The following is a 144,179-nucleotide window of genomic DNA, read 5'->3' as shown; positions in this document are numbered from 1 at the left end:
TATTTACAAATATTAGACAAAGTAAATATTTTTTCTCCTCTCCTTCAGTGCTATCCTGCTTTGGTTTTGCTTGCCTTCAAAGGCACAAGTTACGGATACAAATGTACATTCCACACATAAGGATTGCTATCTTGTTTTTTCATATGTTTTAGTTCTTTTGCAAGCCACATCTTTAAAAGATTAAGGAAATAAGTTAGTGCTAACTTATAAACTAAAGAGACTCTGTCTTGTCTCCAGCCTCCAGGCTTTGAAGAAATGTGTGTTTGCTGCATTTCAGGGAGTTCCTGAGTGTCATTTGCAGGTCTCTGCCTGAGGTTTGGTGAACAGCCATGTTCATGCTCTGCATTTTCCACTGACCTGCTAGTGCCAGCAGGGAATTCTTTCCTGAACATGGGCTCTCTCTGTGACCTGTGTTTTCTCTCCTGCATGCCAGCCTTCTTTCTTTCGAGATGCAGTGTAAGGCCTAAAAATCTCCCTGGCTGTAGTGTGTCACAGGAGACTGAACATGGCTAGGGAGCCCTGTCCCATGAGACAACTGCATTTCAGACCTCAGGTTGTCAACAGCATTACCAAAATAGGAATACTTCCTGTTGACCCGTATGTTTTGGTTTGTCAGGCAAATATTTACATTATTTCTAATGGAAATTTAACATTTTCTGTCACAAGCTGAAGTGGTTTTTGGTTGAGACTTCATTTTTCCTCCAAGAAGGCTTTGATTAGAAGTCCTCTGAGCTGTCACTACTCTGCTCCCCCACCTAGTTAATTTTAGATGCTGCTCTTGAGGTTTGTGCTAAACTGCTTTTTCTTATCTCTGGGTTAGGGAATTTATATCTGCTTTTATCACTGTTTGCATCTTAGGATGCTTCAGGAAAATGTTTCATTTCAGCATTAGTGTTGCAGGGAGGCCTGTGCAGCCTACAAAAGACGAGATGGTGCATTTTGCATCAGTGCTCAAAACCAGTTAGTTAAAAGGTCCTTGCTCTTGATACCCTAGTTCATCTTTTTAGATTTGAGATAACAGTTTTTTCTGGTAAAATGTCTGTTTTCTGTTATGCCAAGGGATGAGAAAGGACTGAAAATCCTACATGAAGTGTCAGCAAGCCCCAGCCTGAACCTGGTCCAGCCTTCAATGAGGAATGCAGCATTGCTCTGGGTCCTGGCTCACTAATACCTTTCCTGAGGAGACATACACTGCTCCGAGGTCTCCTGCTTGCTTTACATGACTCAGCATCACAGACTCTCTCTCCTGAGCAGCTCCTGAGAATATTTTGAAAAACTTCTTCAAAAACATGTTTTAAGCAGCTTGTAGCACTCGCACAATAATAGCACTATCACACTGTTTTACAGGGCCATAATTTGGTTCCCTCCCTGGCATAAACCAGGAGAACTTTATTCTGGTAGTTTCTCCACTTGGTGACTGGCTTACTGCCTTATAAAACAGCACGATGGGACTATTACTACTGGAGGAAGGGGCAGGCATCAGGAGAGCCAGTTGGTTGACACCTCTTTTTCATTTAGCATAATATTTTTCTTCTTGGAAGTAACGTATAAACCAAAATGTTTGCAACTGTAACACCTCATAACTTACTTTCCCCCCCCTCTGCAATCCAAAATCAATTTTCATACAGTTTGCTTAATTTATAACCAATCTACCTACACTACTATTCACTGTTTATACACCACTGTAAACAAAGAGGACACGAGTACCACACAGGGCAGAGGAGGAGCATGCCACCTGACTATGAGCAGCAGCATTTGCATCAGATGGAGCAGTGGTTGGCAGGAGGGCTGCAACCCCCTGGCTTCCTGCAAGCCTGCACTGGCTGGGAAGGCACATGACATTTCAAAAGACTGGCAGTGCTTTTCTAAGTACCCTCATGGGTCCTTCTCAAAAATTTGTTCACTTACACCTGCAAGACTTCCACATGGTAGGGAAATACTTAGTGTCACTGTTTGACATATGACCATTTTGGGCAGAGAGGGGCAAAAAAACGTGCACTGGCTAGTGTTTGGCCACCAGCAACAGTACTGGTTCCATGAACCAGCCTTTTGCTGTCAATTCTGCTTTGTCCCCATCCCAGACAGCTCCTCTCCCAGTGATGTCCCACATGCCAGAGGGAACCCAGGATGCTGCAAGGAGCTCTGAGCATTAAAAGAGTTGAGCTGTAATGCCTGGGCACAGAGAGGAGGGCTGTGCTACCACTGCAGTACAAGTACTTTCACAACACTTTTTCTTCCTTTGAAACTAGATGTATTTTGTGATAAAATGTCTCTTAAGAAAAAAAAAAAAAAATAAAAAAAATTGAAATTCCTTTCAGGAACTCAGAGCCAGTGGTTCTGTGTGTGCAAAATTTCTCATTATTCTCTTCTTTTCACTGTTTAACATATTCAGCTTGGACCAATGAATTGTCAACCCAAAGCTGATCTATGTGTAGGAAAAAGAACCCTCATCTGGAGTAATGCCACCTAGGCTCAGTTCCTAGCTAATCTGATCCTGATTAGCTTTGTCTCCTCATACCAAATCAGACCCAGTCTCTCTAGAGGACATAAGGAACAGCACTGCTGCCAAGAACAAATTTTGCTAAACTACCACTTGACAACTTTTTTTTTTTTTTTTTTTCTGTCCCAGTTGGGTTTTTTTCAATCTGAATTCTGAGGGCATCTGCCCAGAACAAAGTCAGGGTACTGCTGCTACTGCTCAATTAGTGCCAGATTTTTCAAGAGCTTTCCCAGGAACCTACGTGATGTGGAAATCCCCTGCAGACGGGAACATTGTTTAAGTTTTGTTTACTTCTTTCATGCATCCTCTGACACAAGGGACCTTTAAGTCATGGGTTAATATTATCTCAACACAAGGGCATACTGCAGCAGCATCTGGCTGGTGTGGGACCCAGAAGGCTACAGGGAGCAGTAACAAAATGTAAAGACTGCAGTCTGACAGAAGCTTTGCTAGGACTAAATCAAAGCAGGTAATTAACTTCTTTCTTTTCCCACCCTTAACCTGCCCTTGTACAGGTTTTTCTTCTAAATATTATAAATATCTAATACTTCTAAATGTCATACATCATGATGAGCAGCGTTGGCTCTTCCAACCATGCATTTGCACATCTCCTTGTAAATTTGCCAGATTTCTTGCTTAGCTGCACTTGTCCTCTAAACTACTCTCAAATGATTGTTTTCAGCTCCGCTGAGCTGCCTAAAAGTTGCCTTGAAGACACGTTCAGTCACACATGTGAAGCCCTGTCATGACGGTGGGATTGATCTCATCAGTTCTCTTTTTTGCATTTACATCTCTGGTTTGAGTTGTTCATGAGTGTAATTGTACTGATCATGACTGGCTTTGAGACAGGCTTTGCCCTGCCAATCCCTGCTGTGCCCTGGTGACACTCCCTTGCCTGATTTTGTAGTGGCAGGACACGTCTCACCTGCCTGCTGCAGGGGAGCAGAGTGAGCTGTGTGAAACACTGTGGTTCACATCCCACTGAGCCCCTGCAAACCCCATTAAAGAGCTTATTGCAGTGAACACCAGCAGCTGGGCTGCCAGTGCTGGCAGCTGAGAAGCAGGTTAGATCAGCCAGACTCATCTCAGCTGCAGGGATAGTAACCTGCAGCTCGGAGCAGTAACCAGAGCTAATTTCCACATAGGCTTGAGTCAGATGCCTTTAAGGGACAGCGTGCCACTGCCCTTCCAGCAGACGGGGACAAGAGTATCAGAAAAAAAAAAATCCATGTGCATTCAATCTTGAAAATGCCCTGGTAGCTGTACAGCAGTAATTTAAATCCTTTCCAAATCCCTCCGGTAAGTTTCCCTATTAAACCTGACCCGCTCAGCATCTCTGCGTTGCGACCCTGCTGAAGACACGCAAAGTGTGATCCGCTCCGTGGGCCGTGGGGTGGCCAGGCAGGGTTTCAGGCTGTGCTGCTCCCCGCTGGGGCAGCAGCCAGCAGCCTGGTGTGTCTCCGTGCAGCGTGTCCCGCTGTCCCCGCGGCGCTGCCCGGCCCCGGCCGCAGCAACGCGGGTCCCGCCGGCCGCAGGGCAGCCAGGGGGGCGTGGGGGAGGATGATGGGCTGTGTCGGCACTGTCAGCATTTCCACAAGAAAACTAAACTTTTTTTTCTTTTTTAATTTTATTTTAATTGTGGAACTCTTCTCTCTAAGGAAAGCATGGGAAAAATTACATAAGCTCGCAGATTAAAATCTAACAAGTTATTCAAATTTCAGATCACTTTTTTTTTTTTTTGCTACTTTTTTTTCCTTTTCAGTTGAAGAAAACATTTTGTACTAAAGGGACAGTCTAGTTCCTGCTTGTTAATGTTCCCAGTGCACTGCGTGCATTTTGGCTGTATCTCAGAGAGACTCTTCAGAGTGCTGCTGACAGGATTTAAAGCTCACCAGTACTGCTGGGCTGAGTTTAAAGCTTGGGCTTTAACGCCAGAAGCCATGGGGGCTGTCTGTGTTTGCATGCATTGCTAATTAGACGTCGATTCACATCTTCAGCACAACAAATCCCTGTGGGTCACAATTTAATGGATCCGTTCTGGGTCAGACGCACAGAGTGTCCACTTGAGCTCACAGAAAACTGGCTTCTGACGGTGAAGTGGGATTGTTTCTTGTCATAGCATCAGCACTTCATACAAGTTTCCTGGTTTTGTAAACGCATTTGAGAGAGGGACCTTTTATTTATCGACCATTTTCTCTGGCATTCCCCCTCCCCGATGCAAGTGTTGTTAACAACTTTTTTCCTTTTCTTCAGAGCTTTCAGTTAAATCCACAACCGATCATTTTGTTGGCCCGGTGTTCCTACTCTGTGAGTACTCTGCACACCTGGAAATTTTTACAGAGTTTTGTTTTGGTCTAATTCCCACGGGGTTTTGTACCCTTCTCCTAACAAGAATCAGAATAGCTTACATTCCTGCACCATGCTTTTCCTCCCAAGGGACCCTAAAACCATTTACAAACTATAAAAGCTGCTTTTTCTCTAAACAAAAATCACTTTACCCATCAGTGAAGTGCAGCCACCTGGAGGGGAGGGTGAGTGGAGAGCAGCAGCTGCTTAAAAACTCACAATATTGTTACATTTTAAGCTGAAAAGTGATAAGTACTAACATCCAGCTGAATGTATGGCTGGCATTTCAGAAAGTAGGACGTAATTTTTCAAACTGTAATTTGACCTAGAGAACATACCCGGCTCTTGCCCAAAGTACAAAGGCACATTTAATTTTAGCATGCAGTCAAACAAGCAACTTATGACTTATTATAAAGAAAACCAGGACCTCTGTCAGGAAATTATCCTAAAGTTATGTAGAAAAGGAAGAAAAGGATGAAGTGGATAATCACCTCCCAAGCACAACTGTGTAGTCTTATTTCATGAAAGACTATGTGCTGAGCAATCTCAGGCTGTTTGTTTCTCAAGTCTCAGATAATTACAGCCCAGGGGGATAGGCTGCAACAATGCTCTAGATGGCACGCAGAAAAACCGTGCGTCTCACCATTGTCAGAATATACTAACTGTGACCACAATGATGATGATGATGATAATAGCAGCAACAACAACAACAATCATAATAAAACCCCAACAACTATCATTGATGATACAAATCAAACTAAGTTCATGTGGACATGTTTGAGGCTGGTTTTCTTTATTTTCGGAGGTTGCTTTTTGATGACTCAGAACTACTAAGCTCTGCTACAGCAGGTTGGGTATTTGGGAACACATACATGAGAAGATAGAAAAAACATCCTGTGTCTGGAGTTATCATATGCAAGTTAGCCTGTTGCAGGTGATGTATCAAGGGCGAAATCTATATGCATTTTAAAATGCTATGACAAGAGTAAAGATTTTAAATGAGCACCCTACTGAAAAGGAGTTTCAAGGAAGACATTTACAGCTACTAACACTGCAGTTGTATGGCTGTCATAGCAAGAATAATTGCTGCTTATTTAACATTCCTCATCTGGGCATTTCCCAGGGATCCTGAGAGACTGCAAGAGAGACAAATGTCTCTTACACTCATCAAAGTGATAAAAAGGCACCATTCCTCTTTTAATGGAAAAACACAGATTTTTTAAAAATCATAATACACTGTTAAAGGACCGGCTATTGCAGACCAGGCAGTTCCCAAAAGTTGCTCCCTTTGCTGAGCCTGGTGCTTGGACTGGCTCTAGAAAGAAACATTATTTTTCTAGACCATAGGAAGCAAAGGACCTTACACCTTTTTGCTTAATAATATTTTCTTTATTTTACTGAAATATAAGTGTGTTAAAGCACTGTCATCTAGTGAACAACATAATAAATGGAAAGCATTAGGGAGACGTGGAAAAAGACTGAGGTGGCATACGGACAAAGGGAGTGACCTGATCCCTACATGACAGAATGAACCTGTGTTTTTCCCTCTGCATTTGTCCCAGAAATATCTGGACTCCATGTATGACTCTTGCGTCCTGCATCTTCCTCCACGGTCTTCTCTACTATCCATTTGAAATGCCAGTGTTAATACACTTTAAACAGAGTGCTCATTGCAGTTCTGGAGTGCTCCTGTTAGAGTTTGAAGAAAATGACACTCTTTTAACAGATAGAAGAGTTTCATGAGCAAAATAAACCAGAATATATTCATTTTGAATATCAAAACATATCATAAATTGCAGAAGCGAAAAGAATTTTTAAAATAGTAAGTTTGCCAGATAGATCATTTTTCTTTTTCTCATGCTGATGAAATCCACACTGAGGTCCAAATAGAACCACCATAACAGAGCACCTATACCCAAACACCTATCAAGCAGGTTTTCTGCAGTTTGATTTGCCTTGACCTAGATTTTGTTGCTTAGTTAATATCTTCTCTATAAATTTATACTTTTGTTCAAAGGTAAATTACATTTTTCTAACTAGTGCAACTTCTTCAAAAGAAGGCATGCTAGATGATAAAGTTAGACTTAAGGGAGGTTGACTTGAGTTAAGGAAGGTTAATTTTAGTGTTTTTCTTTTATTAGCATTAATTGAAGATAAATCTTTCTGTTCTGTTTGCTTCCCATATGCTGTTTCCATGTTAGAAGGTCATTCACGAGGTAGAAGTCATAATCAGGTTCAGTTAATGGAAAGGCAGAGCATGTAATTCCTGCAAGGAGATCAACTGATATTTTGTCCCTCAGAGATAAGAGTCCACAACAGAATGAAGATAACATCAGAGTCATTGAGGGAAAGAGTAACTGTACCTGAAAAACACATGATGATCAAACCTGTAAAATATGTCTGCAAGAAACCTTAGAAGGTCTTGATGTTTTTATCAACTCTATCTTTTTAAGTACTGAAGTGACATAAAAGCAGGGGGAAATGATTATAGAATTTCAATTCCTTTACAGTATTTATTTCAAAGGCCATGGGTCAAGTAAAAATACAACAGTAATAACCCTGGTCAAATTTATTTGAAAAGTACAAGTGCAACCAAAGCCTGGGAAGCTTTGGAGACCTGTTATTTTAAGTAAGACGTGTAAGTTTCTTATCCAACAAACATTTATACATCATCTGATTTTGAGAGTCTCCCATCAAGTTCAACAAGCCTAAATAAATTGCAAATTTTAAGCATTGCTCAGTATTTAAAGATATTTTTTTATCTCTACTTCAGTTCTATTCAGTGGGTCCTACTTTTTGTTTACACAGAGAGACTTGCCTAAAAGTTTTGTTAATTTCTATAATGGAGAATAAAGATATCATATCTTGGAGACATGAGTGAAAATGTGTGTATAAGGTGTACTCTGTTATGAGGAGAATCACATTCTTGCAGGGCAGGTATAAAAGTCTCATGATGAATTTACCATTAGCCAGCAGTTTTTGTGAACTAGGTAGAGGAAACACTTGGGCAGTTAGTGTTCACATTGTCAAAGCTGTTTCCTGAATGTATTTGAAAAATTACCTTTTGCCAGCCATATAACCCTGATTAAATTACAGTATTAGCATAGATAATTCTGGCATGGATAAAGTATGGTGATGGATAGAGTCTTTAATTGTGCATCGAATTTTACAGGCTGGGGTAAAAACTGCCAAAGTGAATTGTTTTCCTAGGAAGAGGTCTCTGGCATCTGCCACTTATTTTTTTCTGCTAAATGCTAAAGGAGGTGTGTGGATACGATAAAAAGCTTTGGCAGTATTAGAAATATTCCACAAAGAATAGCAATAAAAAGTGTTTAACTTAAAATTTTGGTAAGTAGCATTTATAGTAGAGGCATATAATATATCCTGTAATAATTTTAATGTGTCTCTGTGATTGTTCAGTGAGATGTACCAAATGAAAGGGATATTTAACATGTCTGTTTTTATCACTGTGTCTGCCTAATGATCCACCACACGTGCATATCATGTGGAAGACATGGGCACCAAATAGACAGGCTTGGAGTAGGTACAGGACTATATTTTAGGCAAAATTGGAGCTTGGGTTCAGAGGTTCAGTAGGCTCACGGTCAACCTGAAATCCCCTTTTCTGCTCTTATAAGATTCCACATCAGCATGGTAGGCAAAAGGCATGAGAGGACTGGTTTTGTCACTAATACTGCAAATTTCACTTGCTGGGTGTTCTGCTTGTGACTGTTTGCTGCTTGTCTCCAAAATTTCAGAAGTATTGTCTTCAGGATATTTTGCTTGCATTTTTGCTCTGTTCAGAAGAAGAGACACATCTAGGTTCAACATGTTCTCCAAAGCTGTGGAGGAGTTCCTGCTCTGAGAACTCACCCAGCTCTTTTACCTAATCCTCATGACATAAATTATTTGCTGTGCTGAGTATGGCCTTGGTTCTGTAGTAATGTGCTATGATTGTAAGGAAAGGAATAATAGCCTTTCATAAGACTCCTGCCTCTTCCTATTTTATAACAGGAATATAATCCTCTATTACTGCAGGGTAATGCAGAAAAGCCTCTGTTGCATTTTAGAGGACCTTTTGATGGAGATGTGTTCTCTTTCCTTTTTTTCTGACAGAAATGCAGTGTAATATTAAATTGAGTCCATCTCTCAAACCATTAAAAATGAACTGGATGAGCTACATGACATGCAGTGCTGTATGGTACTTTTTTTAAACCTGGAGGAAATAACCAGCCTTTCCCAAAATGAAAGCTTTTCTCATAGTCATCACAGGGCTTTAAGAAGGTTCAAATCCTCATCAGAGGTGGCTAATGCTACTTGCAGCAAGAGGTGGGTCCCTTTTTCAATTGGATAAATGGCAGCTCTTAGGAAAGTGTAAGGCTGGAACACTACTTCTAGTAGTGTTTCTTTCATGTTAAATTCCAGGTAGTCTCAGTGATAAGGAATTGCCAGTATTCATACTGTATTGTACACAACAGGCCAGTTCCCACACCTATTTATAAGTTTTATCCATCAGCTGATCTATTTCCAGGCACATGAAAAAGTAGGAATTTTTCTTTCTATTCTGATCTCCAACATGTGAGCTGTGATTTAAATTTGATGATGTACATGTAATAAATGCAGTTACTGAATTTTCCTACCTCTTTTTATATTATGGAACAAAAATGCTATTTTCCGGGGGAAATTCATGTAGTTTATTATTCTTCTTAGGAATCCAAGTGTGCATTTTTCATGCTTTATTGGTGCTTTGCATAATTTTAAATAGATCTGAGTATGCAGAGTTCTGTGAAGTCTACATCAGATTTTCCAATGATTAATGGATAGGTATCAGGGCAAATTCTCATATGGACTGTGATCATCATCAACCAAACCCAGACCTCAGGACAGAATATGCAGACCTACAGAGATTGCTTGAAAGCCGACGTGGTTTTCGGCTGGTGTTGAGTTGGCTTGGAGGCTCTTTTTGGATTCTCCTTCTCTGCTGTTTGCAGCAGGAAAAAAGGGCCAGGCAGGATCCATCCTTTACCAGTTTGTGGGTATGGTTTTAATTCCTCAGGGCTGAGAACTATAGCTGGCATTAGGTTTCTCTGAGTATAGGAAATCAGAATGTAACCAAAGAGGAAAGGGATTAGAAGGATGGAAAAAAGGGAAGGGACAGAACCACAGCTCAAAAACAGTTCCTACTGTGTGCAATTCAACCCATGCCTATTGTGTTTAGCTGCCTTTTCCCATGCACTTGCTTTTGATCTACAACACACGCGACGGTGGTAACTACTAAAACCTAGGGAACATTTGCAAGCTATCAAAGGAGGTGGAGTCACTCAGGCAACTGGAAAGGGAAACTCTGCTATTTCTCAGGATATTTATAGAAGGGTACCCCCACTGCCATTTGTGCTTCAGGGAGGTCCTTCCCTTGATTACTGATAGTGTGTACTTTAGCCATGTGTGGTGTAGCAGACTGGGCTCAGCGCTGTGAGCCACAGTTCCCCTTTCCCAGAGATTCCTTTGAACTTTGCAGCCCTATGCAATAAACTTATGTGTGGTGTTAGGCTGGCCCACCCAGAAGCAAGATATTTCTTGGAAGCTGTCTTGCACTTCCCTATGGCAAGCTACTGTGAAAATGCTATGGTAAGAGCTCTGTGTCAACACTGCTTCTCCCTCCCATCCTTGCCCCAGCCTGCCCACTGGAGGCAGACCAGGACTATCCCAGCTGGAGCAGAACCTTTTGCTCAGCACTGTCTCTGATTTGAGACCTTTCATTGCTGTCCCACTCCATGTGGACTGCTGGAAAAGGAGGGTGTTCACTGACAACATCACATATGCCCAAAGCTATTGTTTCAGCTTTTGTTTTTAATTGCAGCGTTCTCAATAGCTGGCTTCTTTTCCTCTCTTTTGATTATGAAACAGGGCTATGTTCCATGTGTTTTGTTATTGATGGTGCTGTTCCAACCTCTAGCCCATTCTCAAAACAACAGTTGGAGAATACTTTTCAGGTCCCTCTCCCCAGTAACAGCTGGTGCATTTTCAAAGACTTTGGTTTAAGATGAGAGAAGGGAAGGGAGTACCAGAAGGGCTAAGCAAGCCTGACAGCTCTCTTATCCAAACACACTGTCATTCCCATGATTGATGGAGTCTTTGGCCAAACTCTGGAAGGCTTCCAAACACACTGTTCTGGGGTGGTGTGAGTTTCAGAGGGTCTTTCTGGCAGGTGTGACTAAACACAAATTAAATGTTAGCTCCCCAAATAAATACGAACTCCGGGAAGATAACAAAATTGTCACAACTCGCTACCTTTGAGTGAAGCAAATTATCTCAGAACATAGAGGTGTTCATGAAAAATACTGATAATCTTACAGTTGATTAGGCACTGAGCATTCAGTTTAAAAAGTTAATTCTCCAGCTGACAAATGTATGTCTCAACAAAAATTGTGAAAGTATGTTTTCAGTCTGTGGCTTCAAAAAATGACATAACCAATTAAAAATAGAAAAACAAACAAACAAACAACAAAAAACAAGCAGATTAAAAAAACCCCCAACAATAACAACAAAAAACCCAAATCAACCCACCAAACAGAAAAAAAAAAAAAAAAAGCCCAAAAGCACACCACCACTCTCCTCAAACCTCTAAACCCTCACCATATATTCAAAGTAAAATTTTAGTCTGGTATCCAGAAAAGTGTCCTGGTTACTCAAAACATCTTCAAAGACCAGCTTATCAGCATGAAGAGGCTTGTGATAGAACTGTCTTTTCACTGAGAAGCAAAAAACCCTAAATTCAAATGCCTTTAAAGAATCCCAGTCTGGAGAGAAGAAGTTTTATATCCTTATATGTATTGCTTGAGATATGATAGGTTGATATATATGTATGTGATTTACATATGTATATATATATATTGTATTGTTGATACCAAAAAAGTATTTAACACATTACAAAGCTAAATACAAATGTGACTCAATTTGACAATTTCAAATGCACTGTCCAAACAGGAAGGTCAAATAAATATACACATCTTTTAAATGGAACCCTCCGTTTTAACAACCACAGACTAGAGAAACATTTTTCTAGTGCTTTCTTCTACTGTGAGTTGTGACTAAGAGTGTCAGTCTATAAATGCCTTGCCCTGGCAATGTTTCAGTGTCAAACAAATGGACTTTGGCTTCCAGAAAGTGAATCACCACCTTTCTTTCTTTTATAAATAATACTTTGCACGTAGAACACCTCCCATGAAAATTCCAGGAGAGGGAAATGTCTTCCTATGCCTTTGGGAGACTGGGATGTGTGAAGTGACAATGAGAGAATGTGCTGGGTTGCCAGTGATGTAAAAGCCGGATAAGATGTAAGGAATCAATTCCAACTCTGCCAATGTGCTGCTGTAACTATCAATATTATAATAATACTTAGTAATTACAGTAAGTCATTGGAGAGTTACCTGCCCATCACATGGATCTACTTTTTCAGTGTTTTCCCAGGGCTCTCCAGAGAACCAGAGATACACATTTTTCTTTGGATTGGTATACACAGGTTAAAAGATGACACCCTCAAAACTGTGAATATTAATTTATGTGTCTGTACAATTGGTGAGGCTCTTGGTTTTGCCAGCAGGCAAATGGGTAGGAATCAAAGACTCTATTCCATCACTGTATGAGCTTTGTGGCTGTTTCTGGATGAAATAACCCTGGAATTTGTCTTCAAACTGGAAAATGCTGGAATTAATTTTGCTTTTACAATTGCACTAACTATGGTCAGTGCTTCATTCCCTGTCACTGAAGGACATGAGAAGCTTTCTGCCATGAATACATCAGATTTGTCATGTACAAAATGACAAGACCTCCACTTGGCAGGTCTCCATAATCAAGTCCATTTCTTGCTGTCACTGATGCTGCTGTGTTGTTTTCTCTCTTTGCCAACTGCCTCAGATCTCTGCCCCTCTCAAAGTCCCAACTAACTTGTCTCTGGGGCCCAAACTCCTGCACATGTCTAAGACTGCATTTTAACACTTCGCATCCTACTCAGATTGGGTCAATGTGCACTCAAATTTGCATGTGCTTTCCAGTGTGCCCTGGCATATGAATCACCCTTTAAATGAGAAATTTTGTTTACCATTACACCACTTAAATACTATAATAGCAACTAGACATTTCATTTACAACTGGGTTCTGAATACTGGCCTTGAGGATTTCACTCTGGTTTTAATTTCCTGGATACTTTTGTTGTAAACATATTGTCAGTGATTGAAAGCTTACACAGGATGGGAAGGGGAACGAGAGCAGAGGAGTCACCACATTACATAGCTTGTGAAAGGCTGGAACAGAATGGCTGCTGTAGAACAATGCACATTTAGAAAGACTCAGAGCCTGTGCTGGCAACTTTAGGCAGCTTCAAAGTAATGTGGATGTAATCTGTCCCCAGCATGAGACTGCATAACTCTGCCAGAGTACTGCAATGAGAATATGCAGAATTGAGTACTGCCAAAGAGTAATTGCAGAGAAGTTCCCAGTATCTCACACAATACAGAAGCTGTGGAAAGCCACTGTAGAAGATGCTTTGTTGTTGCAAGCACAGGTGGAGTAGGGCTTCCCCATCCATGTCAACAGACAGTCTCTCTGTTCTCTGTCTCTGCAGTTCTTTTCCAGATAAGGGAGGTAAATCAGCCCTCTGCAGGTAATACTAGGCTATTGACTTGCTGGCTATTGGCTGTAAAAAGACTGAAGTGACTAGCTCCTAGAGTTATCTACATTATAAACCTTACCTGACTGTAGTTAGACAGACACAATCCCACCCAAAACAATTCAGTGCTTCAAGAACACCTTCCAGTATTGCTTCACATACCCCTTAACCTTCCTGAGTCTTCATAGAGAGAACATTTGGTGCCAGCATGGTAAAGAGTATTTATATTGCTTGATTGCTTGCTTGATTGATTGATTGAGACCTTTGAGTTGGCCTTTCCACAGGTCTTTATGAACAGAAATTCCAGTGTCAGAAATTGAATGAGAAAAGTATTTTATATAACACACACACACACACACACACATATGCAGATGCGTAGAGAAAAAGTCTGAATTTTGTTCTGAGTTTGGAAAAAGGGAAGTAAATGTGTGGGCACTTGGTTAATAATAAGGGTTTATTTAACCCTTACTAGTCCTTCTTGCTGTCATTACCTGGGGTAGGTGGCACAGTGTTAGCACTACATGCACCCAGTGTGAGTCAAAGGTCACAAAAACCAAGAAGAGCAGACCCACAGTGTGGGTAATACATGCAAAATTAATAAAACTGAAGAGCTGTTTCACTTTACATACATGACTACTAATTTCCTGACAAACTACTTCCTTATGTGAAACATAATGCTTTCTGATACTGAATATTGTTTGGTCATGAGTTACCATTCTAGAGTTCATCATGCTGTATTTTAAGTGCTTGTTAATTTAACTTAAAGCTCTATCTAACAAAATGACTGAATCAAAACAAAATAGGAAAACTCACTCCCTGCCCCTAAAATCCCCAAACAAACAGGAATATGCAAATTTGATTGATTAGTTATAAAAAAAAATCAAGTGATAGCAGCACTATGGATATTCTTTTCTTAGGTGTTGAGAATTTGACTGCCAGATTGGAGTGCTCTGAAAGTTGTTTCCAAATACTAGGTTTGATCTGCTGCAGAAAACGAAACTAAACTTACATGTCTTTCTAGTAATTTTTATTAAGATTGCTTAAATCAGGGAAACGTGGTACCTAAACTTGTTATGCACTCCAAAGCTAAGGAGAAGTCTACAGAAAATGATAGGGGTGACGCCTCCATTAATTTCCTTCCACACTCCATTTAATTTTCTTCATCAGAGTAGACCCTCAATATACTAGAAGTAGGGGCGTTATTTTTCATAAAGGGGGGGTATTATTTTAGACATTCACCACAATTCACGAGGAAAGAGGATAAAACAAACAACAGTTTCTGAGGAGAAAATCCTACAGAGAATTGACCTTAGAAATAATGAAGTTAGGTGGCGAAACATTTGCCAATATTCCCATAGTAGATCAAAATATCTGAGCCTCAAGGAGAGGTGTGAGGAGCAAAGGGGACACAGAGGAAGGAAAACACTTAAGCAGGAGAAACAAGGCTGCTTGGGAGGTTGTTATTTTTAAATGGTCTCAATACTATGCTTTAAAGAACAATTTGATCTTTGATCACAGAGTGAGAAATTACAGTGAAAATACTTTCTTCTTGCTCTTCTTAGTCGTGTGCATTTACCTCTGTGAAAACACCTGCCTTCTGCTTTATTTAGAAATGAATGTCTGCCCTGAGAAGCATGTAACAATGAATTTGTTCTTAAGCCTAGGCAGAGACTTTAATAGATGTTAATAACTTTTATGGCTTTAGTGAAAACTCTTACTGTTTAGATCCCATACAAATGAATGTGTTTCTATCACCTGTCATAATACCCTATATTGTTGTAGGTTAAGATGAAAGTCCATTAGAGTGATTGGCTGACTCACTGCAAGGATTCAAAGGCTGTTTATCTCCATTAATTAAGGACCTGTAATTACACCGGTTTGACCTCGAGGACAGCAATTACTCCACAAAAGCTCTCTACAGGAAACCAGACATTAGCCTTGGCTAATTAGCTTGACATTCACAAGCTGCCTGTATCAGAATGCAGATGGTTTGGCAACACCAGCATGCAAACATCACCTACAAATGCTGCATGAACTGCCCCCAGAAAAGCAACTGCCTGTCAGTGATGGCTAAGAGTGAAATTGTTTTCTTGGTGACTTTTTTAATTTACGTTTAGAAAATTCCTTTTTCCCAGAGACAATTTCCCATGGAGAAAAAACGAAGAAGGGGATGGCAGCCTGGGAGTTTGACTCAATTTATTATGGGAAAAAGTAGAGGAGTCTGGTTCTGTAAACTTTTCCTGGTCCTCCTGACAGTGATTAGTCTTCTCATGCCTATTGGCACATTCCTTCCTCTTGTCAAACCCTTGTCTATAGGGTTTATATTTAGGATGCAATAGGCTCCCTACATATGGCCCAAATACAGCAACATATAAAGCAAAAAACTGTCATTCAAGTTATGCTAAAGCTTGCATCATTTGTGCACAAACTAAAATGGAGTTTTGTGTTGGATTTACAGTTCCCATTTCCATTGATGTTTAAATAACGATTCAATTAGTCCTATAGAGATGTTTTAACATATGCTCAGTTTGTAGCTCAGAATAAGCTGTGAGTTCACACTTTTTTGAGAAAGGAAAATTTAGAGTTATTTAGTTCCTTATATCCTTCCCAAGTGACAGTCAAATTCTAACCTATATTTAAACTTTTTCTTCAACGTAATTTTCTACTGTGTGTTTTCAATATTGCAGGTTTGGTGTAACAGTACAATGAAAGAAAAGATTTGGTATTTGTCAGCATGGAAATAAATGGTGGGTCTAGACACTGAAATGCCAAATTTCTTTGTGTTTTCTCTAGAAACTGCAGAATGTGGGGTTAATGTGTTATGAAACAGTGTTTCAGCAAATGATCAAGCTGTGAATTTGGGTAGTGGCCCAATAATCCACATCAGACCAGATGCCTTGGCCCTTCTCTGAAGGCATGGCTATGAGAGATTCACTTGCTCCTATCCATATTTTTAAAATATTTTTTACATAATTTTTGCATAATTTTTACAATTACAATTAATTATGTATTAAATTACATAATTTTACATAATTTTTACCGTTTTGGGGTGTCCACCTGGGTTGGCAACAGATCCTGCCAAACAGAAATTACAGCTGCACAAGGGCTTGCACAGAACAGACATTTTCTTACATTGTGTCTGGAAATTATACAATGGCTGGTGGGAAGGAAGATAATAGCTACATGTAAATAGTAGAGACACACCTGTTTTTTTCTTTTTAATTGTTCGTACTAAAAATGTTTTAAGCAATGCCAGAGTATTTTATTATCCCAAACACAATTTTACATAAAAAATGTTAAGATGTCATTTTGTTCTTCCTGACACAGACATTTTTTTTTATGAAGACATCCTTTGGAAACAAAGAAAAGATCCAAAAGGAAGATGAATCTAAAAAACTGAATTGTTGAAGTAAATGAATGTTCATGGTTGTTGCCAGTGATCATTTCTACCTGCTCTGAACACTACAGTATTCAGCTTTCAATCAGCTAAACCTTCTTCTGCTATGCCCTCTGGAATTTTCCATAAACTTGACAGAAGAAAGGACTAGATTATCTTGCAACTTTTATGAGATGCATATGAAATGGAGAACAAGGAAGAAGAAATCCCCCCCGTGGACTTAAGTATGTTTGTAGTCCTTTCTTGTAACTAGCTTTTTATCCTCTGCAAGATATGAGATGGATAAGGAATGCTGGAATTTATATTAATAAATGTACTTCTCATGAGTTTATTTGTCATTCATTTCTTTTCCAGTCTCAGCATCAGCAGTGTTTCATTTCTCAGCTGAGTAGTATCTACATTTGTCAAGTGATGTTTGATTCCTCTTGAAAGAAAAAAAAAGGGAAAATATCATATATACAAAAGACATTTTTATTGCAGTGAAAAATATCAACTAGCCCTGTGGAACATTGTGCTAATCAAAGATTTGTCAGTATGTAGGGAATCATTTTACAGTCAGAATGAATGTTCCTTCTCACCGTTTTGAACACCTACTCTTGCCCCAGATTTGCCCCTCTATTGAGGAACCTTTAAAAATGTCGTTCAATTGCCCATTATTTTTACAAATATTCACAACATACCTCAAATTTGATGCTTTTGCAGATCCAGAATCTGCAGAAGCATGTTTACATTGCTCCATGTCAAGCTATGGAAATGCAGTCAAGAATGTGGTCCTTTTCTCAGGTCACATCAGTTTTCTACTGGAGTAACTCATCGCTGAACATGGTCCTGATGGTGTTACACTGTCAGCACTATCAGAGCTAGCTGGTGTAAACCTGTCTCAGGTTTGTGTCATGATGTTCAAACCAGTTTTCTGGTATAGCACAGATCAGTCTCAAAAAAAGGGTAACAATTGTAAAATGGTTAAATTTTGACAAAAACCCTGACCTGTCCACAAGCCTAGGAGGGAAAAGGTAGAGTTGCCCCTCAAACACCAAGTGGTGCATTCCTCCTAGAATGAAGCATTTCAGGAAATTGAAGGTGCAACAGAAGCTATGGAGCCTCAAGGCTACAAAGGACAGTCTTGTATGGATTCCTGATTTTACAGGTAGGATTGCCACCTCTTACACTTCCTTCACTTGGTTCATGGCATGTCCAGAATCACGAGTGACACTGCTGCAAACAGGCAGATGCTAATCTAGTGCTTGGTGCTGAAAATACACAGCTCAGAAATTACAAGTCTCAGGGTGTGCCAGCACTGAGAATGAAGATATCATAAAGGTGCCTTTTCCAGTTTCTGTGCTTGGTTCCATGCCATGAAATTTCACAGGGCTGAGCACTCCTCAAACTGCCTCTAAGGCCCCGGGGACTGTATTACAATGAAGTGAGAAAAAGATGTGCATCTACTTTCCCACTTCATGCAGCCATGTCTTTTTTCTAGATGCTCCAGCCCATGAAAAAGAGGAGGGAAGTGAAATTGCTGTTTTGCAGACTCCTTCAGTCTTTATTGCCAACAATCTTTGCTGAAAAGGCTATCAAATACAGTGGGGAGGCATGAGGAGCTTGGGAATGAGAAAGAAAAGTTGTACATGTCTATTTTTCCCTCATGAAACATACTAAGTCCCAACAAAGAGCTGCTGAAACCAAACCAGTGACCCTGGGTGTGCCTCCCAAGTCAGCCTTTGGAAAGGTGGCTTGTTATGCATATGGGATAAAAAACTATATCCTGAAAAAAACACAGAAAGTAAATATTTAAAGAAAAAGAAACACAGTGAAACAAATGCCTTGTGTTTATATTTCCATGGACCAGTGCCATGCATCTCTCAGCCTGTTACCCAGCTAATGTTTAGTGCACCAAATGTTTTTTAAACCAGTGGATTATCCTCCTCCATGGTTGTGAGAATCATCCATGTATTTGTTCTGGACTTCCTCTTCCTGCCTTTGTTGTTAATTTACAAGTTTCTCACATCCCTCTGACGATTTCTGTCTGTCTGTTTACATGTTTTAGATTTCTGATGGATTGTATACATTGCTCTTACCACCATTCAGGATCTGTTGCCCATTATCCCCAGGAACATAATATGTCTCTCAGTCATTTTTTTTAGTGGACATTTGAGAGCACAGGCCAGGAGTATCTCAGGTGTCTTTTAAGCCCCCAGGTTTCTTGATGCCTGCTCAGAGCACCACCTCTCTCCAAGGAGAAAAGAATGTCAGGTCTAAGCCTCTGTTTAAATCTCTGGAAGGGTCTTAATCCAAATTATTTGAATGGTGAAGAATGAAAACCAGAGACTCCTAGTTTAAACTTAGCCTCTCTCACAGCTGAAATATACTTCACTTTGTCACTTTTGGTGGTGAATCATGAGGCCAGAAGCCAGCTAAGGATCTGTATTTTTGCACATTGTGATTTTGCACATCTATCTGTAGCCAGAGAAACACACCTCTCCTCAGGCTGAGACTCGCAGCCCTCAAAGACAACCAGCAACCAGCCATTTTCCCTCATTTCAGATCTCTGATCAAAGCCTAGAGAGCTTGGTATGAAGCAAAATCATTCTTCTGTGTGGTTTCAACTTTCCTGGGAGAGTTATCAGAAAGTAGCAAGTACAGACAGAAATAAAGACTGAGAGGAACAACAGGTTCATCAAACATCCCAAATTTTTATCTCTGGAAACCTGCATGGAAGGAAGTAGGTCAAGAGCAGTCACTTCCATCCCCAGGTGAACACCCTTGCCCACACATTTCTTCTGCAGTTTCATGTGAACAGCACTTGGATGTTTGGTCATTTCACTCACAGACATGGCTGGACATCTTGTGATGGAACAAGGCCCCAGCTATTCCATGGATTGCCAGGAACGCATTCCTTAAGCCTGGGAAAAACAACGAAGCTTTTGCTTCAAACGATGGCAGCAAGCTCTTTCAGTTTAAGACCATGGGCAAGAGCTCATTTCGGATGTGAGGACAAGCAGTGAGCTTTGCCTAAATATTCTGAAAATGTGTTCGTTTACTTGAACAGAAAAGCTCTGGCTCAGCTTATGCAATGTGATAAATGGTTGGTTGTCACATTACCTAGGCTGGAAAAGTCTGCATCTCTTGCTGGGAGCCAAAGCAATGGGAAAAAATGTCAAAAATTTAATGTTTCAAGTACAAAAACAAAATCAAAACCTTCTCACAGATTGTGGTTGGGAAGAATATTAACTGGTGGTGCTCAGCTACTTGGTGCTTAGCACCAAACTTCCACTAACTTAAATGACATGATTGTTTCCTGTGGGAATTAGACTCTTGAATTTTATTTTTTTTTTGTTGGTTGTTTTTTGGTTTTTTTGGTTGATTGGTTGGTTTTGTTTTTTTTCTGTTTGGTTGGTTGTTTTATGCTGCCTACCAGAAATGACTGGAAGTATTTCTGAACTTCAGTAAAAATCAAAAGTTGGAAATGATTGACAAGTCTCAGTGATATGCCAGGGCCTAGTTTCCATTGCTTTCCAGAGCAAAGAGCAGTCTACATGCCTCCGTTGATTTTTTTCTGCTCAGCCTGTGCTGTTACTTTTTATTAGATGGATAAAAATTTATTATATAATTTTTATTTTATTAGACATGGAGGAAACCATCCTGTTCAGACCACATCAAGTGCAAAGGCCGGTACCATCTGATTTAGGCTTTCCTTTCTTATGTTCTTTGATCCCACTTTGCATGCCTCCTGTCATTAAACATTATAGCAGCACAGATCCCTTGTTGGAAGAAAGTCTGAATGTAAGGCCAACTCTTACTCTGCACTCCAGAGTGGTAAAAAGAATCTTGCAGCAGTTTTAGAGCAGACTCATCATCATAACATTTAGCAGGACAAGGTTTCCATTCACTGTGACATCATTCTTCTAAATAATCTACTCTTTGTGTCCATCACAGATGGGATACAGGTGGGTACAAATCGTTGAAAATGAGACTTGTACCTGATTTTAAGAAAGCATTTGCAATGGTGTAGTTAGTGAAGCACTGGCATGGAATGCTGGTGGGGTGGTGGTGGATATTCCCAGCACAGAAAGGTTTTAAAAACACGTTTGTCTAAAGACAGTGAGGAAAATCGTAATTTTGTGAGTTATGTGGGTCCTACCAGCCATCTCTTCTTATCAGTGAGCTTTTCAGAAATAAGCCAAGTAGCCTGTGCAGCTATGCAAGGAAGGACCCAGGACCTTTGAGAGAGGATGAACAACCTCTAAACACCAGACAAGAAATTCTGCCAGCCTCATGCCATCTTCCAGCATCTTCAGAGCCCAGGTACCAGTGCTGCTGGTGCAGACACAGAAGCCAGACTGCTGCAGTTTCTGCAGAGGGTCCAGGAATCTGCCTCCTGCACTGCCCATGTGCATCCACAGCACCAGTGCTGGAGTTCTCACTAGGTCCAGACCCAGCAATGTCCCTGTCTTATCAGTAATGCACATATTTTGTGCATTTAAGGAACAAAAATGTGCTGCTTTCAGTCTAGACAGTGCCCACAACTTCCTAACACCCTCCTCCTCTCATGTTGGGTCTGGACTCACTCCTAAGAGGAACAGTGTATGGAGACTGCAGATTCCTATCTCAGTCCAAGCACGTGTACACAAACATTTTACAAACACTTCAAAGGGAGTTTGCAGCTGGACTGACTGTTAGACTAACCCTGACTCCAAGCCTATGGCATTGGATCCCCAGACAAGAAAATTGCTGAGAGGTTGCAAGTGGAGTGTGGTACATGAGAAGGGACTCATTGTGTGCTTCTGCATCAAAATACAGGCTATGTCCTGAGAACACAAGTGTTGCCATCTTCTTTATAAAACAGCCCCGGGAATGTAAAAGTTGTTCAAAAAGTCCATAGACAATATCTGGTCAAAGTGCTGTCCGGAGAAACGGCAGGTGTTTGTTCTCATGGGACCTCTTCATGTCTCAGAGCATCTGAATATTTAAAGGGATCATTTGTATGTGAAGGGGTAAAGGAGGGTCAGGGCCACATTGTTCTTTGCTCTCTTTGTTTGTTAGAACAAAGTAAGGAGTCAAATTTGAATTCACAGAGTGGAGGGACAGCCAAACTTCGTGCTTGGGAATCTGTTTGCATTTGTATCTAGCATAGTGTTAATTAAGTTGAAATGGATTCACAAGTATAATTTCAGGGCTGGTTTATTTTTCTCTAAAACTTTGTTTCAAGGATAGGAGGGAAAGAGGAGAGACAGTTCTTTTGTGTGTGCATATGACAATTTAAACACAGTTACATCAGTCTACTCTGCATGCACAGTGCAAATCACAAAAAGGCAATTTGCAGAATATTAATATAGTTCTCATAGTAACCATACTTCGGCCTTGATTTTTCACAAGAAATTGTAGAAGGAGAAAAATTAGACAGTTACAATGTCAGTTCAACTTGGGGTTTAGCTAATTTAAAATGTGTGATTCCTACGAACAATAGCTCCAAATTGAAACTGGGATTAAATTACATGTTATCTCATTTGTATTCAGCATCACCACTACAGCTTTCAGTTGCAGCTTCTTGTATAAACTGCCTGTGTGAACAAAGCATGTAACAGCCTCTGTATTTCTGAGTCAATCTCTATCAAGTCAGTTCAGTGGTACACACACAGAGCAGATTTTCTGCCTGGTTCTTTGCTACCACTCTGTTGCTTGCAAGGCCAAGAGATACTCACAGCACGTTTGACTTCAATCTGGGATAGACACAATAAGCTCATTCCCATTTTAAAGGTATTTTCTGAAGGAGAGCTGAACCTGATGAAAAAGCCCCAAGCACATAATTACTGAAATAGAAATAAGCAAAAATAAGTGTGTTACTCTAGTACGGATAGAGATGCTGTTTGGATAGTCTATGAGACAGCTAGCACTGTGCATTTATCACAATCCCATTCTCGTCTGATTCATCTGGGAGGAGGGCTGTATAGCATCGTAGGACTTACACTTCTCTGAAGTGTTCACAGCAAAAGCCAAGGCTCACGCAGCAGGTCAGAGAGGCAAGGCCTGGAGACATTGTCCTGCCTGTAACTAAAGCTGCAGGACTTGGCCAGTGGGGAGGGAGAGTGGCTTCTGCCCCTTGCTGAGTCTCCAAATCAGGTGAAGAAGGGATGTCCCCATGCTTAATCAGGAGAGAAAGTCTGTCCCCTGTGCCAGGAGCACAACAGCCAAGAGCAGGAATTGTGAGCCTTTGCCATTCCTACAGTAAGGACCTGGACTCTGAGAGCAGCAGTGTCTTCCTGCTCTGAAGGGGATGAGGAATGGGTGTACCCTTCTACTCCCAGACTCACTGTCTACTGAACCTTAGTACGAAATACAGAGCAAAAACTGTCTGGAAAATATGTTGAATCCAGTTATTCGTAATCATTGTTGTGGAAGTGTGACTACTGCAGCCATTATAATTCTGAAAGCTTTAAAATGCTTTGGGCTATATTATTTGGTATGTTTCATTATTTACACTCCTTTAATAATGCCAATAGTGGCTTAATCTATCACCTGGTGATGTTTTCCTGCATGACAGAATCTACCTGTTAAGATTTTCTTTGTGCCTATTATTAAAGGTTTGAAGTTCTATATTAAATGAACTTTTTTTTTTTTTCCCTAGTGGATCTCTTTTGGGGTTTTTTTTTTTTGTTTGGTTTTTTGTTTGTTTGTTTTGTTTGCTTATTTCAGTCCAAGTGAATATAACTGAAAAATTAAACTTTGATTGACTTGGAGCAAAGGAGGCAGGAGAAATGAGATCTTACATAACCCCTTTATTCCTTTGTGAAAGCAATGCAAGGTTTCTTCCTATGATTTCAAGGCTTGCCTAAAATTTGAAGAAATCTTTGTCAAATAAAGGATGTTCTTTGGTCTCCAGATAGAATATACAGCTATGATTTTTCAAAGTTGAAGGCAGGCCCCCACAAACTGATAATACGATGGTATCAAGCACTCTGACTCTGTTGTCAGTTTCTGTGTTTACCCACAGTGTGCCCTAAATTTGGCATTAGACCAATTTTCTTTTATATTGCCTATTTGTAGAAGTGAAAATCACCTCCTTGGTGACAAGCCCCCCTGTTGAGGACTGTGTGAAAATAAAGAAGTTGAATGTAAGACCTGGAATGAGTCTTGCTTCTAAGGGCTGGGGTTTAGGGGTGGAGCTTTTTAGCTTTTTGTATGAGTTTCAGATGCAAACTGATGGAGTTCATATGGTGGCAAGCACTGCTGAATCAGGAGAAACTCAGATATAAAAATATCCCTTTAAGTTTTGGATCTTTGTCCTTATGGGAACAGGAGACACAAGTAGTATGAAACACAGTGTGGTTTGCTGTGGGTTCAGATGGATTTCCAATAACCAGTCTGTGCTCACTGCTGCCTCTCTTGAGAGATTTCAGGGGCTGAGGTCCCCCAGTCTGTGGACTTAGTTCTGTTGCCCTACTTGTCTAATGGAGAGGTGGTAATAACTGTGAAAAATATATTTTTAGATTATTTATGAGCAAGTGCATTGAGGGACTAGAGAAAAAATGGAAGATCACCACATCTCTGTATAACTACCTCACGATTTATGACATTTTCACTGAACAAAGCACTTCTGGAAGTCAGTTTTAGTAGGCACCCTACAAACATGTTCAATTTAGCCATTCTGCATTTGCAGGGTGCATCTAGTGCTGGGGTTCTTCCATGCCTTAACCCTTTATGTGGTTGGTGTCATCAATCCAGTCTGAGAATAGGTGAAGATGTTTGTAGATGAAAGCAGAACCAATAGAGCAAATTCATATGATCTGTCACCATTCTGTACTTTTCACTAAATTAACTTTTTTTTTTTTGCAAGCAGTTTCTCCAGGAGCAATGTTTCAGTGACAAACTCTGTTCCTAGGTAGCATATAGGCACAATGACTAATGCGTGAAGGAATGATTTTATTTATTCAATCACTTGCACTTGGTAGATCAGCACCAGAGAGGCAGTGCAGAGGAGGAAGACAGAAGAAAATCATGCAGAGTTTGATTTCAAAGAGAAGTTGAACCTTTGCCATTTCTGGAATTATTCTGATTTGACCTGTTTTTTTTTCCTCAGTGACTGCCTATGGAATTAAGACTGAAAGGCCAGATTATTTAATGAAATTTTTACATTTTGCTGATGCAAATACCCACCAAGAGAAGAATGTGAAAAGCTGCATGCTGCCTCAACCAATATGGAAACTTCCTACTAACCCTAAAGACAATCTGTATTGTAGCAGACTTCTGTTTTCCCTGTCGTAGCTTAGCATCAAGATTGAAAAAAGGGGCAGTGGAGATGCAGTAAAGCACAAATTAAGCCTCTTTGCAATCAGGCTTTTGCATCTTTGACAAATCAGAGGCAGACTCATGATCTTGCATTTCCCTTCTACATCACATACATTCTGTAGCCTAGGAAGGAGGCAAGCTGACAATGGGTCTTCAAAAATTATTATTTTAGTTTTTCAGAAGCTGATCACTGACCTGGAAGCTGCAAGACACATTTGAAAGAAACAAGGAAAACCAAAGTACCCTGTGATAGCCACTTCCCTGAAACTTCTTTCTGAAGGAGACAGGAAAGATGATTTTGAAATCACCTCCATCAAGGATTTCCACCAAAAGGCTGAGTGCTGGCAGGATGTTGGGGCCTCTAAAACACCATTTGGTCACTGATTATTTGTAGGTTGGGGCTTAGTGGGTGGCATCGAGCTCTTTGTGAACTTTTTCATCTTCTTGTTGCTTTTGGCTGTTTTCTTCTTTTTTCCTTTTCTTCTTTCTTTTTTTTTTTTTTTTTTTTTACTTCTGTCCCCTGGAGTGGCCGGGAAAGGGTGGTGGTGGGAGGACACAGCATTCACAGCTAGCCTGAGACACAAGCCAGTTTATTTACTTAAACAACAAACATCCAGCATGCCAGGAGAGCAGTGACAGAGGGCAGTTCCTGAATGGGATGAGACAGTATGTCTTCTAAAGCGCCCACCCACGTCGCCTGAAAGGGTTTAGCGGTGCTGACTCCTTGTGAGGAAATAACAGCTTGTGTGTTCAGAAACGTCACAGGCAACCCAGCAATCAGTGTGATGTGAGGATTTCACAAGCTGTCTGCAAATGACCAGAGGCAAAACTCTGCTTATTTTCCCTTTATTTCCTTCACAGCTCTCTGTACCCCTCCCCCAGCCCTCTTTTTGGGGCTGTCATTCTTCTCGTCATCCTGCATGCAGCTGACATTTTCCATCAGATGGACAGAGAAGGGGGGTTATATAAATAAACAGAACAACAAGAACATTTCTAGGAGCAACATCAAACCCGACCTTTTGTTTTATGTCAAAAAGTAACGAAGATGTTCTTGGGAAAACAGCTTAGCAGAGAGAGAAAAACACGAACTCTTGAACTGTTGTGCCTGTGAGGAGCTGACCAAGCAGTGATTTGCTTTCTTACCAGGGCTCTGAACTCTGCTGGACTATAAAAATGTACATGGTCGTTGTCATTCTACAAAGTTTGGTAACCTCAGAACTCAGCTGAAATGAAACAAGACAAACCTTTTGCTCTCTGTTGTTTTTTCTAGCAATCCTGGAGCTGGATTTTTGCTGACAACTCCACAGCATGGCAATATGTGACACCAGTGCTCTGTGATCTCTGCTGCTCTCCTGCTGCTTTTCCAGATTGAGGCAAAGGTGTTGACTTTGACCTACAAAGCCCTTGATGGCTTTGGACTTTCCTGCTAGATTTTCTCTCTCTGAAAGCTGTGACCAACAGAGGGGCCCCAGATGCTGTGTTTAGAAGAGAGCTATGAGACAGGTTTCTCAATAAAGTTGCCTTATGGATGGCATAAACTGTTCCATACTCACTCCAAAATATTCTCATGTGAAAAGTTTCCATAAGAGCAAGTAATTTCCTCTGGTTCTTGTCAAAAGTCTAATGCACCCTTGAAAGACAACTGGGGAATCTCAACGTTTCATCCTTGGTCTTCTAAATTCCAGCCCAGAAACTCTGTTATAGGGTTTTTTAAAGTACTTGGACACTGCTAATACAGTACCAACTTTCCTGCAGCTTTGACAGCATTTGAGAAGTTCCTTATTTCAGTTAAAGGGAATAAAATTAATTTAATCTTAATTCAGGTGCTTAACATTTTATTTCATTTATTCATTTACTTATTCTAATTAATGAGTATTTGTCACTTAATACTGCTGCATCTAGGCTTCAGTTGATATGAACTATTAGACTGGACTTCATCAGCAGTCATTGGTGAGGATTTTTTTGTTAGCTGTCTAGATACTGCCATGGGATTAGAGGACCCTTGCCCTAGAACTTCCTCTTCACTGACTAAAGAAAGTCAGTAAATACTCACATGTATCTGAAACTCAGTTACCTACATACACTTAAATAGATAAATGTCAGAAAATGGTCACAGCAAAATTGGGGTTTTTTTTAATTCCCTTTTAACTAAAACACCTTTTTGTAATGCATATGTATTCCCAAACTGTTTATGACTTCTTATTAGCACCAAATTCTTTTCATCCACAGTTCTTAGGCTGGGATCAACAACAGTGGTTAGCTCTACCCACATGACATCTAGATAGCTTTCTGGATTTGGATTTTATATCTATCCTAAATTACAGTTTATCTTATTCACTCTTGCCTGGCTACCCTTAGCATTATACAAAACCATATGCAGACACCACTTTCTAAAAAACTAAAGCTCATCCTCAAATTACACATTCTTGGACAGATATGAAATTTCCTAGAAGACAGAAGCAGCACCCATTTGCACTCCACCTTTTTAGGGAACTGATGAAATCATGTTCTGTAGTCTAAGAGTACAGCTCACCTGACTTCCCTGAGAAGGGCACTCCCCTCCCTGCTTTTCCCACAAAACACTGTAACAAGCCTGTAAATACTTGGTACATCTGCAATGAGACTCACAGATAATTCATGCAACACTCACAGTTTAACGGGGGAAGAAGGATGCATTTGGCCAGATTTCCATGCCTATGCACACCTGCAGTTGTGGACCATGGGAGAATGATAACTCTAAATAAATTAAATTAAATTATTTGAATAAATAAGAAAGCTAATCTCCAGAACTAGGGACAGACAGAGCAGGTTTTCTGCACTCTTGACAAGGCCAACAAATTACATAACCACATGTTTATGGCTGAATGAAACTGATCAAAAAAAGTACTTTCTTTTTTCAATCAAGGTTTTCCAAAAAGAGAACTCAAAATTGTCATTCTTTTCCATGTGGATCATAAAAGGTAGCTTGTCTCTTCTGGTAAAACTGAGGTTTATCAGCACAGAATTCACTTGGCCAAGTCACTAAACACCATTTCATAGATTATTACCTGTGCTAGAGCTCATAGCTTGTGCCCGGTTTTGCCATCAATCAGCTTTCTGTTCTGTACACTCTGTGCTGATCACATGCATAACAAAACTGCCTGCCTAAGAGGTGTAACCCTGCATTCCTCCCTACACACACCCCTATGTGTTGAGAGATGCAATCCCAACTAACAGACAATTCTGAGTTTGTGCTTCCTCCATTGCTGTTTGCTGTGTGGATACAGTCTCACACAGCACCACTGAAGCACCAAGCCATTGCTGTCTTAAAAAATGGGCAGAGGGCATTTATAAACATTGCTACCTTGTTTTGGGTCTCTGAAAACCTTTGCCCTGCACATTACACCATGCAGATATTCATATGCTTAATGCTCATATGCTTGGACTTGGATTACAGTAAATATGTGCTTCAGTGTTTTGTTAATAGACTGTAGCACAGCCAATCTCTGGTGTAAGTTTAATTGGAGAGTCACACTGTCCCTGAAAAATGGAGGAGAGGCTAGTCCAGATTTTTAAACAGACCTTTCTACTGTACTGAACTGCACCCAAGGGAGAAGAAACACTCCTGTAATGACCAAAACTGAACAATTACATTTGGGCCCGTGTTTTAATTGGCAGGTTTTGGCACATTTAAAAGTGGTCTGTAGGAATCATTTTTGCTCACAAGCCTCAAGTGAACATCAAACCTCTAAGCTCACACCATCAGTGGCACACGTTTTTGTTGTGCCAGGAGTATCAGCAGCAGTAACACCTGTCAACCAAGAGGAAATAGGTAGGAAGCCTCTGTGAGTTAGTGGGCATGGTGGTATTTGGTCAAAGGTTGTACTTGATGATCTTGGAGGTTTCTTCCAGCCATGGAAAAGATTCTATAGTTCTGACACTCGAAATTTGCTTACAGTTCATTGAACTGTTGCCTTCTGCCCACAATACAGGAGGGACAGAGCTTTATGGAAAACGTTTTGTGAACAAATATTTGTCTCCAAAGTTTCTCTGAATGCTTTTTGGTGCTGCTCCACAGTGGACCTCTGTGTTTCATCTCAGTTTGTGAGATAATATGAAGCCCAAATTACCTAAACCACATGACTTTTTTTGGCATTAGCATGGAAAATACTGACTTCAAAACAGCAGAGTAGATACAGACATAAATGGTGAACAGCTCTCCCACACAGTAAAGATACTCTTAATACCTTAATCCTAAAATATATAGAAGAAAATGAAGCAACATCATAATATATACAAACTGTCACTCAAACATGTGAATATATGAATGTAATTATGACCTGCCAGCTCTCATTCTGAATATTTTAATGTGGTGGGAGGTCTGCTGAAATCTTTGTGGAATGCAGATACATTCCAAACATCCAAGTAGCTCCAGAACAGTCCAAGAGTCATGATTTCAAATATGTTCATGTAGTCCCTGAGTTTTAGAACTGAAGGATGTGACTGACATCTGGATAATCTGAAATTTGGTTACAAAAAAGCTAACTAGTCTGAGATTACCAAAATCCTGTATTTGAAGTATCTCTAGTATGGATTTACAGTGTTACCAAATTCAGACTCTTGAAGTCAGAGATACAATCGACTCATGCCAGCTATCTGCCAGAAGAAAAAGAGGAAGTTTTCTGCTGAGAGATGTGCCATGTGTGTTGATTTTGCATCTGGATTGCAAGTTTTAGGCAGACACTGGCTATAATTAGCTTCACTATTATTCTCAGAGTAATTATTACACATATGAAAATTCTCAAAATGGGGGACCACAGAATTGTAAGGGATGCAGGATGTTTTTACCAGGGAATTACTACATCAGAGGAATAAATAAATTGTAATAATATTCTCTCATACCCTAAAATACATTCAATCTAAATAATTCTAGAAATAAATGCAGTTAGAGAGAGAGGAACTGTGTTTTTTTAGTTTGGAGTTAGTTTTGATAATGTTTGCTTTGTAAAAGTGAGCTGGAATACATGTTGAACAAGAGGAGTTGTTTTAATAGTACAGCGAAAAGCAAAAGTTAATAGACATCCTAAATAAGAAATTAAGAAGTTTGGTTTCACAATTTGAAGTGACATGCTGTTTAGAACCATAGCCATCTCTATTTTTCAAGAGAGAAAAATCTCCGAATGAAACTCTGCATTGTAGAGTTAAACAAAATGCCTCGTGCCTTCTCTCCAACAACAGTTTTACAATTTCCTGGTTTGTCTGTGATTGAAAATACAACTGATGCTCCATGTAAAGTTTAGGGAGATGCAGTTTTTTAATGAAATCTGAAATTTGTTCTCGGGGACACATCCTTCCAGAGCACTGCAGCAGTGATGCATGCGAGGCACAGCAGCATGACAATGAACCTGTGACTACACTCTTGGCAAGAGACAGGAGCCTGTGGTACCCCATCCAGGGCAGGTGCCCTTTCAGTTGGAGAAGGCCAGGCAACTGATGAGCTTGGGCTACATGAAGTGTCAATATGTTCCAGCTCCACTGTATTTCTAATTTATTTACCTGTAGATGAGGAGAAGAGAATTGGGAGCATAAGAATTTGCATTATTTTTATTTTCTGGTGAAACGAACACAAGAAATTCAATATGCTGTGTTTTAATTTGTCATAGTGTTCATGAGGAAAATAAATATCACTGATATTAATCACCCCTTGGGACTTCAAAACACTTGTCTGATTCTGGAGGCTCAGATGGTGCTCTTTTAGATTGCCAATTTACTGCAAAACTGCTTACAGGTTTAATAAGTGGGACTCCTGTCTACATCTTTAAAAATACTATAATAGACAATGCCTTTGCCCACAAACTGCTTTAAAAAAATTATCTCTTATGTGTACTGTCTAATAAAGACACAGTATTGAAAGCTTGTGAAATATATGACAAAATTGCACACTAGAAAGATTTCCCACCATAACATAGCATATTGAACAGCTGCTAAACCTATAGAATTCACATTGTTTCCTGCACTGGCTGTTTGAGCATCTGATCTTATTGAAGCCAGGATGATTTGGAACAGCTTAGAGAGGAACTATTGACTGAAGAGACCTTTATATGGAAAACCAATGTTCAGTTAAGTTTTATGACTTCACAGCTATTAAACTAGAGAAATTTTAACAGACAAAATTTCCTTCAAGGTTTCTTTATGAAGTGCATAAGCTGTGTTCCCCATTTCTTCACAGATTAGGCTCTGTTCTAAGAAGCTCTCTCATCTTTCATTAACTGGGAAAAACAAAAAGCATAGCCTGGGTTTAGCAGTGCAAGCCCCTCATCATGAATGAACTTCACCTGTCTAGAAAGAGGAGGAAGAATTGTCAGCAATTCTACTGTTAACGTTGTGGTGGATTTTAGAGAAGCCTGCTGGAGATAACCAGAATTTCTCCTTTAGCTAATGATTACGTTATTAGGAATCCCCTCCCTATTGGCCACAACATTTGCCATCACAAAGTTTCCCTTCACCTAAGTGTCATTCCAATAGCAGCATAGAAGGAGCAACTAATGACTACCATGTCACCTAAAGTCTTGTCCTGCATGGCACTCAGTTGTTAAGAGGTGAAGGATCTTCCACCAGGAGCAAAAAGGGGGGAAGACATGGCCTATCCAAACACATTGTTGCAGGCGTGCATGTGTTCTCTTGACTCACCCCACTGCTGAAGAAAGGTTGCAATCTGTGGCAGGGATTTCTTCAGTGGTTTTCTCCTGCGGAACAATCCAGGAGTTAAATCTGCACAATGCCATGTGCATAGTAGCACTCACTCAGCTCTTCTGATGCAGCCACACTAGACCTGGAGTACATCGAGGGAGAAGCAGATACCAAAATAAGTAGAATTCAAAAGTACCTTTATATGACATTCCAAAGTCATATTAAATCCACTGTAATCCTCCTTGCCAGGACTTTTCTGCCAGACCATCACTCATGGTCTTTATTACCCATTCTTATAAACCTGGAGAATTATGTTTCATCTCTTATTAGATGTTAAATGTAATTTCTAAAATTACATTTTAGAAATGTATGTCAGGACGCACCCAGGACGCCATCTGATGAGAAACTGCAATGTAACATTTTATTTTACCTTCAAAATATTTGAGAATTGAGAACAAAACAATTATGTTTCTACAAGCATTAAGTACATTCTGACCACGTAGCAATGGTGTTCTTAGTGCTGTCCTGCTTTCCTGGTACCAGAAGCTTTTGCCTGATTATATGTCCTTCATGCCTCACTCTGTTATTTTCATTTTTCCACCTGACTCAAGGAAACCTCATATTAATTAGAGCAAGCCAAGTTCAAAGCAGGGGGCATAAGAGAACCCAACAAAGTGAAGACCCTTTTCATAATACTTGAATATCCTAAAGCTTCACACTTCATAAATTGTGTCATTGAAGGACTTTTTCTCCCCTTTTTTTTTTCCAGTGTTTGGACGTGATTGCAAAAGAGAATTGTCTCAAAAGAAAAAAGCTGCATCCTGAAAGGCAACATTGGCTCCCTAAGTGGCAGTGCCCTCCTACAAGTACGAGCTGGTGTCAGTGCCCCACGCAGACTGCTGGGGGTAGGGGCAGAGCAGCTGGAAACACATCTGGGGATAAATACTGCCCATCATTCTGTTGGGAAGCACCATGCAGAGTCTTGTCTTGACAAGGCTGCAGAGAAATGGCAGATCTATTGGCACTCTCTTTTTTGTTGTTGATGTTGTAGTTTTGGGGTTTTTGGTGTTTGTTTTTTTTTCCAAATCATACCCATATTTAGAGTAACATCATAGAAAATATTTGGAAAACCTTATCTCCTTTTCCTGGCATTTGAAGTTCTGTGCTCTATCAGCAAAGCAGAAATCTCAGAGAAACCCACCTGCAATTCCTTGGCATTGTGTTGTGGGGGGAAACTCCCTAATATTGCCTTGTGGGGGGCAGTGGCAGCTACAGAATCCTTCCTGTACACTTGCACTAGACCTGCAGTTGCAGCTCATGTCAGTTTGAATTTTGGATGTGATAGGTCCTGCCACGGATATTGTGCTTGATGTGTGGTCTAAAAGGGAAAAGGCATTTCCTCAGGGAACAGCAGCACACTGCCACATGCTTCAAGCAGACAATTTGGGGCTGCTGCAGTGTCATCTCACGTTTGTAAATGGGGGGAAGCTACCTTATTTGGATCATTTATGACTTCATTCTTCCCAGAATTTTATTTTAAGACACTTTCTCTCTTTGTGTTGTGACAGCCCTTAAGAGACACTATGAGTTTTACAACTTAACAGAGTTTTGGAAACATGAATGGTGCCACAAAAAGAAGAGAGCTTATGGTGAAATCAAAGTTACTGTTTCAGCAGCAGTGAATAGATGAGTTCCAAAGATTAGCAGTCCAGCTCTTTCTTCAATGCTGTTATCTGAGGGCTCAACGTGTATTTGATGAACAAATATTTTATCCAGCAATATTTATTTAATCAGACTAAAATATTTGTCACAATTCCAAAACCTTATGGACCAACACTGAAGTTTTAAAAGAAGTGATGGGAGAAAGGCAAATGTGTAAGAACTGCAGCACCACTACGGCCAGGTGCATGAGAAAATTTATTACTTTATAAGAGCTGAAAATAACAGTGAATATGCAAGTTGTGTACATGAATAATACAGTGTCTACTTGGCAATAAAAACCAAAGAGCATTGTAAAATAACCTGATAGCCTCAGAACACTTGTGTCATGCATGTGTGTCTGTGTGGAGAGATTCAACATATGTTTCACACATACTTTATATACACAAATGCTAAAATGTCTAATGCCCCCAGAAGAGGAAAAGGACTTACATGGCCCTGATAGTGCCTGGGCTTGTCCCAGTGTAACGCTGACCTCCAAGCTCAGGTGAAGCTTTCCCTACATCAGTGCTACATGTGGTGCTGCTGGATCTTTAGGAAGTAACCTCGGCAGTGTGAAAGCAGCTTACCAGTGCCTAGAGGAACTCTGCTTGCCTCCTGAGTTATATTGACACATCCAACAAAGAAAGTAACTTCTGGAGGTGAAATTAGCTGAATTCCACTTTTGTGTACACAGGCTGTGTTTTTTAGGCCAGATAACTGACCAGATAACTCGATGATTGGTGGAACTAGGGGCAACACCTCATCCCTAGAGGAGCTGACCTGATGTGCCACCTCACTTCCAATCACATGCCAGACTTCCACTGTTCTCAAGGCCAAGTTCAGCAGCACAGCTTTGGAGTACCAGGGACAAAGAGCAGTCCTGTAAGAAAAAGGACAAGGGATGATCTATTCCCAGAGAGAGGCAGGCAACAGTGCCTGGACCTGAAGGGAAGCATCTCAAATCCTTTAAGAGGCTGTGCTCTGCACTGCTTCCCTGGGGAGGTAATAAACATCCTACAACAGAAATTAAGATTTTGTGGGAAGATGGTTGATGGAGAAAAGTGAGAAAGCCAAATGCATTTGCAAGAACAACTTTAAGCAGGAAATAGCCATCTCCAGCATAGACATGGATGCAGTAGCTGGATGTGCTACAGCATAAAATAGGGTGTGAAAATGCACTGAATAAACAATTGCCACTTTCTTGCTGTGTTTGTGAGCACTCTTACCATATCAGACATATCAGACAGTGCTGGGTGGCCCTTCATTTGTGGAAAAAGTAGAAAATTACACCACATTTAAATGGGATTAAGAATATGCCCACTGCTGGAATTACATGGCACCTGGGGAGCCAGAGGCTGTCTCTATAGAGTCATTAAGAAGCTGTTAAGAAAAGAGAACCTGTTGCTGACATTAAGCAGAGTTTTGCAACTAGATCAGGGAATACATAAAAGTGTTTTATCTAAAAAATAAAACAAATTTTTGAAAATACATTGATTTTTATTTTTACTGTGAAGCATGTTACAGAGTACAAAAAAAAAAAAAAAAGAGTGTGTCCTCAAAAACTCCAAAAGCAACATCTGAAGTTTTCAAGTAAGAAACAAACACCTGTGATTGTTACTCACAAGCATATGAATTCATTATACCAACAAATGTTGTGTTGATGTAGCTGTGATGCAAGGTACAAGGATAAAAGTAGACAGTTTGTCAGGAGAGGCAATGTTTTTTATTACATTAGAACCTGAAGGAGGGCATATGTGTCTGTAAGATTTCCTGTTTTATCCAAGTATGACACAATCTAACAAAGGACTCTCTTTCCTTACAAATCTTGATTTACTCTTATTAAAATATAAAGTTTAATTTCTTTTTACCAGATTTGTTTATACTTAAAAAAAGAAAAATTAAAAAAGTTGTTTGTGTGAGACATTAGTACTCTCAACAAGTAGGAGGGAGGGAGAACATCAAGGAGAGAGGATATTCTTCTGCTATAACATCTTTTTCTCCTAACAAACGACCACAAGTAATTTACTAGCAATGGATTTTTCTGGACTGTAACTGCTAGAAACAAACTAAAACAATAGGCTCAGAGTACAGCATGTTGTTCATGTGCTTGCCATATGCCTGTGTTGCAAGCACAGCCAGATCCACACAGTTATTCAATATTGAAAGAATATTATTCAACTTTTACTGAAATTCTCTGTGATTTCATCAGTAAAATTGGTTTCTGCAATCCAGATGGGATCAGTGACACAGTTTAATAATAGAAGCAACTCTGAAAATTAAGGTGATTATCAATGTATGGGCCACCCACCCTGTGCCATTCATGGGAATCTGCCAAACAGAACAAGAAGAGAAACTGGCATCTACTGTGTATCAGCAGCAGAGATATTTTGTTACTTTATTTATTGAGCTATTTATTGATTTATTATGTGGGTGGAGTTTTGGGAGAAGAAAGCTGCCTTTTAAAGCCTATATCTATAAAATCAGCATGTGAAGATAGTTAGACAATGTTCTGCAAACACTTGTCTCAGACACCAAGAGCTTCTGCTGGCTTGGTTTTTCTTTTGGTACAGAATGAATCCCTAAACATTCTTCCTTTCAAAAGTATTCCTGCACTGAAAAAAAAGTTGGACTGTGCTTTGTTTGTCCATTCTGAGAAACTCACATTGGGTGCAAGTGGTTAAGTATGATATACATATAACATCTTCAAAAGCTTTTCATCGTTGCAGTCTGGAGAACTTCCTTACAAAAAATTATCAGGCTTTAATTAAAGCTGTGTTCTGTGGGCTATGCTACATTTTCTTGCAGGAAAACAGCCCCAGAAGACTGGTTAGAAGAAATCAATTTAAAACTCAGGTGCAGCAGGGGCCATATAGCCTCCAGCTCATTCCCACTATGTGACTGAAGTAATGTTTATGTCACACACCAAAACTGTAGAGAAGGAGACAGCAAAAATGGGATTTGCCCAAAGATGGGTTTTGCCCTCTGCTAGGCACACACTTTAAGACATGTAGCAGACAGGAGTTTTAGGACCCCTAGGAATAAGAGTGAGCTGCTAGAACAACTCCACAAGCCTGCAGAATTGTGGAGAAGAAATGGCACAGACAGAATTGGACATAATGAAAAGATTTATAGATTGTCATTACTTTTATAGCACAGGAGCCAAAACCAAATTGCTTGCCTGCTGCTGCTTTCTCAATTTCCCCTCTTTAGAAACTCCCTCCACCTGCATTTGCCTCACGAGCTGATTTCCATCTTCATGCCTCCAGGACATTCTTTGCTCTCCTAGGTCTTTGTTCTAGTCCCTCAACTACAGAACATTCCTAATCTTTCAGTCTGCACCTGCTGTCCTTTGGTTGTGTCACTGGAGTTTATGTCCAGGACCCACACCTTGCAGACATTTCTCCAAGCTTCTTTTGCCAACAGGGCCACTTCTGTAAATCTCTCATCCCTTTCCCTAGACATCTCATCTCCAGGTTTCCTCCTTCTCCACTACCTGCCTTCCTAACATGCATACCTTTATTCATCAAAAGGCTTTCTTTCCAGGTGACACAGATATTTTGTCTCTGTCAAATGCAGCAGAGAAGAGGGAAACTAGGTAAAGAATGGCCCTTGACTGAAGTTACAAAGTATTCAATTCTTGCTAGGAAAGCTGGCTTCATTAATCTTCATCTTAAAGGGGCTTTAGTTTTCACAGATACTGGTCCCGTCTAAGCACTAAAACAAATTAAAGATGTCAAGAGACAAATTCACTGCCTGACCTATCTATGTATCAGAGATCAGTGAAAGAATCACACACACATCAAGCTGCAGCAAGCCCTGGAGGAGCCCACTGAGATGAGCTACTTCAGTTGTTTAAGCTGAGTTGGGCTCTTCACTCTAAAATATTAGGGAATCAATACTTAGTTGTTTAAAACAGATATGAGTTCAGATGACTTTAAATGGCTGAAATTGTAAGTTTTACTTGTCTCATAGCTTTCACATAGGCTCACAACTTCTTTCACATTTTTAGAAAGTCAGCTCTGGACTCTACAATCCAAAGAGTTTTAGATTTAAGAATGCTTAAAAATGGTGCTGTGAAGTCTGTGTGTGACTGTCTGGCTGTGCTGTTGAGGGTGCCATGAAGCCTGGCTCCACACGCCTTTCTGGTTCCTGACCATGCCCAAAAAGCCTCCAGGCAACTTGCAGCTGCCAGTCTGCCAGAGAACTCCACTGTCTGGCTGCCAATGCTCCTTTTACAGCCTTCTTTTCCTTCTCCCACTCTCGCATGCACACTCAAGTCCCTCTGTCACTGTGTGTGAGGGAGAATACCATTCCAATGATATCTGAAATATTTCCATGCTGTTTGAAGTGAAGCATTTCCTATAATCTTAAATCATCAGTGCTGCTCAGGCTTAAATCATCAGGCTGGAGAGTAGGGGATGGAGTGGATTAGAAAGCAGATGCAGGTGAAAACCCAAGCTGGAGTAAAAAGGGGGTGTAAATACCCAGTTACACTTTCTCACTAAACCTTATTGTTCAAAGCTGAGGTAAAACCAAAGGCAGACAAACTATGAAATCTGAGTGACAGATTAAAGCAGCCTTACATGCTGTAAATGTTAGATAAATGTACAACAATCTGCATGTGTAACAAAAAGGCCAACATAACCACCTTTGATCAGCGAGAAGATATACAACTTTATTTTCTGTTCTTCAAAGGCAAAAAGATGTTTTATTTTCCTAATGTCACTTATATAATTGTTTGCTCTACCAGAGCAAGATCTAGGAGTATTTCTGCTTGTGTGCAGTGTGGTGGAAGATAAGAGCCCATAAAGCAGTCAGATGATCTGACTCCCAGCCATATGTTAGTCCGTGGGTAGGAACGGAACAACACAGGGGATTTAGACCAAAGTCTGCAGGCAGAGAAGACATAAACCAGAACCAGGTGTGCCCCATGGGCTGATCTCCTGTAGTGTTGATCCTTCTTCAATACTGTGTCGACATCAGTGGGCTTTTGGTGTGAGCATGCCCAGTCAGGTGTTTCGGAAGTTATTAATGTGGATGGCATGCTGTTGAGAGGTGTACAAAAGGCAGGACTTTCTGCCGGATTGTCAGACCTTCCAGCTAAGTGTGGAGCTGAAACATCCTGTGATCTGTGCATGGCTGAGGCAGAACAGAGATCACCGATGCCTTTATCTGGGTTTCACTGTGTTCTGTCTCAAGAAAAAGTCCCTCAAAACCAGCATTTGATTTTTCTTTCACTTCTCCTTAAAAAAAAACCCATACAAACAAAAAGCCTTCAGTATATATCTTGGAGAGAGTAGCTGAATGAGTGTACAAAGCCTGCAATGCCATTAGAAAGGAAAAAAAAAAAAATCAGGGGAATAAAATAATAGCCAAATCTGCCAGGGTTTTATTCTGTGGTCATAGTGCCCCCCAGAGGTATTTGTTCAGACAGCTGCATGGCTCCCTATAATTTTAAAGCTTTCTTTGTTTAAACAGCAGTGTACATAAAGCCTAAGGTTCTCATTTGTTCTCTCAGCCCTGACTTGTTCTTGTAAAATTTGGTGTGCTCCTGAGCAACACACAATTGCTATTCTCCACGCACAAGCTGGAGTTGCACTGTTGGCTGTGTTTTGGTTACACACTCTCATAGCACGTCTCAGTGGTGAGGCCAACTCTAGGTTTACTGCTTCCCAGAAAACACTTACTGCTTTCCAGGAGGCAGTTTCAGGCACCAGGCAGTGCTCCCGTGCCAGTATGACACAAGAAGGATAGTTCCTTATGCCAGCAGCACAAAGACATCTCTGCATCACTCACCTCCCTCACCCTGCTCACCTCCCTGCAGAACAAATCCTTGCTGTGCCTGTTCCGGGAGTGAGGCCAATCTACACCTCATTCCCAGACACTGGCTCAGCCCTCCTATCTAAACATTTACAGTCTGATATTTTGATCTCTTAGTTTCAATAACAGCACTTCAGTGTTCAGTAAGAGGTATCAATTGTTCTGATTAATTCAGTCAAGTCACTGTCCAGCAAGAAATTTGTGCTGCTTATAAAAACTCTATTAGGACTTAGTGTAGACAGATTAAAATACTGTATTTTTCCTTGAAATACAATGTCTTGTATCAGCAGAAGATGTCTGGTTTTATGTAGATTCATTCTTTCTCAGTAGGGATTGAGCCAAAGAGCCCACTGAGGTCACTGCAAGTCTTTCTCCTGCCTACTCTCCGTACTCACAGATCAGTACTTTCTAAAGCATGCTCGTAGAAGGTAGCCTTCCCTGGAGAGAAAAATTCAAGCAGCTATAATCCTAACATAGGCTGCATCTATTTTCTTCCAGAAGTCATTTTAGGCTGTACAATCTATAGGGAAAAAATTAAGTTTCCCAGTACTTGCAGTGTTATCATACTCTAAGCCATTAAACAGCAGTAATACTAACCAGCCTCCTTATGTCTGCAATAAGCCTTCCAAAAATGTGGCATCTCTGATGTGGGATAAATGTTCTTGTCTCCATGGAGAGATACTTTGATCCAGAGGTTTTAATAATCACAGACCCCCTACTGAACCCTGTACCAGCATCAGTCCTCAGCCCGGATCACCCCACTTTTATTGCTCCAGGTCAGGAGCAGGAGCCAGCCATGTCCCCCTCTCTCCTGCACCCCAAAGAGGTTTCAGTCTACATCAAAACAGTTTCTTTGTCTTCTTTCCTTTGCCAAGTATTTTTTGTACAAATACATTTTTATCATTGTTTCTTTCCAATATTTACTTCCATAGTAAATTGTAGAATGAAAATTACATTGAAATTAGACAGTGAAAAGAACTTTGATGTTGATTTAATTTTTGTTGACCTGTTCAGTGTAGCTATTTCCCCAGCACAAACTCACACTGTGCTCACAACACAGCAAGGTGTTGCAGCAGGAGGACATCTCCTAGTTTCAACAAAGTCTCTCGTATTGAAACAGGTCTTTATTGAACAGTAGCAACAATTGTTTTGCCACACAGGTTTTCCAAAAGATTCCCTGGGAATAGCCAGTATATTTTTCACTTGTTCATAGCGAGTAACAATCCTAGCTGTCTGAATACTTCAGGGTAGTACAAAGCATAACTGGTCGTCCTCCAGTAGATTTTGTACTCTCCCCTTGAGCTAGCGAAGCTATCAAGGTGTGACCTTGTTGTGTAAAGCCGCATTTGACTTCTCTCCCCACTCACTCATTCTGTAACCATTCAATTCAGAAGTTTGAAGAGTAGCAGAAAAGAGAAGGGGAGAGAAGAATGTAATAGCCCTCCTGTGCCAGCTTCCTTTTTTTGTGTTTTCTTCACCAAGCAACTAGCCAGGAACACTAACCAGACTTTTGTTTTTTCAGGTACCTTTCTTTTTGGCAACAACGACAACAACAACAAAAGCTCACAACCAGTCAACCCCCCAAAAACTGTCAAAACCAAACCAAAGTGAAAAACACCCATATCAAAACAAAAAAAAACCCCAAAAAAAAACCCAAAAAAACCCAACCAAACCCACTAAAATCAAAATCCCAAAACATAGTGGAGAGGGCGGAGCTGATTTACAGGTGGTCTCCTTTTTGGTTTGAATGTCTCAGTTTTTCATGACAAATGCCCAGATTCAACTAGATTTGAAACATGTGAAAAACTTAGATCACTTTTGTTCAAAATATGCTTTATACAACATTTCAGTCACTCTTGGGTTTAATCATTTCTGAAAGGTTAAAATACACCAAAATCATTGGAGGTGACTTAAGTCAGAAGTGTATTTTGCCATCACTTTCTCAAGTCACTCAGTAAGCTGTACAGCAATTCTGATGTAGATCGCACAGACTGTTCTAAAATGGGGAACTAAATGTGTAAGTGTGGATGCTGGTATCCTGCTTTAACATCCAAGACTGAAAATGGGATTTAGAAAGCTCTCATTGTCCTACAGCTGTCCCAGGAGATACTAGGGGATGTCAAGGGGCAGTTTACACCAGATGTCTGCCATGCTCCTGCTGCAGCCGCCGACAGTGACTAATGGTGTGTCTCACTTTAGAAAACTCTGGGTTGTAGTGCTGAACTCTGCCTTGGCCTCCAGAAACCCATATGCACCAGGATATATGTTACCATGGCTTAAAGACCATGCAGAAGGTCTGCAAGTAGGCTCTTAGCCAAGGAGGCTCCTAAAAAGAAAGGGGGCAGGGGGAAAGACAACTGTCCCTTTAAACATATTATGATTAATTTGGGATTCTTGAAATGCCATAATGCTGGAAAGACCAAAAGACAGAACAGAATAGTCAAGAAACTATTTGAAGACTCTGTCTTTATTATGTGTTTTAAGAGGACTGACATTTCTGAAGTGCATACTGCAGTCACTGTCAAGGCCAATCCCATCAGCTGCTACCTCAGCAAAGCACTCCCCACTCATACAGCTCTTTCATGCAGCTACCACATACTGGGATATCATAAATAAATTTTTCAGGCAAGTTTCCATATCAAATTCTTTCTCTTTTGGGTGGTCCTTGAGAAAAGTAGAGCCCTGTCTGTATTACCATTCTTGATAACAGACTGTTTACAACATTAGGATTCAAAGGTTTAGATTTTTTTCCCCTTGCTGTAAATTACTTGTCTAGACAGACTTGAAGCTCCAATCTTTGTGAAAGTAAGGCTTTGACTCCACTGCTGATGTAATCCAGTGTTTGAATACAACATACTTTTAAAAGCAATCCTGCACTGCACAGTTCTTCTTTTCCTTAATCTAGAGTGTTTCATTAACTGGAGGGATTTTTTTTCTGGAGTGACTTCCTTGTGTGCCTGAGCATGTGACTAATGAAATCTGTATGAGTTGAAGATTTAAAGTTTGCATCCCACAGCTGTAAATTGTTTTAGCTTTACTCAAAAAAGTAGGGGGGGTGGGGGTGGGGGGGTGGGACAGGGACAATGAAACACATAGAAAAACAGTCAAAAGTAAAAAAAACCCACAAAAACAAACAAACAAAAAAAAACCAAAAAAGGAAAACACAAAAAAACCACAAAAAAACCCCACACCAAACAAAAACAAAAAACCAAAATTTGAACAATAATAACAACAAAACCACAAATAAAAAAGCCCCTAAACCCCAAAAGCAAGCAAACAAGCAAAAAAACCAACCAAACAAAAAACAACAAAAGCAAACCTACAACCCCAGAAAACAAAATAACTGACCAAATAAAAAACCCAACAAACCAGCAAAACTCTCACTCAACCATATACGGGACTGCACACTATAATTCAAAACCCCTAGTGAGCTCTTGCACTGCTATACCTGAAAGGATCCTTAAGGACAGAAAGGTCTGACTTTCTCCAATGTTTTCAATTTTTTTGTGGCCCTAATTGAAGACCAGCTTCAAAGTAACTCAAGTCACCAACGCAGTGGCATCACACGTAGGTGACTTTGCACATGCATGTTCACAGAGAAAAGCAGGGGAATGTAACCAGTGTGGCTGTGTGAAAGTGCGTTAAATATTTTGTGCTCTACACTGTATTTCTGACCCAGTTTCTTTTTTCCGCTGGTCCAGTGCTCTTCATTCTCTCTTCTGCTCTGTCATTGCTCAGAAAAACAGGCTAAATTCAGTTCCTTGCAGAAAAATCAGGAAAAAAGCTCTCTTTGGCAATAACTAGCTACAGCACACTCTTGATGGGCCTGCCATGCTGTGCCTTTCACTTCATGCTTTTGCAGTGCCGTTAGCTGAGTGCTTGTCTTACATGCCCAAACAAAACTGGGACCCAGCCCATAAAGAAGGCCATGACCACTTCATCCATGAAAGTGCCAGATCTGAGGGGAGCTGGAATTGATGGTGGTCTTCCCAATGACCTGCCCCCATTGCAACAGGATCCACATGGCTTTTTCAGGACTTTTTTCACTAGTGCGTGACTAAAAATTGGTGTAGTTTGTGCAGACAGTTGTTGAAGCATCCCTGAGAATCTGAAAATAACCAGATGGAGCTCTTCTTCTGGCTGAAGAAGTCACAAAATTTCTCAGGATCCTGTCACTTGAGACCATTACTGGTCAGTGATACAGTGAAAGGAATCAAGTGTGTCTCAGCAAGCCTGTGGATTGCACCAAGCTGAGTGGTACAGTCAGCATTTGAAGGAAGGGACCTTGACAGGCTTGGAAGAGCAAATGAAGTGCGAGAAATGCAACAAGGCCAAGTGCAGGGTCCTGTACCTAGGTTTGTCCAGTTTCCCATATCGATACAGACTGAGAGATAAATGGATTGAGAACAACCCTATGGAGTACTTGGAGATATTAGAATAAAAATAATTACATATGAGCAGGCAACATGTGCTTGCATCCCAGAAAGCCAAGCACAATCTGGGCAGCATCCAAAGAAGCATGCACAGCAGGGCAAGGGAGGGGATTCTGTCCTCTGTTTTCATGAGAGCAGAGAAGCAGTGCCCCCAGAGTGCTGAATCCAGCTGTGGAGTCTCCAGCCAGAGAAAGACATGAACCTGTTGGAGCCTGAGATCCTAAGGAGGGCCACAGTAATAGTCAAAGGGCTGGAACACCTCTCCTAAGAAGACAGGCTTAGAGAGTTGGGGCTGTTCAGTCTGGAGGACAGAAGGCTTAGGGGAAACCTCATTGCATCCTTCCAATAGACAAAGGAATCTAATAAGAGAGAGAGAGACCTTTTATCAGTCCCCTACCAGACAAAACCCTGGTAAACCAGGGCATTGGTTTTAAACTGAGAGAGGGCAGACTAACGTTATATATAAGGAATAGTTTCTTCACTGTGGCGTTGGTGAAACACTGGAATAGGCTGCCCAGAGAAGCAGTGGATTTCCCAACCCTGGAAGTGTTTGCAGCCAGGCTGGATGGGGTCCTGACCAGCCTATTCTAGTTGAAGGTGCCTCTGCCCATGGCAGAGGTGTTGGAGTAGGTATCTTTGAAGTTTTTTCCCAGCGGAAACCATTCTGTAATTCCCTGACCCAGTGACCTGGAAAAAGGAGACATAACCCTCCATGAAAGCATGGATGGCAGCTTTTCATTGAACTCCCAGGTTTGGTGAAGTCAGGACATAAGCACATAAGCCCAGCAAAGTTTGGCTCTAGGTAGATTGCCATTATTTTTGTTAATTTGAAGACATTTGACTTTCTGAGCCATGAGTCTCCTTAGAAGTCATAGGCTCCTTGGAGGATGGAGCTGAGGAGAGGCAAACAGTGTTTGTCTTGAAGCTTTCCTCACTCCTTTGGGTGGCTTGGGGCAGGTGCTTCACCTCTCTGCACTTCTTCTTCCCATTCCATAAGCAGGGGTAATACTGAATCCTTCCCTGAGGAGCCACTGGTCCAGTGTGCAGCTTTGTGGTTATTAGCAATGCTTATCATAAAAGAGGAAATTCCGTGCTATGGGCTCTGTGGGAGAAGCAGGAGGGCTGACTTGCTGGTCTGCTCCTCCACCTTCTCCCTAAGTAGGGAGTACTGGGAAAAGCTGCCATTTTTGCCTTCTGTTCCCATTTCCCCATCAACCAGGTACAAGAGCAAGAGCAGATAATGTAACTTAGAGCAAGAGCAGATAATACAACTTTTGAGCTGTTTGTTCAGCACTTAGAAAGAACACATGGTCTACAAAATAAAGAAGGAGGTATGATTGCTTCTCATCCAAGCTTAAACATCAATGGCTGATCCACTCACTAACTTGTCTGAGAAGCCATAGGAAGAGAAACCTCTTCTTGAAGACTTAAATTAATTTATCATTAGAGAGAGCACTTCTAATTTATCATTAGCAGATTGGAAGTCAGCAAGATCCAACCTAATACTGAGTAAATAGAATCAAAGAATCATAGAATCCTAGAATAAGCTGAGTTGGACAGGATTGATGAGAATTATCAAATCCAACTCCTGGCCCTGCACAGGACACCGCATGATCACACTGTCTGCCTGAGCTGAAAGGTCAAACAAGGATGCTTTACAGACTGACCATGCAAGTGCAGCAGGTAACTGTGTCCTGCTGTTCATCAAGAGAAACAAATTGACACTAAGCTGATGGCTCAGCTCTTCACTCAGCAGCCCACAAGACCCCCCCAGAATGCATAACCATAAACCAGGGTGCGACAAGAAATATGGATTTGTCATTTGTTGCAGATTACAGGACTTGGAAATCTTGGAAACCAAGTCTTACTCACTGACCTGTGCCTGTACCAAATAGTACTTCTGTGTTGCTAAGATCCCTGTATATCAGATAAGCACTTGTTTCCAGTGGCAAAAAATTATCATTGTAGGAAGGGTGAAAGCGTGTTCTTTAACATGAGTTAGGTAACCTGTGTGAAAATCAGAGAGAAAATAAGGACATTTGTAGCTACACTGCTGGGATTGTGACAAGCTGTAGGCAAGGGAGTCCTCAGGTTTGTTGCTGCTGTGACTGAACCCCTAAGTGACCCCCACTGACTCAAGCAGAGTAGGAGCAGTGGCTGGTCCTTAGGAGTTTCTTCACCCTGCAGGGACTGCTAACACATGTAAATCAAATGTGCAGAGGGCTGCCTGGGGACAAGGCCTCAGAATGTGTTTGGAGTGGATGAGCTGGGAAAGAGACATGTACTGCATTCATTCTGTACCTGAGAATATTGATTAGGCATAAACATATGTGGAGAAATAGATGCTTCTACTAATGACAAACACAAACCCTACTTTCCACACTTGTGCCTCCTATTCAATGTGCATTTCCCCCCAGGAACAGCTTTTGGTGTACATGCAATGTGTAACATATCTTGTGTTCTGTATTTATCCACTGCACAGTTGCATAAATATAACACTTAGAAGAATACAGTTTAATCACTTGAAAACATACTCTTTATGGAGTGATGAACAAACCATTCATGTTCCTTGCTTTTCAAACCAGCAATGCTGAAATGTCTGGCATAAATGTCTCATTTTTATTTCTAGCTATTTTCTAGATCAGGTGATAATATTCAAGTAATATGCTTATTTCCAATTCTGACATGAAAGAACAGAAGTGTATCAGCAGTTTCATTGAGCTCAATGGTAGAACCAACTCATAGGAGCTCATGTGAGTAAAGTGATTTTTTTACAACTGTTTGCAGATCTGGGTCAAGCCTGATTATACTGCAGTAAAAATACATATCATTTTATGCATTGAAATTTTCATTATTTCAGTTCAGAGATCTCAGCTCAATCCTTAGTTGTTCTTTTGAGATTTATAGCAACAAGTATAGCAGACATGGGCAGAAAGTTGTTGGTGCTATAATATATGTCTATGATGTGCTGTCCATTGATGAAATTTAACTCTAATGTAGCAAACAGGAATTTCTGGAGCCAGCAGGATACATTCTATGATTTCTCTTCCATCTATGTGGCAAAGATTACACAGACTGTTCCTCATATTTGGCAAAAAAATCTCGATTATTTATTGATAGAATCCTTGCTATCTTCATGCTGTTTTACAAATACCTTTTGAAATGCAGGTGTTAAATAAACATGCAAAATCAAAAGATACATGAAAATTACTGGTTTTTAATGAACAGAAATGCATCTGATGAAGTAGCATAAACTAGCCTAGCCCAGGATAGAACAGTTAAGTTGGAAAGGACTTAAAGCAATCATATAATTTAGCTGCCTGACCACCTCAGGACCAACTAGGAGTTAAAGCCCAATGCGAAGGGCATTGTCCAGATGCACTGACAGGCACGGGGCATCAAACACCTTTCTAGGAATCAAATCACTGTGACAGTGTTTTATCATTCTGTCAGTAGGGAAATGCTGCCTAATGTCCAGGGCAGAGGAGATCAGCGCCTCCCTCTCCAGGTCCCCTCCTCAGGGGGCTGTACCAAGCAATGAGGTCACCCCTGAGCCTCCTTCTCTCCAGACCAGACAAACCCAGAGCCCTCAGCCGCTCCTCACAGGATGTGCCTTCCAGCCCTTCCACCAGCTCTGTTGTCCTCCTCTGGACCACTCAGGGCCCTTCCCACCCTCCTCAGGCTGTGGGGCCCAGCACTGCACACAGGACTCAGGGTGAGGCCGCAGCAGGGCTGAATCCAGCAGGATGATCCCAGTCACAGCTGGTGATGCTGTGTCTGATGCAGCCCGGGATGGGGTTTGCCCTCCTGGCTGCCCGGGCACACACTGCTGATTCACCCTGAGCTGCTGCAGACCAGCACCCCCAGATCCCTTTCTGCAGGGCTGCTCTACACATACTCCTCTCCCAGACGATATTTGTGCCCAGTTTTACTGCATCCCAGGGGCAGAATCTGTATTTGTTCTCATTAAAGTTTCATGCCACTGATAGTTACTCAGTGCTCCAGTCTATTTGGATCCCTCTGGAAGAGATATTGGCTCTGAAGCATCGCCTAGTTCAGTGTTGTCACCAAATGGTGCATTCACATCCTGCATCCAGATCATTGATAAACTTGTTGCCCAGAACTGGTCCTACAATGAATTCTGAGGAACACCACAGGTGATTGCTCACCAGGCAGATGCAGCCCCACACATTAAAACCCCTGAAGTTCTGACATTCAGCCAGTTCTTCATCCAGCACACTGTGTACCTGATCAACACAACAGCTTGTCCAGAAGAACACCTTGAGGGACAGCATCAAAAAACCTTACTGAAATCTTACTAAATATTACTAAAACCAAGAGAAACCTCACCCACCACCTTCCTTTCATCCACTAGGCAAGTAACCATATTCTAGATGGGTATCAAATTAATTAGGCAGGACTTTCCCTTTATGAACCCACAATGACTATGCCTGGTGATTGCATTGCCCTTGAAACACCTTTTAATAGCCCCCAGTTTGATTTTACAGGCATCCAGTCAAAACACTTGTCCTCTGGATTCATTCAGCAGTGTGGAATTACTGTGTATCCTTTTCCTATGTTGCTGCACTTTACATCCCATACTGGCTATTGCAGAGCCATTCACAGGCTCTGGAAAGAAATACAATTTTTTTATCACTGCAGCCTTCCCAAAGCCCAGTGTGTGCTTTACATTATGACAGATTTCTTTTTTTTCTTCTTGCAAATATCCTTGACTTTTCCAAAGAAACCAAAGACACAAAACACTCACTGAAAGTATGAAAAGCATGTGATCAAGATGGCAATAAAACAAATTATTGTTTTATTCATAAACATTAAATAAGCATAATTATTTGTGACCTTCAAGATTATGTTAAAATCATAACGTAAATTTCTTAGAGCCCACAAAATAAGGCCCACAAAAGCTTTTACTTCAGGCTTGCAATAACTACATTTCTCTTAGAGGAAAATATTAATTCTTCCTCTTTCAGCAAATCTATTCCCTTTCTTATACTTGCATTTAATGCTCATCATTAACAGCTGCTGTGTATAAATATTTTACTCTATTTTGCTAGCATGGTATCCAAGGAAATGATGTCTCTGTGATAGTACATTCTGGTTTTATGTCCTTCCTCTCCCCCACTAATAACTTTTGAAATTGCTGGCCAATTTTTGTGAAGGAGTAGAGGTCTTAGAAAATTCCTTAGCAAGGTCATGAAAACAGAAAGCTGGAGAGAGGATAAAGACTACACAGACATCAAACTGAGCTCAGCTCAAGGCTCATAAGCAGAGAAAACCATATTGTGCTGTTACCCCTACACTTCAGTTGTGTGTTCTTCTTTTCATATTTTACTGGTGCCATTTTAGCTTTAAGACAACCCACTGTCTCTTTCTCATTTGATGTCCAAGATCTATGAAAACAGTGAAAAGAGCAGGCTGAGTCCAGACAGACTTGGCTGAAGTCTTTGGAAGTCATTTACACACAGCCAAATTGAATCAGAATTTCATGGGTGAGACATCCCAAAAATCTTATCTCCAAAGGTGATGTACTCCAGCGATTCACTAACAAACTCTTCTGCTACACCATAAGGAATCGCTACCTAAAATAAAAAATAATAATAATGACAACACTGTAACTTACTGATATTTACATAAGGCACTGCAGAATCCCATAGTATCTGACATATTTGAACAGATACTTGCAATGGATACTATGTGGAATAAGTGATAGTACCATGGTGAAATAAGAAAAAAAGCTGCATAGGGAGATGAGACTGAACTTTGGCAGAGTCATCCAGGAGTTCACTGAAGATAACTACAGATTTAATACAGGTTCAGGCACCTCAAATATTCTTGAAGAATTTGCTAAAATGAAAGTTAATATGGGCAAGATACCGCAATGCCTGTATGATAATTACCTTTGCCTTGCACTCTGCTTGTAGTGGTTGTAGAAGTGCTTATAAAAGCCTAGAATATAACCAAACCAAACCAAACAAACCATTAGCATAGGAAACCAAGTGCTTTCACTATGCTCAGAAATAAGTGTGGACAAGTCCTTAACACAAATGGCTTAACATCATACAATTGAAAGTGCAGTGCAGTGGTAGAAAACATAGAAATGAAGTTTCCAAGACATCGCTTCTGCTGGTGCACATGGGCAAGGCTGACTCTCTCTGCACGAGAAAAGATGGAACCCAGCACTGTCCTGAGCTAGATATGCACCAAGGATCACTGCAGACTCCACTGGGAGCTTTGACACTTGTATGAAAACATAGAGATATACACCCCCAAGTCCCACTTATTCTAGACATGGTTTCATGTGGCTCCCTGCTCTGGATGACACCTACCGTGCCTGTAAGTTACTCGCACTTGTGTTCCTTCTGCAATAAAAAGCAGAGTAAAATAAAACTTGTGCCTTCAGGGTTTACCCGGTAGCATAACCTACAGGTAAGTGTTTCAAAGTCAAGTATTTCTGAATTTGTAGGAAAGTTTTTGCTTCAGTCTTTTAGATTTATCTTTCTCAGTTTTTCTCCACACCATGATGAATATGCATAACTTAATGCTAACTTTATGCAAATGTTGAGTTTCTTTCAAGAGAGATTTTAGGAGTTAGATCTTTGAGAAATAGCCAGAAACTTGACAATGTTGAACTTCTCCTCTGTAATTAAAAACATAAAAGTCCTAGTAAGGAAAAAAATTACTGTTTTTCAAACCCATCATTTGACAGTCTTAAAATTGTAACACAAACACTGTCATGATATTGCGTTGTATAATGCTGACAAGTAAAATTATTTCCCTCCAGGGGATTAAAAAAAATTGGTACAAACAAACTAACCAAAACAAAAACCAAGCCAAAACAAAGTAAACCCCAAAGTTAAAAGATACCTGAGAATGAAAGAAGACAACAAGACAACATAATCCTACCAATGTACCATATAACTTCAAAATAATGTTAAGTAAATATTTTTAAGGATCTAAAACTGTCTGGTTTGAATGAAGTTCAAATTTTGAGCAATGAGAGATTTATATAAAAAGAGAAAAAGGAAATAGAAAACCATACTTTCTTACCAAGAAGAGCTTTTTTAATTTTTTTAACCAATCTAAACATTAGCTAGGTTCAAGGAAATTTAATTAGAACTTTTCTTTTGAAGGAAACCTGAGCTGATCAAGTTCCTTTTGGAGTTGTACTCAAAGTCATTCATTCTTCATTTTCTAAGTTCATGGGATCAAATTCAGAGCAAAAATTTAAGGTGAAATCTATGAAGTTAGGCAACTCACCACTCACCCACCAGAAATTTTATTCTTGGTTCCATAAGCAAAATCTAGCACTTTTGGGCAGCTACAGTTTTAAATAAACTACATAACTGAGCCCAGTAAAATTCATCAGTTTCCAGAATGGAGACAAATTATGACCACTGATATAATACTATTTAGTCAAAGGCAAAAATATTCCAGGGATCAGACATACCCAGAACTGGATTTCATTTACATAGTTTCACTGATTGTTAGTTCTCAGGTAATGCTAATTTACATCACTTCATTATTTCAGTGGAGCAACGCTATTTATATACTGATCATTTGTTATACTGATACAATGCTTTGATAAACACTTAATGGGGAGTTCTTCATAAGGCAACGTGAAAGATTTGCCTTAGTAGCTGGGTACATTGTACATAATGGAAAAAGGAAAGTACTCAAATCAGAGGGCAGATTCAGAATTAGACCTTTCTGACTGAAATTTAATTTGAACAGTTACATTCTGTTTACATTTTACAGGATTGTAGTAAAAGGCTGCATGAGCAAAAAACATTGTTTTTCCCAAAAAGGCATAGCTCTCCTATTATAATGTCAATTATGTCTTAAAAGACCCCCTTTTTACAGTTTAGTTTGGCAGACTGTAAAACTGATAAACCAAACCAGCCAGAAATAATGTCATAAGTGAAATCTAAATGCCTACTGCAATCAGAACCATGAGAGCATTGCACATGCAGTTGTACATCTAGCAGAGAAAAATGTCTGTCATCAGAGGAAAGTTTATATTCTCCTAAGTAATTAGCAGATCCCCTCTGCTCTTTAGCCAGCACATTCTTTTTTCTACTCCATCAATGTGTTATGTTAGCTTCCCCATTCACTACTCCCTGTACATATTACTAAAACCCAATGCATTTAGCAATAGCAAGGAAAAAAACAAACAAAATGAAAATTAAGCAGTTAGAGGTTAGTGTTTTGTTTTATTTTTTGCTGAAGCTAAAAGCTTGTACTGGCCTCTAAAGTACAGGATTAGCAATGTTATATAGAAAATCTATCTGAAGAGCCTCACTTCTAGTTTAAGGACCCCATAATGTGTATAAAATAATACGTCTAAAATACACAGAGATTAGAAGGAGAATAGGGATCCTTAATTGCAGAGATGAATTAATGTCTCTGATTAGTCATGTGGGTGTTTACAGAGCTTGAAGAGCATTATTCCAATCCCAACTACCACTCATAGAATTGGTAATATATTCAAACACTATTTCTTGCCTGATTAGGCCCATCATATCCTATTCTATTTCTGCCACACATTTTTAACTAGGGACAGACATGTATTTTGTTTTCTGCTCTGTTCTACAATTGACTGACAATTTTTGGGAGTTCCTACACATATGCTCATACAATACTAACAGCAGTATAAGATATCTTTCTGATTGATAGGCTGTGAATTCCAGAATTTAAAAATGAAAAAGCCTAACTACCACTAAAGACATTGACGGTAGAAGCTAAAAGCAATTCAAATTTATAGAAAAATACCTTGGTTGCATCTGTTTCAAAATTACTTTTGTTATCTATAAGACAAGAATTATTTCCGTATCTTTCTGATAGCATTTTTTAACTTATTTCATTTTAATAACAATTTTTCTACTTGATCATGCCATATATATATATAGTTCAAATAGCTAAGATATGGTACATTCAACATTTGGAAAATATTTGAGAAAGGCTCGTGGCCTTAAAATAATCTGAATTGTCAAAAAATTCCAAAATTTAGCCTTCTCAGCAGTGAGAGTCTTACGTTTATCCAAAGCTTTTCAACAGTTTCTGATTTTCATCATTCTTCAATGAGGAATCACAACTGCAAGGAGAAGGTCAGCTCCATGTCCTTTTTGCATTTTCACTTCTACCTGTAGCTTGATCAGGAATTGCAGAAAATCAAGAAAATATATCATTTTTTTTTCTTTTTCTAAAAAGAGCTTTAGGATCTGTTTTGGCACAAATTATTTAATTATCTTTTCATTATAATTTTAGCAAAGGACCTAATCATGCATCTGAGTTTTAAAGTGAAATTAAATACATTTTTTCCAGGTAAGAAATCAGCTTTTCTTTGTGCTTTTGAAGGGTATTATTGATAGTAAGCCTAAGTACCAAGGAGAAGTCATTCTTACACCATGACTTGTGTCAGGACAGCAGTGTGACCTAACTTGTAAATGGCAGTAGTGAAAAGTAGTGCAAATTAATGGCACAGTTTAATTGAATTCTTATTTCCTGATTTATTTTTTTTCAGTAGTGTCATTGTGCTCAAGAGGATAGTGACAGCAGCGTGGGGTTCACAAAGCCTGACCACACAGGTCAGTCACATCAGCTTGGGGAAGAAGAATTTCCAAATAAAATGTAAAACATGGGTAAAGGTCCTTCTTTTGCAGTGCTGAAAATCCCACTGACATCTGTGGGAGCCAAGATACCTGGACCTCAGGCATTACACTGCAAGAAGAACAGGATCTTAGCAGGGATCCAGACAGGGATGGGAAAGGAAAGTCCAAAAAGATCTAAAGATTATTTGGACCTAAACATGAGAAATGCTGGTTAGGAGAATACTTTCTTCTCTGTAATTTGGAGGAAAGTGAATATTTGTGAAAGACTGAAAAGGATGTGGTTGCAGAAGTGGGGAAAACAATGCCCAGGCACTGCAAAAACAAAAGAGATTGATTACTCAAATATATGTAAATTGGGAAATGACAAAATTATTTTTATATATATATATATATATATAATATATTTCTGTTCTTTTGACATATAAAGATATAAATAGAATAAACTCTAGGAGAAGAAATATCATGAAGCTGCATACAGAATTTGCTTCCACTGATCGGTATTATGTGATTTATTATCTTAAGTCATTAAGCAGGAGTACAAATTTGGGATGTAAATTTTGAAAGCCAGAGAAAGACAAACATCTGCTGTTAATTTTCATGTCATTTTTAGAAAGACATGAAAGCTAAGGCTGAGATCTTCTGCTCATGTTTATGTTAACATGCTGCTTTTAAACAGTACAGCAATACAAATCTTAATCAGAGTTGAAAAGCATGAAATATTAAATATTCTTGGAAGGGAAGTAGCCAGTCAAAATTAGCACCAAGGGGTAACAGTACAGAATTAGAAGACAGTTCCTGGAATTTCTGTCCTGCATTGATACAAAAACATTTTGGCAAAATAGAATTGTGACAAAAAATGCAAGTACAGTGCTAAAATTCAAACTGCAGATTTACCTGTCTTGAAAATTTTGATTCTGAAGCAAGTCTCCCTGCATATTGAAACAAAAATTATTTCCAAAATGTTTTAGCTGTAGTGCAAGGATGAGTTTCAAATGAGAAATTGTGTTAAATATTTTCAGTCAGCTCTGATTAAAATATTTCACAGGCAATAGAAACAGGTGGGTTCCTTAAATTAACGCTGACATTCCTGCTGAAAATCAGTCTGCTGATGAATTAAATGATGATACACTGAAAAGATAGTTGGTCACTCTAACGTGGAACACAATTTTTTTTCCAATTAGATACATTACAGACCCAGAACAGATGGGATTGTGTCACATACTTACCTGGAACAGAAATAATATTGCAGTTGACAAGGTCCTGCTGGAAGCAACAAAACAGTAAATCCTTCCTTAAGTGACAGTTTGAGGGAAGCAGTTTGCCTATGATTCTCTGATTTGGAAGATATGATGACATAAAAACTGAATGAATCCTGAGAGAGGTGCTAACAAGATACTCACTTAGAGATTCTGGCTTTTTCATTGCAAGTGAAATAGGGGTAAATATCAATAAGGCAATGGGGAACTTGATCACATCCTTAATCCTGTGACCCTATTCAACCTCTGTAAATTAATTCCTCCACAAAGTAAACAGTGTTTAAATGAAGTTTCTTTTTTAATTTTTGTTTTATTTGGTTTATTTGGTTTTTTTATTTCCACATACTTCAGCAATGTGTTCCAAAGAAATTAAGTTTTAATAATACAAACAAGAACAATATTTTCACCTGTGGCAGTGAATGGACTGCACCCCATTACACTACAAGACAGCAGGGAGTCAGGGAGTTTGCTAATCCCTGCTACAACCAGGTCAGCTGTACTCTCTCCTATATCGCTGCATGCTTCCTGCAGTTCAGCTGAAATCTACCATCCTTTGTCTCTTTTAAGCTCTTCCAAGCATTAAAACCAAATCAAAATATGCCAGTTTCCAACCCAACTGAACAGTTAATACTTGATTGTAGCAGGGGCAAAATCTGTGCCTTGTTCAATGAATTACAATTCCTCATTGTAATATTAGGAGATGAAATCCACAGAATAATCCTACCTCTTCTATTTCCAGCCCACTAAGGAAATGGCATGGAAGAGGATTCTGAAGCATTCCAACATTGTTAGCTAGTCAGGGAAATCACAATTCTAGGAATCAAATCTAGGCAAAATGCATAGTCCATCTAATTAAACAAGTTGCTTTTCCTCAAGACCCAGAAGATTGTGAGCTGCATGTATAGAGAAACACTATTTAGCATCAAGTCTTGTTCTCAGTGAAGTCACCAATACTGATGAGTGCTGACTCTGGGGAACAGGAAAACAGACTGTTGCTAAAGTTGTTTGTGTAATGTTGCTGTTGTTTCATTTCTTCCACTATTAAAAGGATGACTTTCTTTAAAAATAAAAAAAAACTTCCAAAACCCCATCTTTTCACTGTTGCTTCATGAGTCATACCAGATTATGGCTCATTATGTACACTTGGTTTTAAGCATTGTCTAACAAGTTGTTACAACACATCATTTATACAACGGTCTGTTCAATACACTACAGCCATAAAATACCCATCAATTAACAGACCTTAATGACTGACCCAGAACACCAATATCCAAGTCTTTCAGATCTTTTTCCATGCCCTCATACACTGAATTTTTAGTGAAATCAGCTTATATAACCTTTACCTTTTGATCAGTAGCCAGCTCTGTAACTCAAGGAAAACCCAAAACCAGAGACCAACCAGCGAAGAAAACCTGTTTGCATCTACTGAGGAAGAGGGATAACTGTAACAAATAATGAGAGAAACAACCAGATACCTTGCTAAGTAATGTCTATTGTACAGCAAGCAATTGTTTCAACTGCTTACTCTGAGAAACAATACAGCACAAGCACAACACTCTCACTCTGCCCAGTTATTTTCAGGAAAAGGGTCTGAAAAATACAGGACGAATTTATGCCCTGAAACCAGTGGAATTTTTCTTACAAGATCTAAACAACATTTAGTCCTTCAGTAAAGTAAAACAAAACAAATTCAGAAAAAAGCCACACAGGACTTCTTCCCCTTGCTATCATAATATTTATAGATGAACACTGTCAGCATACATTAGACAAATTAATGTGGATGCCAGATCTCCACACAAGCACAGCTTTGCAGAACAGTTTAAAAGAATTTTGATTAATAAGATAAGCATTTCAACAAATGGAACTTATCTTTTTACACAAGAGGAGGGGTAAACATGGATGGATGGGATGCAGCATTTTCTGAATTATTTTTTTTAATTTCTTTCCTTTTTTGACATTTGCACTCTCATAATCTGAAATTTGCTTGGGATTTTGCAGCACTACAAGGTATTTTAGGGAGGCTATAGCTTAAATTTTACAAGATCATTTAGAAAGGAAAGGGAAATGTATGTGATTTTTCCAATGTCATTTCTGTGCAGTAGGGGAGCCCAGCTGTACATTGCCATTTTTCTCAACAGTTGATTTATTGCTGTTCATATTTTCAATGCAGTTTCAGGAGGAAAAGAAGTAGAAACTCTTATTTACCCATTTTTAAAGGCAAGGCTCTCCTTTAAAGGGGCCCAATAAGGTCTCCTCTAACTAGATGTTCACATTGTAAATTTTTGCTACTAAAGTTGCTTTTAAGTTTTATGGGAAACCTGAAATCCAGATGAAGTTTGCTGAAAAAGTGACAGGCAAAGCTTGGAAATGTCAGTAGAATATCAGATTGCAGGCTCTCTGCAAGTGGTAGGAATTCAGGTGCACACACATGGCAAAAAGTACATATGACTTCCAGGAAAACAACTCTTACTGGTTTGCATTCTAATTTTATCATACAGAAGAGAGAGAACATTGCCTTGAATAAGAATCAGACTTGCTGGACCATTACCCAGAAATTTTTTCTCATCCATTGGTGTTCATTCACTAAGAAGAGGCCTTGTGCCAGCTCCTGCGGGAGAGCAAGGATGCAGAAAGCTGGCTTTGGGTCCAGCAGACCAATTTGCAACAAATCAGAACCTCTGCTGGAGGATGAGATAAAGTTGCTCCCTTCCAGTTGCTCCTCTTTGCCCCTCAGAGCTCTTCACAAACTGCAAGTCCTGCCCACTTACGCAACCCAAGTAATGCAGTTTGAGGAAACAGCAAGCACACTGCCTGCAGATGTGAAATGTGGGGTGCATCTTGCCTGCAATTTTAGAGGACATCTGTCTCCATGACAGAAGAAAGGAGGAAGGAGTGCCCTTTTTCTTGCCCTCTTTCTAAGCTGCACTTCTGTGTATGAAAGGGACAAAACATCCTTTGAACCCTCAACCTATAAAAGCTGCTCTAGTGGCAAATGACCCTGTCATGGTCCCAAGCTGGGCGAATGGTGAAACTATAAATAAAAGGACATTGTGAGTGTAAATGCAGTGAGTGGAAAAGAACAGAGCAACAGCTGGAGCAAACACCTACAGTGACCTTCTGATTGAAAAGCTCCATAAACAAAATGAGATGGTCTGAAAAACTGTAGTGATGTTGTGGCCATCTTTCTCATGGGCAATAAGAAGGGCAGCCAAAACTCAAGCAACATAAAAATGAGGATCAAACAAGCCATTTGGACTTTTTCTGCAACTCCTTGTCTGTACAGAACTGTATGGCTGCAATCAGCACTGTCAGCCAACAAACAAGTACTCCAGATGGCTTTCCTCTGACTCTTTTAAGAATAAACTAATATATTAAAAAGTAATAAAACTGTCATGCTGACAAATTAATTATCCAGGGATAGCTCTTCATAAAATTATAACAATTCTGCAAAGGAGAGAGCCAAAAAACAATTTCCGATGTTTCTTATGCCTCTCCCTCTCTGTGACAAAGATTTATGATAGTCTTTGAAGATAGAAGCCATTACATCTCTGTTTAAAAGTCCTAAGTGTCCTAGAAGAAAAAAAACCTAGCTTTTCAAATACCAGGACAGGTTATTGTCTTTTTTTATTCCTTTTTTTCTTTTTTTTTCAATAATGGAGTAAAAACTAATTTAAGGAAAATTAAAAGTGAAGCCAAGTTGGTTAAATCAATGTGTTATAAGATGTATTGCCAAGACATATACATCTAACTTCTTCTGACCTCAGACCACTTAGGAATCTCCTTGTCAGATAGGATAATATGCTGCTTTTTGAAATTTACCAAAAAAGATAATAAATCAGAATGAAGCAGAAAGTTGTTTAGGATATACCGCATTCTAGAATCACACCCCTCCTATTTAGATTGTTTGGAGAGTTAGGAAAAGGTTCTGAAAATCAAAGTAGCAAAATTAATGCCCAAGAGGCACAAGAACTGATCTTTTTAGAAAGGCGTTCCTGAAGTACTACAGCAACATTTGAATATAAAGAGAGAAACACTAAGATGGTGTTCATATTCAGTGGAAATTTGCAGATAGGAGAGCAAACTGAGTAGTTTACCTTAAGGGGTCAGCAAGACACAACAGACATTTTTAACAGCCTTTTAGAACGCAGAAAGGATGTGCAAAATGAGCTGTTTTATGCTAGTCAGCCAACTCCCTATGTTACCTGCTTATTTCTTGGAGCAGGCAGGACAAGAGGCAGAGGACACAGCAGAGCAGATTGGAAACTCAGCCTATGACAGAGAGGACAGCTGAATGAATTAGCATCTTCCCAGGTCTTTGTGGGAGCAAGGTATATTTTGTCCTGGGCTGTGTGGGTTCCTTTTCTTATTCACTACTTTACTCTATATTAGCAGGCAAAATGTCTGTATAGTTTCCTGCATCACCAAATCCAAATTTGTTAATGAGTGCTCTGCTAATCTAAAGTGCTGCAGCTGTATTTTTATTGTATGTGAGGATCAGATACCTTATTTTCCATTAAAAGAAATATTTGTTTCTACCAAAAATCCTATAAAAATCCCACAAAACAAACAGAAACCAAAAACCAAACCAAAACAAAAAAACAACCCCAAAACCGCCAATCAAAACAAACAATAGAAATTCTTATCAAACCCTACAAATCCCAACCACACTTGTGGTGAGGAATTTTTTATCTTGCAGAAGTGGTCTGTTTGTTTATTTGTTTGTTTGTCTTTAACAACAAGATGTTACAGATCCTGAACATACAAGTAGGTATTATTTTACAAACAGGACCTAGCTCTGCTTGTGCAGCTTACTCAGGAAATACAAACAGAAGAAATTAAACCAGACTGCAGTTACTAGCATTCCATAATTTCTAATTCCCTAGTATTGTGGTTTGATCAATCTTCCACAACCACAGTACTGAATGTGTTAATTGAGCAGTACACCTGGGTTAGTGATTCTGTCTGCCCTCTGTAACACCTACTTTGGTATTTTTTATCTCATTTTAAAAGAGCTTCCCAGTCTGAATGAATGGAAATCTGGTTTTCAATTCCAGTGTGTCTTTAGAGAAATGTTTTTCTTACTGAGGATTTCTGCTGGCTCCAGCTCTGATTGCTGTTCTCAGGCACACCTGTGGTCCACAGAACCTGTAAAGCCAAACATTGAGCTGTCTGTAATTACCCACAGTTTAGACTCTTTTAATTTATAGCACTCAGTATCTAAACAGATGTGGCAATATAATTAGGCAAATAATACAATCTGTTTGAAAACAGAGCAAGTCTTTTCAATATAATGTCCAATGGACTATAAAAATATATGATGTAGATATTAAAAAAAAAAAAAGAAACAAGAGTAATGTGCCTCCACATCAGATACTCTATGTTTGTATACTCTATGCTTGTACTCTGCCTGTATTTTTTTTCTCTTTTCCTTTTGTTTGTGCCATCTACTCTATTAAGATACTAATTTCTAACCTGACACAATAAATAACAGATGACTCACTCTGGACTTCAAACAAAACCTGCTGAAAACAATTGAAACAATTGGATTGCTGAAAAAAATCTTCACTGAGATTTGCTACTAATTTCAGCAAGCTGTGGGAAAGGCTATGTCCACAGCCAGGTGGAACACTGTCTAAACCTCATCGGTGTAGCCTGGCCTCTGGGATCACACTACATGCCTCCCCACACCTTGGATTACAGGGATAACACTGCTGCTGTCAGTGAAGCCTGGAGCTGTCAGTGAACAAGTGAGAAGCCATGGGTGTGTGCAGAAGGTGTAGGAGCGTTTGCAGAACAGGCAAATCCTTCATTACATGCTGCTACACGGTGCTGTGCCGTCTCAGTGAGGAAGATGTCCAGTGGGTGGCCTCATAATCAGTCATGGTGCAGAAGAATTAACAGCTTTCCTCATCAGATACCCTTTGTTTTCCAAGAGAAAATAAGTCTATCCAGCCCCACAAAAAAAATAGAGGCATGTTAGATAGAAAATTTCTGGGTCCATTCCTTGATTTTTGTAGCTGCAGGTTGAAAATTTGCAGACTTTTTCATCCAAGTCTGCTACATCTCTGATACATATGCTGCTCTCTCTGGTAAATATCCTGGATCTGAGACTCTGTTAGATTCAGCTGCTAAGCCTTCTTAAAGGCAAGTCTTTCCAGCTAGTACAGATACAGTCTTGGGGTGACACATACTTTTGAACATGTAAATGAAGGAATCTCCTGGATAGAAGCCATGTATAGAAATAAAAGAAAGTGGAAAGAATGATTTTTCATTATAGCAATCTGTAAAATTAATGAAGGATAAAAACTCATTTCACTCCTAAATAAATTCTAACTGTCAATCTTAAAGTATTTATACAAGACATTCACAAGGATTAATGGCTAATTTCCTTTGAAGAAAAGAAAGGGAACATTAATTCTAAAGACACTCTATTTAACTGTTTCATCAAGAGCCAAATGCAATTTGAAAGCCTTAAGAAACCAACCAACCACCCAACCAACCAAAAAAACAAAAAACAAACCTGGTACTTTGATTTTGTTTTTAGTCCTCCTCTCCTCTGTTCCAAGAACTACTTTAAAGGTGACCTATTTATCTGTATTTACAGATTTTTAAGGGCAGATAAAGGATGTGAAGAGCACACATTCACTTTTTTAGCCCATTGCACTCTTTGAAAGAAAGCATATATTTTTAAGTGATCCATGTCTAGAAGGACTCAAGGGACACAGTCATATAAAAGAGTTTTTAGTACTGGAGCAATACTTGGAGGTACAGCCATAGCAATATCCAGCACCCTGCTTGGTAGATACCAAGGGAAAAGTAAATCCCTGTAAAGCCAGCTTGGGAAATGGGAGGACAAGTCTGAGACAAAAGCTTACCCAAATTCAGTTTTTGAAAAGTTCTCCTCATCATCCCTACAGTCAATCCGCTTCTTGCCAGGTACAGGAGAGGAATATAAAATTGTTAGGAAACAGTAAGACGACAAGAATCTCGACATTTTTTTATAGTTTTGCAAAAACAGCAATAATGGATTTTTAAAATTGTTTTCATTCACCTGTCACTTGCCTAATGGATAAACAAGAGATGTTAAAACCAGGCCAAAAAATAATCTGTCTTGTAGAGACTTCCAAAATATTTCCTTTACTGTATAATCTTGGATCCATACAAGAAAAATATTCTGGACAACAATCAAATCCCAATAATATTACACAAAATAAATAATTGGAGCCAACTTCAAATGAATTAAAGTCTTCAGGGAGTGAAAAACCACATGAAATTTCTTGGAAACACATTTTTATTTTTGTTTTATTTGGGTTTGGGAGACTAATCACGTTGCTGGCTTTCCAGTCATTTTACAGCCTCACCTTCCATCATCATATTTTTTGCCTTGAGGAAGTACATTAAGCCTATTGAATTGAAGGCTGAACAGCTATAAAAGATTTTTACTTTTAAAATTTTTATTTAATATAAATTAAATCTGATGCAGGTTAGATGGATAAATTTTAACTGCTTTCTTCTTACTTCTTAATTAGATGCAATTTAAAAGAAAAAATCTAAAGAAATCAAAGAAAAAAGGTGAATTACATACATACTCAAAATAGAGTCACAAAAATGTACATGGCAATAGCTGGAATTCTATAGCTGCAAATACTATTTAACATAATGACCAGTTATGATCAGTTTGGCATCACCGTATGCAGAACAAGTGCAGAACAAATAGAGAATGGTTTTCTCCTGTTTCTCTGAAGCCTCCCATTTCCATCAGATTTTTAGGCAAAGTCAGGGAAAGGATCATGGCCCCATAACTTGAAATGAAGTTATTAACACGTGTCAGATGAGCTGAGTGTAGAAAGAAAGATAAAACGAAAACTAGAAAAATGCCTGTGAGAGAAAGGAGGAAAGAGAGCTAAATTAGCCAACATAAAATATAAAGCTCATATTATCTGAAAGAACCTTCAGCTTTGCTTAGAAAAAGAAATAACTGCCAAAGGCCACCCACTGAAGTTCCATTCATTTCTATAGCTGACTCCCTGCAACAAAATTATTTGATGAAACAGTTTGTCCTGTTGGGTTCTCATGAAACAATGCAGAGAATGTTAAGAAATAAGAACCTCTGTTCAAAAATTTTCTCCATCAAGAGTACAAGGGGATGACCCCCTGTGAAAGGCATCAGCCACAACCATTTACATTTTCAGCCTTTCTCACAATTCTGTGTTGTGGAAATCCTTTACCATAATTTATCAAGGCTCCAAAGACATCTGCACAGACTTGGGTGCTTTGGGATTTCAAAAGTCTGCTTTAAGCACTCCACTTGAAGCTCTCAGGTAGAGAATTATAATTGTGTACATATTGGTAGATTTTCCTTTGTCTGTAAGGAGTTTGACTCAATACATTTTCAGTCAGAGATAAGGTCTCTGTTTCCAGGGTCACTTGCTCCTTTCATCTGGGGTTGTTTGGATAGGGATTGTTTTAATTTTTGCATCCTCAGACACAAGACCAATTACCAGCCATGTAATACACAAAATAAAAGAAAGTTCACTGGGCTTCTTTGTATCTTATCAGCTTAGAGTCTGTGTTTCTTTTGATAGAAAGCCCTCTCCTAAAACCTAACTATAAAAGGATTCTTACCGATAAAGTTGAATTGTATTTCACCTAAATGCACATGTTTAGGGCAACTTTATAAAAGTGTTGCCTAACAGTTGAGAGGAACATCTCTTGCTGCTGTGCACCAGACTGACCAGAAGTATAAGGCATTTCTCAAGGCAAAAGAGGTCATACCCCTGACTAGTATCTTTTGCTTCCTCACCCACACAGAAAATGTGCATCCTTTCCAGAAACAGGTTTTGTAGGACATTGCAATTATCATGAGATACAAACAGACCCTCAAGCAAACAAAAATAATTGTGCTTAGAATTCCCTGGCCACCCACAGGAAAGGTTAAATCTAGCCTAATATTTCAAACTATGGTAACTTTCAGTGTTGATGTCTTTAGCACAAAGAATTCTCCTAATATACAAAGGCTTTGACATTAAAGAATGGTGTTTCCCTTCACAGTAAAGAAAAAGCACTGGCTCCTAGCATTGTGTAATGGGGAGCTGCATATATTAGGAAATCCTGACTCCCAGTGGCAAAGGACTAAAATGCTCCTGAGACTCAGTCTGCCTAAATATAAGATCATTATTACCAACTCCAGCCATAACAAATCATGACAATTAAGCATTTATGCATGCATGTGACTGCTACATTTACCTTGACTAATTTGTTATATTCTACATGGGTCATCAGATGTAATAATTTAAAATCCTTAATAATGATTTGTGGAACATAGAGTTGCCGACAGTAATTTTCTACTTCCTAGGAAAGAGATTATTTTCTCTTCTCTAGGACTGTGCTGATAAGATCTGTGTGTCACCTTTTGTCTTTCTTTAGCTGGGATTCAGAACTGCAGGGTTCTTATGAATCAAAGACTCACTCATTCTAAGTATGATTCAAATATTTCAATCCAGCAGACCAGAACTGAGATGACAGGGCAGGATGATCTTGCAATTTTTCTGCCAGCTCTGCATGCTCTGTGCAATGCAAAGAGAATAGCAGTATTTTCAAGAATAAATCCAAGATCAAGTGGAGAAAATATAATACTTTGCAACCAGAGCAGGAAAAAACAGATCATATTTAATAGGTAGTATTTATACTGCTGGTAATTCTACACAGAATTTCAGGACAAGAAACAAATATTTAAGATTCAAGGAGAAGTTAAATTAGGAAATAAACGGATCTCAAATGGATGAAACCTGTCCCAAAATAGTCTGCTGAAACACTTAGTGAACACAAGCACTGGCCTGACTTACAAAAGAGTGATGAACTATTAACTATTAACAGTAAGAAGTAAGAATGGTGTCCATGTGAGACAAAACATACCCTGCTAGTGTCCTGACATCACATGAGAATTGCGAAGAGGCCAAACCATAAATCTCAGAGTATGCCACGGCCTTGTCCATAAACCCAGTATGTCTGAGGAGCTATGCCAGTTACAGATGATAACTACATCTGTAGTTACTATACAATAACAGCAGAACAAATAAGCATACATCAGTACCTAAAATGCTAATCTCTGAGTGGAGATGTGACAGACTAGCAGCGCATTCAAAGATGACTTGCTTTTATTTCTTCTTGTAAGTCTGGTGAGTTTAAACCCTATCAGCCCAAGAACTCATGGACCAAGTGTAACAGAAGCCTGGGTCTTCAAGTATACATAGCAAACTACATCCAAAATTCCAGTACTCTGACATCACAACAGTCAGTTAAAAAGTCAGGGTTTTCATCCTCAAGAAGGTCAGTCATTCAAAATAACTACTCTACTCAAAATACATGTAGAGCCTTCAGGAAAGCCTGGATATTCATTCAGAAAAGGATAAGGTCAAGTTCTGTGCGTGCTTGCCTCTCAATACAAGCTTGTCAAACTATGTCCTGGCATCAACAAAATAGTGTTCTGAGACCTCACAGTTGCCAGGTTCTTCATGCAGCCCCAGGCAGCTTTTGAGCTTAAGAAACTTGGCAGAGTCCTGCATCTAGGCATAAACCTTGGAAACAAGAGTACCGAATCTCTAGCTATTGTAATCTCTCTCTGGATCTCAGTCTGCTGGGTTTTACCCAATGAACCTCCTACTGGGAACTCCACATAAAACTGAACACAGGAAACCACATTCCTTCCAAATTAACCTTCCAAATTAGCCTTCCAAAACACAAAACCTGCTCTCCTTAGAATCCTGTAGTGTATGCTAACAAGTGTGGAGTCCTTAAATTAGTTGTGACTCATTATCAGCCCATGCATGAGCTCGGGGCATCAAAAAGAAATTCATCACTTGACGTCAGAACTAATGCACAAGACTGTGCCCATCAAACAAGGCTTGCCTTCACATCAGCACATAACACCAGAGGAGCCTACACCATAAGAGCATCAGAGAAGTTTGCACCCTGACATCAGAGCAGAAAGACAGCAGTGCTGAGCCAGAAACTCTGAAGGCACACAAATATTAAAACAGCAGGGTCAGATTTATTTATCCACAAGCCACACACAAGTGCGTGCTTCTACTTCAGCCAGCAAGATGGTGTGCCAAGCTATGAGCTCATGTGGTGTGGGCTTGGGATCTGTCCCACAGAGCGGTAGCTGAGCACAGCTTCAATCAAAGAGACCACCTGGAGGGGATGGTACATCTCAGCATGGAGAAGGATGACCCTCAGTCATCCCACAAATTCCAAAAATAATGAACAAATGCTCCACAAAATCTATCCAGCTCCAGCCAAGTTTAAAATAAAAGAGAGCAGTGGCTTTACTCTTTCTTATGGTATAATGCAGCCATTCACATGTTATATAGCTGGCCATTTAATGGCATTTACTCTTACATAACCCATACAGCACAAACAAAGCAGAGCAATGACAAAGGCTCCAATCTAGACATTCACAGGTTCTTGCAGCCTTCACATGGATAAAATACCACCAGGTGCCCATACAGAAAATTAATTCAGCAACCTGAATAAAGAGAAGACTTCACCCAGAGACATGATAATAATGTTTAGGCGTTTTTTATGCCTGCTCTCCCTGTATTGATCCTGTCCCAATCCCCCTAACCTATGTATTCATCAGAACCTTCCTATTTATTTATTAATACTGCAACTCAGTGAGGAGATTGAAGGCAGCATTTTCCCTTCTCTGCCATGGGGTTTTTTTCCACATCTATGCCAAATGTCAAACCCTACCAGTTGGTATTGGTCTTTGAGCTTCCTATATTCATTGTTCTTTCAAAAGTAGTTATTGTATTTCTATTCCCAGTAATGGAAGTCATAAGGTATGTAGGTTTTTAAACAATGCATAATGAAGAGACTAGTGCAAAAATCCTGTAAATCAATTTAATTTTTTTTTCCTGTGAAATATATTTTATAATCTATAAGCAGAAGGCATCACATCTAAACTCTCACAATGTTACAGGGCATTCTTTGTCACCTGGTCACTTCAGCCCTGAAGACAGCAACTCATGAGTCATTGCTATTTAGCTTCTAGAAAGGGAGACAGTTTAGAAAAAGACACCAAGGAGAAAATGTACTGCTCAGTCACAATCAGTAATAACAAGGCTGGTACCACACAGTACAAGGCCAGCCTGTCCTCAGTGCTGACTACCATGGGTGAATAGGAAGGTACTGCTGCAGTGACTCTGCACTGCAGCAGCTACAGGGACAGCACAGACATCGTCTTCCTCCTGCAGCCTCCTAGAGCCCCTGATTCTGAATTGAACCATTCAGATTCCTTACACTTTCCATAACTATTTCTTGGTATTAATTTATACAAGTTTCTCCCTTGTTGATTATTTCAGATAAAACTTTCAAAATGTGCTTGCAAGTGTAAGGGCTAGAAAATTACATTTTGTGTGTTAATACTGGTCCAGCACATTGCAGATTAGCTGTGAAACTGGGGAAAAAAGGGACAATTTAGGAGACTTCCTTCTCTTGACAGACAATAGGCCCTCTTTTGAATATCTCATTTTAGTTCCCTGGTTTGATGAGACCACTGAGGCCTGAATGACTTTCCTCTGAAATGCAGCACTGGTTTCCTTTCAGAATCTGATTAATGCTAGAGATTAATGGAGAGAAAGATTAAGACCATGTTTGTCACAGTAGCTTTGAATTCTAGAATAATTTTACTAATTTGAAGACACTGATGAAGAGATAGCAATTGCCATTTTGTTAAGATAAAATGTAGGGTCAGTTATCTATTTTACCTGTAGGCATATGCTTTTCAATCCCATCTCCTGCTCCTGTGACCACTGGAGAAAGCAAAAAGGATAGTGATTACATTTGGAGCTCTGGTTAACTTCCTCTCTCCGAATTGTTTAATCTTCATCATCTGCATTTCTTGAACAGAACCTAAATGTTTCCACTGAAGAACAGAATCAATCTTCTAATTTTTTTCCTTGTGACCTATGCATCTCTTAGTTCATTCAGCACTTTCTGTCTTCAAATCTCTCGCCAAGGCAGTCCATGTGGTACAGGAGGTAGTTACGACTCTCATTTTCAGTGGCATCAACAAGCAACAAGTTAATTGCCAAAGAGCTGGCAGAATTTTCTTCTCCATATGTATCTTCACAAGTTCTGTCTTGCAACCTTTGAATTTATATGCTGGTGGAAGAATGGTGGGAGATAAAGTAACTGGTAACTGAAACTGATACAATGATTTCCCACACAAGATTTCTGTCTGTAACGAAAGATCACATCAAACTTGCCACCATCTATAAAACGCTATTCCTTCAGAGCTGTACTACACAGTTTACTTTTGGATTTAGTCTTACTGTGAAAAATAACAAGAGCTGGCATTTGTAAAATACCCTGAACTTTAAACACCCTGCATATAAATAACAAAGAGGAACTACAGAAAGAAAAAATTTTAATGCTTTAGAAATACAGAAGAAATAAAGTAGCAAAGCACCAAAGCAGTTCCAAGGGAAACCTGGTAAGTTTTAGAGCAAGTGAAAAATTAGTCAATAAAAATAATGTGGATTAAGGACTTCTGTGTTGCCAGAGACACAGAAAACAAGGTGCTCTTGAATGGTTAGGTTCTGATGCCAACAGAAGTTCAATTACTCTCTCATTTAATGGGGAAATGAGAACCCAATGAAGAAGTGGTGGATTAGTTTCCTAACAGACCTGTAGATGAAAAGCAAAGAGTCTGTTGAGAAACAAGCTTCCACATGCCACCTTTAATTTTCATGATTTTCAGAATCTCATGCGCCACATGACACCACAAATTATCTGAGCCTTATGAATTTTACTGGGGCCAGAAGACTTTGTTTATAAAAACTCAGCATAAAGGTGCATTCAAGGAAACAAGTCCTCCAACCTAAGTGTAAAGAAAGATTTTACACAGAAAGTTCCTCATGCTGTTCCTCATCTCATACACAGAAGGGGGTCCTTGCCTCACTTAAATCAAAGTGAGACCTATGCACTGCCTTAGAAGTATCTGGTATTCAGGCAGGTCTTCTACACAGGAACGAAATTAATTTATTAATCCACTATGAGATTAAACATTAATTAATTAATAAACAATTAAATATCTATTTGGTAGTTTATAATATATTTAATTGATGTATTTTATGTATTTAGTAGTTTTATATATTTAGTCTGATCAAGTCTAATGCAGGAAGAAGGAATCAAGCGTAAGTCTACTGTTCATTTACTTGCTTAACAACAAGCTGCCATCAGCAATATTGGCAGCCAAGGTACTCAGGAACAGAAGCACCTGTTCATTCCTACTTTATACTGATCATCTAACAAGCTTAAGAAAAACATCAATGATCAACAGGAAGAAAAAGGTCCTTGTTAAGCTTTGTGTTATTTTACACAACTTAAAAAAGCACTGCCAGTTTGCAGCCTTTGAAGATTTTAGACGAAAGTAAATTTAGTTCATTAATGTTATCACTAAGAATAGGTCAGCAATTTAGAAAAGAACACACTGGAACAACATCAACAGGAACAAGAAAAGTTGCTTTGAAAACTGGAGAACATATGCAAGACATAAACCAGCAGCTTTACACACCAGAAAACTAGGGATCTGGGCAATGCTATTAAAGTAAAAGCATTTCCGGCAGAGAGAAAACATCAGAAGTAGCAACAGGGAAAGAATTCATGTCTACACACCAGGGTAGCTGTTACCAGTGAGCTGTTACCAATCTAACTAGTTTTCTATTCTCTCCAAGTACACAAAGCCTTCAGGTTCATAAACCCAAAGCTTTAGGAGAAAAGAAAAAGGACCAAGCAAACCACACATATTTGAATAATGAAATTAAATGAAACTGTATTTCATTCTGAATGAACAAGGTCAAGAAATGCAAGGAAAACCATTCCTGATCAGTCATGTAACAATCCACCACCCAAGCAGATTACAAGTAGAAGGTGAAATAGTTTCCTTTACCTGACCATTCTCCCTCCCATTGACCAAAAGAAAGTCTAAGGTAAAGAACTCCATATATATGGAAGAGGTTTTTCATAAATCTGATGCATTTTACCAGAGTACAGAAACAGATCAAACCCCCAACAAGACTGAGAAGCTGATGCTGGAACACTTCCATGATGAGTGAAGGTAATGAGCTTGTATGAATCAGAAACTCTCTGCATGGAAAATGCCTCTTTCCAGCACACTGTTAGTCTCTGAGCCTTGGCAGAGAAGTGAGAGGATTAATCAAGTCAAAATGATTTCATTTTTCCAGGAAATGTCCAGGATTTGGGTTAGAATAACATCACCACATTACACCCACATTTGTAAATTATTGAGAAAATCCAAACTAAACAATGATTCCTGATGTTGGTCTTAGGGGAAAGGTTTCACTCCTTTTCTGGAAACTACAAAAACTCAAAAAACTAATTTTATTGTCATTGTTTACTATTCATAGAGACCAGAGATGTGTCTAAACCAAAACTTTGAAAAAGAATACCCCAAAGAGAAGTCAACACTAACTCTTGCAATGAAGGGTTAAATTGTAGCCCATACATTTCCGGGACAAATTCAGAGTGAAACCAGAAAAAAAGATTTATCGTGTTACATTACTGACCCCTTCAGACAGAAACTCACAATAACAGTTTTCCATCTACAGATGGTTTACAAGACAATGTCTGAATCACAAGGAAGGTAACATTAGTTATCTGTAACAAGAAGATAAAAAACCATTACTGTCTTAGCTTAACAACAACCCAGTTTCCTCACACTAAAGCTGTCTTAATTTTCCCCTCAGGGTTTACCTCCTAAGTCAAATAAATAAAAAAAAAGGTTTGGATATTACATTTACAAAAGTGTTTACAAACAGTCATGAATAATCCAAAGAATCACTATTCAAGAAATACTTTAAATTTCAATAGGTTTCACTGTTTCCCACATGTATAAATGATGCTGAATACCTCTTTTAAGTTAACATCTCCAAAATTTAAAATAATCCCTTCTATTTGATGATGGAATCAAAATACAATCTTCCACAGCTGTCAGTCTTCTCTTCTGGACTTCCATGTTCCATTTCCATTTTCTTTTTCTGTGGTTGGTAATGAGTCTCAGATAGATCTACAGAGCTTCATGGGCCCAATATGAGTAAACTAGGCCAAGATAATGAGAAGAAAATTAATAAATTTTTAAGAATGTGAAGAATTCTTCATTGAACCCAGTCTAAGTTTTTTTTCTGAGGTAAGTTTTTTGGCCTCTCTGACTTCCACAGGAGTCACTGTGAGAACTTTACACAGTGAATGGGTAGAAAGTTCCTTGGGTGACCACATTTTCTCAATCTCACTTCACTGCATCCTGGTCACTGCTAAAAAATCTCCACAAAATTTAGAGCATGAACAGATCAGTTTAGAGGACAATATTGTTCTCTGGTCCAGGAATTATTTTTCTTTATATGTTTTCTTGTAAATATACCCTGGCACCTGTAATGGTACAAATGTCATATCTAAAACCTCATTAATATAAAATCTGTAGAAAAGTAAGCAGTTGTATCCCCAAAAAAATCAGTTTTAAATCCCTACATTATTAACTGAAAGACACAATTATTGATGTTCTGGATGAAACAGCAATGAAATTTCCTTAATTCTAACATGATAGTTGTGCCTGGTTGAGCCCATATTTCCAGAATTTTAATCAGCAAATTTACTGGAATCAACAGTATCTCAGATACAGAGGAAAATAGTAAGTGACTGAAGTTGAGCTTCTTTGTGAAACTATGCAAGCACTTGCAAGTACTTCTAGATAGTACCCATTTCTTGTTATTCCTAGATTTATTTTTTTAATTATTCTGACTAACATTGTCATGCTTATGAGGTCTTTATTTCAGGTGAGAAATCTAAGTCTGAAGCACTTCAAGAACATTCTATGAACAAGAAATAAAATACCTTCACTATGGTACAGCATGAACTAAAGAAACTGCTTTAAGTACATTATAGCAGTTAATCATATAAAAAGCAAATATTTGTGTTGTTCATGTGTTTGGGACTATTATATGTGTCCATCCACAAAAAAAACAAACAAATAAACAAAACACCTATTAAAACTGTAATATTTTTATTTATAAAAGGTACAGAAAAATATTAATGAATTATATGCATATGTTAGGTGTTCCTTTGTGGAAACCACATCTTGTAGCAGGTGCCTCTGTGTGTTCATCAGTATTGCAATCAAATGGCACTCATACTAATTTCATAATTAATGAAAACCTTCCAATACCTTGTCTCATGTCAAAGAGTTAAGGTTCAGTAATTGGAATTGTGGAGGTAGAGATGATCTGAAGAAAGAGGAGCATTATAAAAGAATACACTCAAAAATATTGAAGTTTTTTAAGCATAAAGGAAATCTTTAAAAACAGATCACTGAAAAATATTTGCAGCAACGCTTTCCCTTCAAAGGTCTTCGGCAGATAGAAATGAAGATCATATTCTTATCCAGCTGTGAGAAAATGGATAGCTCAGATTTATTTTCTCACTTTGTGCCTTTAAATGCCACTTCTAGTATCAGCAGTCACTGCTTCTCTTGCCATTCAAATCCATGTGGGCAGTGACTTCCTGAAGGTTCTGGTATTAGTTACACATATGTTTCGCAGATCTAATTCAGACTGGTAATTGATGTGCTACACACAGAGTAGTGCTTTTCAGATTTTCTTAGCTGTATTTTAATTTAAGTGGGGATCAAATATGTCATTAGATCACTCTGGTTCCGTGCCAAAGCCTTCCAAAATCTTCCAATTTGATTATTTTCAAAAATCTTGGTTCATGCTTGCAGGGAATTGAGAACTTCAACAAGATTAATTTCTCTGCTGTCTTCCAACACTTCAATGCTCCTATAATGTTTTCAAAGGTGAACACTTTATCCTCAGATACAGGTAAACATTATCAAGTATTTTCAGAGAAGGAAATATAGATATAGGTGTTATTGAAATATAGATATGGGTGCTATTGTCCCAGATGATAACTCAGACCATCAGTCTGGGTCCCTTAACCCCTGTACCAGCTGAGCCTACTGTAGTAATCCCCAGGCTCATTATGATTCCTTGCATAGAATCAAAAGCATAAACTAGTATGAGATAAGCTTTTACTGATCTCATATATGAGACACAACAGGACACTAGCCATTTCTCCTTATTTAAACACAAGTCAGTCTTTCACATATCTGTTTCCCTTCCCTATTATGTTTGTTCATAGTAGCACATAGTAACACATAGACATAAACTAGCAGCTTCACATGCTAGCTTCACACAGCTTCACAACCACTTCTCTGCAGCAAGGTGGTTACAGACAAAATGTGAGAGGAGGGGACTGTGTATAAAAAGAAAAATGTACCTTAACAAAAACAGATCTGTTGGTACTGGCTCACAGACACACACAAAAAAATATTTAAATAGTAAAAAATCCCCTGTCATTTCCCTACTCTCCTTCACCTGCTGCAAAGTTATGAGGGCTCATTTATAATAACAGTGACGACTGCTGCATAACACCATGGTGTGATTGAGGATCAGAGAAACACAAAAAGAGAATGCCTACACAATTTACACACATGGACATTGCCTGAATTTTTTAATTGACACACAGGGAACAATCTGCAGGCAAATATCCTCTTTGCCCCATATGTTCTATACCACTTACTCAAGAGCAAATACAAATCAACATGAACCACTAGGATCTTTCATCTCCTCGTTGATATTAAAGATTGCATATGGCATAAGGCAATGGTGAATCAAGCCTCATGATCTTTACAGGGGGTTTTGCTTCAAGAAACTACTGGCAGTCACTGAAACAGAGCTCAAATATCTTATTGAAATAGCACCCAAGTACAGGCAGAAGTTTACAACTTGAAATTTTCTCATAGAATTCCCTCCTATCAAATGACTTGCAGAATTAAAAAAAAAGCCAAAGTCCAACTAGTTTACATGTAAAAAACATGGTGTGCAAGAATATGTCTGAGCCAGTGAATTGTGTGCGTGTCTGTGACAACTGAGGTAGATTTTTTTTTTTTTAATATTCCAAATATGTTCCAGCATATACTTGTTTAAGGTCTTGGCAATGTTAAACAAACTTGCATCTTCAGTCTCTATCAAGGCAGGCGTTTTGTCTAACTCTTTGACACTGGAAGTGTATTCTCTTCATCCCCAGGTTGTGCAGGCTTGCTGTCTCCTCTTAATGTTAAAAATGAGTATCTCAGTCCTCCTGCCATACTAAAGAAAAAAGAATGAACAGTGGTGTCAAAGATATCTGATGTTACAGAAGTCATTTCATAGCTGTATACCTTTCCCTTTGAAGGGCTAAAGAACACCAGCTATCATAACCTAGGAGTGCCTCAGAGCTATGTAATCCATCTGAGAAAGCAGTCCCGGGCAGATTCGTACACACAAACATTCATACACACAAATGCATCTAAGCACAGAAAGTAACAACTCACAATTTAGAACTTATATTCAGTAGGCACAATTCATTCAGTCAGGGTTCTCACTTCTCATACCACACCTGGCTTTTACTTGGAAGCCTTGCAGCTCAGAACGGCTGCTCATAACAAAAAAAAAAAAAGAAGCAACTCAATTCCACACAGCAAAACTGCAGACATATTTCCACAATTAGGCCTTACCAGAGTAAGATTTAATATCTAAAAGCAGACATAAACTAACTGTAATGAACTTTACATCTGGAAGCAGTTCTTCTTCAGCCCAGTAGTTTCAAAACTGTATCACCCAAATTATTCCAATCAAACAAAACAGAAAACTAGAGCGCACTGAGAAGTTTTCAGCTTTAATAAATAAAGGCTATTCAAGTTTCACTTACCAAATATTTAGCCCTACAAAGTTTAACATGGAGAATATGTAATCTCCACCAATCAACATTCCAATGTAAGCAATGGATATATTCTGAAAGGAAACAGAAGTCATGCATTTATTTACATCAGATTTCATCTCCATGAATACAAGCAATATCAGCTATTTCACTTTTCTAAGGAAATAGCTATACTATTTCAGTAGTAAGAGTTGCTGACCACTCTAAAATCAGCCTTTAAATTCACTTCATGGGATGTCAGCCTTATGTATAATGTAGCAATGAAAAAAACAATAAAATCAGTATGTTTTCTAAATGTATACAATGCACAGTGCCCTTCCTTCTAGGGGAAAAAACTATTGGGCAAAATGGAGCTAAGGCCACCTTTTGAAATGTATTTCTTTATGATCTTTGGAATTCAAATCCCATTTCTTAAAAGTGGGTTTTGGTCCTCCAACATAAAAAGGATGCCTTAAAGTTCTTCATTATTACCTTAAGAGGGTTATCTGCTTACTTTTCCAACTAAATGTGCACTGAAATCACTTGGTACAGGTTCAAGACAGGCACAGTTTAAAGATTCTACGTCTCACCCACCCACATCAAGTTTTGGAAAAATAGTCCCCTAAAGACAGAAGGAAAGATGTAGAAGTGTGTGATCATTTTACCGACACTTGGCTGTTTTCAATTGTTTTAGCAGCCAGTCTAGACAATGACATCTGTCTCTACCAGTCTCTATTGGAGACTTCTGCATCATAACCTGCTTCTCAACTTTAAAGCTGCTCAGTGTGTGTCAAAGACTATTATAGCTTAGAAAATATAAATAGACTTTCCCTGACTTAATGGTTTAATGCAGACATAAAATTTAAAAGGACAGTTTCAGGGCCACAGAATGAAAACTACGAGATTAATCTTGCAGCTTTCAAAAAAGAAAGAATGTAGAAAGAGAAGCACCACCCTACTTTTTCAGATTTTGTTATGGTGAATGTAGTTTTCCTTAGTCATGGAAGGGAGCACTTTTAGCACTGTTATTCCTGTGCCTAACCTAGTTTGAATTCTGAAAATGTTTTTCCCCATCTGCATAAGTTTTACTTTTACTAAAGCTCTTTCAGCTTTACAGTACTGTGCTTCTCTCCAAACTGGCCTTCAAAAAAACATGGGTAGTCATGGGTGTTTCTAGACATTCTGACCTCATCAATACAAAGCAAGATGCACGGTTTTAAATTAAAGTGGGCTAAAGAAAGCAGACTGTAAGGACACTGGGCTCAGTTTTTGAGACATACATGTTTTGGTGTTGATCAGATTGACCAGAATTTATACAAACCAAAATTAAACAGTCCGTTTGGCTAGAAGACAAGTTCTCAACAGAGGCTGATGCACTTAACCATAAAGCACATTCTGTACTTCAGCTTAGTCATTATTCTGTATCAATGAAAGCCCTATGTATCAGCTGCAAAGGAAATTTGTTTAGCCCAAAGTAAAAGCAGATTAGTCCTGATCAGCTCACCTGGATTTGCATCAAGGCATCTTGACTAACACACAATAACTTAATAAACTACAGAGGCAGGGGATAGTGCCTGATGAAATGTGGCTAAATGTACACGTTTTAATTAAAATTGTTCCGGTTTCTCTTGTAGGAGAAATAAAAATAGATCAATACTAACAATGTTTTCTGGAGCATACCTGACTTTCAATGCAAGAGAAAGGGTCACTTTGTGGTGTACTTGTTTGGCACAAGCAGTGTCTTAATATTAGCCCTCATTTTGAGTTTCCATCTCAAAGTAGAATCAAGATCACTGCTGAGCCAATGCTCTTTCCTGTCTATTTGAGCATTTTTATTTCCCTTTTCTGGTCCATAACTCACCTTTATGGCACCGACTACTGTTGTTGTGAGTGCAGAATTGTAATGACTGCACAGGACAGTAGAATACATCAAGAGAAACCTAAACAAAGGAAAAAAAATTATAAGTTCCTCCCAAGGAGCTAAAAAGTTTAGCAATACTTCAAGATGTTCAGCATTTTCTGGATGAATATTTTTCTGGGATCTATAATCCCACCTGTTCAAACCCTTATAAAAGAATTTCTGTGAATCTCTATTTTAAGTTAATGATGTGCACATACAGAACATTCAAAATATACATTAAAATACGTTACTTGAGCTCAGCAGAGACATCCCTTTTCTCTGTGCTGTTTATATGTCAGTATTTAGTTTAACCCCTTGATTATGATGTGTAAGAAAAGAACAGAATGCAACTTATTCTTCCTTTGACTCTGCAGTTGCAAGAGGAACAAGGCATTGTTTCATTACTTTTAAGTCTCCCACACTTCTCCAGCTGCTTTAAAGAACAAATATACAGAAACAGTTCCTATACTCAAGGACTTACACGCTGTTAACTGCAAAAAATTAGATGATTGGAAGAGAAAGACAGATGAGACAGTACAGAAAATATAAAGCTAAATGCCATGTTGTTCAGCACTGTACTGTGAGTAAATCCAGATAGCACTGAACAGTTATTTACACCATTAGAAATAATTAAATGTCAAGGCATAACCCTGAGGGGGAAAAAACATTTTCTTTGAACTTTAACATAACTTATTAATGAGTCTTACATTTGAGATTTGCAATTTAAAACACTGTCATGAAAACAACCTGCTTGATTCCCCTGTGTCCTTACCCCAACAAGCAGGAAAGAATAAATTGAAAGACAAATAAAAAATTTGTCCAATGCTGGAAATGTGTTGCCTATTAAAAAAAAGAGAGAGAAAGAATTATGTGCAATATAATCAACTGTAAACACATGTACTTAATATGAATATATATGAATATAAATGTACATAATATGAAAATATGTAAATTAACAAAATATGTTTAATTCATACCAAAACTTTGAACCATTTATATTATTTTTAGAAACAGTTTAATGCATCTAACTTGAGAAACAACAGGATGACAACACCCATGATACCTAGACACATACTTGTAACATGTAGCGCAGTGCAGATACACAAGTGCACACTTGTGTAAGCAATGAACATAAACTCAATACAGAATACTGTTTTGGTATTTACTGACAGATACTAACACTGTGAATAATAACACATAATAAATAGTGTTGATGTGGGACAGACAAAAACAGCAGCATAAATATTTCCTCTAAATCTCTTCCACACCACAGATTAATTCATGAGCAGTTTTCAAGGCCCAAGCCTGAGCTTTTGAGCATTACTAAGGTCTCTCAACAATGAAGGTCAATGAAAAGGCTCAATCACTTTTAAGTATCCTCCCTAGTGAAGTGCAGCAAACAAACACACAGTGGCACACTGTCACTAAGAAATATGTCACAGATTCTTCTTTCCCATCTCTAGTAACTCCTGTATATGCCTCATATTAATCTGGTTAGTTTACACTTGCTGCATAAGCACCAAATTCAGCTAAGGCTGAACACCGGGAATTCACATTTTGAGAAACAGAATAAAGGCTGTTAGTCCATGCTGAGCTGCAGCCAGCTGAGACTCTGCCATGTGAGGCAATAGGTAAAAAGGATCTTGAGCAGGTCTGCCCTGCTAGAATTTTGCTGTTGTGCAACCACAAGCTGCAGAGTATAACAGAGAGCCATTCTGGGGCTTCCTTCCTCTTATATTGCATCATGCTTTCCTTCCCTCACAGTTACCCAGCTGGGGAAGAGAAGGGAGTAACTCAGACATTCACTCACAAACTGCAATCTCTGCAAGATTACAAAAGTAGCTAGGGGAGTAGAAGCATTTCCCTATCATACAGAAATGGTACTGATGTTTAGACTTCACAGCAAAAGATGCATGCTGTGATGGGTCAAGGCAGGAAGCTCTGCCATGATAAAAACTGGCCTGATAATCTGCTAAGTACAAGGCTAATCTACAATCATTTGCTGACTTGTCACTGGTATTTTTCCATTTTCTCTTTTTTCTCTGTGATTTGGTTTCTGTATGTCACACTGACACTAGTTATCTGCACAATTTAATAATAAAAATTTAATAGGACTTCTATTATTAAGACTTCTATTATTGCATTAAACCAATGCAATGCACAGTAAGCACAATGTATTTCTCTAATAGATATTTATTCTCTTCTGGTAATTGAGCATTAAGTTGTTTGCAGAAAATCAGCTAGTGGGCACTCCTTATTTTCCCCTGTAGTAAACCTAGCAACAAGGTAAACTTCTCTGACCAAGTCTCCCAAAATGTCTCCAACTCTGTGTGCTGGAAAACCAGTTGAAATCTTACAGCTATACAAACTTGGGCCCCTTTTCCAAGATAGGCAGTAGCAGCATTTTCCTAAACTAGTACAAGGTTGTGCTGGACTGATGAAATTAAGAAATTTCACATTTACAGAAGACCTAATTCCAGCACTTTCAGGGAATCATAATTTTTCTGCTTAAAGCAGAATTCTGTGAGCACAATGACAAAATCATGTGAGTTCAGGGCACAACAACATAAAACAAAGAACACTATAATGATTGATTACACCCTCCAAAGAATTTTCCATGGCAAATGTAAAACATTTCTAGAAAGGAATATGAGTGACTAGACTCATTTCACTATTATGAAAAAAGGCAAGTCAGCAAGTCTGTGAGGCAGCCAGGAGAACCTTTGGCTCTGATACTTTACGTATCAGGACATACTGCCTACAGATACTGTATTAGGATTACCTGGGGAGAGTCTTGCTCTCATTCTACAGGAATGCAAAATGTAGGTTAAAAAACTAGACTCAGACTAAACAGAAATCTGCCCTGGACATGAATGAGAGAAAGACTGGAAATTGTATAGTTGCAATCTTGTTTTAGACCATGTGGCAAATTACAGTGCAGCTGGATTCTCAGCCATTTGTTCTAGGTGGGAACATATGTTAGTTCATAGACAAAGAGCCAAAAAAGGACTACCACACAAACTCAGCTTCTCCTTAAGTGAACAATCACAAGTTCTTACCTGTGAAGGACAAGTCCAACTCACAATTTTCAAACACTAATCACTAACATAGAGGTAGGATTACCTCTTTAGAAACAAACAAAAAGCCCCTCCCACTCCCTAAATGAAATCTGAACAAAATAACATTATCAGTCTGAGATATACATTATTGCTACTTACCTGCTGAAAGTCCCCAGTAGAAAAGCTAATAATAACTGTTGGAATCACCATGAAACAAGCATTATAAAACAGGACACCGTATTTTCCCAACTCCTGTGAAAAATTAGCATGATGTTTGGCATTAAAAGCCATTTCTGAGTAAAATACTACACAGTACTCTGGTAATTCTTCTGACATTATTGTCAGTGAGTAAACATAATTGAATACATCTCAATTTAAAATACAAACTTGCAATCCTGGGATTCAGTGTTTCATACTAAGCTGAGTTTCTCCTTCAATCTGTGCATTCAGGAGAATATTACTGCTATGTTATACTTTGGACACTTTCTATACAACACCAGGAACTTTCAAAAGCACAGGTCCAAAAGTGCTTTCTGTTGACTTAACAAAAATCTCTGCCTGGCATGGGAATTACCCAGTCCTTCAACTCCAAATCAACTGAAAACATGTAACAGGAAAATGAATTAAGTTTGACTCATAGATACAGCTTTGTAATCATTGATCATTGATGTAACTTTATCTAACTGAGGGTTGCCATATAACCTGTGGGTTAACTTGACACAAAGGCAGAAGATTAGCGGAATGAAAAAGTAGCTTTCCCTTCCTCAAGATTCAGCCATGGTGCTTAGAAAATCTCTCCAGCCTATCTTTTCTCCTGTATTTTGCAGAAAATTGTGAGGCTGTTAAGTGCAGTTCATAAATAAAAATGCAGTCTGGAATCGACTAAGATGTCTAAGATTATTAAAAGACATATATTTCTGGTGTACAGAGTGAGGCACAGAAGTAAGAAACCAAACCTCTATCCAAGACTGCTCCTTGCTATGGCATTGTATGTTTGATGGCACTACATTTGAAGAGCAGCCCAACATTTACATAAGTAATATGTATCAAGATATCACCTAATTCCTTGCTATGCCTGCCTTTGCTGTAGATTTGCTTTTAGATAATAAAAAAAGACTATAGTTGCTGTGGTTATGACTCAGGCTGGACAGTTCTCTGTTTATTTTACATAAACCTCACATAGAGTGTGTTTCTAGTCAAGAAGTCATCGTCCCTACATAAATATATATCAAATTTGGATTTAGCAGTCTAAACTCTTTGCTTCTGGTTTGGTTTTTGTTTGTTTGTTTGTTTGTTTTGTTTGTTTGTTTTTGTTTTTGTTTTTGTTTTGTAACTACAAACTCTGCTTAAAAGACTTGGGAGAAAAGAAAATACACCATTTGCTTACCAAAGCCTGACCAGAGATACAAATAACAAATTTTTCCAGGCTGTTCTGTATTAAGAATGCATATATCAACTGAAACATGAAAGTAAATGAAGTTATTTACGAGTTGATAATGGTAAGCACATAAAAGTCATATAATAAGTAGCTGTCCTGGGTTGACTAATGTCCTGAGTGACTTTATGATGCTGAATTGTATCCCTATTCATCTATTTAGCCCAGAAATAAGTTTTGCGCCTTTAAAACTAGACCTGAGAGCAAAGTGAGGGATGATCGTCCCTGCTCTGGACTGAAACCCCCAAAAACACCTGGGAGCCTGGGAGCTCATGCCTGTGGCCCACCAGGGCCTGGGATGTGGCACTTTCCAGTGCAGGAGGGACTGAAAAGAGACTGAGCGAGCCGAGCTACACTCCATGACAAGGACTTTCTGAATTTGCCATCTCTTCAGAATAATGAGAGGTTCCATTGTTAAATATTATTAATTTTTTTTCATATTTGTGGGTACTTTGCTTGTTAAATAAACAGTTTTTTCCACTTTTCTCAAAGTTAGCTTATCTCCCAAACAGGTAGGTGGAAAGGCCACTTGAATTTGCTTTCTAGAGGGACCCTTTTGAAGGTTTCCTCCCTAAATTTGTCCTAAACCAGGACAATAGCCCACTGTCATAATGCTAACTTCTATCTAATCACCCCACAGTTACCTTTGGATCAATTTTCTGCTTGGTATAAACTCCATTTGCTGCTGTGAAGATATCATTTAGCAACACAAATATGTAGCCCTCCAGATTGAAGGACAGATCAGACCTGGGAAAGAAATAAATATTTTATTGTAAATAAGCAAAAAATATGCAATGCATTACATTACCTTGCTTACCAAGATGAATATTGTGAATGAGGATATGCAAATCCTGTGAACTCCAGCCAGTCACAGGTCTGGTTTCAAGCCTTCTTTGTAAGTCAAAGGATTTTACACTTCTCCAGTCACAGGACCATCACAAATGAGGCATCAGAGAGTTCCTAATACTCAGTGTGAAAGTGGCAGGAAATGTTCAGTTTTGATTCAGAGAAAAATTCCACCCATCTCAACCCTGTCAACCAGTCCAATTATAACTGAATATACTTACCTATTTCTTTTACTACAAAAACTGGCTAGGAAATAAAATCCAACTGTTTTGACTAATTTGACATCATCCTTTCTGTTTTGACTAGTTACCTCATCAATACAGGTCAATTCATGACCTGTATAGGACATGGCTCAAACTGGGTTGCATCACATGGAAATTACTCTTGTTCATAGTGAAGCCAGGAAACAAACAAACAAAACATTACCTTTCCAGTTAGGTAAAGGAATGTTCAAACAGAAAACAGAGAACAACAACATACAGACACTTGCTGAATATTATCTCACAATGGAAATTATTTTTTTTAAAGGGAGATTTTTATGATTTAAAAAAATATACAATGCCTGACTCCAGATATAACAACCAAAATATCGGTCTTTCTATCCAGAATATGAATATATTTTTCCAAGATTATTAAAATACACTGATACCATGAAAAAAACCAACATTTCTCACATAATTTTAACTTGCTTCACTTATGATCCTGCAAACATGGAAAATTTAAAGGTGAAAAAGACACACCCAAAGACTGTCAGCAGGAATTAGATTTTTTCCTTTGTGTAACTGCACCTCCCAGTGATTTTCTAGACTAGAGTGATTTTCCAAATCAACTTTACCCAGAATAACTGATCTCAGCTTAGGTTTACTTGGCACTAAACTAGGAAAAAGTCCTCATGGTGTCCCTCCCCTTATAATATAGCTCTATATGAGAAATTAAAACCTTACCCAGCGGCTATGAAAGCCCCAAGAATGATGGCAAATACGCTGACTATAATATTCAGTGGGTATCGTTTCCTGTAGGCAAAAATTGAAACAGTTCACATTTTCATTATTTGAAGTGGAGATTAAATGGCTGTCTGCCTGAAAAGTTTCAAAGCAATTAATAATCACAGAACATTTAACAGGAGGGCAAAGTCTTGACAACCTTACAGGAACAATGTGATTGCCCATGTGCCATGCTGTCAGACCTTGGCCCTGAGAACGGAGATTGAAAAAAGCACTCTCTTACTAGACTATTAAAAAACTAAAGATAAAAAGGTTCAAAGTAACAGCACTGAACCAAACAAATTTAATGTGTATTGATATTCATAATAGACATATTTTAGTGTCTCCCAGTAGTCCAATAAAAGAAGATCACTGTAGATTTCTCATGCAGTTTTTCATATCACCTGTGTTGAAGAAGATGCTATATAGCACATTGTCTGGATTATTTTCAAATAGATCCTTATTTTGAACTCAAACAGAAACTTTGTGCTTGAAAGGGAAAACATGGAGTTTATGACATTCTTTACCACATCAGTGCTGCCCCAGAGTAGTAAAAAGCATACTATAAACCTGTAGAAAGGTTTTTATATCTACACTATTTTATTTGGATATAAGTACTCTTTTTTACACCTTACTTCAGTACGCCTTACAGATATTCCCCTAGTTCTTATTCTGACAAGATACATGGAGAGAGATCCATCAAAACAAAATGTACAATGCTCTTGAAGGAATGCTCTTGGAGAAATCCTATGTGTAAAGGAGCACATCTGCAGACCGCTGTCCCAACAAGAAAATGCTGACCAGACTTTAGATAAATTAGGCTTTGATCATAATAATGCTCATGAGTAACAACCCAAACTTTATTGTTTCAAAGATCCTGACATAAGCCTGTACAGACTCTCCAGAGTCCTTTCACTTTCAGCCCTAAGGAAACACACTGCATCAGTCTGCACCAATACAGCATTCTCCTCCTAAGTTTTCCTTTGGTTAGGATGTTGCTTGCACTCATAGGTCACACTGCTGTTCTCCAGCTAAGGACTTATGATAATCTCACTGACTCACTTGTTTGTTTTTTTTCACTTGCTTGTGAGAGTCTTTAGGCCAACAGAAGATAGCAAGTTTTGCTTTCTCTGGGAGATATTAAAACTACAAAAGAATTCCAGAGCATCTCCAAATATGAATCACATTGATCAATTAACTGCTGCTTTAGCCAAAAGGAGATGTCAGTTTGCTTGGGGGCTTTTTGCTTTCTGCTTTTTTAGCTTTCCCTAGCCATCGTGTTGCCTGGGTTCAGCTTCAGCAAGCTGGTTTCCTCCTTGTGAATTCATCTTGTGAGTCCAGAACCACAAGGTTCTGGATGAGGATAGAACTGTGAAGTTCTAGACAAAGTATGATGTATTTATACTCCTATTCCTCCAACTCAGTACTACTGAAATTAGAGATCCTGAGCAGCTAGCATATCCTCAATTTCTCATGAAAAATAACATAGGTGTCTGTAAGTAAGGAATTGTCTCATCTAACAGCTGGTAGATACCATTTTGCTTCATTAACCTGTTATATTTTCACACTTGACACAGACAGTTACGCTACCAAAGCAGACTGCCATGTTATCAGCATTCTTTGGAGACGTCAGGATCTGTCTGTTTGAAGCAGCTCACAATTTAGGAGCCTCCAAGACAAAACGCAAACATAACTACTGAAAGTGTCTTAGTTGTGTCTGCAGACCTGAAACCGGTGTAACAGTCTGGAGAATGAGATACAAAAATAAAAACAAGATGATTTTTTCACTCTCTTCACTAAAATGTAGGATGCCTTCAAAAAAGCTACATAAACCACTTTATTTGCTTGTCTCTATTTGTAAGTAAAAATCTCTCATTCAATATTCTGCTGAGATGACACAAGTAATCAGTTTGATATGATCTAAAATGAAGGTATCTTAAATGAAAAATAAAAAAACAAAACAAAAATACAACCCCAAAAACGAACAAAAAGGATCACCCAAGTATGATGATTTCCAGCAGTAAAGTAAGTGGAATGGTAAACTTCCTGAGCACTGTAAACATCGGCAAACTGTCAAAAAAACAAAATAAAAATCCAAGCATAGTATCAGATTAACAGCATTCTTATATTCTAATTCTTACTTTACTAACCCAGGGGATGGAACAATTAGTCCAGAAATATGAAACCAAAACAAATACCAAATAATTTGGTGCATACATAAAAATGTCAGTCTGGCATTAGATGGACATTAGACAACCAAGTCATTGAAAGACAGCAAACTTTGCCAATTTGTAAATCAGTGCAACTGGCTATGCTTTGAAGGTCACTCTCCATTACTGAAATGGAATATAGTAGGTATTCTCTACCTGACATAATCCTTATGAAATATTTTTTCTGCAAAATTCATAGGCAGAGTTAAAGAAAAATTATTTCTATTGTAAACTTAAGAGACAATAAACCTGTCTCTGAAAACATGTAACAGCATCAAAATACAAAGAAAATATGCTTAGTAAACAAGCTGTAGCTTTGAAAAAAGTAAAATAAATCCATGACCAAAAAGTTAGAGAAAATACAAGAAACATGAAAGGTGGTACCAGCTGCAATTACCAAACAAAATGCTACTTTTAGCGGCATATTGTTGATTTTCATGAGGTAATGCAGTCGGAAACTGTTCTGTGTGTGAAAATATTTGCATCTGACACTTTGCAAATGTGACAGCATGGCCATATGGATCAATTAATCCCCTGCTTAAGGTAATTGTTAACAATTGCATTAATAAATTATACAATTCCTAACAAAATGTTTGATAACTTTACAACAGATATTTTGAATTTATGTATAGGATCATCTGCACCTTCCAGACAACCCAAACAAGGTGGAGAATTCAGTGATGGAAACAAGTGTCATATATTGTAACAAAATGCAATGGAACAAAATGTTAATGGTAGAAACACTGCAGGCATTTTAAAGTTTCTGTTATAAAAATTAGAGACAACTAATAAATATAAAAGAGATATACCAGCCACAGGAGAGGGAGAAGGTGCATTTATATACACTACAAAACACTTAAATTTACAGTCAGAGAAAAGAGAAAGGAAAAGCCAACTTTTACAGTTTTTAAACTACTTTCATATTCACAATGGCTGAAGTGCTACTAGGCACAGTACTGCCTAAGTTTTTATGTCTGTTTCAGTGGAACAGCTTGTGAACACATTTAACAAAGGGTTTCAGAATCAGGCATCTAGTTCATGGCTAGAGAACATTAATTCTATAAATAAAAAGAAATGTAAACAAATTAAAAGTAATACATTAGGGGACTTCATCACTCTCTACAACTCCCTGAAAGGAGGGTGTAGTGAGGTGAGATCTCTTCTACAGTACCTGCAGTGAGAGCACCAGAAAAAATGGCCTTCAGCTGAGACAGGGGAGATTCAGACTAGATACTAGAAAATAATTGTTACTGTTTGGGTGATCAGGCATTAAAGTGGGTTGTCCAGGGAGGTGATGGAGTCACCATCCCTGGGGGTGTTTGGATCTGGCACTGGGTGATAAGGTTACTGCTCTAGGGTTACAGTGGTAGTGCTGGGACTGGATGATCTTAAAGCTCTTTCCCAACCCTGAGGATTCTATGACTCTATGATTCTATTTTCTTTCTTAGCATCTTTCTCATAGTTATGAAATGTGCATAAACCTGAAAAATTCTGTTTTCGTTTAGCTTAGTACCAGACCCTCAGGAGCCTGCAGTGATATAAAAAAACACCACAATGGTAGTGCTGTATCCTCCAGTCCTGGTGCAGCCATCATGCTTCTGTGCTCATCTTCTACAGAAAATACAGCTACTCATTCTATGACAGCACATGTCTACATTACTTAAATATTTTTTACTCTAGCATGGAAGCAACTCTCATGGGTCTACACTTACAGGCACATAGGAGTCAAGACACCCTTCAGCAGTGCTCCCTGACAACTTGCTTCTGGCACTTAGCAAGGCTAGGCCAGCACCGTTACCCCACTATACAGCAGTTTTTTCATCTCTTGCTGATTCCTAAGTATCTGGCATGACATCATGGTACAAACATTTCCTTATGCTTCTTCCTTCAGAGACATCTTACCTAACTCTCTGGTTAAGACACCCAGGAAAAGCTGGATGTTTGGGTGTGAGGTGAAGGTGTAAGCACTTCACTGGTCACATAGGAGTATTGTGATTTTATGTCAGTACAGGCCTGGCTAAGCTCCCCTTAAAGGAAGCAGACAACTTATAAACTGATCAAATGTTTGGGTAAAAATTTCATAACAGTACCAGGGGTTTAGACAGACAGGCAGACAGATACCACATGGATTTAAGACTCTAGACAATGTTCTTCTGTAGTGTTTCTTTTTTACCCCACAAGAGAAAAGGGTAAAATCCAAACAGTCTACTTATAACTTCTACTTACTGTACCTGAGTTTGCTGGTACTTGATAATCCACTTAAATGGTTTCCAACATAAATCAGAGGCAGAGGAAACAACTGTGATAAAATTAAAAGCACAACTCAGATTATTTTGTTTAGAAGTACTGTTGAGAAACTTTACTTGATAGAACTTGACACCTACCATATCAGATGTACTTTTATCAAGAAAGAGGTTTTCTTTTAACAGGAAGAAAATGTAACTATGCTGCAAACTCATCTGCAGCTCCATTTATGGAGTGCAGTATTTATTAGTGACTGGTCAGGATCACAGCTTCACTGATGTCATTAAAAGAGTTGCAATCTACCACTAAAGATACTTAGAATCCATTTAGAGTAAATGTTAATCACTTTTATTCTAGTTACTATAATCCTCAGATTAATACCCATTTTAATATTTAATTTAGATATAAAAGTAATATTAACAACAGTAGCTAAATAAGCAAGTGAAGAGGTGAAATAATAAAGTTAATAAACTATAAATATGCCATCCTTCTCTATGTACTCCACGCATATTAGTATAGGAAAGGAAAGGTAAAGGTAAAGGAAAGGTAAATAATTATGAGTAAATTTGCTTCTAGCAAAGAGACTGACTTGCACAGAAACATATGGTACATAGCCCAATACAGAGAAACAATAAAGGAACTTCAGAGCCTTAAGAAAATGTGTAAGAAGGTAGAAAATGAAGAAGACATGGATCCCTACAATAATCAGCTGCAATTCAAAGCCATTAATTCTCCTGTTACAGAAAAAAAATACAGTATCACAGAATGGGTAAGGTTGGAATTTGCAGAACACTTAAACCAACCAAAGTAATCAATGAGGGCAAAGGCAGTGTGTACATTTGGTCCCATTCACTATCAGTCGAGAGGGGCTGAAACGGCAGAAAGACATAACAGATCTTCTATCCTAATGTGTAATAGTCACTCTTGTTTCTACACATGGACACTTTATAGGACACTAAAGTCAAAGGTTACACAGTCTTAAAATTTTGTCTGCTGCAAAAGCACACAGAGTGGGGTATTTTATCTATGTTAAAACTTCTGTGTTTCTTTCACAGCAAGAGAGGAAAAAATGTGAAGTAAAAGTTAATTGATAGTCAACTGAAGTTAATTTTTAAGTGGAAGTCACAGTAAAAGTAAATAGGACTATAAAGAAAGCAGGAGTATGAGTAACAATAAATATTCAGCATGTTGACATATGTTTGCAAAATTTTTGCAATGCACTATCTCATCTGCAGATTTCTATTTAGAACATTTTGCTTCATTTAATTTGTAGACTGAAAACAGAGCAGACATTATATTATCTTTCCTCTGAAATTCATTCCATTGTAAAGACAAAATTACAACATCCAGTACTACAGCAGAGATCAATGAATCATTTACTTTGAAACGGTCAGGAACTTCAAAGCTTCATCACTAAAATAAGCATCTCACTGCTTTAATACTCAAGCTGAATGCTCTGAAGACATAAACTAGTTGAGAAGTGAAAAGTAATTATCTTAGTGTCAAAGCAAAAGTTGACAAAAGGATAAGGAGTTGGCCTAAGGGTTCCTTAAAAAGTTCAGAAAACAACAATGAGCAATCCAGCTGATTCACTCTGACTAGTCAAATCCAGCACTGCAAACAATATGCAGGTCCTGTAAGCTAAAATGCTGACTGCTCCCAGCCTATCCAGCAAAGTCTTCCAAACAACAGATTTCAATAGCATAAAGAAAATGCATGCTGTATTTTCTTAATGTCTTTGTACGTGAATTGAAGTGAAGAAACGGCAGAGAGGGAGCACAGCAGGACTTGGTGGGAATGGAAGGAAGAATCTTCTCAAGGTCTCAATAAGCTGTTTATACATGAAACTCAGAGCTACCTGCTAGAAAACCTTCTTTCTTATTCTGGAATAAAGAAGGATTGCCCATTTTATGAATGATACCACAGATTTTCCTCCAAGACTTGTACATGTAGAAATGTCAATGATTTCAACATGCATTAAGAATAAACATATCTGTGAGACATTCACTGTAAACCTCATATTGATAGTAAGACAAGATTCTGCAGGTAAAGATGGGAGCCTGAAAAGTTGTATTATCTGAGCCCTGCAGCAGGGCTAGGAACATTCCCTGTGTCCTGGAGCAAACACAACCAATACCCTGCAACCAGACATAAACAACAGACATAAACACATGATGCTAATGCATCAAAGAAACATTCCAGTAACATTGAATAGATGCAAAAATCTTTGAGGATCATTGGTGTAGTCATTTCACATCCTAGTTCCCAAACTGAGGTAAGAGGAGGTCCACTCACATTTGTTCTGTCCTGCCTCTTTAGACCATACACATCTAAGGTGTGTGTCATGCAGCTGGTCACCATCTAGAGTATTTTTAGTGAGCATTATTTTAGCCCCTCCTATGGAACATAAATCTTATACTGGGAGTCAGCTGTTGTTACAGTTTCTCATCTATCACATTATTTTTCTATTACTTTATCACACGCTCCATTCATATTTCCAAGCAGCCTTTCTGTCTTCATGCTGTGTTAAAAAATCCTTTACAAACACATATCTCCCATTGATCCCACTGAGAGCTATATCCAGAAAAACTTTTCAGGAATATGAAGAAGTTCACCTAGCTGTATAAAGTTAAAGCACCCTTCCCATGTACTGCATAACAAAACGGCACCAGATTTCTCCTCAAATAGGGCTTATCTCTATAGCCCAGACTAGAATATTGCAGAGAAATTAAAATTATCAAATCAATTTTTAAATGAAAGAATGATACAACTAATCCCATTTGGAAAAGAAATGCAAATGTTTTTCCTGTCTTCATAAGAAAGAATGGAATGCTACTATAAGAAATAATATTTTCCTTTTAATACCAGGATATATGTGATCCTTACCTTCACAGGTATGCTTTTGTCAAAATCAGGAAAGTGTACAATCTTATTCAGTTTTGACACATACAAGATAAGTATAGTGGCTGCCATCTGAACAAAAAGGAAAAATGAGAAGTCATGTATGAGCAAAATTGTAACGTATTAGTGAAAAAACTGCTTCAAGGACAAAATCTTTATACAAATTTGACAAATGTTAGGGTTTATGTATTTCTCTAAAAGAACAGCACAGAATGCAATTAACAAATTTAAATAATTTCACTCTTATCAATTTTGCCAGCTATTTACTCAAAAGTAAAATATATACATATACTCTACTATCCTGAAGAAAATTAGTGGCATTCTGTGAAACAATGCAAGATGAGAAGGACCTGAGAAAATAAAATAGGACACAATCCCAGATAAACCATGAAATTTTTACTAAGAGAATAGTTTAGTCTGCAGAATCACTCACAAAACTTTTTTTTTTTTTTGGTAATGCAAGATTAAGGTAGGGCATTAATCAGTCTGTTGACAAAATGAGGAAGAAATAATAAAGATGCAGACAGAATGAAGACAAATATCTGAGCAGTCATACATCACAGCTGTATGATTGCTATGCTGTCCCCAGGGAGTCAAAACAAGGGGTCAAATTTTCCTAATAGAAAAATACAGTGATTGACTATCTAGAGGATGAGGTAGAGTCATGTTCTGCAGATATGTAGTGGTTTAGATTTGCTAATTTCATTTCTCGGCCAATGCACTAAATAAATGTTGTGGTTTTAAAGCAGCAACTAAAAAAATCACTAGAAAACTTACTTATTTCTTGCTGTGAGATGTGGATTAGAACAAGAGTAAAACAGGTTTAAAACTTAAAAGGAATAAAGTTTATTAACAAACTACAAGAATAACAAAACCAGAATAAAACCTCTAGAAAACCTCTTTTTTGTTTCACTCAACTATTCTCTTGTTTACATGACAACATAGAGACAAAAAACTTTGGAACTTTGGTGTTTAAAACAGTCCCAATTCTTACTAGAGTATTTTTATTAGTTTTTGTAGAGAAACAGAAGTCTTCTTCTGCTAATTTATGGAGTTTTTTACAAGAAAACTATTTCTGTTATAGCTTTCTATTTCTCTGATGTTAGTTGCCCGGCAAAATCTGCCATCAGATTTTCTCCTCCTATTTCACATTACTCTGAGGTGTGTTATGGGTCAATGAGTCTAGGGATGTCATTTTTAAGGATGAGTTATTCAAAGGCAAAAGTTCTCTTTATTTGTTTCTGTGAGCTTCTCTGGAAACAGAAGTTTTCTCTTTGCCTCAAGCAGCCCTGAATCTTCAACTATGACTTTTCCCCTTCTGTTCCAGCACTTCACTGTATCACAGCTACTCTACTGTTTGCTCAAAATCTACACTTTGAACACTCCATTCTTCTCAATATACTCTGTCATGTATTAAAGGAGTTTTTTCAGAACATTATTGTCTATCTCTATAGCTTTAATTTCAGCTTAATTAAAATATTTCAGCTTAATTAAAACATCTTCTTATTCTTTACTTTTTCTGAAGCTTAATTCTTTTCTTTACTGTTTCTGATAGTTTATAAAGTCTCTTTACATGTTGATTACTCTCTTTTTCTTTCTCTGGATAAAAGGGTTAATCTGCAAGTCTCATCTGGGTAATGAAAGGGTTAAAATCTTGCCCAGGCTTTGTAGATGGTTCTGTGATCTCTGCCGGAGCAGGAGCTGGAGTTGTCTGCGATAGAAGATTCTTCATGGCTGCTCTGGAGAGTGTGGTCCCTGTCTCAGCACGCCGCAGGTCAAGAGCTTTTTTTCTTTCTTTACTTGACAGTCTTTGGTGAATTCAGTCAAAAACAACTGCAGCCGAGCCAGGGACCGGCCTGGCCCGGCCAGAGCCCGGGGCGAGCCCCGCAGGCCCCATCATCCGGCTGGGAGCCGCTGGGCCCAGCCCAGCCCCTGCCCGGGCCGCATGGCCGGGGATGGGAAGACAGCTAAAGCTCAGTTACTTTTCACAGCCAGGAAATTAAGAGACAAAGAAATTCCCAGGCTTAGGTCTTAAGGTGGTGTTCACAGGTTGATCTTACTTTTCAGTGGTTAAAACTGCTGTCAATTCTTAGAAATGGCCAGTTGTTGGCTAGGAGAAAAACTCTCATCAGCCTCCAGCAGTTTTAACTTCTTTAGGTGTTTCTTATTGTTTTTTTAAAATGTTAATTTATCACACCATATCATATATACTTTATATAGAGTTCAGAAGAGTCTTGGAAGGGCCACTCAAGAAAAAAACAGAAATGCCATTAAGTCTTAGATTCTCTGAAGAAAAAAGTTGCATCAAGACATGAATTATTGCCACATTTTCTAGCCTTTCACTGAAACATGATCTGTGGTTCCTTGAGCAGTCTGGATGAGTAAAACTCTCTCTATCACATCACAAAGTCTTTACAAGATATTTTATTCTCTCTAGCACCTAACAGCAGAGATATCAGACTTGCTGTTTTCAATTCTTCCTCACCACCCCCTGCTGTGGAGCCTTGGCAGAAGGCAAATTCTCTATAAAAGTCATTTGCCTAAACAACACTTGCTTCAAGGCTCAATCTTTATCGGTAATCCCTCTGCAGTGACACATTCTTCTTTATGGACCCAGTCCACAAACATCTGAACTTTGGTTTTACTATGATGCCTCCTAACAACAACAACAACAAAAAAAAAAAAAAAAAAAAAAAAAAAAAATAAAAAACATTTCTGCTGCAATGCTGCAAGTTACCCAAAGGCAAATAATGTAAGAAAGAATCAAAATTTTATACTGGTACTACTGGAAAACTGCTGGGAAATGGGGAGAAATTTAAGAGGAAACACATGGTTTGGCTACAAACAGGGCAATATCTCTGCATGTAGTTCACAAAGGCTCAAGGACCCTCACGGAATGCATGCACTTGCTAGAATAAAGCTGGACAGTTTAGAAGGCCAGATTCCTTAATTATGGAACTTCACAAGGAGAAATAAATAGCATTCTTTTATGTGACTCTCTCTAGGCAATAATTTTGACTCAAGCTCACAGCTGCCTGTTTTCAATGAATCGGGTAACAGTTTTTTATAGTGTATCTAATCCAGAAGACAAGCAGTTCACTGTAACTGTGATTTTTTTCCCCTTAAAATCTACCTTTAATATCATTAGTTTAACTTACAAAATAATGAATACTTTTAGAATGCTTTACTTGTGAACATACCTGTCCAATTCCAAGAAATATTGGTGATGGGAAGCTGAAAAGCATGAACAGATATTTAGTACTGAGGAATGGAAATAAATAACTAGGAAAAATAAAAATGTTAAAGTTTAATACTGAAGTCAACAATTAGACATGAAGATGACTAGTCTGTGTTTAAGAAGAGACTACAGGACTACACTTACTGTAGTAGTAATATTTTATTTCTGCAGCCCACATAATACAGCCTATGCATAGTTGATCAATTCTCAACTGCTAGTTGTTTGGGGGAATACTTGAAAGTGAAGCTAACACACTTAAGAGAACTCTTAATGCATTGTTTCTTGAGTAGTTCCAAATATATACTTTGAATCCTGAGAAGGGATATCAACCTAAACCTCTTGCAATTGCTCTTAATGGGGAAGGTTATCTTTGCAGTCCAAATATACTAGCATACTAGCAAACATACTAGCAATATGTTTTTGTCAAAATCAAGTTTTAAGTAAATATTTTTAAGTAAATATTGTAGAAACGTCTAATAAACCAGCTACATTCTTACTATAGCCCTTTGGCTGGCTTTAGCTGAAAGCATGGATAGAACCATAGAATGGTAGAGGTTGGAAGAGACCTTAAAGATCATCTAGTTCCAAACCCTCTACCATGGGCAGGGATACCATCCACTACTCCAGGTTGCTCAAAGCCCCATCCAGACTGGTCTACAGCACCTCTGGGGATGGGGAGTCCACAACCCTTCTGGACAACTTTCTCCAGTTCCTCACTACTCTCATACTAAAGAATTACTTCCTGATGTGAATCTAGACCTGCCCTCTTTCAGCTTAAGGCCATTTCCCTATCACTACATGGCCTTCTGAAAAGTCCGTCCTCAGCTGCTCCCTTTAGGTACTGGAAAGTCACAATAAGGTTTTCTTGGAATCTTCTTCAGGCTGAACAACCCTGTCTCTCTCAGCCTGTCTTCACAGGAGAGGTGCTGCTGTCCTGTGATCATTGCCATTGTGACTAGTGGCCTCCTCTGGACTAGTTCCAGTAGATCCATGTCTTCTTTGTGTTGGGGGGGCCCAAGAACTAATGCATTACTACAGGTGGGGTCTCACCAGAGCAGGGGCACAGAATCCCCTCCCTTGACCTGCTGGCCACACCTCTTCTAATGCAGGCCAGTTGATCAGTTTCTGAGCTGCAAGCACACAGTTCTGGTTCGTATTCAGCTTTTTTTCCACAAACACACCCAAGTCTTTCTCCTCAGGGCTAGTCTCAACCCATTCTCCGTGCAGACTATATTTGTGCCTGGGATTGCCTCAATCCTCCAGGTGCAGGACCTTGTACTTGGCCTTGTTGAACTTCATGACGTTTGCAGAAACTGCAAATTTGGTGTGGTGGGAAATGTACATCTCAAATTAACACAACTGGGATGGGAAACAAAGCATTGACAAAAGAAACAAACACACTGAATCACACCAGGAAGGCCATAAGAGCATTACAGTCCTAACACAGAGTTAGGAGCAACTGATAGCAAAAGAGATTCAGGGAAACAGAAGTATCAGGGACAGGAAAAACATAAGAAACAAAAGGACTTCCATTTATAATCATGTACACCAAAACAGCCAAACAGCCTTTTGTTTAATATTTACAGCAACTCCTTATAAAGATGGACAGTTTGCCCATCTGTACTACACAGATTTCTCTAGACATTTGTGATTTGCAGAGGCCTAAATATTTCCAGAATGCTGTAAGGTCTTAATACAAAACTTAAGCTTACTGATTGGACATACTGTACTCACTTATCTCATACAGGTGTACTATATGTATGCCAGGGATTTGCAGGGATCTGCACTCTGTAGGACAAAAACCACTATAAAACAAAATCTCAGCTTGCACCATGCACAATTTATGAGATATATTAAGTACAGCTGCTATATGTTCAAGTAGCACTGAATGTTAGAAAATGACAGCAAGTTTGGCTTTCTAACTTTCTTTTCATTTTGGTTTTTCTTTTTGTTATTTTGATTCAAGATGAGCTAAACCACAACAAAAACAAAGATTTTAAGTAAAACATGTTAATGGTGAGAGAAAAGGCAGTCACAGGACAATCACAGAATCATAGAATATCCTGAGTCAGAAGGAACACATAAGGATGATCAAGGTCCAACAAGCACAAATCCAGATGGGAAAACTATGGCCTGGAGGTGAATGCTCAAGTTCCTCTATTTCCCACAGCTGCAAGACTAAGAGTAAAATGCAAAGTGTGAGACGTCTGCAGTTAATGCTGTTGCTTTGCACAATGGTAGAAGATGCTCATTATCATCATGATTCCATATGGGAATTAGAGCCATCAAGTCAAGGACGGAATCTTTCAGTGTTTTTACGAACAAGCCATTTTACTAGGCTAACTTTTCGTTTCTGGCTACCCCAGAAAAGAAAGATGCTGGAAGGAAAATAGTGTTCGGCAGGAACAACTGTTCCTGCGTAGCGGATACGGTGTTTCCCTCACGGGTGTATGAGGTGGTGCGATCCCCTGGGAACAGCGAAAAGACCCCGAAGAAAAGTCGGGCGTTGTCACAACTGTGCCTGCCGTCGGGCGGTGCTGCAGAACTGGTACATATTGGGCACAAGCGGTCTGAAACTGGAGAAGGTAGCCCGGCTCCCAGCACATTACCCACTAGCCGGCTGCCCGGGATCCGAGGTGCCCGTGGGTCATGCCAGCGGGAAGGGGAACGGGAGCGGGAAGGCTCCTCCGCCGGGCATGAGTCTGGCATGGCCGGGCAGCGGCTGTACTAGCACCCGCGGGTGGGGGGCCTCCCGCTCTGCCCCGGCGCTCACCTGTAGGCGCTGAGGAGCGCCTTGTTGACCAGCACGGTGAGGAAGGAGCACGTCCCGTAGAAGAGCGCCGAGAGCACCCTGGGAAGTGCCGGGGACGCGGCGGCGGCGTCCGCTTCCTCCCCCGCGGCCTGCCCGGCGCTCATGGCGGCGGCGAGCGGCGGCGAGCAGGGCCGCACCGCGAGCGGCACCAGGGCGGCCGTGGGGCCACCGCTCCTCCTCCTCCTTCTCCCCGGCCCGTCCCCGGGCGGCGGCGGCGGCGGCACCGGGTCCCGGGGCGGCGGCCCCGCGGGCGGGTCTGGAGCGGCGCCGCGCCTCGCCTCGCCTGTGGGGGGCGTTGCCGCCGGCAGGGCCGGGGCGCCCGTCCAGCGCGGCCTGCGGGGCCCGGCGGCGGGGCCGGCACCGCGCGGAGCGTCCGGCGGCCCGGGGCGCCGCGTCAGCTGCTCCCGAGCCGCAGCCCGGTCCCACCGGCGTCCGGCACACCCCTGCCGTGCTGTTAACCCAGGCCGGTGGCAAAGCGGGGCCTCTGGGGCTCGCCCCCGGCAGGGAGAGGGGCGCGGCCCGCGGGGGCAGACGGCAGGGACAGGGCTGCAGCGAGCTCTTAGCACCCCAGGAGCTCGGCCCGGGCTTCACACGGAGGGATGGACTCTCACAGGTTTCGCAAACTCTACGGAATTTGCCTCGTATAAATAAGTGGTTTAACTTGCATCAGATTTCAAGGGACAGGAAAAATAAACACCTTCAACCTTCTCTGCAACAAGTGTGACTGTCAGAAACAAGGAGGAGGCTGAGTATTTAATAATTACCGAACAGCTGGAACAAAACCAAAATTACCAAAACTATTACCAAAATAATTACCAAAAAAACCTGAAAATTAAATCAAGTTTTTATTAAAAGCATCTATTAAAATGACAGCACATCAGCTCTTCTGCTTTTAACTCATGCCAAACTACAACTCAAACCTTCCAAAGCACTGAACAATTTCTTGTATGTAATCACTTAATAAAACAAAAAGCAGTCTTCCACACTCCATCTTTACTTTTTTTACTTGGTATTTTACCCAAAACTTATCATGATCCAAAACTGCTTCAGCTGTCTGAATTTTGTCTATGGCAAAGTACAATCCAGTGTACTTGTCATATGTCAAAGACCTGAGCAAATATTCTGGCTGACTGAAAAAAAAAAAAATTAAAAACCTCAAACCCAACAACAACAAAAGAAAAACCCACGAAAAAACCAACAACCAATCCTGATGAAGTAAGATTCCAGTCTACAAGCGGTTGGTAATTACAGTCTTCTGCCCTGTGAAATACTACTCAGGAGTAATTCTTAGTTATGATTCAGAATTACAACAGATGTATGTTCAGGGCTCATTTTGGGATCAGATTATTCACATGAAGCCAGATGAACACTCAGCACGTAGTATTTTTTAGAAACCCAAAACCTACATAGATGAATGAATTACTAGTTTTATGTAGGCAAAGTAGGCTTGTATGACTAGAGTTTCCTATTTTTTTCAGAAGCTGAAGCAGAGATTAAACCGTATCACTGGTGCAAAATTATTTACATTCAATGAAAGAAACTTCTTTTAAATTATTCAATTACTTTTTAGTTAAGTGCATCAACATAGGATTTAACAAACTAGGTTAATGAGATTTTCAACCACAACGGGTTATCAGAGAACATACTTCAACAGCTGCAGTTTCTGATGTAAAACCACTCTACTTTTCTGGAATAGCTGTATGCATCTGGTCAGCCGATATCAAGTGATTGATAAAATATTTTCTTCCTTTTCAGTTCAAGTGAGAAGAGGTTTCTCTTCTCATCTGAATTTCCTGACTTCCAACAAGAGGAAGAACTTAAAGCAAGCAGGTCAGTAAATACACATTATTAATATCCCCTTAAGCAGTAGCTTAACAACAACAACCAACAACAAAATAACACACAAAAAGTTCAATCTGAAAACAAAGGTTTGTTAGCATATTAGGAATCTCTGTCTGCCTTCAAAGCAAAATATGATAAAAGATCACCATGAGACAATGCTACTGAAAGTGTACAACATTCACAAAGTGACAAGATACCCTGTTAAACATTTTATATCAGCATTTGAGTACTAGGCAGCATTCTGCAACTTCATTTATTTGGGAAATATATGAAATCACACTGTTAACACACTTGTAACTACTTTGGAAGCCTATTTTCTAATTGTATAGTGAATACTTTTCTGCAGTGTTTACTTTATAGCTGTGCTATTGTTAGTGAACAAAAAATTGGCATGTTATGCTGGAGTAAAGCAGTAAGGTGGCTTTATGCACAGTAAGTATGGAGGCTTCTATTTGCTAATCATTATAAAAGCAATGCTTTAAAACTTAGTGTTTGCTAATAGAAGACCTAAAATAGTTTACTACAAATTCATACCACCCCTTTAATATAAAAGGGGTAAATAACCCCTTTATTAACAAAATCAAGTGCCAAATCACTACAGGGCCCAAAAACACCTGAAAAAAATATTACCAATTGCTTACCTTTTTCTAGACTTTGCAAGACTAATCATTTTCAGACAAAACAATGTGCAAAACTTCCCAACTACACATGTTAGGAGTAACAAGTGCTACCAAGAGATTCTGTTGAAATCAAATCAAAAAAAATGTGAAGCAGCAAAGTCAAGCCTCATATCTTGGGCAGTCACAGTGAAGATATTCCCTGCATGAAGCATTTTCTTTCCCTGTACAAGCTGAGATAACTAACCTTTGCCCTTCACCTTGGAGATGCTAGGTAAAGATACACTGACATTAGAAAAGCATGGTTTCATTGCTGTTTAAAAATATCCCCAGACCCATCATTTTGCTAGACAGTCAGATAAATACTTTTTTTGTCAGCCTTCTTTGGCCACATGTACCATCATCCTGCTAATTGCGAACACTTTGTTCAGAAAGTTTCCTGTGAAATCTGCTTCAGATAAATGAGTTAACCTTGCAAAATCTAGCTTTCCACAACACATAAATTTGTCAACCCTGCCTTATGCAGTCCCATATTTACAAAATACTTAGAAATTTTACATCAGTCTTCTACCTTATCAAAAGTGCAATTCTCTCACCCCATGTTATGGGGCAACAACATTCTTCATAAATTCTACAGAATAGCAGCCTATTATAAGCAAATAAGGTGCTTAGCTTATGCTTGGGATCTAACTGGTTAAGTAACACCAGAAAGTACATTTTTTATGGACAGAGACTGCTCTTCCTATCTACTGTCGCAGGGGTGCCACAGCTAAGTTTGCCAGCTCAATGAGTGCCAGCGCACCATGCATGCGTTCACGCTGCTCCTGGAGGCGGTGGTGGCGGGCAGCTGAGTGAGCACTGTTTTTATCTTCATCATCCTCTTCGTCAGACTGGAGATACTCCATTGGGTCCTGTTGTTCCTGATCCGTTTTCTGGATTGCTTTGGTCTTCAAAGCAGGAGCACGTTGCTCTCTAGTCTCCCAGTATCTATAATATCAAATATGAGGAATGCTTGTAACAATACACACAACTGACTCACACGCCACAATTTAAAACGGACAAAAACCTCCCAAGTACCAGCTTGCATCCAGCTAGCTGGGCACTGCACTTGGCTTTATCTTTCAGCCCTTATATGGTAATATTTAAGCAGTCAGAAACCTTCTTTACTCAGTATTTTAAGTATAAAGTGCCCAAGTGAACATCTGTGATTTCTTGTCTCCATGGTGTTTTCAGCAGGCATTTCTCCTTATACATACAGAGCACATCATACAAATGCAAATTTAGCAAAACTGTAGCACTAGCTAATTAAGTATTAGCAGGTGTTTACCAAGCAAAAAAAAATTATACAAGAAGTGAGCAAACACACCACAAAACTAAACTGTAATAAAAAAGTTTCATAGGGAACTTTGTCTTGACCAGGAGTACATAATTCTTCAAAGAGGGGCAAGGCCACGCTGATGTTTACCAAAAGAACATTTAGTTTCGGTTTCTTGGGGTTTTACTGTCCTGGAGAATAAATGCTGTGTCAGACAACCCTTTTAAGTATTTAGAGAAAGATGACACCATGAGAAAACTTACTTTGCTAGCCACTCAGCCACAGCTTTATTGTCAGCCGTCTGCTTCTTACTCAGCCTGTCAGTGAGCTCTTCCCTCTTCAGTCGGGCGTAAGGATGCTTGGGACAATGACGGTTTGCATGTGTGAATCTGCTTAAACAGCCTTAAAAACCAGAGTAACAATGAAGACTTGTTACAGAAAGCAGCCAACCAAAGAAAGTGTAACATATGTGAGATGGAAATGCCACTGAAACCAACCTTCCCCATTCCCAAATCCTAGGTCTGGCTGACCTAGAGGTTCTAGTTGCAATGTTAGTAACATGCCCCATTATTTTATACACTAGTATCCACTGATAGAGAATGTATGCAATACTTAGATACATACTTGCAGAATTAGGCAGCTTCTGCAGGGCTCTTCCCTTCCCTTAAAGTTCCACCAAAACTTAACTCCAAAGCTTTTGCGATGTGAACATGCATATATTTCCAATATTAGTCTGACCCCAGAAAGCTGCAAATTGTTCTCTGATGACTCACCATTCTCTGAGCAGACAAAAGGCTTCTCTCCTGTGTGGAGACGCTGGTGAGTCTTGAGCTGCCCACTCTGTACGAAGGCTTTCCCACAGTCTGGGTAGTCACATAAATAAGGCCTTTCACCTTGAAAGTAGTAACACAAGAGATTTATGAAAGATGACTAGAAGTGTTATAGTAACCAGTGGTGGTCCCTGGCTTGAGACTTGCACAAACCCTCCTTTTACCTACTCAGAAACTTACATCTACATAAAAAATCCTAGTGTGCTTTGAAGTACATGCTCTATGCTATATTTCCAAAGACAAAAAAAATTGTGCTTTTCCTTGTCGTATTTTCTGATTCAAGACTCTCAGACAGCACTACATAAATTTAGTGAAACTGTGCATATGTAGAGCAGGAAATATATAAAGTAAATGGACAAGTAATGTAATTCAGATGTTGTAACCAGAAAAATTTTATCCTTACTATAGCCTCAACTAGGGTAAAATATCTGAGGTCAACATTACTACAAGGTCCTAGGAATATCTCATTAGGAGAAATAACTCATGTTTAAGAAAATTTATAAAGACGGAGATTGCATGAGAAACTTATTCCAGATTTAAGTTTTCTTAAGACAGTCATCAAGGAAGATTTCTCCATGCATACTGCAACCAGAAGAGCAAGGGTAGCAGGTGTCTCCTTCCTCAAGCGTATCTGACGGCAAACACTACACAAAGGCATGCCATACTACCACCCTCAGGAAGGCAACAAAATGAGGATAAGTCTGGCTCACTAATTCGGAGGAATGACAGGATAAGCTCTTCTCAGTTAAGTAGTTCTCACAAGTTCAACTTCAATTTCAAGTGAAGTAACACCTTTTGACCAAAAAACATTAAGAATGCTGTTGTTTAATATCATTATCTAAATTAGTCACAGTGACTTGAGTCAGAAAGAGATGGTGAGAGCCAAGGCTTTCATGGGATTTTGGTTGGTTAGTTTGGAGGGAAGTGTTGGTGGTTGTGTCTGTATTGTGAGCTACATTTGTTCATATTTTATGGCAAATACATAGTTGTGTTACAGAAATAAAATGTATTTGCTTTGTTTAAAAAGAAACAAACAGCATCTTCAGTTCAAGTTCAGCTGGATATTGAGTGAGTTCATCATATATTTTAACTTAACTGCAAATTACTTTCTAAACACAGTTCAGTAAATTAGCATGATCTTCTCCATCCTAAAAAATTGATTTTAGGAGGAGGGAATAAACATCTGGGTGGTGATTTTAAGCATGTGGACTCTTCTTTCAATATTTAAGCACTTCCTAGGATGTTACAATCCTGAAGTTGCCAGACGCTTTTTGAGTTACTGTAACCTCTTACAGCAAAACTTCAATTGTGATGTGAAAAATACATCAACAAGGAGGAAACAAATCACAGAGAAGAGGCAATTAGGATACAAAGTGCTACCAAGCTCAAGTACAGAGCACCAAGCGCAAGACTAGTTCTCCCTCTTAAAAAGTGACATTGACAGATAAAGTATTTACACAATTTGCCTATACTATTATAGCCCAGATTGCTGCTACACTTCCCCATAACAAACAGGGTTACAAGGACTTTGATTAACAAGCACTGCCAGAATAGGATGATTAATTTAGCAGTTACAATAAAATCATAACAGGTGAAGTTCTTTGGGGTTCCTTCATGTTTGTTTGGGAGGTTTCAATTCCTTTGCTCATGCTTCTGAAGGGGCTCTCCCCAGCTATTCAACCCTTCCTTTTACTCACCAGTGTGAGTTCGTTTATGGGCTTGCAGCGACTTCTCTCGTGGAAAGACCCTGTTGCAAATATTGCAGCGTATCCTGCTGGAAGAGTGCTCTCCTTCACTGATCAGGTCTCGGACGGTGTCTGCTCTTGGACGGCCACGTCTTATTCCATCCTGGGTGTAAATAACGAGGCAACTAAACTCAGGCATTTCCTCCCCCTGCAATTTGGCCAACAGGCACATCATCTTCTGGAGTGACAGCACGACCAAGGATGGTGCTGAGGCAGAACAGAGCCACACCAGACCGCCCAGCCCATTCCTAACTCACTCCTAATGGCTGCAAGTGCAGGAGGGGAGATAACATGCACCACCATGTGCTCAGGAGTATGGGGAGAAACTGACAACAGGACCACAGAATGGGTCAGGCTGAAAGGGACCACAGCTGGTCATCTGCTCCAACCTCCCTTCTCAAACAGAGCCATTCTAGAGCACATGGCACAAGATTGTGTCCAGGCAGTTAAGTATCTCCAGTGTGGGAGACTCCAAAACCACTCTGGCCAACCTGTGCCAGTGCTCAGTCACCAACATGATAAAGAAATCCCTCCTTATATCGAGGTGAAATTTCCTGTGCATCAGTTTCTGCCTATTGTCTTTTTTTCCTACAGCTTGTCACAAGCAAGCAGATCCTGGCTCCATCCGCTTGGCATCTTTATTAGATATTTATATCCATTAATAAGGTCCTCTCTCAGTCGTCTCTTTTCGAGGCTGAACAGCTCCCTCAGCCTTTCCTCATAATAAAAACACTCCAGTCTCTAAATCCTCTTTGTTGTCCTACACTGGACCCACTCCAGGAGGTCCATGTCTCTCTTGTACTGAGGAGCCCGGAACGGGACGAAGCACTCCAGATGCGAGGAGAGAGAGGACAAGGAGGTTTGGGTTGTTTTTTTTTTTCGATGGTGAGGGGGCTTTTTCAGGTTTATTTTTTCACTTTTGAAAGGAGGGAGCACGGGCAGCCGGCCGCTCCAACCCCTGCTCTTGCTCGCGGCGCGCGCGCCGCTGCCGGAAGTGACTTCACTTTAAATGTCCGGGCGGAAGCGCGGGAGGGGCGCGCGCCGCGGAGTCACCCTGTAAGCGCGCGGCCCGCCCGCCCCCGCCCGCCGCGCACTCACCTTCAGGTGCCGGTGTCGGCCGCCGCTCCCCGGGCTCCCCGCCTTCTCCTCGTCCCCGCCGGGGACTCTGCCCGCTCCCCCGCGAGGCGGCGGGAGGGCTGACGGGCCGGCGGTGCTGTCGCCGCCGCCCGGGCTGAGGGTCACGTTGTGCGCGTTCTCGCCCCAGCGCCAGGGGTAGACCATGAAGTCGCTGAACCCGGGGCTGGTGGGGACGGGCGGGACGGGCATTGGCTCCTCGCCTCCGCTCCCCCCCGAGGAGGGTTTGATCGGGGTGGTTTTGATAACGGAGACCAGGACGCGCTTCGGGGAGTCCTGGCAAAAAATCACCGGGGGGGCACCCGGGGGGAGCCGCTCCGCCATCGCCGAACCCTCGCGGGCAGCGGCGAAGGGAGTGTGGATAGAGAGGGAAAGGAGAGCGCTCCGCGGCGGCACGGCCCCGCCGTCCGCGCCCGTGTCCCGGGATGAGCCGTGCAGCCGCACCGAGGTCCCGCGGCCGTCGCCACCTGTCGCCGCCCCGGCCCGCCTCAGCCGCTCATCACTGAGGACGACGGCTCCCTGTGGTCTCGGTAGCTTGCCCTCCGCACCCCTCCGCCTCCGCGGCCACCCCCGACCGGATCCGCCAAGTCAGCGGCGGCCCCCGGCCATGGCAGCGGCCGGAGCAAGCAGTCACAGCGTCCCCGCACCTTTCCGAAGCGAAGCCGGCCCCGCTGGCAGCCCCGGTCCCGGCGATGCCCGAGGAGGAACCACCGCAGCGGCCGCGATACCTCCGCGCTCGCAGCCCGGGCCGAGCCCCAGGTTTTCCCGCGTTACGTTTCGCGCCCGAGCACAGCCAATCATCCAGCCCGGCGCGAGTGTCACGGGGAGTCTGTTCCCGCCGGCCAACCGCTGGGCGGGAAAGTCGGCGGCCGCGCCTCTAGGGGCGGGGCCGGAGGGCGAGGCCGGGCGGCTGCTGCCATCCTATTGGGCAGAAGCTGGGCTCATGGCCCCGGAGGAGGCGCTGATTGGCCCGCCACGGCGGGGGCGGGGGGAGGCAGGGGTGGTGCGCCCGGGCAGGTTTGGCGCGCTGTGGCTGTGGGCGGGAAGCGCGGGCCAATCCCTTTGCAGCGCAGCGGAGTTGGCGCGCCCGGCGGCTTAAAGGGGTCGCCTGGCGTTGGGACAGCGGATCGTGGCTTCCTTCCCCTGCCGGAGCCCTGCCCTCAGCGGCGGACAGACCTAGGAGCCGGCTGGCTGGCTGGCTGGCTGGCTGGCTGGCTGGCTGGGAGGGCACCCCCGTGAGCTGCCGCGGGGATCGTTGGGCGGGCGGGGTCGGGACGGCGGGGCCGTTATGGCGCTGGCGGGGCCTCCCGTGGAAACGCCCCGTTTAGCAGCGGTGCCCGTGGCAACAGGGTATTCGTAGCTGTACAGCTACACGCACCCGGTCCCTGCTGTTAGGCTGTGAGAAGTAGGCAGGAGACGTTGTCACTGCCCTCGAATCGGGAATTTTAGGAGAGTCTTAAGGCAGGTGGTATAGGTAACAGGATAATGCCAGACTTAATTCAGTAGTGTCCAGTGATAGGACGAGGAGCAATGGCCCTAAACGAAAACACAAAAAGTTTTACCTCAACGTGAGGTTGCTCCAGCCCGAGAACATAATTTGCATTTATTACATTAGTAGCTGAATTATGAGGCCAGTACCAGGAGCACAGAGAAGCCACAGAGCTGTAAAAATGGTGAGGTCTTTTTTCCCCCAGATCTATTTTTTTTGTTGTTTGTATGCTGCAGACTGCTGCCTTGTGAGAGTGTTAGCAAGCATCACGGCTGAGAGGAACAGGAAAGTGGAGAGAAGAGCAGGTTTGCAGCATATGACTACTTTCGGATAATGGGAAAAACCTACCAGTTCTTCCAACGCAGAGGCTCGTAATACAGGGCTGCAACATTCCTTGTCCATCCTGAGAGCAGCAGCCCTTTCACTATGAATTACAGTTGAATTTGCCCCAACTGCTCTTTTAAACTAACTAAAAATCCTCAAATATTTGCTTAGGCAAATTCTTCTTCTTTGTAACGCTACCCCAGCTTCTCGAAGCCAGTATTAGACTTGGAAGTCATACCATTGCTATGCCAGGTCAGGCATTGCTTACCAGGCTATAAAAAAAATGCTGCAGCTTGTAACATTTGTTTCCAAAATGAGCAAACACGTTTCCAAATGCTTGGGTCTGACCCCCTTGGAAACCTTTGGCCCTAAAAATAACCCATGGTAAATAGTTCTGGTAATGATGTTGCAGAGAAGTAGTAATACAGAAAAATATGTTAAAATCTACTTAAAAATACACATTGAAAAAAAAAAAAAAAAAAAGGAAAAATTACTCATGTTAAAATAATTGTATCCCAAGGCCAAACTGCAAATACACTTCATAACTTTCCAAAACTACATGCCTAATGCTTCAGATAGTACATTTAGCTGCTACAGAACTCCAGTGATGGATGGGATTAACATTGTGAGCTGGTATACAGAACTAGGTATTGGGAGTAGTACAGTGCACTGTGAGCAACTGAATATCTCCATATTTAACCTATGCTGCCCTAATGTACACATTATGTTTTGTGATGACTTTCAAGGGCCTAGCAGCAGAGTAACTTCTTTACATGGATCTTGTAAATTTTTCTAGTGCCAGCTAATAGATTTTAGTTAATTGAGGCAACACGAGAGAAGGAAGAGGTTAGTTGATACCACATCTGGTATTTTAACAGTAGTTACCAATAGTGTTTCATGTTGTAATAGCCATAACCACAGAGAAATTAACTTTTTCTCCAGATCCTGCCGCTGGAATAGAAAATGTGCATATAGAATGTACCATGCCTAAAGGGCTTAAAATAATCTGCTTTTCAGTACACAGTCATAAGTATTGTGATATATTTTTAGAATAATTCATGTAACATGTAAAACCAGTTCTAAAGTAATCATCTGAACTGTAGTGTCTTAGCAATATTAAATATGTTTACTTTTCATAGTAAAGTGCTATGCTATGATGCTATGCTGCTAGCTTAATGTGTGTTTTGGTTTGACCCTGGCTGGATTCCAGGCACCCACCAAAGCCTCTATCACATCCCTCTGCAGCTGGACACAGGAGAGAAAATTTATTGAAAGTTCATGGGTTGAGATAAGGACTGGGAGAGATTGCTTACCAAATACTGTCATGGGAAAAACAGGCTCAGCTTAGAGACATGAAGTGAATGTATTACTGACAAAATCAGAGCAGGATAGTGATAAAGTAAAATAACCCCTTAAAAACAGCTCCCTGCCAGCTCTGCCTCCTACCCCAGCAGCACAGGGAGGCAGGGAATGGGGGTCATGGTCAGTTCATCACCCAGGGCTTCTCCCACTGCTCAGGGAGGGGAGATGTTTCCCTGCTGCACTGTGGGGTCCCTCCCACAGGAGCCAGTTCTGCATGAACTTCTCCAGTGTGAGTCCACTCTGCAAACTGCTGCAGTGTGAGTCCATCCCATGGGCAGCAGTCCTCCCAAAACTGCTGCAGCCTGGGTCACTCTTACAGGGTACAAGTCCTTCAAGGACAGTCTGCTCCAGCATGGGGCCTCCCTTGCTGGGGTTCACAGATTCCTTTGTGCATCCACCTATTCCAGCGTGTGTCTCCCCCATGGGCTGCAGGTGGATCTCTGCATCCCCATGGACCTCCCTGGGCTGCAGGGGCACAGCTGCCTCACCATGGGCTGTGCCAGGGGCTGAGGGGGAATCTCAGCTCTGGTGTTTGGAGCACCTCCTCCTTCTCCTTCTGCACTGACCTTGGTGCCTGCAGAGCTGTTCCTCTCGTATGTTCTCACCCTACTCTTCTCTGGTCACAATTACATTTGCACTTGTTTTCCTTTCTTAAATCTCAAAGGAGTGTTATCACCACTCCTGACCAGCCCAGCCTTGGCCAGCAGCATGTCCACCTTGGAGCCACCAGGGACAGGCTCTGCCAGATATGGTGGAAACTTCCAGCAGCTTCTCACAGAAGCCACCCCTGTAGCACTGCCCCCCACTCCCCCAAAGCTTGGCTTTGCAAACCCAATTCAATGCATTAAAACATTAATATTTTAATGTAGAAACAAGAAAAAGTTCTCTCTGAGAGTTAAAGGACCAAAATAATGAATCATGATACAACCTATAGTCATATCAAGTACTGCTTTTTACAATAAAACATACCTTTTATCACACATGACGTAAGACAGGAATTGTGAAAGGATAGGGAGCAAGGATTCAAGAGAAAGCAGGAAAAATACCTGTTCTATCTAGCTGGTTAGACTCAAGAGGGAAATGACAAATTACGGAGTTTGAGGATAGTAAACTCTTTCAGAAATAAAAACAACTAACCCTGTACCAGAACAAAACATGACAAATAAAGATGAAAAGAGGTATTCTACTTCTTTAAAGCCTGCACTTTAGATTATGGTCTTTAGGTAGATAATAACAAACAATCATACTGCATGGAATTTTATTATGTTATAATATGGACTTTATATAAAAACCTTAACAATGATAATAATATCTTTTATCTAAGTCTTTATTGTCACATTTTTCAAGTTTCTGGATCTCTTTTCTGAGCATTTAGATTCCACTCTAGGACTAACATTCACAACCCGTGAGATTTTCACTGCTGGGACTGAGACCTCTTTGCAATGGGTGGCTCCAGTGATCTGACAGTGCCCCATTTGAATCCCTACACACACCACACTCACACTGTTAGACAACCTTCCTTTGCCATCTTGACCCCACATTTCCCACACCAGCGTCCCAGATACTAAGTTCCTGTAAGTATTTTGGTCGTGATGCAGCGACTCAGTAGCAGCACACACTGTTTCTAAGGAATCCCTGGGCTTTTACATGCTTACAATCTTTGTGCCCACCCTCTATGCCCCTTGCACTTGTCTCTTGATCCAACAGTGATATTTTGGCTGAGGTCTTCTCCTTGCTCATTGGGTCAAGCAGAATCTCTAGGTGACTGGCCACCCCCACCCCTACCAGCTAGCACCACAGGTCCCTGTGACCTTTGTTAGCAGAAGGTCAGTGCCTGTTTGTGGCTCCTTTGGTGGGGCTCCAGACATTTGCTGCCAGCCAGGACATAATGTCCAGCTCACATACAAAGCTCTCAGCATTAGGTGTATTCCTCTACAAGCGTGTCAATCTTTGGTGATGCAGCTCTCTTTTTGGTTTAAGATTTCATGTAGACAGTTTTGCTTAGTAGATTTGTGTTGCTGGAAAAACGTATGTGATGGCTACATCCTCTAAGTGTTACCCTGTCTACCTCTTCTGGCGCCCTGCCCCAGAATGGCACCTTGAGCCATGTGATGTGTTTGGGATGTTTCTCCCTCAGACAGGAGAGATGTAGGCACTAGAAAACGAAATGTCCAGGGCTGAGAAAGTATCTGGAAGAAAGATCAAAGACATGATTACCCTTGCTGGTGGTTAGGTACTTAGCTGTAAAGGTCAGAGAAACACCAGTTACTGTTCTCAATTCTGTATCTTGTAATTGGGCACTTTTGCACCTTGAAAAAAAGAAATGGGAAAAAAAAAGAAAAATAAGCAAGGGCTCTTTTGGTAAAAATGCCATATTCCATATCTACACCTGTTAGGCAATCTATGTAGCATGCTGTTCTGTCCATGTGAAAAATCCACTTGTGGAAAGAATGTAGATGGAGTAGCCACTTAGGCAGGCAGCCCTCATCTTGATTTAACATGAGTCACTTGCTGTCAGAAAAGTTAGGCGCCTATGCATAGTGCTCAAACTGTGAGATTCAGGCTTTGCCTGTAAATATGCAGTTGTGCCGAAGCCATCACTGCTACTTTTTGGTGTAAAATTCCAGACACAACATTTGGTTACACGCTGACAGTAAAATTCAAGTTTTCCTTGTCTGCCTCTGTTGTTTGTGTAAGTATGTAGCTTGACAATCACACACTGATTGCACATAGTGAAAAGCTGTGAAAGGAATGAGAAGGAGGTGTTTTTACAAACAAACTGTGGGCCTGCTGGTAGATAAAACAGTAGAAAGGTGAAAGAAGCAATGGTAGGAGCCATAAATTCCAGAAGTATTCCACTAATTAACACAGACTGTTACCCAAGGACAGCACTAAATTCCTGGATTTAGAGAAAAAAAAAAGACAGAAAGAAAAGGGTTGGGGGGAGAGGATGCACATTAGAAGAGGGTCTGTATTAGGCAATTTGGGAAGTCTGTACCTCTCAAGTACCTAAGACAATGGGGAAAGAGAGAAGGAAATGGGGTTCAGAAATTAGGATAAAAAGGAGCTGCATCCCCCAGCAATTTGAGAGATGCCATGGGAAATTGCCCCATGACCTCTTCTTTTATTAATGAATAAAGCTATGGGATTTCTCTGTCTGCTTTTTAGACATAAATCTCTGGCACTGTGGATTAATTTTCCTGACAACTGCAAGCAAAAAAGAGATTGCAAATTAATTCTATTTATCATGCAAGAGTTTTAATCAGTTTGGAGGCTGGAACCTCTTACAGAAATTTTGGTTTGATTGACAGATCAGAGCATCAGAAAACAAAGAATTTTTTTAAAGCTTTACATTAATTTTAGGAAACAGAACAATACAGATAAAGACAAGATAAATTTGTAGCAAACAATGGATTTGGCTGTCATTGTGGAATCTCTCTGAGCAGTTCGACTTTTTTTCTTTTGAGGCTTCATGAAAAAAAAGCCAAATCCCACAGAACATCTAATCTCTAATCTTACTGCTGAAATATTTCTGAATTCCTCATATTCATCCCTCTCCAGAGACACTATGACCTTCAAAGTACCTATTAAAGCTGCAAGGACATTTCAGTCAGTGATGGCACTGAACCACGATGGTTGTCTGTTATCTTTCATAAACAGCATAATTTTGATTCAAACCTGTAGAATATTTAAATAAAAATATTTCTAAAAATTCTAAAAAACTTTCTTGATACAATGTGTGCCAAGGAGACCTAATGTAGATGCTGCAATTTTTACCAAAAGGCTCCAAAAGATCCACAGAGATTTGGTAAGTTTTCTGATATGCTGTAATAATGTGATGGTGTTAATGTCTTTCTCCAGATTAGTAGAGGACAAAATAGCTTTCCAGTTCCCTCTTCACACTGAAAACACATGAAGTTTCATCTTTCTACAAATCAAACCAACAATTCAGAGGCAAATAAGGTTGATCTAAGTGAACATTTCTCATACGGTATTTTATTACTTTATCACATTATTGAAAGTTTATTCATGAATTTTTGTTAATCATAGATTTTGCAACATAAGAACTGTGCAGAAATAATGATATTTTTCCTTTGTTGACTTAAGTTTTTCTGTTTTTAATTTGAAGCATTTCAGAGCCTGAGAGATTTGACTCAACTTACCAGGATTTTGTAAAGCTCTTTGCTAGCAGATAATTGCCTGAACTTACTGTCATTAATTCCATGCAAAACAGTTTGTGATCTCTTCAATGGAACTGAAACTTGAAAGAGCGCTAAGTCCAATTAAATTCGTTTTACTCTGCAGTAAGCATGCCCTGCAAATGTGTGTCTACATGAAAACCAGGAGAGCTGCAATGACTTTGTTCAAGGATGAATATGCTCAAGGTTACAGATGTTGGAATAATCCGTAGAGGATATACATTATATTTTGTTTCACAGTGGTGTGCATCTATCAGCAGATGCACCCCAAATGAGAGAGCAGGGCTGTCTTTAATCCTTACTTTTGAAGCATAGCAAAAATTCTGATTACAAGTTATTGTAATAATGATAAAATTTATTTCAAAGCAAGGTGCTATTTACAGTGAAGTTATCATGATAGAGTGTTAGTTTCCCATGAACTATCAGAATAAAGACGGTCTCATCACAGAAATCAAGACTGCGATCGCCATTCTTTGGGCAGTTGTGGCTGAAGTGCTAAGATTTTGTTGTTACTGACAAAAGAGGAACTGATATTTTGCCTACCCAGCTGCCCGTCCTCTGCGGAAAAAAGCAGTTGGGTCTCCTGGCGTTTCACTCTTGGTCATATTTATTGAGAAATTTTTGAGACAGCAAAAGTACTCACACCTCGGTCCAGAGCTGTGAGCAGCCAACACGGCTGCTAGAGGGGTGCTGCACTAAAATCTGTTACCGGGGGGGTTTAGTGACTGCCCCACCCAGGGCTTTGGCCGGGCGGAGCAGCCCTGCAGGCTAAGCTGTGAATCCGTGCAGCGCTGCCAGTGTCAGCTGGCGGCAGTGACACCACTCCTTTCCTCAGCAGAAGGGGCCTTTCAGACACTTTATGGTAGCACCAGACTACTTTACCCTAGAGTGCGGATGCAGAGATACAGCCGAGCTACCCTTGGGAGCTCCCAGTGTAGCGAGCGCCTCTGTCGTTGGTGTCACTTGTTACGGGTGTAGGTTGTACCAAAAGACCCGCGGCGACACCGCGTTGTGTGACAGCACCACGTTTGAAGCGCTTGCTGCTAGAGAATGTCCCCAAAGGGGACGGGGCCCGCCGGGACGGGGCGCCGTGCCCGCGCCGTGCCCGCGCCGTGCCCGCGCCGTGCCCGCGCCGTGCCCGCGCCGTGCCCGCGCCGTGCCCGAGGAGCAGCGGGCGCGGCTGTGGAGCCACCGGGGTGTCGGGGCGCTCACCAGGGGAGTAATAGAGCGGCGCACCGCATTGGTCAGTAGGTGTGATTGACAGCTCCGAAGCTGCACGTTAATTGGCCGAAGAGGGTCACTGGGGGCGGGGCGAAGTCTGGCGCCGGGATTGGCTGCTCTATTACTCGCCGGTCGCGCGTGCCGGCGGTGGGCGGGCTGGGCCTCGCTTATAGGGCGGTGGTGGCGCGGTGGCGGCGGGTGCGCTGTGGGCTCCATTGGCTGCCGGGTCCAGGCCGGGGCGGGGCTGTGGGAGGGTGCGCCGGGCCGCTGGGGCGGTGCGTGGGCCGGGCCGGGCCGTGGCCGCGGTCCCGGCCGCTCGAGCCCGGCGTGCTCGTTGTTTCGGCTCCGCACAGCAGCAACAATCGGAGGGGGGTTGGAGGGGGGGGTGCGGCGGCTGCCGGAACGCGGACAGGGGGCGGTCAGGGGAGGAGAGGCGGCCACGCGGATGATGACGGGGCTGGTGGGCAGCCCGGTGGCTGCCGTCATGCAGGAGAACTTCGGGTGCTCCGTCGCCAATCGCTTCTACCAGCTCCTGGACGACGAGTCGGACCCTTTCGACGTCCTGCGCGACGCCGAGCGCCGCCAGCAGCAGAAGAAGAAGCGTGACGAGGCGGCGGCCGCTGCCAGGAGAGCCGTGCCCGGCGGGCGGGCGGGCGGCGGCAAGAGGGACGCCCCTAAGGAACGCAAGCAGCCGGAGGTCTCCCCTGGACTCTCCCCTGCGGCCCCGCCGCAGCCAGGTACGCGGGCAGCGCCTCGGCGGGGGTTTTGGGAAGCCAGGTACGGCGGGACCAGCGGCCGGCTTTGGGATGGAGGTTTCCCGGCGCTGCTGTGCCCGGTGCGGGCTCTGCGGCGCGGCGTGGGTGGCCGTGGGCTCCGCGCTTCACCGACCCCTTGGCAGCCGTGGCGGGGCGGGGGTAACGCTGTCATAGCCGGGCTGAAAAAACCCGGTTCCTGTTGTCCAACAACCCCGGTTCCTGTGGTTGTCGTGGTGAACGCACCTTAAAGTCCTCTCAGAGAAAGCAGTGACACTTGGACACGGTCCCGACACGACGTTGCGGAGCGCTCTCATGCGAGAAGGCCTTTGAATATGTAAACGAAAACTTCAGCAATATCCCCAAGAGACAAGTGCAAGAGCTTTAAGTACCACGCCACGGCATCTGCAGCTTTCATGCTGGTTTAGCAGTCCTGTTGCTGCCTTTCATTACTTGTCACACTGGACCGTATACGTCAGTGTCTGAAGTTTCCAGGCATGATTTCTCGGTACCTGTGAGCTTTCTGGCCATTCAGGGCCTTCAGAGTTCTAACTTCTCCAGAAATCTATCTATTTTGCCTTGAGCTTGCATTGGTGGACCAGCCTTTGAATAAAACCTTATTTTCTGGGGTAACTCTTCAGCACGGTGTTCAGGAATGGTCAGCTGCTAGGTTTTGATGTGTGGTGTTGCTTGGGGAAAGAGGGAGTCGGTTGGCTTTTGTCTTGTTGGCTTGAAATGTCTGTGACAGTCCTCTTCGCAGTTGGAGGCTTTGTGGGTTATACCTCCTTGCATTTGGAGCTGATTGTTACTATTTACCTGGTATTGAACTTCAGGTTGCTGGATTCAATATCTAAAGTATCTGAGAACTGGTGGATTGTTTCCAAATATTGAGAATATCTAGAGAAGATTCTGGTTTTACCCTCTTGAGTTGTAGATTCCCATTCTTCTGCAGGAAGCAATGAAGCCTAACACATAATCTATTATTAAAATATTTTCTTCTGGTAGTAAAAGCTCCTGTTAAACTGACAGTAATTGTTCAGTGTGTTTTAATGCCCTAGAAAAAGGCCTGTGAACTGGTGTTGTTGCTCCATCAAGTCGATGCCAGTGCTACCGATTATATTGCTTAGGCTTACAAGTCTTACACTCTTCCTAATAGCAGTTAGTTGATGTATTTGTAGCAGTTTGTGGAGCAGAGAATCTGTCAATGCTAAATATGTGCTGGATAATGAGCACCTTTGTAGAGGAAGGTATCAACAAGTTGTCACTGTCTTTTTGGGCAGCTATATGAAACTAGTCTTTTTGATGTTTTTCTGCAATTATGTGACTTTATCCCCTAAGACCAGTACTCAGACTATAACAGTTTATTTTATTTAAAGGTTACTTTACTGTGGTTGTCAACAGAAGTTGAAGGAGTCTGTTCAGTGAACAGAAAAGTCTCATTCTTTGTTCTGATGAAAGAGTTCTTGAACAGGAACTGGTTGTTATCAGTAACTTAGGAGCATGGTGGTGTGTGAAGACCATCCTTTACCTCTTGCCTGCCTATAGGTGTCTTAATTCTTGGCAATACACAGTGGCCTTGTGGAGTGTCTTGACTACTCTAACCTTGGTGTTAAGAAAACTCTTTTCTCATACAGAGACAACAGGCATGTGCACCTTTTTTTCAATTTCCTGCTAACTTAAAATGGAGAAAAGACTGCAGACTATAGTATCCTTAGTGAAAGGGCATTAAGATCTATTTTAAGAAGAGTTTCTCTTCTATATTTAAAAATGCACTTTCTTCTTGAAACATAGCATCTGTTCTGGATTTTGTTTGTCTTGAGCTTGTTAGGAAGTAAGGATTACAAAAGTACAGTGCTAAACCAGTGTGGATAGTCAAGACTTGGTCCTGACTGTGTGTTCCTCCTTTGAATGTTCTGTCTTAGCAAGTCTGCTTTGAATTGCAGAGAACCCTCTGAGTCAGGGTAAATACACAAATGATGGTGTAGCTGACAAATGTTAAGCAAGTGGCATGTTCAGAGAAAAATCTTGCTGTTTTTTGGAAGGGAGGGGGTCAGCTCTTTATATGGGCCATACAAAAGTTGGTTTGTTACACAGGGTTCAGCCAGCAAACTTCTGGATTTTATAAAAGATTTAGGGCTCTATCAATTTAACAGTTCATAATGACTAGTCTCTGGGGAACATCCTTGTACTCCCACAGTTTGGCACGAAGTTTCTAATAACAGATGCATTGCTAGAGGAGTGCAACTCTGTTATGGGAAATAATTAAGCTTGATTAAAATGACTAAATTGTTAAACTAAGTGCTAAACTTTTAATAAAAAAAATAAAACAACACACCAGACTTAAGACTTTGTTTCTAGACTTCCTTAGTGATTTTTTTTCTCTCTGATTTTGGGCATAACTACAGCTGACTTAATTATATTTATTAGCACAAAATAGCATCTAGACCCATCTGAACAGCAGAATCAGATTCTGGTGGTGTTACAGTTGAGATGATGGACCTGTATAGTAGTGTTTTTGGAATCATCTCATCACAGAGCAGGGTTCAAAGGCCATGTTGGAAGGGACCTCAAAGGATGCTCTGGTCCAACCTTTCCTAGGAAAAGCAGCCTTGAAGACCTCATCTGCTACCTTGTCCAGTTTCATTTTGAAAGCCTTCTTTGGTGGGGGCTTAACCCTGAGAAGGTTTTTTTCAGTGTAAGGTAATACCAGAAAGAAATTCTTAAAACAGATGAAATCTCTTCTTGCACAGCTTGTCCCCACTGTAGCCACTCACCTTCATGAGGATCCTTGTGAAGAGAGCCTTCATTATTGTAGCTTTCCAAGTACCTGGGGTACTATGATGTGGCTTATATAAAGCCTTGTCACAGGGGAAGAGATGTACTCCTTCAGCCTTTTCATATAAGACAGACTCACTAACCCTTTCATAACCTTTACAGCCTTCTTTTGGATATTCTACAGCCTGATCCATCTTCATAACCCTCCTTTGGACTTTTGTTTTATCTAATTGTTAGGGTGTTTGTCTGTTTGGACTAGAAAAAGTCTTGTTAAGGTTAATGGTTTTTCTTTTATTCTAGTATTAATTCTTGAGCATATTGAATCTGTAAAACAGGGTCTTTAGAAAGAAGACTAGATGTACTTTGGGTCTATCTTGTTATATAAGAAGTTTTACAGTAGTTGGAGATTTTTTGTGGTATGATGTTTTGATGTTTGAGTGGAAGGTTTAGCCACAAAGTTCTGTGAGGTAGCTTTTTTTTTTCTTTTATGTAGCTCTGCACTGAGTTTTTCAGAGCAGGTTTTACGAAATTTCTAGAGATATTTTCAATTTAAAGCAAACCTCCTGAGAGGACTTGGCCAGCTAATACAATATTTTGACCTTTAGAATCCAAACTATTATGAAATTACACAATTGTAAGGAGACAACTTTTTAAGCTTTGTTTTTTATGGAGAAAATGGACTCCTATTTCATTGTTTACCAAAACTATACTGTTGACCTTAAAGGTGTATTTTTTATCTTCTACTGATGGTTGTTTTGTGATTTTTAGACTGTATTAGCTGAGGATTTCAGTAAAGGCTGGTTGAAGGTATTGCAGCTCTTGTAATTGTGCCACTTGATGTTAACTCGGTTCATTCTTACCACAGTGACCAAACTGCATTTGCCAGCTCTTTATTCAAAAGGCCTAGTTGCAGAGCTTGCATTCTTTACCAGGCCAGGAAAATTAAATTTGATGATCATGCAGTAATACTTTCTGTTCTTCTGAAAACTCTAAACTGTCATTGCTAATACTTCTAAAGGTTTTTTTTTCTTTCATGAAAATAAGGTTTTCTGACTTTTATGACTCTCTATGATGACTCTGGTAACATTTATATATGGCTCCTGAATACTATGCTTTTGAATTTTTATGTGTAGTTTTAAAATGGCATGGAGAGTTGCTATGGAATTTTATCTTAGACTGACTGTAATTTTCTTATTTTTAAATAGTTTATCCTGCTAGCATGCTTTCAACTACAGTGTCATAAGGATTGTCTAGAGGAAAGTTGTGGTAGGCAATTCTGTAATTCAGTGAGTACTGGCACACATGAAAACAGAATGCCACAGGATAGAGTCTAACTCCATGTGTGTCCTGGGGTGACTTTATGATACTGGTATCCCCAATCGTCTGGTTTAATATATGTTATATATTAAGTTCTGCACCTTTAAGACTGGCTTTGAGAGCAAGAGAGGGGGAAGAAGCGTGAAGTGTGTTAAGGAAAACATCACTCCCACACACCCCGCTCCTGGACTGTGGTGTCTGCAGCACGGACAGACAGCGGGACAGAGCTTCTCTCTGGCTTTTAGTTAGTTTTAGCTAGCTGAGGCAGAAGAGTTCCCTGGACCTTTGTTTTTTTCCAATTTTCTTGAATCTGTGCAAGCCTGCTCTGGACTGAACACCCAGACAAACCCCAGGAGCTCACGCCTGTGGCCCACCGGGGCCTGGGCCTCGGCATTTCCCAGTGCCGGAGGGACTGATAAGAACCTGAGTGAGCCGAGCTGCACCATGTGAAAAAAGACTTTTCTTCCTGGATTTGCCATCCCATCGAACAGCAAGAAATTTTCTTATTTAATTTTACTCAATTTCTGTTAAATAAACAGCTTTTTTCCACTTCTCTCCACAGAATTTTTTTTCCTTTTCCCGGACCCGTTAGTAAAGAGAGGCATTTCCCTGTGGAGATCCCCATTTAAAGTTTTCCTTCCTGATTTGCCCTAAACTAAGACAAAGTGTCTCTTTGGTGTGTTGCTTGCAATAGCTGAAGCTTTTTTTTTTTGTATTTTGGGATACTTTTATTCTTCTGCAAATAATGTGATTAGCTGTGATTTAATTCATGAAATTAATTGTTTGAAGTTTGGTATTGGAATCACATGGGCACACACATTTATAGGTGATAAAGTGAAATTGCTTTTGGGGTCTTAATTCTTCTACACTCTGAAATAGACCAAAATAAGTGCCCGAGTGTCTCAATTGCCTTGGAGTATTTACAGTTATGAAATTGTGTTGTAAAGGAAGATTAGTTGCCTGTGTATAAGTTATTTAAGAAGTTTATTCACCCCAGGCTTCCCACAGCTGAGTCTCCAACATCCAGTTTCTGGGGAAAAAACATTATTAATTTTGTGGTACTGAAACAGGGGCAGCTCAAGCTAGGTGCCTTACTGGAGGGACCCAGAACAAAGAAATGCCCAGGATTTTATACTCTTACAACCTAGGCACCTATTCTTTGCACACTTCACACACCTTGCATTCACCTCTTACTCCAATGGTGATTTTTGTTTTGGGGTGTTCTTGTTCATTATCACATTATTTCTCTGTAGCTGTTTTTATCTGGATGGGTTGCAGTTTCTCATGACAACCATGACTTAATCTTTCAGTTTGCACTGGTCTCAGAGCCTCCTTTCATTGTAGCTAACAGTAGTACAAGACTCATTCAGCATTTCAAGGTGAAAGTTTGCAGCTTGTGGCCTAAAACTTGAGCACTTCGCTTGTGCTAAGCAAAATTTCTTAGACAAAAGAATTCAGCTAACTAAACTCGGTCTACAACAGTCCTCCCTTTGTTAAGCTTTCCCACTATTGTCAGAAAGAAATCATGAAGTCTTTCAAAGCATTAAACTGCTATCCATAATGTCACATACAGTGCTATTACTAGTAACAGGCATAATATCCTAAAGCTCTAACAGCAAAATGAGGACATAGTAGGATGGTATATGACCATTTCCATTTAGGTTCTAATTTGGATTTCTGTGAAAATACCTTAATTAATACTTCAGTAATACCATTTACCATGTGTTTTTGGTTCTTGTTTGTTTTGGTGTTTTTTTGTTGTTGTTTTTTGTTTTTGTATTTTTCTCAAAGCTTTTTTGCATTTATTTAACACACTGGGTCAACCACTGATCTCCAGGAGGCTGGTCCTGAGTGAATTGTTTGCCAAGTACTAGTCTTGTATGACAACCTTAGATGTTGGTGAGGGCTATTTCCCAACATTGCATAATATCCCAGAAAACACTGCTCTGAAGCTTCAGGCCATTCATTATAAACCTATCTGACTACAACCTATCTGAGTTATTTTGCATATATTTTGCATTTTGTTGGAGTCTTTTGTCTGATCTCAAGAGTGTACTACAGGAATTTCCCTTGAAACCTTAATAGCTTAATCCAACAGATGGATTTAAAATCCATCAGAAATACGATTTTTCTGCTGAAGCAAGGGACTTTATTTTTTTTTTTTAATGACACACTCCAAAAGCTTACTTAGACTCAGTGTAAATAGTGGTGCTTGCTGGTCATGTCACTGCAATGCTGCTTTTGCTAATTCAATTAATTTGGCCTCTTGGGCAATCAGCAAGGGCTGTAGAGGTTCAGTTGCAAGCACCTCAAAATTTCTCACCAGTGTATAGCCTCTGTGTATCCGTTTACATAGCATGATGATCCATTGGTGAACAGTATTAGATCTAAGGTCTCTAGAGGCTGATTTACAGTACTGTCCATAGCTGGCTGGAGTGAAACACCTTGTAGCAATCATGATGTGGCTCACTGTTGGAAGGAACAAATAGCAGAATTGCTGACTTCAAAATATGGCATCCTTTTAAAGTAATAGTAATCAAATTGATAATTTCAAATTAAGAGAAATTCATGTTTTGACAGGACAATCATATTTATCATATTGTTTAAGAATCAGTTCTACTTTGTGTTACACACACAATTATGTGACCTATAACCAATACTCCTTTTATGGCTTGGAATATCCTTTCTTGCTTCAGACTCCAGTTCCAGTTCCTCTGCCTTGATAACTTCTTTCAGTGGTTTACTTAACTGCCCTAGCCCTGGCAATGGGGTCTTCAGTACCCTACTGTACCTAAAAATTCCTCACAATTGTTTTCTTTGTTGCTTTGTTTGGTCAAGGTATTTCTGCCAAAGCTTTAGACCTATTTTGGGAACTTTGTAGTTTTGAAGTATACTGGGAAGGATAGTTTTTCAAAGGTGGAGGGGGTTTCCTCCCTATTTTTTGGGGGGGTTGGGGGTGGTGTTGGTTTTTGTTGTTTTGATTTTTTTGTTTGTTTGGGTGGGTTTTGTTCTGTGGTTTTTTTTGTTTTCATTTATTTGTTTTTGGTTTTATTTATGGATCAATCCCAAGCTATCAGTTTCAGTAATCAATGCTGATCTTACTCCACAGCTTTGTGGCTGTGGTTTTCACCAATTCTGGTATTTTTTGCTCCTTTTGTAAGCTTTTGGTGATCACATTCCATGCTATAATGATTAGATCTATCCGTTCAGGCAAAAAATGTAATTCTGCATCTCTGATCGGTCAAGTGTCTCTTTTTATGCTGGGGAGTCTTCTGTCAATGTGACCTTTCCACAAACACTCTTTTTCCCATTTGCTCTTTGCAAGCAGTTACCTCCCTCAGCTTGTGAATTGCATGCCAGCTGCCACCATCACATCATAATACTCCTTACACTGGGGAGTGGGAGAAACAGCAAGGTTTCTACTTTAGCTTATAGTCACTGAGAGCAGTTGCAAGTTGGGCTCCTTGTGGTATTTGTCCAAAGTCAAGGCTCTCTATAGAAAAACCCTTCTAAAACAAAAAATTTTAAAAAGGTTAGAGCCCATTCTCTCAGTACAGGTCAGTGAAGAGCCACAAAACTTAGAGAGATACCTCTTTCCAAGCAAAGTCTTGCTTGTTTGAGGATAGGTGATATGGATGGAGAAACTTGCAGAGAGCTGGACAGCAACACTGGAAAGGCAGTTACATTTTGCTGTGTTGTTTTAAATCTGTCTGTTAATACATAGATATCCAGTGTCTGGGAAACCAAGCAATGCAGCTTATAAAAATACAAGTTCTGCTTTTCCATTTGCAAGTTCTGTGTATATACTTATTAAAAACGTTTCTCTAGAAAACCTTCTTATCGAAGTGCTGCAGTGTTAGCAAAACTAATACTAATAGTGAAGTGTTATTGTGGGGAAAGTGAAAACTACTTGCATGTATTTGCTCTGTATGATCTAGAGTTTTAACAATATCTCATGAAATTAAGCTGTTTTTCTTTAGTACTGTCTAGTTTTAGTACCTGGCAATTCTAGTATTTACAGATCTTTTCACTCTAATAATACTTCAGCTGTTTCTTCTGAGAAAAAAAAAAAGCTAAATCTGATGAAACACTTTAAACATCAGATTTCTTTTCTGATTCCTCAGTTTAGAAAGTAAAGTGATGGTCAGTTTAGCCAACAGACTGGGCTTATGCAGTGACAATCCAGGGAAGCTGTGGTGGACAATGGTGGGACACGTATTCAGGTGAATACAGACTACATATGTAATTTTAAGACACAGAAAAACCACTTTGAAGTGGCTAAACTAGGTAAATAGGAAAGAGAGATCTTCAGTTTTCAGAATTATGTTTGTAAGGCCTCAAGTAGATGACCCACTGAACTCTAAAGCTTTCTTTTGGTTTTTTTGTGGTTTTTTTTGTGGTTTTGCAGAAAACCTGCATACCAGACTATATATACAAGCAAGCAGACAAAATTGGGGTGCACTTGGTCAGGTAGTTACTAAGCAAGCATTCAAAGTACCCCAGTTCTTTAAGTTACTATGTCAGTGATATACAAGACGGCTTATGCTTTGTCTTGATTTTGTTGCTTTGTTTTTTTTGTCCTCAAAAGGGTAGGTGGCCCTTGAGCTTTATAAATTAAACTGAGTCTGTGTTAAAGCATACACGTAGCAGAGGACTAAAATTGTATAGCTTATCCTGTCACTGCTGCCAGGCTCCAGTTTGGTTTGCACTTACATGCAGAGCTGAAAGTTGGGCTGTTTTTTTGAACTGATTCACAAGCAGGTCACTCAAACTTCTGCCCTGAGGGTGACTTGTCCTACTAGAGAGATACAGGTGCTGAATGCTGCTTTAATCCACTACTTCATGTCTGTCAAACCAATTAAGGATGTTTTTGTGGCACTTACTACCTGTATAAAATAGTCTTTCTAGTGTTTAAAATCCATCTGCAGTAAATGAAGCCACCTGTTGGAATCAAAGTGAAATAGCCTTGCACTGAAATTGGAGTGGAACAGATGGCTCTATCCAGCATGCTTAATGCTGCTGGCATGTAATACACTGACATGTCTGGCAAGAAGACTTGTTTTGAAGTACTTCTCAGCAGTACTGGATGATAGAATGAGACACTAAATTTTTTAAATGACTTCTGCATCTTCTTTTTTTGGTACTGTTTTGCTAACTCTAAGGAGGTCTTTGAATCTCAAGGTGAAATTGAGGTTAATACTAAGTATGTAGGGATGAGTGTCTGACTACTGCATTTTTGACAAAGGAATTTTTTTAGAATAACTGGTGCTTCTGAAAGCAAATGAGAGGATCAAAAATAACACCATAGTCTTCTATGCATTGTTCTATGTTCAGATCCAAACAAAATAACTAAAATGAGGTCAGAAATTAGTAGTAATTTTTTTCCACAGCAAGATTCCAATTTAGAATTATTGTAATAATTGGTAGTGTAGTTGAGATATATGTAGACCAGAAATTTCCCAGCTGCATGTGCAATTCTGTATCTTTTATAATTTTTTGCTTTACGTTAAAATGTCTTGTTTTGAAAAGCTTACTCAGAAACTGATTTCAAAAGTTGTCATTTATCCAGAGGTTATATCATAATTTGGATAATGCAAATATGCTTAGTGCTCTAAGGATCGAGTAACTTCAAACCTTGAGAAAAGAGAATTACTGGAATATATTATGTCAAGTGGTTTGTAGTTTAAAGAAAAGTAAAGCTGGAGTTGCTTCTGCACCATATATAAAACTATCTTCTCTGTACAAATATGACTGTTCTTACTGCATAACAAAAAGCTTTATTTACCACTTATTCACCAAGTGGATAGCTCTTTGAAGCTTTCTCTTTACAAATGGTTTTAGACTTCATCCTTACCACCTAAGCTTTGATCAAAAATTTTCTTATATAGGCATTTCTATGGGGCTATGAATTTATTTGCATCTTAATATTGCAACATAAAAGAGCCTTTTTTTCCTCTCTATGTTCTATCAACAGAGGTACAATAGCCACCACTGTCACTTGTCCACTAACCTGAGTTCAGTAATCTGCTCAGCATTCCACAGGTCATTGTGGAAACAGTAGGTCAGTTTTGTTTGAGATCCATCTTTCTGTTCCTTGATTAACTTACACCATTGGCTGAAAAAAGTGTTGGTTTAAATACAGAGGCCTAGCAGACAAAAAGACTTGCTTGCTTCTGGAGAACTTGGTCACAGATAGAGATCAGAATTAGGGAAAATGGGAAAGGAAGGACATAAAGAACCTTAATTTTCCGCTACATGTATACCGGTTGAGTGTAAAACTTCATTCTATTATAATTCACAGTTTCTTTCCATTGTCCAACCTGATCCTCCCCAAACCCAACATTGGCTGAACAGAACTCTAAAAAGTTTAAATATATTTTATCTTGGAATATGTTTATGTTCTAGAATTAGTGGTGTTAAGTCATTCTACTTGCTGTTTGGGTCTCTGTCACCTGAACTCAGTGACCTTTACTGTTGTTGAATGCTGCTTTCTTCCACAGAACAGCAGTGTGAGGTGGTAGCCTTGTGCTGGTTGTTTGATACTGTGGCCATGAGTTTAGATTACCTCCAGGCTCAGGCTTCTAAACAGAGCTCATCTGCAGGAGGTGTGTTGTTTCACAGTCAGCACCTGTCTGTAAAGGGTCCTTCTCTTTCCCTCATCTTCATTGCTTCTGCTGCTATCTTTCAATTAATCTTTTCCATTGAAGCTTCTCCACCTCATCCTGTACTACACTTTGATGACCCTTGAAAACATGAGAGGAAACAAAACCAAACAGTTTTTGTTCTCCTTGTGAACAAAATGAGATTTTTATTTAGACTATGTTTTCTGGAGATCTCTGACATGTGTCAAAACCCATAGTACTTTGCAGGTTCATCAATACAGAAGGTAAAATAAGTATGTGTCTTTCAAAATGTCTGGCAACATTAGCTATAAGAACTTTTCATATTTTGGTGGACTTGGGTTTGGAGGCATAACCAACTCACTAGAGTCAGTAGTTTGGTAACTGCAATTGTGTTACTGTTGTGCTGTTGGTAATCCCTCCCTGTGTTTGTGTAGGCCCAAAGCGAGCACCCAGGCAGGGAGAAAGACGAGGGTCTGGTAACAGAAGTACAGAGGGGAAGCAAGACAAAACTGAATGGAGGCCGTCTTTCAGGGAATACTGTCCCTATGGAACACAAAGACAAGTGGAATTCTCAGTGGAACGGTATGTATCCTGCAGAGAAAACTAAGGCCCCTCGCAGACGATCTGTGCATTATTTGTGTGCAGGTTTTTTGCAAGACTACTTACTTCATGCCTGTTGGAGCTGTAGTTTCAGCTTCCTTGGGGGTTGAATTGGAACATTTTTGTTGAACATTAGAAATATAAGGTAAAACTGAAAAATTTAAAGATCTGAAAATGTACCCCCTAGTCAGCAGCATATTTATAATGTTTGTTTCTGAGCTCACACAGCAAGCTTTGCAGAACATGTGGGACGTTCCAAGCTGGAACTTGCTGCTTGGACAGTGAATCCATATTGATTTTGCTTTCTTCATAAGTACTAGAAGATGCCACCTAAACCTTTAATGCTTCAGAATGTGGCTGTTCCTACTTTATACCATGATAGTTGATGTTTAACAAGCTGTCTGGAAATTTTAGCAGTTGCATATAAATATGGGTTTAGATGGTGGAGCTATTGCTTGATAAAGTTGTGAAGATTTGACTGTTTTATCATGTTTTCTTTAATTTCTGTAATGTTTTCAGTGTTAGTAACTGATGATCTTTCTGTTCCTGTGTGCTGTAATTATTCCTCCGGAGTTCTGTTTATGTCCATTTTTAATGACAAAACCAAAAGAGCTGAAGTGCGTGCTGTATAAAGATGCACTCTAAAAATTGTGCAGTAGCTATTATATATTGTTGTGTCCCACAGCTGCACACAATATAACAATATGAGGTTTTTTTCTTGTTAATGGTTCTATTAAAAAAAAAAATCTGACTAATTGTCTTCTTTTTAGACTAGTGGAAAGATTAGACTATGAAAGACCAGTAAGAGGTCGTGGTGGAGGAAGAGGCAGAATGAGAGGTAGAGGAAGAGGTGGTGGATTAAATGGAAGTTCTGATAGATTTGACCAAAGAAGAAAACGGGAACCTGTAAGACAAAGTGGGCATGATAAAACGTAAGTGTTCTGTGTGTTGTTTTTAACTTGGTATACAAGTAAATAATAATCAGCACTGCAGTACTGTCTTTTAGGTATTCTGTTCCCTTCTGTTATATCCAGGTTGGCTGTCAAAAAGACAACGGTCATTAAAAAAAAAGGAAAAAAAAAACCACTTTAACTCAGAATTGTTTTCCTCTCTAGAGGAGTGAAAGCAAATGACAAAAAGGGTGCAGGTGGAGCTCATAATTTCAGAACAATTAAAGATGATATGAGATGTCATATACTTGTGCCCATCATAGATCATATTTTTCTGTGGCCTATGTTAGATGATAATTTTCAGCAGTTTCATGTCCATTTTGAGCTTTAAAAGCATGACTTTCTATTATTGTTGTAATTAATGTAATTTTACAGTTTTTTTAACTTGGCTCCTTCATGATGGTGAGATTAAATTGAAGCAAAGGCATGATGGTGTTTGTTCATTTAAGACTGCCAAAATCTTTTGAGTGGAGCTGAGTTGTCTTTTAATGGAAATAAGCTATTACTTTTCTCAATAGTCAGGTATGTGGGACTCTGGTATTTAGTGGAATTGTTCCAAAATGCTAAGATTCATACTCTGTTACTGGGCTTTACATCCATTCTCTTTTCTGGAGTTTTATGGATAATTTCTAATTTGCAAAACTAGTACTATTCAGTGTGTCTCTGAAGGTAATCTTGAGCTGACTGTACCACTGAAGTACATTTTAAAGTGCTAGAAAAACCAGTAGCAAAATATGATTGGTGACCACTTTGAGGTAAAAAAAAAAATCAAAAATTTTCCATTCAGTTCTGTATATCTCTTAGTGGTACTGGTTTCTGTTTAGATTTGTAAAAACTCACTGATTATGTCAGCTTTTGTCTATTCTTTGGACCTAGCAGTATATTAGTCTTTCCAGTAGCTTTTGTTCTCATATACATCTAGAACACTTTAATTGATGGCTGATGAAGGAAGGAGAAAAGGCAATGCTTTGAACTTATAGCAAATATCTTTGGCCACATACCCATTCATTGACAAAATTGTTTTAAAAATAAAATTTTATTTTAAATAAAATAAAGTTTTAAAACTTAATGGATCCAGACAATCATGATGAAAGTTTGAAAAATACAGCCTTGGTGTGTAATAGTTTTTGGGTCTTGATATTCCAAATTCCTCTGAAAAGTTATACTAACTTCTCTCCCTTCTAGAGAATTTCATATTACAAGTAGATTGGTTAGGTAATCTGGCTTTTCAAAGGATCAGCTAGGTTACATTATTCTGAACTGATAGTACACCTAGCAGAAAACTATCTTCTGTAGGGTATTAGGGAAGGCTTCATGAACTTACAAGGTATTTATTGGCCCTTACATATTTTCTCCCTAGTTAAGGTTTGGTGGTTTTTCGATTGTTTTTTCAGCTCACTACCATCAGAATTTATATCAATGGTTTTTTGTGTGACAGAGAATTAAACAATTTAAAAAATTAAAGCTCTCTGAACTGTTCTAAAGCATGTCTGTGCCCTAATTGTGCTAATCATGCATTGAAGCTAAAAGGTTTTAATTTTAAATGTGTGCCTGCTACTGCAGTGAATGCTGTCATTTGACAGTGAATTAAAGTCTGTATTAGAGAAAATGGAAACTTCAGTTCTTTAAAAGAAGTAAAAAGGCAACCCCAAATGTCAGTGTTATACTGACAACTGATACTAACCATGATTAGTATTCATGATTGAATTATTTCATCTTCATACGTGCTTTTTTTTTCTTTAAAGGAAATAGAAGTTGTCTTTTCCTGATATTACTCATTTTATTAGTTGCTCAACTAGTCACTCAATACATCTTTCTTATTACAATCAAAGAGTTTTCCCCCTCCTTACCAAGGAATTCTGGTAAAAGAAGTAATGTATTTATTTTTTTTTTTCCAGTGTGACTCAAGCCTGTTATTTTGTTTTGTTGTGTGTTTTGTTTTGTTTGCTTACTGTTTCAGTGGGACAGAACAGACTGCATCCATGGAGGAGACAGTGGAAACTCCTGAACAGCCAGGGACATCTGAAGGAGAGCCTCTGAGCAAGTACAGTTAGACAAATATTTTCTTTCTAGATGCAAAGGAAACAATTAACTCTTAGTGATGTATGTGTATTGAGGGGCACACTTGAAATGTGAACTGTGAAGTTTTGCTAGTGCACATATTTAAAAATAGAAAAGCTTTGTCTTTGTAAGTATGGAAAATGTATCCCTAATTCTAGTTAAAGCTTGATTTATACAGTTGGAGACAGCATTTAATTGCACAGTGATGCTCAACTTCCTAAGATTTGGTGATAATTTAAGGAGGAGCTACATATTATATTTTACCTTTTTAACTTGTCTAATTTGTAGAAACTACCATGCTTTTTGATGTTCTCTGAGAACAAGTATTCAAGGTGCCCATGCAATCGTACAAACATTTAAAATATACTGAGCTACTCTTAAGTTTGTATTCAGCAGTCACTAATATAATGAAGATATCATCTATTCATGAAATTCCACAGCAGAACTTGGAAAAACTTTCTGGAGATGCAGTGAGCCTTAGAAGGAGAAAAACTGAGAGAAAAATGTGCCCCTTGTCTTCTGTCTTTCATTCTAATCAGTGTCACAGTAAATAAATGAACAGTGGCTTAAGAAGAATAACTGGATAGTCTTTTCTAAGTAAGAGGCTTAAAGAATAATTAAATAGCATGTGGTACATATCTCCTAATGAATGAAAGATGGCCAGTGCAGTATGTCAACCTCTTCTGGTCCTGTGAAGCCTTTTCTACCTCATGCAGCAGCTCCAGATATTAGTGATATGGGTTTATTTCTTAATTACAAGGCTAACTAGACTACAAAAACTGTTTCATATGTTCAGGTTGTTTAACCCTGTAAGAATCAGTTGATACAGCTTTGATTCTTTAAATTTTAGAGTAGGTTTTAATATATAGCTAAAGGTGTACACGCATGGGGAAGTCTGTCTTTGAATGACTTATGACTGAAAAAATGTTTCTAGGCTAACTTAAATTGGATGGGCAGTGTAGATACACTGGCAAAAATGCACTGTATTAGCTAAATACGAAAACAGTTATTCAGCTTTTTTAAAATTTTGATTCTGTCAGTTGCTGGTACCTTTACTTGTTTCACACTTGTACTTGTTTCTACTTCAGTTCAAGCTCTTTGTAGATTAGTCCCAGTATCGGTTCATTGTTGAGCTTAAGGCATGAGAAGTGTATACAGTGGAGAAAAAGCCTCTGGTGGAATCTGGCTGTTATCTTTAACTCTTTCATCCTTCTTAGAGATCAGTAGGTATTCAGTCAGACTGGGAGCCTTTCTGGAGATTTTACTCTTGTTCGTATTTTTTATTTAAATGTTAATTTAGGCATAATCCACTGAAATTCAAATGATTCAAAAAAGCGAGTAACCTACAAGTACATAATTCTGCACTGTTCACTCCTTTCAGTGCAATAAATACTGTCCCAAGGCTTACAAATCTTTGTATAAAACATGACTTACAAAAATCTCCCTGCACTTACCTTTTGGGGGGTGTCAGCTTGGTTACTGTATGTATTTTAAAACACGAGACATTGTGTAAATAGTGTCTAGGTCATTAGGGATAGTTGTAGAGCATACACCTTAACAAGATAGAATTGTTGCTATTTTAATGTTTACAGCAAAAGCTGGTAGGATTGTGTTCAGGCTTCAGGTTGTATTTAAAGGCCCTATGTGCTTAGGTTGCTCCTGCTGTCCAGCTAACACAAATTAGGTTACCTTCTGCTTTTGCTACAGCCTCAATATTATAAAGGGCTGTGTGTTTGCTTGGACTGCTGCTAGGGTCTTTCTCATTTTGACACTAAAGTGACTGTGAGGAAACTGTTTATTTTCTACTGCTTTATTGCAGTAGAAAATACAACTGTGTGCTTGCATTGAGAAGGAGATTAGGTTTGTTTCTTCTCTCATTCTCCTTCTTGTTGTGTTTCCATTTAAAATTATAAGTAAAAAAATGTACTTTTGAAAGCTGGGAATAACCTGTTTGCATGAAGATGGTGTGTAACTTTCTGATGTGGCACTGGCTAATTTCTATGCAACTCCGGAAAAGAACTTGTGTGGGCTTCTGTAAATTATGGGGTCCTGTCTTTAGGACACTGTTTTGCCATTCCTGAGCTCCTATTTGCAGAGTATTGTAGGATAAGCAATTCTTTAATACTTGTGTAATATAAAGGTGTTTATTCCCATACCCTCAAATCTTCTTGAGTGTATCAACAATGTTTAGTTATATAATCCCAAGCTGCATGCTAATTTTTTCGCTGCAAAAGGAAAACCTAACCTTAACTCAGTATAAAATGCACAGGTAGTGCAGAAATACAAACTTTCCTCACAGCTGCTTTCAGTTGAACTTTCCTTCACCGTCCAAACAATGTAACACACTTGTGTTGACCAATTCAAATTAGATTTTTTGGTTTTATTCAGTATAACAAATGAGCTGATCAATTCCTTTTCCTAAAGGGATTTGCAGAGCTTATATTTAATCTTGTGAGGTTTTTCTCACATGATAGTTTTCCTTTTTGGTGGGGCCATATATCATTTTGGTTACACAATAGGAAGCTATATCAATTTATCTTCAAGATTTTTCAGCTATTTATCTCATTTGCTTATTTATTTTGTTGTTGCTTATTGATTTTTTGTTGTTGTTTAATGGTGACATAAAGTTGTTCATAGATCAGGCCAGATCTTTGTAAGCATTTGATTCCATGTTTTTCTTCCAAAGTAAGTTTGTATAATTGTCTTACCTTGTTTAACTTTATATTTTTCTATATCTGGTGATAATGCTCTTGTAAATTATGTTTAGTGGAAAAGCTTCATGTCATTGACTTCTTGATAAAAGCTGGCTAAACATTTGCTTTGTGCAGCTGAACAATACGAAAACTGATCTGAGAGAGACCTGCTGTCATTATTTTTAATGATATGAAAATAATAGCTGAGCTAAATAGCATTCCTTTCAATCTGCCTTTCTTCTGTTAAAAAGAAAAGATATTTTGTTTACTGTCTGCACAGTAACCAAGGCATAGTTAACGCGTTATTGTCATCTACTGGAGACATTGAAGCCAGAGGAACCATTACTGAAGGCTCTTATTTAGTGATTGGGTAGGACTTCCATTGTGAATTCAGTTTGTTCATGTCCAGAGATTCTGCTTAGTTGTCTGGCAGTGTTTTGTAAGCACAACTGCTGGTGTGCCAAGGAGCTTATTAATTTGATTACTGAAAATGCAAACCAAGCAGTTACTAAAAGTGTGTAAGGTTAGAAGGTAGAAAGTAATGCACAGAATGCACTTCCATGATGGCTTGGTGCTCAAAATAACTTGCTGCAGTTGAGTTTCTGTCCAAAATGTGATATGCAGGTTTCTGTTGCTGTGCTTCACTCATAGGTGTTTCCCCTTGGGAGTCTTGACATCCTAAAACGAATTTGTACTGCTAATAACCTAGCAGTTAAAACCATCCTTTGGAATGAAAACCAAAACTGTACTTTGCAGTTGAAAAACTAAATATTTGCAGAGTAAATCCACAACTTTTTCATTTGGAACTGGCAAGTGAGTGTTTTTGATGTATGTGTAGTTTTCAAAGCAATAGGTGTTTGCTTTTTGAGAGATCAAGTTGCTGTGTGGTCAAATGTCCTCATATTATCTTATGATCATAGCAATTTAGACCTGAAAGGGGTCTTTTGGGCCCAAGGCATGACCAGTTTTCATTGTTGCTTCTCATACCTGTCTAGTTGATTTTAATGTACTCTGCTAATGGAAAAACTGATGTCCCCTGATGGTCTTTCTAATACTTAGAAAAATAGAAGCTGCAATGTTAGGTTGTTTTTTTTTTTTCTCCTGGATGTCCTGCCTTAATGTCATGGATATGCAAAACTTTTTTTAGCATTATGTATATTTCCTTTGCAGATCTTTAAAGGCTTCCCATGTACATAATGTGTTTTAGACTTGTGTCTTGCAGTTCTGTTGTGGATTTCTCACCTCTTCCCACTCAGAAGACATTCAGTTGAGATGTTGTTCCACCCTACCAGCAATAACATCTGTTCCAAACAAAACTATTGATCTGGCTCCTTATGATATATAGGATGTTGTTGAAGAAGGAACAGATATATGACTGCAGTGCTCCTGCACAGTCTGGGGAGTTCGGGTCCCTCTTTCAGAGCTTCTGCCTTACTAGTGGCTCTTTCTGTGTTTGGGTGGCTGATACTTTTGCCCGAGTGTACTTATTTCTAGTTGTTCTTGGGGAGTTTCTGGTGATTGTTGTTTTGGTTGCTTGTTTTGAAATCGCTGGGTCACTTTAGCATCTTGTACCACTGAATGATTAGCCATTCAGTGTTCTTGAATACTTGCACTATTGCCCTTCTTTTGTGCAGTCTTTGTGCCACAGTAAATGCAGTAAATGTTATTTTACACTGTTAAACGGCCATTCATAATTCTTGGTTTCTTTTGCAAATTGACATATTGATAGCTAGTTCTCAAGTAGTTTTTGCTATCAGTTCTGTATCTTTCTGCAACTCTTGCCAAGGACTGAAACATTGTCTCTGGAATGTGGTGAAAAGTTCATGGGAGAGGAGGAAAAAAGACTTCCTAAAGTTCAGATATGTAATTTACTGAGGTAGTGGCTTAGGAAAAAAATAAACCAGTATAATAGAGACACTTTTATTAGTTACGTTTCTCTTGATTTCCTCTGAATGTTTTTTCCACTAGTCTTGTTTTTCCAACACTTATTCCCAAAACTTAAGCTTCAGATAATTGATCAGCAGTTATCTGGCTTATTACTCTTGAGGACAACAAATTGAAGTATTTTGGATGCAATGTGTTCTTAGTGCTCTTACAGCTGCAACAGTATCTGTTGCTATTTTTCCAGAAGTAGCTGCTTCTTTCACCTGTATACTTTTTATGTTACTCAGTAAACTCTTTATTTTTTTACCTAACAGTCCTTCTAATACAGTTCCAGATCATAATGAGTGTGTAACTAAAGACTGCTTATTAGTCTTTTAACCTTGAATTTCTAGTTGATAAAGCTGGAATTTTCAAAATAACAGGGCATAAATGCATGTCAGAGGGCAGGCATGTAGAACAGGACTTCTGTATTTGTTACTCTTCTGTGAAGTGAATTTATAACTGTGTTAATCCTAGAACTAAAATTAAGGGCTGCTTTAGTGTTCAGTTATGCATCTCCCAGTCATATACTCGGTGTTTAGAAAAATACTGTCTAATTTTGACTGGCAAGAAATATGAATGCTTTGCTGCAGAATCAGGTAAGAAGAGGGACCAGGCCTTTTCCTATATAGGCTAGTTCTGTAATGTACAGAACAGTCAAAAAAATGTGTGTATTCCAGTGGTTGCTTGTATAACTTTAAAAACAAAATACACACAGTCACTGATTGTCATTTGACTTTGCATCTTTCCATGATAAAAAAATTCCAACTTACACCTAATAAAGTGTATATTTACATTGGAGAAATTATAATTATTTGGTAGGACTGTGGAACTATGACTAAATGAGAAAAACCAAATCTATCATTCTTCCACTAGACAGTTTCTAATGAAGGGGCTTTCCAGAAAAGTCATTTTTTTAGGGAAATACTTTGTCAACTCCAACTGCTATCGTAACACATAGCAGTTTTCTGTGTAAGGAGAAATGGTTTCTCAAGCATCTTAAAGTAATCAGTGTGGGCTTTCCTGTAGTTCATGGTATTTGACCTGTTTATGGAGCAGACAGTTACAGTGATGTAGGAAGTTGTGCTCCCTGTATGTGATGCTGGTTAGTAGGAAATAGCTTTCTGTAGGTATTGTTAAATGTACACCTGCAGTGTTCTGAAACCTGCTGTCCTGGGCAGTCCTGTTGTGGTCAGCAGAAAAAAGTGGCAGAAGAGTACTCAAGCAGTGTTCAGTGGAAGTGTTTTTTTTTGCTTATGTGTCTTGTCTTTGTGTCTTACAGACATAAAACCTTCTATCTTTACAGTTCAAAAATATGCAAGGCAGCCTCTGACATATTCCATGTTTTTCTAGGACATATCTTTATTGTACTTAGTGACAAATGAAAATTTGACTAGGATTAATCTGTTTTTGCTAAGTGATAAATACTGTCTGCTTGTTTATTACTACATCTGACAAAAAAATTCAAGGAAGCATCTTGTGAAATTAACAAAGGAAATGTTTATAATCACCTGGAAGATCCCATGGTGTGATCATCGTATGATGATCATTTTTGTTGACTGAAAGTTACACTGAAACTTGAATTAATATCATATTGTCCTTGTGCAGCATAAGGCAATGAAGGAGTGTTTTAAAACTGCTCTGAGTGTTTGGGTTTTTTTTACTGTGGCTGTATTGACAAGGAGTAGATCCACTATTAAACCATAGGCTTAAGAATATGCCAGATCAAAAGGCATGATTTTATCTGGAATCTAAGTGCTTGAATTCAGGATGAGACTGGATGAGCACTAATACAGGAGGTTGAGACAGCATTTGTTCATAAGATTAATTTCAGAGAGTACATAAGTATATACTCTAAGTTACATTAAAGTAAAACTATCACATGAAGTTTCTGTGGAGAGTAAGTGAAATTGGAAATATCTTGGTGAAGAAACATTCTAAATGTTTTGTTTAGTATTACCACTTTGGAGATAAGAGCTCTTGTTTATCCTGGAATGTTGCAAGCTAATGTTTTTCACTTTAAAACTGTAAACTTCTAGAGCTGCTGAAGGAGAGCCAATGGAAGAAGTGGTTCAAGAGATGACATTAGATGAGTGGAAGAATCTTCAGCAACGGAATCGACCAAAACCTGAATTCAACATCCGGAAGCCAGAATCCACTGTTCCTTCCAAAGCAGTGGTTATTCACAAGTCAAAATATAGTGACGATGTAAGCATTGCCTCGGGCATTCTATGAACTCTTCTTTATGCCCAGGGTTAGGAAACTCACTCTTTTTCTATTAGTTTTAGTATAATCTGAATAGTCAAGAAAACAGTATCTAAGCTTTATCCCTGCAATGACATGTGCCCCAAGACTGGCTTTAAATTGTGTGTTCATTTTTTTCTCTCAGATGATTGCCCATATTTTCCATGCAAACATGTAATATATCAAGTTGTTCTACCTCATGTCTCAGCTGCTGCCACTTGTATAGGTCTCTGGTAATGCTGCTAGAAAAACTTGATTTATGAAGCGTGATTTACTATACACTTCCTTAGTTTGAATCCTGTTTAGCTTCCTTGCCAGTATACACTTGCATGTATCTCATTGTGCACTTGGAAAAATGATTTCTTTTTTTTTTTAGGGTGTGTGTTTTTTGGGTCCTGTGTCTTAGAACTAACCCTGGAGAGCTTGTGGTGCTGTAGCGTGCACTCCCTCCCCATTTCCTCTAAATTTTACTCCATGATATTATTTAGATTGAAATTTCAGGGAGAACTACTGGTTCTGAGGAGAGAGGGGAAGCTTCTTTCAAATTCTAGCTGACTTAGATTTCATGTTTTGGGAGTCACAGAAGCATGTGCATATAGTCTGGCACTTACTTTGATCCTTGAAGTCTACATGCATTTATGAATACACATATTTTCTCTAGTTAGAATATTAACATCAAATCTTGTTTAATCACTTTAGATCATTGAGTCTGCATTCTTTTTAGTGAAACTTTTTAGGTCAGAGTTGCCATTATCCCCTCTTTCTTTTAGACAGGTAATGGTAGGGGTGGGGTGAGCACCTTACACAAACTCCAAAGAGAGAATACAGATGTGTGAAGAATACACACAACTTCCTCTTCCTTTTACCCAAAAAGTTTCTGTTCTGGTAGTATCAAGAGACCTTGTTAAAATGAACACAGAACAGGAGGTACAGGAACTGTGTATCATAGGCAAGTGAAATCCCTGAATGAGACACTGAATAAGTGACTCATCATTATAAGGGATGAGTTAACATATACTTTATTGCCCAGCATAACTTTAATAGGGACTGTAGAAATAATAGTCTGACATGCACTAGCTATTAGAAACAGTTAAAACCACAGTAATCTCATAGCTGCAGGCATGTAGATGAATACATTAAGTAGATTTGGTATGGCCTTTTGCTCTAGCTCCTTTGAAAACCTCCTAGATTATATTTCTGACAAACCTCTTCAGTATTATGGAGTTGGTACAGAAGCTTTTGTTGCCAGGAATCTCTGAGCCAACAAAGAACTACCCCAGGCATCTGAGAAGCTGCCTCATCTATGTTAAAATCCTGTACATGTTAAGGCCTGTCTTCTACTCCAGATACCATCTTGGTTTATCTACTGCTAGTCTGTAATACAAGTGTGAATGTGAATTTGGGAGGGGAGAAACTCATACATGGAAACTGTAGGCTTTAACCAGATCTTCTCTTTAGTTGCGAAAAGAAGACTTTGAAGATGATTCTCATGTCTTTCGAAAACCAGTAAATGATATAACTTCTCAGTTGGATATTAATTTTGGGAATCTTCCTCGCCCTGGCCGTGGATCAAGAGGAGCACGAGGTGGTCGTGGTCGTGGCAGAAGACCTGAAGAGACAGGACCTCGACCAGAAGCAGTGGTAATAGATTTTATGTTTGGTGTTGGGTTTTTTTGTTTGTTTTTGTTGTTTTTTTTTGTTTTGTTTTTCTGTTGTTGATGGTGTTTGTGTGTGTTCTGTCCTTTTCTGTGTAAAAGTTTGATTTCTGTAGTGACAGAGTTGTTTCTAATTCCTGTCTCATAGTATGTTATCCTGCATACTGAGTTCCTGGCCCATATTATGTTACTTGAAATTAAATACTGATTCAGGCTCACAACTCTCAACACATTTCAAAAGGTCTGATTACTAGATGGTCTAAAGATTACTAGAGGAAAGGATGCAGTGAGTTTTGACATAAATTGAGAAATAATTAAAATAACTCAAGGCTTGTATCTCTTTGAAAAAAAAATCCATGTGATATAGTAATACTTTTATTACTGACAGTGAGGTCAGTAAATCTGTGATCCTACAAGTTGATTCGAGTGTTCAATATAACCATTCTAAAAATTCTTCCACTTACCTTTTCCTTTGGAAAAAAAAGCATTTGCACACTGGAAAAATGACATCTTATTTCTTCATACTAACAGAAGCTTTACTGTGACTAAAATGCTTTAAGACCAGGAAATTTCAGAATAATATGGAAATGTTAATGCATTTGTTTCATCTGGAAGAAAAAGTTTCTTTATAGTAACAAATCAGAGCAATTAAAACTACAATTCAATATGTTCATTGGTTCTCAAATGTAAAAATATAGTAATGCTGCTTCTAAAAATATGCAGTATTTTTCTTGAGACTGCTTTACTTTTTTCTTCGTTCACTGTTGCAGAACTTGTGATCCTCTGGTTCTCTCCAGGCAGCATTATAAAAACATACACACTGAAAAGAAATTATAGTAGTCATAAGATCTGAGATAAAAGTTTGTGATAGAGATGGATACAATTTGAGTAGAAGTAGCATTTGAGTAGAAGAATGAACCCTTTTGAGGGTAAAATACATATACATAGCTGTCAGATACTTTTGAAATGCATTCATTTTTATAGAACTTCATTGCTTCCTTTATAGGTACAGCTTGTGGCTCCAAATCCTGATGATCCTGAGGATTTTCCAGCTTTAGCTTGAAGACCCATTGTGAATGGTGGTATCTCAAAGTTGCTTTGTAACTATGAAGAGACCAGTTCTATGCTGGTGTGGATTAAGGAAGCCTGTTTCCTTCTGGAAAGTTTTTTGGTGTTTGGTGTGGAATGATTGCAGCTGTCTGCTGATAGAGTTGGGTTCTGGAAACATGGGTGGACTGGGTCCTGTCACAGGTTCCAATGTCTGCCTCTATTTGTGAAACTTATGGGAAGGCTTATAGTACTTCCCTACTAGGCTTCAAGTGACGTTAAAGGGAAGAGTGTTTAAAAATGTATATATAGAGATTATATCAAGTTCTCCATGACACCATGGTGAAATGTAAACTGTACAACATGATCTACAACTGGGACTCAATTTCACTGTACATTTGAAAGCTGTTTCCTTTAGGTGAAGTGTATATTTCAGATAGTTGCAAGTTGCAGTTCTTCAGAGTCTGGCAAATAAAGAGAAGTGCACATTGCTTTGGGTTTGAGGTATTATTTTAAGAAGTTGGAGTGGTAGGTGGAAGCTTTTGCTATTTGGATGTAGTCTGGGGGAAAAATAGTGTGGGGGAGGGAACCCCAAACCCTAAACAGCAATCTGTACACACCAAAAAAAGTGAACATCTCTCTAAATGGAAGTGATCTTCAAAATTAAAGCAGCACAGATGCTTTGAATTAACACCTAGCATAAATCCTACTTCAGTAACAAGATATAGTCTGCAATTACTTTGAAGATTAAAATAAGAATTTTGATCTAAAGACAGAACTGTATTATTAAGAAAGCTTTTAATTTTAGCAGGGGCAACTAAAATGTTTCATGCCTTATCAAGAAATTTGTGATGATGGGGATGAGGTGCAATGTTCTTTCATTGCAGCTTTAACATACTTGAGCCAGATTTTCTGTTTACTGTCCAAAGGGACACTGAGAGTCATTCTGGGGGATCTGAGAGAAACAAGAAAATGGTGCCAGAGGTGATGACAGAAAGAAATGAGAGGACAAGCACACTGGACCTTTTGGAAGTCTGTCAGCCTCAAAGGAGTCTTCAAATGCCTGCTCAACTTGAACACATTCTTTCAATTTACTGGGAAAGCAGATGACTATAAACCTTTCACTTTCCCAGTTCTGTGCCTCACTTCTAAGCAGTCTCTGAGATCAAATAGTGGATGATACTTAGAAGAAAAGAAAGTTTTGCTTTGGAGTAAACTTTAAGAGTACTCACATTCTTAAAAGACTTTCTTACTAATAAGGCTTTACTCAAATAGGATGTAGTCATCCTAGAAAAACTCTTTTCTAATAGCTCCGAACAGATGGTCAGCAGAGTAGCTCAGCCTAGAGGATTTTTTTTTTTTTTACATTGTTAAACTACTTACATGACAATTTTCTATAACATGAGATTTTGTATTCTGCAAGTTTATTGTAGTGGCACACAGAGATGCTCTGACTTGCAGTAGAATAGGAAGAACATCCGAAAGCAAAGTGCTGGTGTTAGAGGAACCCATGTTGCTATTTTGAGTAAATGAACTGGATGAAATAATGCACGACTACTTCACTTTGTAGTCACAAATAAGTTATTTGAAATCATTGCAGTTTAAGATTTACCTGATGTTGCCCATTTTACAGGTGTTGTTTTTCTTCCAAAAATGGCAATTTAATCAATGTGGAATAGAAGTGATTTTGTCTGTGGGGTCTTGGTATCTTTCACTTGTTCTTCCCTTCTTGTTCCCATTTTCCCACTGGACAGGGAAGAATGTGTCTGAATATTTATTTCTATTTTTACTTGCTGGGGTGAGTGTATGCATAGAGATGTGGAGAGCTTCTTTGCAGGGCTTCCTTCTATTTCCCATCATGTTTTGAATGTAGCCTTCTATTCTACTACCACCTCTTCTTGCTAAGGAAGGTGTTCATATACTTAAATGTAACCCTCCCTTTTTTCTACTAAAAATTTAAATCTTTGCTGTTCTGTGCTACTGGGCTCAATCTGCTGTGATGCATTCAGTTTAGTTCTGACTGTTCTCTGGGAAGGCTGAGAGAATTGCTTTATTTCTCAATCTCCTTTCTGCTGTTGCAAAGTTACTGTTAATTCCTCTAAATCTGATCTGCCTTTCAAAACAGAACGACAAATAGGTCCTTTGGGGAATGCTTTAAAGGACTTGTGAAAATCTATCTGTATAATCCACTTTTGATCAGCAGATTATTAAACTCTTGGTTAAAAGGAAAAAAAGGCTGGTTACAAGACTGTTCAATTAAAACTAGAACAAACTAACCAACCAAAACTAAAAAATACAACCCATCCAATCCAAAACTTTGTAAGAATGAGATTTTGTGTAACTGATTACTGCTTAAACCACAAGTTTCTTGGAGCACCTATGTGTGACAATTTTATTTTTCAGTCTGTCAGACTTGAATATGGCTTAAGAGTTTCTCTAGTTGATGGTATATCCAAGTGTATAAAAGAAATTATTAATTTTAAGTGATGACAGTGATGCAATTTCTTTGCCTAGCTGTGTTAACAGAGCTGTAAATCTCTGTCATCTGTCATATTTCAGGTACCAAAATATCTGTATCTGTTAAGTACAGATTTGCTGCTGTCACTCCTGGTGTAGCTTTTACTCCTTCATGTAAAGCAGTTGGCAGCAGGTGTAAATATACACACACATGCTAGTAGAACATTGCATGCATATTAAAAAGAGATTAAATTGTGTTGCAGATCTTAGTCATGTTATTCTTTAATGCACTACTACCAGTTACTCTTTGGGTTAATGTAGTCAATGGCCTAGGAAAAACTGCTACATTTCAGGTTGAAATTTTAGATTCATGCAAGTGACAGCAAGTTTGCAAAGAAAGGAATTCACCTCTCTCCATGACTGTCATTTATGTATGATAGTCTTGACACTATGTAGTTCAGTTGAATCATATGCAGTACTATGGTTTAGGATTGGCAAGCATATATTAATATGAAAGTGCCTTTACAAGTTAGAGAAGAGAAATGTCTGTGCTTAAGATAAGAATACCAAAGAATGATTAAAGACTCAGAAGTAAAAATCCCCAAGTTGATAAGTAGGAAAATTGGGCATTTGAGCCTATAGGAAATGAGCTTTCAGCTGGTTACTGAATTTTTTGGTATAGAAACAGGCCTTGTGTGCTTTGGGCCCAATCACAAAATTTATACCTCTAATATGCTTATGCCATTAAGATTATTCTTAATCCTGTATTACATAATTTTCACATAACTTCCCTTGTTTTTTCCCAGAACTGTCACAGGCACATACACACACATTCATATAAAAAAACCTGAATATATGTATGTATATACACACACATATATATATATATATATATGCAGTGTTGGAGGTAATGCTGTGCTGACTCATTATCAGTGGATCAATAATTAAATGTGAAACATGATTATCTTTGCATAAAAAATACACTTCAATCGGTGAATAATGGGCATGAAATCAAAGGTTGTTCTCTCTGAGTATATGCTGAGCAAGTACTGAACAGTTTGTGCTTGAAGGGGGGCAGCCTTCAGTCTTTGGAACAAGTAACAACTGTTACACTTTGGTTGTGTTACTTAGAATTTAACTTGAAATACTTTTTTACGGGCATATTAATTCTCCGAAAACAAATGCCTTTTAAAATTTGTGATACAAGTGTTGCAGCTAGCTGTGTCTTCAGTGTAGCCTTAGATACTGCATCACATTTAATGATAGTGTTATGTTGGATATGTTCCTGCCTTAAATAAATTAAGTTTCTGATCTCCCCGTTTAGGTAACTAGTTACTAGTAAAACTAGTGTGACTTCATAACCTGTGTTCTGTTGTCTCTATGATGTTTTACAGCTAGTTAGCAGGTCTCAATAAACTGTTGCTTGCTTCTAGCAATAGCAGTTCCTCTGTCAAGATTTGTACAGTATGTTTGAATGAAAGATGCTGAATTTTGTGTACTGTGAATTTGTTCTGTAGTTGAATCAGCAGGATAGCTCTGCCAAAACATAAAAATAACAGCAAGATACAATTTTCTTTTTTTCTCATGCCAGAAGAGAATAATAAGCTGACATACTCTGATCCAGGAATTCTGTATTTGTTACTTGTTTGGTTATATTTCTGTTGCTTATGGATTGAGTGCTTCTTTTCAGAGTTTTTGCTGGCTCTAGGAAAGACTTGGAATCTTAGAAGCTATTGTGGGAGAAGTAAAACCTAGTAACCTTTTTAATGAAACTGCCACCAGATTGAAAGAAGACCAGAGGCTGGAAAGGCCTGATCAGTGGGAAGAAGAGATAGAACTCAAAAAAAAAAATCAACCTTTAACAGCAGTTCACTTTACAATAGGTAAGATGCTGGTGTAAAGCGATGGACAAAAAGCACCTAAAAGCATGAAAGCAGGACAAATAGGTGTTGTAAGTACTGCCTAGAGATTCAGTTCAGCGAGCATGCCATTTTGGGAAGAATGGTGAAAGATCGATAATAGCAGAACATGAACTCAGGAAGAAATGCAAGGAGGTCTAGAGAAAAGCTGTGTTTGAAGGAGGAATAATGAGGAGGCTGAGCCCTTCCACTGAGTAGAAAACAATGGAATTATTCTGTCATCTTAAAAGATTGGTATCAAAGTACTGACAGAGGCAAAAGCAAGCTCACAAGGGTAAGAAGAGATGTTTCATTATTTACCCTCCTGCTGTTGGCATCCCTCTCTGGATTTTCTTGCATTTGTAATAGCTGATGCCAAGGGTCTGTTTCCATTGTGCTGCCATGGTACAAGGACTTTAGGGTTTGCCACTTTATCCTGTTAGTGCTGTAATTGAGCTGCAGCAACTGGCATGGTTGGAAAACCTGGGAGTTGGAGGTGCTAGTGACACAGAAGAGCTTTTCACTGCTGCTATGATCTTATGCAGCAGGGCTACCACATGCTGAGTTGAAGGATCAAAAACACCAGTGGCTGCTTGGCCTGTCTGGACTCTTTCAGCCTTGAGAACTAGGACAGATTTTGATAGGGTGGACGTGGACCAGGAATGAAGCTGTTTGAAGGACAGACTTTCTAGCTGCCTTCTCCCACCCCTTTTGTGATGGTCAAACATTTTAACAAGGCTCCTGGAAATGCCCCATGGATGGAGTGTGTCATATTTAATACCAGATTTACTTACTTGAAGGTGGTTTATGTCATGTGGCATTTCTGGTTTAGAATGACATAAAGTGTACTGAAAACACAAAGACATAGTGTTATTCTTAATGTAGCAATTGCAGTACACAGATCAATCACAATTCAACTCCTTTTACTGGTCCCTATGAAAGACATCCTCGTTGTCACCATGTCAGGCATCCCCAGGTGTCAAGAAGGAATGGGAGGGTCGATCAGTTGAAGCCCATTGCTCCCTTTGATATTCTTATGGCAGTTTTATATATTCATACATAATCCTTCTCCCCATAGTGGCCTGGTCTTTATTCTTACTAAGGAAGTACTGGTTGATCCACTCAAACTTTGATAGTCATTTGTCCAAAACAAAGGCCACCCTATGTTCCCTTTGAGTTGAGATAAAGTGATCTTTGCAACTGCTTTGGTCCATCACTCCCTGAGCTTCCAAAGCACATCACCCTTGTCTGTGTTCTCTTTGCTTTATTCCATATTTAGGACTTCTTAGTCACATCCATATGAAACCAGAAGTGCAGGTAAAAAACATCTCTTCCTCAACAAACCCTTGGTAATGTAGGTTTAAAGCATAGGTTCTCTATAAAACCAGATTCAGATTTCATGTATAACAGTGCATCCTTTTTGCTATAGCACGTTTTTGTCTACTCTTACATAAGCAATGTAGAAACTGGATTGCAAAGGAGGCTAAATAGACCGAAACTGAACTCAGAACTACTGTGAACAGATTATTCTTGCAGAACATTAACTTTTCAGTGCAATTGTCTCAGGCCCCTGCTCAATTTTTCTCTGTGGGATTCTTTTAGTCCTCTGCACTCCCCTGCCCAGTGCCAGTACTCATAAAACTGCTAATGGTGTGATAGGGGTTAACTGTGTTTTCCTGTGGGCATCACATGCCTAAATTAGTGTTCTCCCAGTCAGAACCCATTGTTCACTCTTCATCAGGCAGCCTGTTTGTCAGGAAAAGGTGCTTAAACATTCATGTAAATTTGGAAAGGTCGCCTTACGACAGAAGAACACAGATTTTCCAAATATCAAACTATCTTTGAGGCAAGCAGAAGTTTACTTGCTTGTCAAACTGGCTCTGCTTGGTGTGTGTGAATTCTGTGTTTTCTAATATAGGTAAGGTAAGGGCGGTAAGTTTTTCAATTGGTCACTATTTTTTGCTTTTTGGTATTTTTTAAAAGACCAAGCCAGGGCCCTCACCACTGCTTGTGCAAAAATCAGTGTTCCTAAAGATTTCATTATTTTGGGAGGTCTTCACTGTCATGGTAAACAACAAAGCATAAAGTATTTAGGATACTGCCTGTTTCTAAAAATTAATACTATATAATCATAGAGGAAGAAGAAATAATAACTAAAACCATGCTGCTCTGTCCTACTGTGCTTTTTTCACTGTGTAACAGTATCCCAACAATTCAAATACATGTACTGTTTTCCAATGTGAGTTCCCAGAAATGTAGAGCTAGAAAGTCTCTATTTTTTAAATTTTAAAAATGTGTTTTAAGAGTCTGTTTTAATTAAAAGGTTTTCAGGCAGCTGAGTGTGTTGTGTTTTTTTCAGTGCACATAAGAATCAGTCTGGTACAGATGGCTTTGTGATCGTACTGGAAATAAAACAGAAAAAAACCCTTCTGATTATTTTTAATTTTACACAATTCATGTTTACACTTCTCACTATTCAGTATTTTCTATAAAATGCAGTCTGCAGTATTTTCAAATGACACAGAAATGCATATTGAACTAATTAATATTACAAGATAATATGAAGCTTTATCTTAAAAATACCTTCAGCAAAATAAACTTTCATTCTGTCAATCCTAGTTAAAAAAATATGATTAGAAATATACAGTTTAAAAATAATCAGGATGAACAGTACTGATTAGTCAAAAACTTTTAGACCTTGATAGTCTGTGTTTACCCATGTTTATATATGACATATGACAGTCTGCAAACAATTAATACAAAAACTGCAGAGCAACAAACTGGTGAACATCACATGTATGTTTTCTATTTTTTTTCCTATCATCTCTTACTGTTTTAAATCAGCAGTGCTTCCTCTACTGTCATACTGAGGCAAAAAGACAGGGTCTAGGTTAACATCTGAGTGTTTTTGATGCTGTAACACAAAGTAGAAATTTCACCCAAGATATTACAGCTTTTGAT

The 144,179-nt window shown here is 39.5% G+C and overlaps 5 protein-coding genes across 15 annotated transcripts; 2 read left to right on the top strand and 3 right to left on the bottom strand.

Annotated features, from left to right (window-relative positions):
• Positions 1-49,293: 49,293 nt before the first annotated feature.
• On the bottom strand, positions 49,294-69,871 carry HSD17B3 (hydroxysteroid 17-beta dehydrogenase 3). The gene is given in 9 exon segments (XM_086869807.1): positions 49,294-49,338; positions 49,340-49,417; positions 51,405-51,549; positions 52,608-52,642; positions 54,680-54,706; positions 55,427-55,494; positions 55,958-56,071; positions 67,461-67,517; positions 69,659-69,871. Coding segments are annotated over 9 exon segments (726 nt in total). The 5' UTR covers positions 69,816-69,871.
• Positions 69,872-71,768: 1,897 nt separating this feature from the next.
• SLC35D2 (solute carrier family 35 member D2) lies at positions 71,769-96,249 on the bottom strand. Of its 3 annotated transcripts, XM_023944994.2 has the most exons (12): positions 96,107-96,249; positions 93,296-93,329; positions 90,081-90,167; positions 87,182-87,249; positions 84,739-84,810; positions 82,702-82,770; positions 81,556-81,658; positions 79,636-79,728; positions 77,190-77,257; positions 76,379-76,457; positions 74,530-74,612; positions 71,769-73,928 (listed from the first exon to the last, which is right to left on the bottom strand). In XM_023944994.2, exons 1-12 carry the CDS (start codon positions 96,247-96,249, stop codon positions 73,826-73,828), a joined length of 1,002 nt encoding a protein of 333 aa, XP_023800762.2. In that variant the 3' UTR covers positions 71,769-73,825. The 3 variants fall into 3 exon arrangements, with proteins under 3 accessions (XP_023800762.2, XP_023800763.2, XP_023800764.2); XM_023944995.2 differs by lacking the exon at positions 84,739-84,810; XM_023944996.2 differs by lacking the exons at positions 82,702-82,770; positions 84,739-84,810.
• On the top strand, positions 96,248-111,051 carry LOC111941792 (uncharacterized). 2 transcript variants are annotated; one of them, XM_086869884.1, is made up of 3 exons: positions 96,248-96,758; positions 97,901-97,975; positions 110,933-111,051. In XM_086869884.1, exons 1-3 carry the CDS (start codon positions 96,248-96,250, stop codon positions 110,977-110,979), a joined length of 633 nt encoding a protein of 210 aa, XP_086726010.1. In that variant the 3' UTR covers positions 110,980-111,051. The 2 variants fall into 2 exon arrangements, with proteins under 2 accessions (XP_086726010.1, XP_086726011.1); XM_086869885.1 differs by lacking the exon at positions 110,933-111,051 and adding an exon at positions 99,363-101,949.
• On the bottom strand, positions 96,972-104,400 carry ZNF367 (zinc finger protein 367). The gene is made up of 5 exons (XM_086869883.1): positions 103,593-104,400; positions 102,447-102,597; positions 100,693-100,812; positions 100,183-100,321; positions 96,972-99,591 (listed from the first exon to the last, which is right to left on the bottom strand). Exons 1-5 carry the CDS (start codon positions 103,950-103,952, stop codon positions 99,351-99,353), a joined length of 1,011 nt encoding a protein of 336 aa, XP_086726009.1. The 5' UTR covers positions 103,953-104,400; the 3' UTR covers positions 96,972-99,350.
• Positions 111,052-112,289: 1,238 nt separating the features above from the next.
• HABP4 (hyaluronan binding protein 4) lies at positions 112,290-139,097 on the top strand. 8 transcript variants are annotated; one of them, XM_086869877.1, is made up of 8 exons: positions 112,290-112,421; positions 112,692-112,960; positions 124,125-124,272; positions 125,061-125,222; positions 127,201-127,284; positions 133,957-134,125; positions 135,620-135,802; positions 136,823-139,097. In XM_086869877.1, the coding sequence occupies exons 2-8, from the start codon at positions 112,708-112,710 to the stop codon at positions 136,877-136,879; spliced, it is 1,056 nt and encodes a 351-aa protein (XP_086726003.1). In that variant the 5' UTR covers positions 112,290-112,421; positions 112,692-112,707; the 3' UTR covers positions 136,880-139,097. The 8 variants fall into 8 exon arrangements, with proteins under 8 accessions (XP_086726003.1, XP_086726008.1, XP_086726004.1 ...); XM_086869882.1 differs by having other exon boundaries at positions 112,394-112,421; positions 135,620-135,799; XM_086869878.1 differs by lacking the exon at positions 112,290-112,421 and adding an exon at positions 112,424-112,477.
• The last annotated feature ends 5,082 nt before the right edge of the window (positions 139,098-144,179 follow it).

This window comes from Cyanistes caeruleus, chromosome Z (genome assembly GCF_971803275.1).
Source record: "Cyanistes caeruleus chromosome Z, bCyaCae1.hap1.1, whole genome shotgun sequence".
Taxonomy (NCBI): Eukaryota; Metazoa; Chordata; class Aves; order Passeriformes; family Paridae; genus Cyanistes; species Cyanistes caeruleus.
Note: the sequence above shows the minus strand (reverse complement) of the source record. Positions and strands in the feature narration are given on the sequence as shown.

Excerpts from the sequence above, each read along its gene's own strand:
- LOC111941792 (XM_086869884.1), top strand. The coding sequence starts at position 96,248 with ATGGCGGCGGCGAGCGGCGGCGAGCAGGGCCGCACCGCGAGCGGCACC. Across the intron at positions 96,759-97,900 it reads GGAGGGATGGACTCTCACAG|TTCAAGTGAGAAGAGGTTTC; the intron begins GTTTCGCAAACT and ends CTTCCTTTTCAG. Across the intron at positions 97,976-110,932 it reads GAAGAACTTAAAGCAAGCAG|CATTTCAGAGCCTGAGAGAT; the intron begins GTCAGTAAATAC and ends TTTAATTTGAAG.
- SLC35D2 (XM_023944994.2), bottom strand. The coding sequence starts at position 96,249 with ATGAGCGCCGGGCAGGCCGCGGGGGAGGAAGCGGACGCCGCCGCCGCG. Across the intron at positions 93,330-96,106 it reads GCGCTCCTCAGCGCCTACAG|CTTCCCATCACCAATATTTC; the intron begins GTGAGCGCCGGG and ends CATGCTTTTCAG. Across the intron at positions 76,458-77,189 it reads ATTCTTTCCTGCTTGTTGGG|GTTTCTCTTGATGTATTCTA; the intron begins GTAAGGACACAG and ends TCCTTTGTTTAG.
- ZNF367 (XM_086869883.1), bottom strand. The coding sequence starts at position 103,952 with ATGGCGGAGCGGCTCCCCCCGGGTGCCCCCCCGGTGATTTTTTGCCAG. Across the intron at positions 100,813-102,446 it reads CCATAAACGAACTCACACTG|GTGAAAGGCCTTATTTATGT; the intron begins GTGAGTAAAAGG and ends ACTACTTTCAAG. Across the intron at positions 99,592-100,182 it reads GTGGCTGAGTGGCTAGCAAA|ATACTGGGAGACTAGAGAGC; the intron begins GTAAGTTTTCTC and ends TTGATATTATAG.
- HABP4 (XM_023945028.2), top strand. The coding sequence starts at position 112,669 with ATGATGACGGGGCTGGTGGGCAGCCCGGTGGCTGCCGTCATGCAGGAG. Across the intron at positions 125,223-127,200 it reads CAAAGTGGGCATGATAAAAC|TGGGACAGAACAGACTGCAT; the intron begins GTAAGTGTTCTG and ends TTACTGTTTCAG. Across the intron at positions 127,285-133,956 it reads GAAGGAGAGCCTCTGAGCAA|AGCTGCTGAAGGAGAGCCAA; the intron begins GTACAGTTAGAC and ends GTAAACTTCTAG.